Here is a 144,179-nt window from a genome sequence, read left to right on the forward strand (position 1 = left end):
AAACAGCGGTGAAGAATCCTTCCACATCTGCATGCGACAGTATTCCTGAGTCTCCAGCCGGGACTTGCATGACTGACAGTAGTGACAACTGAGAGGAAGTTACTAACCCGATGAAGGAAGCTCTGAACACCGCCAGAGATGGAGGACCTTCATTTCCGCCCTGAATGCCAGTGGCATAATGGCTGAAAGAGATCTAATAAAGTTAATAAAAAAACAGTAAGACATTATGATTGGGAGGGTTTTAGAATTCAGCTAAGGTTGATAAAGGGGAATTTACTTTGAATGTAGGAGTCCCCTTGTATACGTAAAAAGGAAGAAAAGAACAGTGGTCAATACAAGTCCTTTAGAGATCCACAGTGGAGAATAAAGAACAGGAAGAGGAATTAAACAAATTGTTTGTGTGTGGTTCCCTTCAATACCATGGATCCAGTGGAAATGAGGGACTAAAATAAACTTATTAGTAAAGAGATATTACTAAACTTGTCAAATCAACTTGAAAACAGACATACTTTATTGATCCCGAGGGAAATAGGGTTTCGTTACAGTCGCCCCAACCAAGAATAGTGTAGAAATATAGCAATATAAACCATAAATAATTAAATAATGAGTTAATCATGCCAAGTGGAAGTTAGTCCAGGACCAGCCTATTGGCTCAAGGTGTCTGACACTCCGAGGGAGGAGTTGTAAAGTTTGATGGCCACAGGCAGGAATGACGCTCAGTGTAGCATCTCAGTGGAATGAGTCTCTGGCTGAATGTACTCCTGAGCCTAATCAGTACATTATGGATGGGAGTCATTGTCCAAGATGGCATGCAACTTGTATGCATCCTCTTTTCAGACACCACCGTCAGAGAGTCCAGTTCCACCCCCACAACATCACTGGCCTTACGAATGAGTTTGTTGATTCTGTTGGTGTCTGCCACCCTCAGCCTGCTGCTTCAGCACACAAAAGCAAACATGATAGCACTGGTCAACACAGACTCGTAGAACATCCTCAGCATCGTCCGGCAGATGTTAAAGGACCTCAGTCTCCTCAGGAAATAGAGACAGCTCAGACCCTTCTTGTAGACAGCCTCAGTGTTCTTTGACCAGTCCAGTTTATTGTCCATTCGTATCCCCAGGTATTTGTAGTCCTCCACCATGTCCACACTGACCCCTTGGATGGAAACAGGGGTCACCGGTGCCTTAGCCCTCCTCAGGCCCACCACCAGCTCCTTAGTCTTTTTCACATTAAGCTGCAGATGATTCTGCTCGCACCATGTGACAAAGTTTCCTACTGTAGCCCTGTACTCATCTCCCTTGCTGATGCATTCAACTATGGCAGAGTCATCAGAAAACTTCTGAAGATGGCAAGACTCTGTGCAGTAGTTGAAGTCCAAGGTGTAGATGGTGAAACTAATGATCTAGCTCCCAGAATTTTAGAAGCGGTGGTTTTAGAAATGATGGATGCCATGGCTATCATTCTGCAGAATTCCATTGGGTTTGGAATGGGCACCTCAGAATGGAAAACTGAAGGGGGAAGGGTTAGAGAATCCTGTGACGTGCCAAACCTCTCTAACCTTCCAGAAAAGTGTATATAAATGAATCTCTATTCTTGATAAGTATGATCCCTACGGTGATGTTCTCTTGCTGAATACCTATCCTCAATCTCACAGTAGAAAGTTTGCCAAAGTTGCAAAAACTTCAAACTGTGTTTGACTGCCGTCAGCCACTGTAGCTCCTCCCTTTCTCATCTCCGCCGGAGCTGCATTCAAAACGGCCACGTCTCCAGAATGACGTCACCCGGCAGCTCACCCAACCGCGGTGGCGGAAATTGCATTGAATGGACGGGAAAGTTTTTTCCGACCGAACTTACGGACCTCGTGATGGGGAGATACGCTTTGCCCGTCACCCGTTCTTTCACCCCTCCTGATTAGTCCAACGGGGAGTATTCCGACCAATGAAAAGCGGCAATTCTTATCGCTCAGAGGATTGGATAAAACTGGTTGAGTGACTCGGCGTTTGACCAACCGTGAACGGGCTTGGCGTCCCGGTTAAAAACACTCGATCAAAAATGATTGGCCGAAGTGCTGAGTGATATTAACATTCGCCAATAAACTATGGAAGGTGGTTCAGAAATACACTCGTTAATGGTGCATTGGTGAATGGGAAATGATTGATACTCGTTAGTCCAATGAGCGTTTAGGAAGGCGGGTTCGCTGCGCGCCTGGGGTCGGACCACAACAAACGGCGAGACGAGTGGAGCCGGGCTGCTTGCGGGTGTGATTCGGTGCCAGGCGGGAAAGAGCAGCGGTCGAGCTGGAAGAGTCCCGGAGGCCGCTCGCCTGGTTTATGCTCTAGCCATGGGGGCCGGGGTTCTCAACAGCCTCCTCCTGCTTGTGCTGCTGGCGGCGGCCGGCGGGCTCCGAGCTCGGGAGGACCGTCCGGCCATCGGCCGGAGTCTGAAGGCGGTGGCGGGCTGGGAGGCGGCCGGAGCCGGCGTGGATGCGGTGGTGGAGGACGACGAGCCCGAGGAGAGTGAGCCGAGCGGAGAGGAGATGCCCCGGTAAGGATTCTGTACCCCTGTCCTCTACACTCGGCTGCTTCCTCTTTCAGCCCGTTCACCCACTCCTCTGCTCTACAAGCCAAACCTCCGGTGACCTGTCAACCGGCAGGCAGTTCCTGTCTTGTGGAGCATTTAAATGTCTCTCAATCGATAAGACTGATGGGGTTCCCCGTTTGGCGATCTTTGAGCATTAGAATTCCCCTGACTGTAACAGTAGATGAGAGAATAGGTGAGAAAACGGTACTGACTGAGAACTAGCATCGAGGAAGTGGTTTCTTAAACAATTCATTTTCCCCTAGTTCAGACGGAAACTTACTGCAGTTTCCTTCTGCTCTTGAACTTCTTTTGTTCCTTTCGATTGCATTGCCGTATCTACCCCCTTACCTGTTGGATGCCATCCAGACTAAACAGTAGAATGTAACATTCTTTTAGTAAACTTAAGTATATCACCTGACCATGCGTTGTTATAACATAGCATCACTACTGCATACAATTAAAGCCAACTGGCCAATCCCTGCTCAAGACTGTTTATTTAAGCTCTTAAGATAAAGGTTCAATTAAAAAAAATCACTGTATATCAAACAACACACACAAAATGCTGGTGGAACACAGCAGGCCAGGCAGCATCTATAAGGAGAAGCATTGTCGACGTTTCGGGCCGAGACCCTTCGTCAGGACTTCCTCTGTCCTGACGTCGACAGCGCTTCTTCCTCACAGATGCTGCCTGGCCTGCTGTGTTCCACCAGCATTTTGTGTGTGTTGTTTGAATTTCCAGCATCTGCAGATTTCCTCGTGTTTGCACTATATATCATGTTTTTTTTTAATCTTAAGAGTTTAAATAAACCGCCTTGAGCGAGGTCTGGCAAGTTACGGGTAGTTTTAATGGTATGCAGTAATATTAGGTTTATTATTAGCTGATTTGATACATATTTTGCAGCAAAACCATGCAAGATATACGAATTACAATGATGCAAAAAAAATTTAATAGTGGCAAAGAAAAATCATGAGGCAGTATTCATGGGCCAGAGAGAAAGAGAGAGCTGATGGCAGAGGAAAAGAAGCTGTTTCTGAAAGGTTGATTGTGTGTCTTCAGGTTCCTGTGCCTCTATACAATGGTAGTGATGAGAAGAGGGCATGTTCTGACAGTTGGCTCCACTACAGCCGGTGAGCTTAGGTAATAAGAGTATCGGGAGCCATGATTTCCATTGGAATTTAGTGGAATGCCATGTACAGTGTGGTGTGATAATGGGAGTGAGTGGGAAGAGTCAAGTCAACTTTATTGTCATTTAACAGTACACATGTATTCAGCCAAACAAGGCGACGTTTCTCCAACTAGGGTCCAAAGCACAGTTGTACACAGCACACAACTTATGAAATTAGGAACATGAACAAAATCTGCACATGAATCATGCATAAATAAATTAAATATTAGAGATTGGAATGTATGGAAGTGTGGAGTATGAGTGCTAGTCTGAACCAGATGGGCTGAAGAACCAAGGGTTGATTGTTGATTCTATGTTGTGCATCACCAGGTCTTCTCTTTAGGCACTATTTAAACCTTAAAATCTGATATGGCTGTTGAACCTGCACAGGGATGCGATTGATAAGAATTGTGACTTTAGTAGGGGGTGTTATTTGTTGGAAGTCCTTCCTTTTTTTTATACTTAAAAGTAATTTGTTTGCTTGCAGATCCCTGGTTGTTATTAGCTTGATGGATGGGCGCATTGCAGCTTTGGATCCAGAGAATCGTGGGATGAAGCGCTGGGAGCTGGATGTTGGCGCTGGATCTCTGGTTTCAGCCAGTCTCAGCAAGCCTGAGGTAAAAGCCGATGATTCAGTGTCCATCTGTGCCTGGTGTTAGAACACTCAGTTGTGATACTATCACTTCAAAGTTCAAAGTAAATTTATTATCAAAGTACGTATGTCAACATATACCGCCTGTAGTAGAGTGAAGAAGGACAATGGAATCAGTGAAATACCACACACAAAAGACTGACGAACAAGCACTGTGCAAAAGAGTTATGCTGGGCCTCTGATTTTCAACTCTTATCTCAGCTGAAGACTTCCTCAGAATTACCCGTGGGCTCATGGAAGTACTTTGGTAACCATTCCACAATGACATAAAATTTTAAAATCTTGTTCTTGTGGTCAACTCTCCTTTTTTTTCGGTCTCATTCTGACGAATCTATACCCTTCTTTAAATTCAAATCCTGTGAGATCTCCTCTATTTATTGTCTCGTGAAGCTCAATCCTTCATGGCTTTGCCTTCAGTTAGGTTACAAGCTCACATTTCTTCCCCCCTCCCCCCCCCCCCCAATCTTGTTTAAGGCTTATCTTGAAACCCACTGTTTAATCAAGCTCTGGGTGCCACGGCTACGTAGGTTAGCACGATGCTATTACAGTTTGGACCATTCTGTAAGGAGTCTCTTGTATATCCTGCTCGTGGAGTGTGTCAGTATTCCCCAGGTGCTCCTGATAAACCGGGGGGGTTAACTGGTCATTGTAAACTGTCCTGTGATTAGGTTAGGGTTAATCATGGTTGTGGGATTGCTGCTGTAGTGTGGCTCAAGGGGCCCACTCCTCTGTTCTTTATTACTAAATAAATAGTAACCCTTTCTCATGCTCAGCCTCTTGGGGCATTACGTTGAAGCAGCTACATGTAGAAGATTTTGTTGAGGTTTTCTCTCTGCTGGCTTGTTTTGGTACGTATATGTAAGATACAAATTCATTTAATTCTGGACCAGTGCAAACTGAAAGATTCTGGGGATGTATCTTCACTTCAGGGATGTCTGGAAGAAGTGTCAAATCATTTCTTTAATCCTGTGTTGCTCCCCAAGTGTCTGTAAATGTTCTCTTGTCCAGGCTAGGAATGAGTGCTGAGATTTTTAAGAATGTGTATTCTTGAGACATACACTGCAAACATAACATCTGGCCTCTTACTCCATTTATTCTGGTACCAAATTTGGCTTATTTTTAGCCAAATGTGCATTTGCTCATGGCTTGTACAAAGCAGAAAAAAACAGAAGTGCAACGTAAGGCATTGAAGTGGGAAAGGCGAGGGAGTTTCCAACTTGTAGTGTGTTAAATACACCTCAGGGCTATTCCTGTGCATTGTCCACTCTTACTTGCAGTTTGTGCCCCTTAGTTTATTTGGTTCAGAAGTTTATTGATGTTCCTTCATTGTCGCTTGGTCTGAGTCCATACCCAGAGGCACTAAAACTACAACAGTTCTAGGGGACTGATGGCCACCTTCTTGAAGATTGACCATAAATGATGACTTTCCAAGTGATATGTACCAGCAATAATTTCTTTTTTTAAAGTAAAATGTTTTGAAAATTGAGATTTTTTTTCCCCATTTTCGGATCTAATTTCTGGCATGCCTTGTACAAATTTTTCTTCTTGCTTCTGTCTGTCACCTTGACACATAGGTGAATCCAGAGATCGGTGTACAAGTATATCATCCTCCTATGGATGAATGCTGAGCCTGCAGCCTGTCTACCTGTTGATCTTCAAAGGTCCAGAGGACTATTGGATGAAGGGCACGACATAGCTTAATTTATAATATTACTCAATCAATATCACTGAAAATTTACTATTACCTAGTAACGTACATCATGTTCAGCCACATAACAGTCACTGCACTCAATAAATAATCCAATTTGTAAAGTGCTTTATATCAATGTGGTGAAAACAGTTTGGGTCTGTGCTACTAATGGAACGAACAAGTGCAGAGTTCTAGCTGATACTAGAATTCACAACATCATTCTGTAATCTTCCTGTGTAGTGTAAACTTTGGTATAATTTTGGTAATTTCCTGCTGTGCTCCCTTCCAGGCAATATATTCTTAAAGTGTATCCTCCAGAATTGTGCTCAGCACCGTAGATCTGGTTTAGCAAGAGCTTTGTGTAGTTTCAACCCAGTTTCTTGCCTTTTGTGTACAAATGTTGCCATTCCCAGCAACTTTATTAGAAGTGGCATTTTGTGTGAACACACCAAATTTTGCAGTTGATTTCCTAAGAGTCTTTTGACCCAAACTGTTTCTGGCTTTTAATCATTTAGAAAGTGCTGTTGTTTTATATCAAAAGGCAAATTAACTGGATTGAGTTCTTTTGCCACAAAATCGCTTACACATTGAAGTTAATAATTTCTCTTGGTAATTAAGTATACAAAATAAAATTTGAAATATCTTTGCACAAATGGGAAAATTTGCAGTTGCTGGAAATCCAAGCTACTCAAACATATGAGGCCACACTCTGGCTGGAGGAGCAACACCTTATATTCCATCTGGGTAGCCCCCATGCTGATGGCATGAACATTGATTTATCAAACTTCTGGTCATGACCTCCTCTTCCCCCACCACTCCACTCACCATTCCACATCCCTTTATCCCCCTCTCGCCTTAGCTTCTTGCCTGGCTATCACCTCCCTCTGGTGCTCCTCCCCTTTTTCTTTCTTCCATGGCTTTCTGCCCTCTCCTATTAGATTCCCCCTTCTCCGGCTTTGTATCTCTTTCACCGATCAACTTCCAAACTCTTTATGTCACTCCTTCTCCTCCTCCCGGTTTCACCTGTCACCTTGTGTTTCTCCCTCCCCTTCCCCCACCTTTTAAATCTACTCATTTTTTTCCCCTCCAGTCCCACTGAAGGGTCTCGGCCCGAAACATCGACTGTACTCTTTTCCACTGTGTGGCCTACTGAATTTCTCCAGCATTTTGTGTGTGTTGTTTGAATTGACAGAGAAGAAAGTAAGGAAGCACTTTCGCATTCATAGCTATTGTTGAATTGAAGTTGCTGTTGTAATCTGTTCGCCCGGAATTTCAGTCAGAAATATTTCTTCCCTGTTGCATAAATCAAATCTGACATGAAGATGTCAATTAACATGGAAATTTTGAGGTTTTTGTGGTTGCTTCCTCCTCTACAAGGAACGCTGCATTTCTATTGTCTACAGTGCTGTCTGCAGGACTCGGTGACCTACATGATGTTGGGTATTCTCATGTTCAGCAATGGCTGAGTTTGTAACATCCTTGCCTCTTCAGTTCATTCCTTCTACTTGAAGGACAGGAGTTCAGATTGACTGTCCAGCAGAGTACTGAAGGAGCTTTGCTCTTAAAACAATCATTATTCAGATGAGATGCTGAACTGTGCCCCAATAGTTTTAGATGTACAACAGATCATGTGGCACTATCTTGGAGGAGCTGGGGAGTGGAACAAGCTATCCTGAGTCCTGTATAATACTGAGTCCTTAATGACTATTTCTGAGCAGAACAAGGATGTGGTCATATTCACATTGTGGCTTGTGGGCGCTTGCCGTGTTCCAATGAGACCTGATGTTTTTGTGCTCCATGAAATAATGAGTCAAAGGCATTCTGAAATAGAAATGCAAGGTTTTCAAAGTTAAATGAAAAGTTTTAAAATTTTTTTGTAAGTTTGACATTTCGGTTTTTAAACTTAGTTCCACACAATGACCCAAGTCATGATTTTATTAAATGTATTTCTTCATATTTTACTTGTGGACGTGATAGCATTTTGAAGAAAGCTTTTCTCAGTGATTGTCAGGAAGTGCTGTTGTCAATGTGGTGAGGATGTTTTCACGGTGTTAAGATGTCCTGATCTGTCAGCAATAAAGCCTTGGTGACATAAACTTCAGCAGGGAATTGTATTGTTTGTGGCCAGATATTAGATTGTTAGGTTAAAAATGGGCCTTCTGCTTTCTGGGAGTTCCTCAGTACAAGTATGTCTTGCATCACGTGCAATTGCAAAACTATTGTTGGACATCAGAAGTGCCCTAGAATTAGTCACTAATGCCTTGTAATCCAAAGTACACAAATCGCAAGATAATTTTTCTTTATTCCCTTTAAAAACACTCAAGAAGGACATATTCTGCTCATTGAGTTTATGCTGCCTTGCAAGCAATATCATTCCCACGCTAAGTTTCCTGACATTCCCATTAATTACCCTTTGGAATCTTGTTATTTTGCCACATGGCTGGGGCACGATTTGCAGTGGCTAGTTGACTGTCCAGCCCATATCCTTGAGGCTTTGTGAGGAGGCCGAATCACCCTGAGGAAATGGATACCAACACGGAGGATCTGCAATCTCCACTCAGACAGCACCGAGGGTCAGAATTGAGCCTGGGTCACTGATGCTGTGAGACAGCGTCAGCACTGGCTGCTCCACAGAGTTGCCATTTCTGGTGTATTTTTCACAAGGTGAGCACCATTGTCAGTGTGCAGAGGGTAGATGTTCCTGAAGTGTAAGCATAGAGATTTCTACTTTTCACTGTATGCTGCCGTGACCTGCAGGGACTACGGGTTGTGTTTAAGTGATGATTAAAAGATGGAAGCTCTCTGCAAGCCAGGCACGTCTGCAGAAAGAGAAGCACAGTGCTAAGATGCTTCATCAGAGATAGAATTGTGAGATGACAGATCAGATTTAAGTAGTAGGGAGAGTGGATGGGGGAGACGGGTCAAGGATCGATTTATTTGCCATATACATTTATGTGTATTAGGAATTTGCTGTGGTGTGTTGGAGTGAGATGCAACAAAAAAACAAGAACATTCAACAATTGTATTTTTTTTTTTAAAAAGTTTTAAAAAAATCAGCCTGATGATTGAGGGTCAGTAGCAGTTCCTGAACCTGGTGGTGGGGATCCTGAGGCTCCAGTACCACCTACCTGATGCAGCCAAGTTATTTAATATTTGTTGGTCTGTAACATAACCATCCAGGCGATTGGGAAAGGGGGAAAAAAATCACTACTCTGATGTTTGAGGTTGGATTAAAGAATTCCTGGTCATTGTCAGGATTTCATCATTTTCTGTTCTCTAGACTTAGAAACACTGATGCAAGTTGATAAGCAATAATATCATTGAAAACATTTTTTATCTATCCCTTTAAAGTTCAAAATAAATTTATTATCAAAGTACACGTACATCACCATATAAAACCCTGAGATCCGTAGTACATATAAGAAACACAATAGAAGCAATGAAAGCCCGCACCAATAGGATAGACCAGTGTGCAGAAAAAATCAAGAAAATGAAGGGAAAAAAGTAACCATAATAATACGATTTTAACAGCTTGAGCTGAGGAAAAAATAAAAATAATAAATATTACAAACATGAGATGAAAAATCCTTGAAAGTGAGGCCATGGGTTGTGAGAACAGTTCAGTGATGGGGCAAGTGAAATTATCCCCTCTGGTTCAGGAGCCTGATGATTGAGGACCAGTAGCAGTTCCTGAACCTGGTGGTGGGGATCCTGAGGCTCCTGTACCACCTACCTGATGGCAGCAGTGGGAAGAGAGCAAGGCCTGAATGATGGGGGTCCTTGTTGCTGCTTTCCCCGCAACAGTGTTCTGTGTTGATGTGCTCAGTGGTGGGGAGGGTTTTACCCATGCTGGGCTGGGCATCCACTACGTTTTGTAGGTTTTTCTGTACAAGGGCATTGGTGTTTCCCTATTTGGCTATAATGCAACCATTTCTTACCATTCAGGTTAGGATTTCACTTGGAAGTGGTTCAAGTTACAGGACTAACTGGACACGCCACCATCTAATTGTAAGATGCAGTTCAGGAAGTTATTTCAATACAATGGATTTTGCTTGATTGGGGCATTAGGATAAATCTTAAAGAATAAAAACTAAATCAAGAAAATAGCTGAGATTCCTCTAGTTTATTTGGGACAATATGCTGCTTAATCGGAGCAGGAGACTGATGCTAAACAGTTTCTAGCCAGTATCACAAACAAGGGAAGATCTGCAGACGCTAGAAATCCGAGCAACACACACAAAATGCTGGAGGAACTCAGCAGGCCAGGCAGCATCTATGGAAAATAGTACAGTCGATGTTTCAAGCTGAGACCTTTCAGCAGGACTCCTGAAGCCTAGCCTGCTAAGTTCCTCCATAAATTTGTCTGTCTAGCTAGCACCAGTGGTGGGCATTTGTATTGCATGTGGGCACTACTCTGTGCTTGGAGCAATCGATTTTTAAATGTTGTCGGTTGTGTGTGTTTGTGTTCAAAGAGCAGTGATTTTTGTCACTGATAGGTGGCGAGAGGTAAGCAATATGACTGCATGGAACTGTAGTTCACTGGGGTTTCATTCAGGCTTGGAGATGCTCGAATTGGCCAGGAGTCAAAATAAAACAATTTCACTACTTCGATAAATTAGGAATTTGAAGCTATCTGCAATCATGTTGAAAGTTAGAACAAAAATTAAGATTTGGAGATTGCAATTATCTCAAGTATTGTATGAAGGCAGTCCACTGGGTGTCTGCACTGATTTTGTTTATTTACAGTCGGTCACAAGAACACGGCAGATGAATTCCTCAGTTGATGACTTTTAGGAACTAATATATTTTTATAGTACTCTAGGGGTATTGGTAATGTTCTAATTTGTTCTGCATTTCATTTAAGTACATTAATTGTTACACAGATAAATGGCAGTTTATCTTTTTTTTAAACCTTTAACTATTTCCATGAAACTTTGGCTAATTGCACCAAAATATATAGGTCCAGATGTGCCCGAATTAAATATAATCCACTGTATTTGGCTGTTCTGCAATGGTTTGTATTGGTTTACAATGTATCAGAATAACATCTAAGACCGTAAGACATAGGAGCAGAATTAGGCCATTTGGCCCATTAAATCTGAACCATTCCACCATGGCTGATTTATTAAACACCTCAACCACATTCTCCTGCCTTCTCCCCATAATCTTTGATGCCCTTGATAATCAAGAATCTATCATCCTCCGCTTTAAATATGACTTGGCTTCCACAGACATTTGTGGCAAAGAATTCCACTGATTTACCACCCTCTGGCTAAAGAAATTCCTCCTCATCTCTGTTTTAAATGGACGTCCCTCTATTCTGTGGCTGTGCCCTCTGGTCCGAGACCACCTTATAGAAATTAGAAACATGGAAAACCTACAGTGCAATACAGGCCCTCCGGCCCACAAAGCTGTGCTGAACATGTCCTTACCTTCGAACTACCTAGGCTTACCCGTAGCCCTCTATTTTTCTATGCGCCCATGTATCCATCCAGGAGTCTCTTAAAAGACCTTATTGTTTCTGCCTCCACCACTGCCACTGGCAGCCCATTCCACGCACTCACCACACTCTACGTTTTTAAAGAAACTTACCCCTGACATCTCCTCTGTACCTACTTCCAAGCACCTTAAAAATATGCCCTCTTATTCTAGCCTTTTCAGCCCTGGGGAAAAAGCTTCAGACTATCCACATGATCAGTGCCTCTCATTATCTTGTACACCTCTAATCCTCCGTCGCTCCAAGGCCGAGTTCACTCAATCTATTCTCATAAGGTATGCTCCGCAATCCGGGCAACATCCTTGTAAATCTCCTGAGCAATCTTTCTATGGTTTCCACGTCCATTATATATCCTCTCTGTGTCCACTCTATCTCGGCCTTTCAATATTAGTCCATTTCTCTGTGCTGACTCTTTAATTGGGCAAATGGATAATTTAATAGATCTGGGCACAATGTTAACATCGGAATGAGATTGCTAAAATATTAATGAGCAGTCTCTCATTATAATATAACTTATAAACTTCTGAATTTAAAATGCATGATGAGGTTGTGAATGGTTTAAATCCTCAAGGTGCCAACAAATTACGCTGTGTCAATTTGGTAACGTTCGATGAATATACCTGTTATCCAGTAGGGTAATCACAGTGCAAATTGAATGTTGTTAGTTGATGTTGACTTTCTGCTGTGGAACATTGTAATTTGCAGATTATTGCCTTTTGAGGATGGCACAGCATAACACTTTACAGCGCCAGCTGCGTGCTGGGCGTTCAGTTCCTGTTAGGAGTTTGTACTTTCTTCCTGTTACTGTGTGGACTCCCTCCGGCCGCTCAGGCTTCCTCCCACATGCTAAAGATGTATCGGTTAGTTGCCTGCCCTGTTGATCTGGAAGCTTGGCATCACTTGCCCCCAGCACATCCTCAGACTGTGTAGGTTGTTGGTACATAATGCACGTTGCACTGAATGTTCTGATGCACATGTGACAAAGCTAATCTTTTGACTGGGTATCCTGTGGCAAATGACTTTCCTCCCGGCACCTAAATCAATCAACTAAAACAGGGGTTCCCAACCCAACAGGGGTCCACAGGTCCCTTGCTTATTGATGTTGGTCCATGGTATGAAAATGGTTGGGAACCCCTCTTCTAGAAGGTATCAGTTATATGTGTGGTGGAATACTGTCCACTTGCCAGATTTGCACAGAGCTGCAATGATTCTCTCACCCAACAGCATCTAAGAAATGGTAGCCTACGTGATCGGTATCCCGTCAACCATGCTGGGTATTAACTCCCTCCTCACCAATACTCGGTGGCTGAAGTCTGTCATGTACAAAATCTTTTCCAGTTACTCCCAACCACTTCTCCCCAGAATGTCAAGGCAGCAGGTTCATGAAAACTTCACCCACATTTTCCCTCCATGTTGTCATGATTTGAAAACATTTCCCTCTTTCTTTATCATTGCTACATCTGAATTCTGGAGCTTCCTCCTTACCAGCCCTGTGAATATACAATCAGCCCTCCTTATCCACGAGTTCCACGTGCGCCAATTCAACCAACAGCGAATCGAGAAAACCCGGAAGTGCTCTTCCAGCACTTGTTGTTCGAGCATGTATAGACTTCTTTCCTTGTCATTATTCCCTAAACAATGCCGTGTAACAACTATTTACATAGTGTGTGCATTGAATTAGATATTATAAGTAATCCAGAAATGATTCAAAGTATACGGGAGGATGTGCGTAGGTTGTCGTGGATTGGGATCGAAAGAAGGCTGAAGTTCTCTTACTAAGTAAGTCGGAACAGGTACATCTGGTATTATTTAGTGTCAGTTAGTCAAACGTTTGTCTTAGTATATAGTGTATATTTTACCTTTCTCTGCATATAAAACACTTAAGAAACGTATGTATTTCAATAATTAAACCACTGCGTTGCTTAGTAATAATTGTACTTGTACTTTAAAATTGTTCTGATCGTTGACTGGCTGTAGCCTAACGCTTTTCCACTGACTGATGGCATTTCACCTCTTTCTGATCGCTTTATTATTTCCACTTTATTTTCAATTGTGATCATTTTCGTGAACAGAAACACTGCGGATTCAGAGCTCCGCCACGTCCTAAAGACCACTGCACTGAGACAGGTTAAATAAAGTCCGGGGTTCTGCTTGGTCCTAAAGTCCACCTCACTGAGGCAGGTTAAATAAGGGACTTGAGCATCCGCGTTTTTTGGTATCCGCGAGGGTCCTGGAACCAATCCCTCGCGGATGAGGAGGGCCAACTGTACTTAATCAGGAGGAGTGCAGTGGTTCAAGGTGATCGAAATAACTGGAGGGTGCTTAGAAATGCTGTCATTTTCTGTGATACCCAGATACCAGAAAAGAAGAAAAAATACTGTCACATGCTGACCTTTCATCTCTTTACATATAATGACATGCTGTTATTCTGTACGTGTTCATCAAGAGTAGATTGTGTTTGTATGACAGCAGGGGCTCCAGATTTTCTTGGAGGGCTGGAGTATTTGTTGAACTGTTGTTGCGTGCTGCAGGAAGCTTTCAAGTTCGAACCTAATTGTGATTTATGACAGTATGCTGGTTTCTATTGTGTGCGGTTTCACCAAGTTTTACGATGACTTCATGGTGGGAAAAATAAAAGGTGCAGGATTAACGAAGGTTAAGTTAGGCTGAAACGGAGTATATTTGTGTTTGACATGTTGATGCCTGTTGTGACCATAAGAAATGGGAGCAAAATTATGATCTTGCAATGTCATCATCTTTTGCCTTAGGTGATTATTCCTGGACTAAATCCATGTCATGTAACATTCTTGGAGCCTGGAAGATTTTTTAGATAGATACTGCCCTGAATATGCTCTGACTGAGTCTCCACAATCCACTGGGCTACAGAATTGCAAAGATTCACCCCCTTCTGTCATGAAATTTTTCTCGTCTCTGTCCTGAATGGCTGACCTCTTATTTTGACAATGATGACTCCTGCTTTGAGTAACCCTGTTAAGATAAACATTATTTCTGTATTTATGCTGTCTAAATCCATAAGAATTCGATACACTTCAAGAGATCACCTCACATTCTAAACAGTCTGCTTAATCTCTTCATTCAACAAACCCGTCTTCACTGGACTCAATCTGATATATGCTCACAGTGCTTCCTCTATTGCAAGTCCATCCCTGTGTGGGCAGGGAATCAGACGTACCCAGTATTCTGGCTATGGTCTTGCCTAAAAATTAAAGCAAGGTGTTTCTTAGATTCAGGTTAATTTGTTTATCAGAAGTACATTAAAACATAGTAAAAGGCGTTGTTTGTGTTTACAGCCAATGCAACCTAAGGATGCGCTTGGGCGGCCCGCAATTGTCACCGCATACTCCCGGCTCGCTTGTGGGCAGCCCCCAGCACATCCTTGGGTTGCGTTGGTTGTTAACATTACTTCATACTCCAGTCATTTCCAAATGAAAAGCAGGGTATCGTTTACCCTAGGGACTCTGCAGATGCTGGAAGTCCCAAGCAACGTGCACATATTCTGGCTGAGATCCTTTTTCAGGACTGGAAAGGAAGGATGAAGTCCCGGTAGTATTTTTTTTTTGTCTTCCAGATGCACATTTGTCAATTTTTTTTTGTTCCTCCAATAATGGACTCTTAACATGTCTGTCCACGAAGAGAATTGCAGCACCACTGGTATTTCTGTTCTCATCTGCTGAGGCTTCTCTGACACCTGAGACGGACGTACTTTCAAGAACATTGCAACTCGTTCTCAGTTTAGTTATTTATTTTTTTTATTTACACAGTTTGTCTTCTGCATGTATTGCCCTGGCTCACAGCTTTACTGTTATGCTGTAGGTATTTAATTTAGCTGTTCTATTAGAGCAGTCTGTTCCACTTTCAGCCTGTTTGGGTTATTGTTGATGATGAGGAATGTGCCATCCAATGCTGGAAATGGGGTGAGGTGTTTTTTTTTTGGTGAGGGACACCGAGGTTGGTCTTGGGGCTTTTGTTCAGTGGGAGAACTGGTCAGTGGGTGACCTGTTTGTTGGAGATGGGATTGTGAGCGACATCTGGAACGTGGTTTGAGCTTTCATGCAGGCCAGGGACCCAGCTCGTACGTGACCAAGAAGTTCAAGATGAGCCCCAACTTGCTCACAGTTGACTGTTTAATTAAAATGGGCCCTTTTTGTTTTCTATACTAACACTTAGTTTGAGGTTCATAAATATTCCTTTAATCATATTCAGTGTACTGTCTGTTATTTCGTGGCACTAATTTGTAACAGGGTAGCAAAAAACCAAAGAGATGGTTGTTGACTTCAGGGGAGCATGGACTTCAGGAGCGACCACTCCCTGCTGAACATCGACGGCTCCTCGGTGGAGATCGTAAAGAGCACCAAATTTCTTGGTGTTCACCTGATGGAGAATCTCACCTGGTCCCTCAACACCAGCTCCATAGCAAAGAAAGCCCAGCAGCATCTCTACTTTCTGTGAAGGCTGAGGGAAGTCCATCTCCCAGCCCCCATCCTCATCACGTTCTACAGGGGTTGTATTGAGAGTATCCTGAGCAGCTGCATCACTGCCTGGTTCGGAAATTGCACCATCTCCGATCGTAAGACCCTGCAGCGGATAGTGAGGTCAGCTGAGAAGATCATCGGGATCTCTCTTCCCACCATCACGGACATTTACAATACACGCTGCATCCGCAAAGCAAACAGCATTATGAAGGACCCCACGCACCCCTCATACAAACTCTTCTCCCTCTTGCCCTCTGGGAAAAGGCACCGAAGCACTCGGGCTCTCACGACCAGACTATGTAACAATTTCTTCCCCCAAGCTATCAGACTCAATACCCAGTGCCTGGACTGACACCTTGCCCTACTGTCCTGTTTATTATTTATTGTAATGCCTGCACTGTTTTGTGCACTTTATGTAGTCCTGGGTAGGTCTGTAGTCTAGAGTAGTTTTTTCTGTGTTTTGTTTTCAGTCTAGTTTTTTGTACTGTGTCATGTCCTGAAAAACGTTGTCTCATTTTTACTATGTACTGTACCAGCAGTTATGGTTGAAATGACAATAAAAAGTGACTTGACTTGAATTACACAGCATGGAGTCAAGTCACTTGACTTGATGGGACGGATTAAGCAGAGGGCTGCAAGTGGACAGGGTCCCACGAGATGAGGAGCATCCGGTATTGTCTGTTGTAACTGAGGTGAAGAGGGACACGTAAGTCCGGAGTGAGGACGGGAAAACCCTTGGAGAGTGAGCCTCTGGGTACCTAAGTGGAATGACCCAGTGAGGGAACAGCCTGGCGTCTTGGGGGTGAGGGGGGTATATATTCTCAGTAATATATCAAGGAACATCCTAAAGCAAAATACCCTATTCCTGAAGGCTTAGAGGGGCCAAGCTCCAGTGTATTGCTATGGATTAAGGGTATTTGTGCTAGAGACATTCTTGACATCGGCTCTCGGGTTCCTCCGCTGTACCGTTTGTTTTTCAACTTGTATTTTACCCATTTACCATTGGTCCCACTCAGTGCACTAGAGATCTGGGGTCTTAGTACAGATGACTATCAGGCTGTCACCTTCACTTGTCATTGAGCTGGAGCTTTTGGAGGCAGATGTGGGAGTAGCTGCAGACCTTGATATATTAGTATTGGTTTGTCCGGACCCGGTCTAGAGGGACGAAGCTTCAATTCTTGTGGGGATGAATATTCCTATTGTGAGGGGGCTGGTGGGAGCCTGCAAGGAGAAAGCTGGGGAGAGCTTTCTGAAAATACTGTCCGTTCACCCTGTGTTCCTGGCTGCTTTTGAGGAAGTGCGTGGCCACACTGGGCTGGATGATAAGTAAACAAAGGACTGTGTGGTTGTCATCGCCGTGGCTATCCCTCGCGGTCGAGGATGATGGTCTTCGTTCCGTTTCCACAGAGTGACGACGCCTGTGCGTGTATTTGTCTAACGTGTACTTGATGTTGCACTCCAAGAAGCCCACGATACTTCACAAATCAACCAACTGATTCCAGTGGCATGGAAACCATGACGATTAGAGCTGATAAATTTGTTGCAGCCTTCGCTCGCCTTCACAGCTGTTGAGTTCGAAGTGACTTCGTCCGCCTGTTCCACCGTTGAGCTCTTGGTTGGATTGTTTTGTCAGGGACCTCACCCTCGACCTCACCGCCATGGGTGACCCTACCAGGCGCATAGCTCCAGAAGGCATCGCTCTCGGGATCTCAGGACCACTATGTGGTACACCCAGTCTAAACCAGTTGTGTTGTGGCCTGGGTAAGTAGCCAGAGCGACGGGAAACCCCAACTTTCCTGGAATGCCTGATGCCGAGGCCCTCTTGGTGGGTGCTCTGGAAAACCACGAAGAGGAGTCATGCGTACCTGCTGGGGTGCTAGTGAGGCCCAAACTGCAGAAGCCCTTGGTTGAACAGGTTGACCGTAAGTGTCAGCAACACTTTGGAGAGGAAGGTCACCCTTGGGTGGGGAATGTCAGTGGTGCAGCTCTTTCCAGTGATGGTAATGTCTCGTGTCCCCGTGAGACAAGCCGGGGGAGGAACTCTCCAAAAAGGGAAAGTTGACTGCCGAGGCTGGAAAAGAGTTTGAAACTGGAAGATGTCTTTTCTGCTGACAAGTTTAATGTTGGTTGTTCCAAGAGCACTTTCCACACCGTTCAGGTGACAGAGGACAGCCTATTCAGGGAAAGGTTGTGGTGACTGGAGCCTGCAGAGGTGGAAGACTTTTGGCAGCCTCTGTGGAAGCTGATGAAAGCTGGGTCATCACTGAATCCCGAAGCCACTGTGCGCCTCCAGTAGTGGTGGCCAAGAAAAAGAATGGGAAGATACAGGTGTGTGTGGACTGAACAGGCATACTGTCCCGGCCAGTATAAGGCCCCAGGGATCAAAGGCACACTGGTCTGCTTGAGTGGTGCGAAGTGATTCAGTGTGCTGGACTTGAGGAGTGGGTATCATCAGGTCCCCATGAGTGAGGCTAACTAAGAGAAGATGGCATTCATATGTCCACTGGGATTCTTCCAGTTGGAAAGGATGCCCCAGTAGCTTCTGCGACTTTCCAGCGTGTCATGGAGAGAACGGTGGGGGATATGAACTTGCTTGATGTATTGGTGTACCTGGATGATCTCATAGTGTTCGAGTACACCTCGGAGGAACATGAAGTGAGGCTACTGAAGGTGCTAGGCTGTCTGAGAGCTGAACGGTTGAAACTTTACCTGGACAAGTGCCAGTTCTGCAGGACGTCTGTCAATTATGTTGGGCACATAGTCCCACAGGATGGAGTAGCGACAGATCCGTCTAAAAGGCAGTGACCACGTGGCCAAGGCCCCAGACTGTGAATGCCTTGCACTTATTCCTTGGATTCTGTGGCTACTATCAGAGGTTTGTGGACTACTCTAAAGTTAGTCACCCTTTAAATCAGCTTCTGTGCCACTACCCTCACTTAGGGAAGAAAGGGAGGATGAAAGGAGAGGATGGTAAAGATTATCTTAGCCATTCAGAACCTTTTGGAGCGAGATAGGATGTGAAATGCAAAGAGGCCTTTCAGTTGCTGAAGGAGCTGCCAATGAAAGCGCCTGTGCTGGTTTTTGCAAACCCCCAGTCGCCGTATATATTGCATGTAGATCCCAACAGAGAGGGATTGGGGGGTGTTCTGACTCAGGATCAGGGCACAGTATTGAGACCTGCCAGTTTTGTCAGCTGGAGTCTGTCACTCTCTGAGCGAAACTACTTCCTGCACAAGTTGGAGTTCCTGGCATTGAAATGGGATGCGGTGGATAAGCCAAGTGACTATCTATATGGTGGCAAGTTCAAGATGAGGACAGATAACAACCCATTAACTTGTATCCTGACCTTTGTGAAATTGGATGCCACTGGCCATCGACGGTCGGCGGCATTGCCTGTCAATGATTTCAGCCTGAAGTAGCAGCCAGGAAGTCAGTCGGAACGTTGATGCCGATCTGTTGTCCTGACGTGCAGATGAATGGCTGGACAGGGACAGAGAGTAGGAGAGCATTCCTGCCCCTGGAGTCACAGCCATGTACCAGTTTTCCATCATGGGGAAGGCAAGGACCAAATTGAGCCGTAGATCATTTGGGAACTTCTGATGGTGCCAATTCACAAGCTTACTGCACCCTGACCGCTCTGAAGCCAAAGCAGTTGCCAGAATTGAGCCCTGGGGAAGTGTCAGCCGCTCAGTGAGATGACCTGTGTATTTGGCACTATTTGGTCAGTGGTTGTGAAAGGGGACATGGCCCAAGCCATGTCTCTACCACTGTGTCTCTACTACTGAGAGAATGGCCCAGATTGGAGCTGAGGAACCAGATCCTAAACTGGGTCATGTTGCCTCTGGACCGGCCTTGGCGTCACCAGCTAGTTCTGCCTGAGAAGTATCGGAGGATTGTGTTGAACTCACTTCATGATGATTCTGGCCATTTGAGGATTGACAAGACCTATGGATTGCTCGGAGATGGGTTCTACTGGCCCTGAATAAGGCCAGAGGTCAAAGAGTACTACAAGTCGTGCATTTAATGTATATGGAGGAAGATGCCGTCTACAAGGGTTGCTCCATTGTCCCACTTACAGAGTGTGGGGCCCCTTAACCTGGTGTGTATGGATTTCCTGTCAATACAGCCAGATGCCAGCAACAAGGCAGGCGAATGTCTTGGTCATCACGGATCACTACAGGCTTTCCCGACCAAGGATCAGAGAGTGTCCACGGTGGCCAAAGTGTTATACAGGTATGTTATTTATTATGGCCTCCCTAGACTGATACATAGCAATCAGGGATGGAATTTCGAGAGCAGTCTCATACATGTGTTAATGAACGTGCTTGGATTCAAGGACTACGCCTTATCACCCACAGGGTAATTCCCAGCCCTAGAGGTTCAATTGGACCTTGCTTGGAACCTTAGAGATCAGCAAAAAGAACAATTGGAGTTGACATATTGGACATCTGGTCCACTGCTACAACTGTACACAGAATGAAGCTACGCACCATATTATCTGATGTTTGGGCATGAGGTGAGCTTGCCCGTTGACCTCTGTTTTGGGTCTGGTAAAGAAGATCTACCACCAAAGACTTACCTGAATTATGTGTCTGATATGAGAAGGGAGCTAAAACATAAATTAGATGAATTAGCTGAGGTCTTATCTACCAAGCAGAATCAAGGAAATAAGAGGAAGTATGATCAAAAGGTTAGCTTCTCCCAACTCGTGCCTGCAGATCTTGACCTCATGAAGAATTTGGGGCTACCTGGGAAGAATAAGTTGGCTGTGCAGCTACACCCTATGTGGTGGAGAGTCATTTGCCAAACATACTTGTTTTTTGAGTGAAACCAGAAATCTTGGCCTTGTCAAGATTTGCCATCAGAACCACCTTCTACCTCTGGGACAGGAGGTGCATGTTGACCCAGAGCCTGACCTGGACCCTACACCTGGTAAGAGGACTCTGTGGCGACGTGGGGAGACTGAAGGACCAGCAGCAGGAAGGATTAGACTGGTTCCCGTCCCTGAATGGGATACAGACTCGGAGTTTGAGGAAATGGGGTTGTGGTATATGTTGCCTTTCACTAATTCTCTACTAACTGAGGAAGAGATCCCCAACCCTTCTTGCACTGAGGCAGATGAAATGGGATGGGTGCAGGGGGAGACCACCAGTGGACAGGCGGGTGTGCAGCTGGACCATGAGGTGGGGCTGGGCTCTAAAGTAACTGGGAATGAAGTTGAGCTCGGCCAAGTGGCAGAGGTTGCTGAGTTGCTGGAAGGCCCGAGCAATAGACTGGAACCGGCCTTGCCATGTCGACCAGAAGTATCCCAAGGAGTGTCTGAAACTGAAGAAGTAGATAATGGGATAAGGAGGTCTCAAAGAGTTAGGAGACCCCCATTAGGTCAGCCTATGCAGCACCAGGGGAACAGAGTGCTGCGATTATCCCCCTGGTGAGATGTGTCACTACCACTTACATTCTGACATAGCAAAATTCCTTGGAAATCGGTGTCATTAATGATGGGATGACAAATTATTTCCATGTCACGAGGACATGACTAATTGTGGTGGGGGTGGGAGAGTATAATGCTGTGGTTTACATTTTTACTGTTATGCTGTAGGTATTTAATTTAGCTGTTCTGTAAGAGCAGTCTGTTCCACTTTCATCCTGTTTGGGTTATTGTTGAAGATGAGGAATGTCTGCCATTCAATTAGGATGCTGGAACTGGGGGAGGTTTTTTTTTGGGTGAGGGACACTGAGGTTGGTCTTGGGGCTTTTGTTCGGTGCGAGATGAAGAGAGAAGATGCTGGGGAGAACCGGTCATAGGATAAAACCCGGTGGGAGACCAGCTTGTTGGAGATGGGATTATGAGCAACGTTCAGAAGGTGGTGTGAGCTTTCATGCTGACCGAGGGCCCAGCGAGTGAGTGACAGAGAAGTTCAAGTTGAGCTCCAATTTGTGCACATTTGACTGTTTAATTAGAATGGGCCCTTTTTGTTTTCTTTACTAACCCTTAAATTACAATTTGTAAATATAATTCCTTTAATCCTATGCAGTGTACTGTCTGTTATTTTGTTGCACTAATTTATAACGGTAGCAAATTACACAGCATCCACACAAACCGAGTTTTGGGGTGAGAGAGCTGTCTCAATCTCAAGGGTTTGGCGGGACTGGAGGGTGTCTCCCCTAGACTTACGCAGCCAAGGAAACCGGGGGTTTCATGTATTTGTTGTTTTGTCAGTCTTTGGGTCTAGTTTTTCATTGATTCTATCGTTTTTCCTTGTTTTCCTGTAAATACCTGCAGGGTAGTATATGGTGGCATTCAATCAGAATCACTTTATTGCCAGTATATGAAACCTACTAGAATTGACTGTGGTTCACAGGCCAATAGCGAGACAGACAACACAATAGGAACCAAAGGTTTATAAGACAATAGTGCAGACAGCCACGAGCAATCAATAATTAGTGCAAATATCAATAATCAAAATGAAATAGTTGTGAACATATGAACGGGTTAAATAATTATCAATAGAACAAGGACAGCAGGAAAGACCACTGAATGGATGTTGTGCAGAGACAGTTAGGGTATTACACCTGAATGAGTTTTGTTGAGAATCTGGACAGCTGAATTAAAGAAGCTCGGAGATTACGTGTATTTCTGGTGGTGATGAACTTTTTGGTGAATGCTGATGGCTGGTGAATTAGTGACTCCTTGGGTGGGTAGAGTCAGCAGTCATTTTTCCAGCTCCTCTTTGTTCTGGTGATGAGCAGATCTTTTAATACAGATAGCTGACGATCTATGATCTTCTGCGCTAAGTGGACCACTGGCTACAACCTGGACTTGGAGAGGGTGGCGGTGGCAGTAAACCAAACGTGGTTAGAGGTTTACAACACTCTCAGCGATGGCTGAGTAAAAATTCATCAGGATGCTCTGAGATGTTAAGTTTCCTGAGCTGGTGTAGGAAAAACAATCTCTGCTGGGCTTTCCTAGTAATGATTGTAACGTGCTTGCCTTACTTCTGTGTGTTGGTAATGGTAGTCCCCAGAAATTTGAATAACTCAACTACAGACTTCACCTGACCATTCATTTCTGGGGGGTGGGGGGGTATGTAGGGGGTTGTCAGCTGAAGTTGATCCTCAGTTTCTGTTCCCTAATGGCATTAAGTTCCAAGTTGTTATGAGCACACCGTGCTGCAAGATGGTCTGCCTCTCTTTGATAGCAGGTCACATCATTATTATGGATGAGACCAACTACAGTAGTGTCATCTGTGAACTTCAGGGTTTTAATGGATTTGTCTGTGGAGGGATAGTCATAGGTACAGTATCAAGTGAGAACAGGAGGGTGTCAAAGAACAGAGCCCTGGGGAGAGCCTGTGCTTACGGATATTGGATCGGACAAATATGAGCCCAGCCTTACATAATGCTTCCGTTCTGTCAGGAAGTTCGTAATCCACCGACAGATAGTGTAGGGTACAGCTAGCTGGGTTGGCTTGTTGTGGAGCAACTCTGGTACAATGTATATATACTCTGCATCTATTTTAAGATCCTTTTATTTAAAGACATTCCTGTTCTTCATGAGTACAGTTCTTGTCTGATGAAATGTTAAATATTCATTGATAACATTCCCATGCAGTGTTTTTCAAACTCGGTATTGTTATTGTATGCACAAGTGCATGTATGCATAGGTGCAATGAAAAACTTACAGCAGCATCGTAGTGTCACATATAAGCAGAATTCACAATGAAGATACAGTTTACACTTTTATGAGGGGTAACACAATTGGAAAAAATACACTTTAGATTAAAGTTAAATGTAAATTTATTATCGTGGTACATATATGTAATCATATATAACCTTGAGATTTATTTTCTTGCGAGTATACTCAATAATGCTATAGAATAATAACCATAAACAGAGTCAATGAAAGACAGCACTAATTTGGGTGTTCAACCAGTGAGAATAAAAACAACAAACTCTGCAAATACAAATGAGGGGGAGAAAAAAGCAATAAGTAGAGATGCGTGGTAAAGAGTCATTGAAAGAGAGATCATGGGTTGTGGGAACACTTCAGTGATGGGCGAATGAAGTTATCCCCTTTGGTCCAAGAAGTAGTTCAGGGGTAATAACTTGTCCTGAACCTGGTGCTGTGAGTCTTGAGGCTCCTGATGACAGCAGCAAGAAGAGAGCATGCGCCAGGTGGTGGGAGTCCCAGATGATGGTTGTTGCATTCTTGTGTCAGTGCTTCAGGTAGATGTGCTCAACGGTAGAGAGGGCTTTACCTGTGATGAAATGGCATGCTGTTGCTTAATGGGAAAAATACCTCATGAATGACATTATTTAATGTGACCTGCTTGTAGAATTTTTCAGTGTTTTGGTACAGCATTCTCAATAAGCCGAAGGACTGGGGCTAACAATTGACTATTTTTACTACTGGAACTGTATAAATTGGTCTGGCAACTGACACCTTGCCCTACTGTCCTGTTTATTATTTATTGTAATGCCTGTATTGTCTTTTTGTGCACTTTATGCAGTCCAGTGTAGTCTAGTGTAGCTTTCTCCGTGTTTTTTAATTATGTAGTTCAGTCTAGTTTTTGTACTGTGTCATGTAACACCATGGTCCTGAAAAACGTTGTCTCATTTTTACTATGCACTGTACCAGCAGTTATGGTCGAAATGACAATAAAAATTGACTTGACTTGATGGATTGTACATTTAATAGTTGTGGGACAAGCTCGTAATTATTTTTTTCAAATTAGCTTCACTGTTCCATGCCTTTGGGGGGGGGGGGTGGAATTGAAGTGTTTTGGAAAGTTTTATGATTGCACCTGATACATGTATTTGCCTGCGAGTACTATTCTTGTGACATTTAGTATTGACTCCAGTAGACTGAAGTGGCACCAGTAGTATTGTGGTCTTCATATATCATCTCCCCAGGGAAGTTGTTTTCCTAGAAAGTGGTCTATTTTGAGATTTCCTGTAACATAAGACCGTGTCTTCTGTGCATGCATCAAGTAAAAGAGCATATTGTTTGTGTACTTTTCTCCCCCACATAATTCAAAAAAGCAAATTTTCATTCAGTCTACCAGATTTTTTGATGGCGATGTACTTCTTGTAAGGACAAATTTCTGTTACCTAAGCTGGTGTAACGTGGGGGTCCTTTAATCCACAGTATGACCATTCGGAAAATCCTGATGGGTTGACATCAGGTTCAGCAGGTGACGTTTGTAATTGGTTCTGCATGCTGACCATTTGCTGTGTTCCCCATTCCCCTGTTTTCTCATTCCTGCCTTTTGGATTACAGACCTATTTGATAATGACTCTTGTGCAGTGAGTCGTTTGAGATAGTTGCCTGGTAATGTTAACATAATTCCTACAAGTTTAGTAATGCCAGTGTAAATTGCTCAACTTGCAATTTAGTTGAGCAATTTGCAAAAAGTGATGCATGTTGTAGATCTATACAAGATGGTGCCAGCGAACCACTCTACCAAAGGCGATGTCTTCTCGACAGTTCACGAAGCTACTGCTTTTACTACTTCTTTCAAATATGATTCTGCCACTAAGTTGCTTGTAATTGGATCCTTTGATTTACATTTAGATGGTGTGTTTTTGGACCGATTGAGTGAACTGGCACTTTGCTGTCTTCAAGAGAGTTTGGTGTGGTTGAGGGCGGAGTGTGAGGCCTATAAGGCCTAGAAGCCTGAAGATCATGATCGACTCCATTGCCTCTCCAGTTGAGGTGTCGAGCAAGGTTGAAGTGGACGAAGATGAGACCAGAGTGTGGGCGGATGTTTGGTGCTGTCTGCTTGCAGTTGAGCGGTCTTCCTCTCCCTCTTGCTGGCTGCTGTCTGAGAAAAGTGCAGCAGTCTTGTGTTCCACATTGCAAGGATTGATTGGTGAGGCTTGTGGCTGTTTTAGGGGACGTTGAGGTTCCTGGTGCATGTGTTTCTGGATTCTGGTTGCTCTTTATTTTTGCTGTTTATGATCCGGGCGATCCATGCTTACTGCGGTGTCTCCGTGAAAACTGGCTCTGCAGCCGACAGTGGCTTAGAGGTTCGGTACTAAACTAAACCGAATACACCTGGACTTCTGGTTTGATATTCGCTTGTTTTCTAGCGTTTGCAGTTTGTTCTTTTTTTTTCCACACTTTGGGTGTTTAAGGTTTTCTTTGAACGGATTCCATGGTGTTTCTTTGTTTCGTGACTGTCTGTGAGAGGACGAATCTCGGAACTATATTCTGTATACGTACTTTGATAATAAATATACTTTGAATCTTAATTTCCACTGTGAAAGTATATTATTGCAGTCAGTGTGGCAAGTATTTTCTGAGGGCATTGCCATTGTTTCATACCTCAAAGGTCAGTGAAGAATGAATTATATTTCTATTTGTGTAGAGTTGTGTGTGGTTGAGATTCGCCAAGGACAGCAGATTTCCTTCCCTGAGGGACATAAGTGAACCAGCTGATTTTCTAGAGTAGCTCTTACTGACATTAGCAATTGAATCCAGTTTTACTTCAACTGAATTTAAGCTGTGCACCTGCTGAGGAAGGAGCTGAGTGAGTTGAATTTTGGTTTTTACATAATTAGCCCTGGCTTCTGGTGTTTCTTCAGCCACACGATCTGTCCGAACTCCCTTTCCCGAGCCTGACAGTATGCATTTCCACTTGAAGAAAGGTCAGATTTGAAATCGGGGTGGAGATTTTATTTCTCTCCATCCAAACTAGTTGTCAATCAGAAAGCACTTGTACCACATAACTTTGTATTAACAATCATAATATAAACTGAAGATAGATCTTTGGACTCTACTCTTATACCTGACCTATACATTGAGAATTGAAGAACTGAAGGAAATTGGTGATGACTTGCTTAATTTTAATTCCTTTTATATACAGGTTTCCCCCACTATCCGAAGGTGGAGTGTTCCTATGAAACCGTTTGTAAGCCGAAATGGCGTAAAGCGAAGAAGCAATTACCATTAATTTATATGGGAAAATTTTTGCGTGTTCCCAGACCCAAAAAAATAACCTACCAAATCAAACCAAATAGCACATAAAACCGAAAATAACACAAACATAGAGTGAAAGCAGGAATGATATGATAAGTATACAGCCTATATAAAGTAGAAATATTGTATGTACGGTGTACTTTCACTTACCAAAATTGGGAAGACAGCGAGCCAAAATCGAATTGGAGGGAAAAAAAATCAGCACATATGCGCCTACGCACGTACCCTCATGCGCACACAACTGCTCGCACAAGGCTTCATGGTCATGGTAGTCTTTCTTGGGGTAAACACATAAAGCGGGTGTCTTATTCTCGTAAAAGCGAAAATCCTCTTTGGTTAGTGAAAACAGGTACTAAAGTAGATCTTTTGTAACAGCGAGCTGTCGTAAAGCAAATGTTTGAAAAACGGGGGCCACCAGTATTGACTTTGGATTCAGATTGTCTGAAATTGGTGGAATGATCTCCACAACAGTTGTTGAGTGTGATTTAATGAATCTATAAATTTGGCACATACCAAACTGACCCCTGATGCACTAAAGAGGTCTTGATGTGCATTGCTCTGTTGGCACTTACTGTTTGTACACAAACTGGAGAGTGTCTGCAATGATTATAGTAATAATATGATGGCTTTAATCTGGTTGACAGGTCAGTAGCCATTTGTACATCTCGCTATTGACTTCAACATATGCTGACAGATCAGCAGTTCCTTGCTGGTGGCCATTTGTGTGCCTTGGCATTGTGCTTGGTCATGCTGTGACGGGCTGCGCTTTTGAACACAGCTGCATCTTTGTTTAGAATAAAAACAGGATGTGCTGGTAATGCTCAGAAGGCTTGGTAGCTTCTGTGAAGAGAGAGAAAAGGGTTAATATTTCAGATTGATTGCTTTAATCTGAAATTGAAAAGTTGGGATATTGGAGAGAAGTCGGAAGGGTGGAGGGAGCACAAGGAAAGATCTGTGATAGGATGAGGACAGCAGAAATTTAAAAAAAATAAGAGGTGGCGATGAAGAAAGGCTCAGCGACACAAATGGTCGTGTTGGGCAACAACAACTGAGTTGAAACCAGTTTAAACAGATGATGAGAAAAGATTGCTGGAGCTGAGGCGCAAACTTTAAAGATGATGAAAATATGAGCTATTAAAAATAGAGGTATTCAGTAGGTTAGGAAATAAGTAAGTTGATTACCTTGTGTCAGAACTAGCCTGATGCCAAACAGAAAGGGTGATCTGAAGTCGGTGAATTCAGAGTTTAAACTGTTAGGGTTGATACTGATCTTTGAACTTGCCTCCATCTTCACTGAAACAGTTTAGGAAGCCAAAATCAGAGATGTGAAAGCTCTTCTGGGATGGGGGATGGAGAATTCAAGAGAAGGGCAATGAGAAGGTCAGGAGCACTCGTGTGGACTGGGGCTGGCGAAGGAGGGAGGGAAGGTGAGCACTGCTTCACTTGCAAAGTTTTCTTTCGGATTCCTGGCTTGTGTAAAGACAGATGCCGTGGGAAAGGAAATGGTTAAAAGGACAACAGTAGCCACAGAAGTGTAATGGTTAGCATGACACTATTACACCTTGGAGTGTCGGAGTTTAGTTTTGATATCATCTGTAAGGAGTTTGTACGTTCCTCCCTGTGGATGTGCAAGTTTCCTCCCACAGTCCAAAGATAGTAGGTTGGTCACTTGTAAATTGTCCTGTAAGGAGGCTAGATTTAAACAGGCTGGTTGCTGGGCAGTGTGACTCATTGGGCCTGTTCCACACTGTCAAAAATATAAATATGAATAAAAATGAAATTGTGGGCTGAAGATCCTGTACTGTGCTGCAATGTTTTCTGTTGTTTCTCCCGCAACATCACGGGAAGGTGACTTACCAGGGAAGCGAGTATAAATGGAGATAAAGGATTGGTCTGGGAGTTACGAATAGTAGGATCTGTTTAGATGCTGAAAGGGAATATTTGTGACATCATACAGTATTGAGCCTGGATCTGATGGAGTGGAAGGACAGAACACGAGGAATTCTATGTTACTCTGGATAGGAGGGAATGGGCTGAAAACAAAAGTGTACGAAGTAGAACAAAGAGATGGCAATCAAAGGACAAGATTTTAGAAAGAATGGGTGTAGGGGTATTGTCATCACAACAGCTTTGAGGGGTGGGGAAATGTAGAAGCAGAGTGAGAGCTGTTCAGTTAACTTTTTTTCTATATTGAAAATATATATTGAATATTGTATCATTTTTGTTGAATTTAATTATCCGTAACAAGCTTGGAGGATCCCACATCCTTCACTATGTTTCCATCCAGCGCTTTCAGTTAAGGACTTCATTCTGACAAAGGACCTTAACTGATATCTTTTCCACAGATACAGCCTGATCTGTGGGGTTTTCCGAGCATTTGCTGTTTTCAGATTTTCAGCATAGGAAATGCTGGGCGTTTAGTATCATCACTCCATTCTATTCTACTATCTTCTCTGGCTTTGTTGTCTACATCTCAATTAGACTACCAGCCACACAAAACTTTGTCTTCCAAAGAAATCCTGTTGAATCTTCATGTCGAATTTCTCAATCTTGGCAAAAATTTTTGTGCATCTCCCTTGCAACCCTGAAGTGCAAACACATCTTTCCTATAATGTCCAGAATTGTGCACAATTTGCACTATTTTATGATCCTTGTCATTCTTTTGGAAATGACAGGTAGAAGGACAAATATCTGTGAATCATTCTGTGCCTAATGAAATCTAAGGAATGTGGACTGTGAAATCTTCCCACTTCCCTAAAGAATGTTTGTGTATCCTGTTCTTCCTAAATTTAAGCTTGACTGCCCTCTGGCATTCTGTGCGATGTTTGAGCATTTGCAAGGGGAATTACTGTTCAAAAGCAATGCCACTTGGAAGCATTAAGAATGCCTTCAGTCTGGTATGAGTCATACTAGCAGATGAGCTGGTGAGGTAATGGTCTTTAGAGAGAGGGAGATGGATGATGTCATCTGCTTTCACACTGCATCTTCAACATTGCCACCTGCAAAGAGAGAGAGAGAGAGAGAGAGCGAGCTGAGCTGAGCTCTGATTGACTGAGGGTTTGTCATTGATAAATTCCATTGCTGATTTCCCCCTCAACTGGAGCTTTTCAACAAGATGCCAGATTGTGTTATTGTTAGATAGTTAGCTGTGCTCAGCCTTGTGTTCAGCATCCAGTAGATGGGACTGATGCAGTGCAGTGCCATATATTCACTGCCTCCTGATGTAATTTGCTGAAGTCATTCTGCATGCAACCACACTAGAGTAATTTTCAGATGAGGGAAGAACTTCAGTTAACTTTTTTACTTTATTAAAGTAGATATTGAATACTGCATCATATTTTGTTGAATCTAATTATGTGCCCACTTACAAGCACCACACCTTTCTTCATGCATAACCGATTTGTTCTTTCTCTGACTTAAGCCTGCATCTTTGCAGCTTAGCCTTAATTTTGAGCTTCATTTAAACTCATCTAAAATGAAGTCATACTTCACTAAATGCACTGTTTGTAAAATCTGGTTTTCAGTAGCGTTTTTTGGACGTCAACATTCGCATTAGTCATTGTGACCTTGGTGGAACACTTTTGTGTAATTACTTGTTGAAAGGTCTTGTTTAAATGAAGTCAGAACAAAGTATTTAAAAAGCTGTGAGGACACTTCCATTAAATCTCAAGCAAATACTGATTTTATAATTGAAGGTATTGTTCTGTATCAACATACAAAAAGCTCAGCATGTTGGCAGCATCTATGACAGGAAAGGCAGCCTGATGTTTAGGGTCAAGACCTTGTTCTGTATATCGAAATTCTGACACCTAAAAATGAAACAGAATTCAAATTTTATGGCTTCTATTAACACCTGTAATTGCAAACAGCAGGCAATGCTGACTGTATCACTTTGGACAATCGAAACTCTTTCTCTGGAGAGTCTAAATGTAAGTTCACGCTCCATGATTGGCATGAAGTGGTTTTTCCTGTAGTGTATTTGAAATAGATATGAAAATCTTTATTTGGAATTCGCATTCTTCTTTCTGTGGTTTTTGTTGCATCATTAAAATGCTAATCTACTGATTTCTTCTAGCAGTTTGGTTTGTTCATACCGAGTGACTTGTGCTTCATTGTAACAACCAATTATTTCTTAATTGATTCTACTGGGATTCCATTCAACACTAATTGAACTAATAGAAGCAGGCATGTGCTTAAAGGATGCTTTTGGAATAGACATGTGAATTTGAAGAGAATAGAGTCATAAAGCACTGCAGTGCAGTAGCAGGCCCTTCAGCCCATCTAGTCTGTGCAGAACTGTTCTGCCTAGCCCCATCAACCTGCACTCGGACCATAGCCCTCCAGACACTTCTCATCCATGTACCTATCCAAATGTTCTGAAATGTTGAAATCTAACCCAAATCCACCACTTCCACCAGCAGCTCATGCGACACTCTCACCACCGTCTGAGTGAAGATTCACTTTAATGTCCCCCTTGAACATTTCACTTTTCACCCTTAACTTATGACCTCTAGTTCTAGTCCCACCTAACTTCAGTAGTTAACGCTGCTTGTATTTAACCTATCTATACCGCTCATATCTTTCAAATCTCCATATTCTCCTATACTTAAGGGAATAAGGTCCTAAGCATTCTCTGTTACTCAGGTACTCAGCAACATCCTTGTAAATTTTCTCAGTACCCTTTCAGTCTTATCCTGTAAGTAGGTGACCAGAACTGCACTAAATTTTCCAAATCTGGCTGCACCAATGTCTGAAATAACTTCAACATAACTTCCTGGCTCCTGTACTCAATACTCCAATTTATGAAGGCCACTCTGCCTTTATGAACCTATCTATCTGTGAGGGTAGAAGGATTTTGTTGATGCAAGAAAAGGACACTTAGTATAAAGCTTGGCATAATATCATTGGCTGAATGGCTTGTCCAGTTCTGTACCATTCTATGATCTACTTAAATTGAAATTAGAGAATTTCATGTTACCATTCTTTTACCATATGAATTTCCAAAGTTCTTGTATAGAATTTCTAATGGAATTTGGATTTCTCTCCATATTTTGTTTTTCATCTTTCTTGACCTTGGGACTATCTCAAAGTCCTTTAAAGTCAATGAAGTTTGGTGTTTGTGGCTGTGGAGGAAGTTTAGGATGGTATCTCAAACAAAAATGAAATGCTTTCCTTAATAATCGGTTTGGTGTGGTTGGTAGAAGTTGTTATATCAACACACACAATGCTGGAGGAACTCAGCAGACTCAGCATCCATGGAAAAGAGTATAGTCGACATTTCGGGCCAAGACCCTTCACCGGGACTGGAGGGAAAAGAAATGAGTCAGAAGGTAGAGGGGAGGGGAGGGGAGGAGGAATCTCAGGGTGATAGGTGAAACTGGAGGGGCAGAGTAAAGAGCTGGGAAGTTGATTGGTGAAAGAGATGCAGGGCTGGAGAAGGGGAAATCTGATAGGACAGAAGGCCATGGAAGAAAGAAAAGGGGGGAGGAGCATCACAGGGAGGCGATGGCAGATAAGGAGATAAGTTGAGAGAGGGGAAAGGGGATGGGCAATGGGGGAACGGTGGGGGGAGGTTGGTATTAGCGGAAGTTCAGGAAATCTTGAATGAGAGAATAGAACCAATCTAGTGTGACAGTGGAAAAGTGTTTATGGAGACAGAAGAGATAGCTAAGGTACTTGATGAGTACTTTGCTTCAGTATTCACTACGGAAAAGGATCTTGGCGACTGTAGGGATGACTTACAGTAGATTGAAAAGCTTGGGCATATAGACATTAAGAAAGGGAATGTGGTAGAGCTTTTGGAAAGCATCAAGTTGGACAAGTCTCTGGGACCTGACGAGATATACCCCAGGCTACTGTGGGAGGCGAGGGAAGAAATCGCTGAGCCTCTGGCAATGATTTTCGTATCATCAATGGGGACGGGAGAGGTTCTGGAGGATTGGAAGGTTGCAGTTGTTGTTCCCTTATTCTAGAAAGGGAGTAGAGATAGCCCAGAAAATTAGCCCAAAATAGCCCAGTTGACTTTTACCTCAGTTGTTGGTAAGTTGATGGAAAAGATCCTGAGAGGCAGGATTTATGAACATTTGGAGAGGCATAATATGATTAGGAATAGTCAGCATGGCTTTGTCAAAGGCAGGTTATGCCTTACGAGCCTGATTGAATTTTTTGAGGATATGACTAAACACATTGATGAAGACAGAACAGTAGATGTAGCGTCTATGGATTTCAATAAGACATTTGGTAAGGCACCCCATGCAAGGCTTATTGAGAAAGTAAGGAGGCATGGGGACCAAGGAGACCATGCCTTATGGATCCAGAACTGGCTTGCCCACAGAAGGCAAAGAGTGGTTGTAGACGGGTCATATTCTGCATGGAGGTCGGTGACCAGTGGTGTGCCTCAGGGATCTGTTCTGAGACCCCTTTCTTTGTGATTTTTATAAATAACCTGGATGTGGAAGTGGAGGGATGGGTTAGTAAATTTACTGATGACAGAAAGGTTGGAGTATTGTGGATAGTGTGGAGGACTGTCAGAGGTTACAGTGAGACAGTGATAGGATGCAAAGCTGGGCTGAGAAGTGGCAGATGGAGTTCAACCCAGGTAAGTGTGAGGTGGTTCATTTTGGTAGGTCAAATATGATGGCAGAATATAGTATTAATAGTAAGACTCTTGGCAGTGTGGAGGATCAGACAGATCTTGGGGTCCGAGTCCATAGGACACTCAAAGCTGCTGCGTAGGATGACTCTGTGGTTAAGAAAGCATACGGTGCATTGGCCTTCATCAACTGTGGGATTGAGTTTAAGAGCTGAGAGGTAATGTTGCAGCTGTATAGGACCCTGGTCAGACCCCACTTGGAATACTGCGCGCAGTTCTGGTCGCCTCACTACAGGAAGGATGTGGAAACCATAGAAGGGGTGCAGAGAAGAGTTACAAGGATGTTGCCTGGATTGGGGAGTATGCCTTATGAGAATAGGTTGCGAGAGCTTGGCCCTTTGTCCTTGGAGTGAGGGAGGATGAGAGATGACCTGATAGAGGTGTATAAGATGACAAGAGGCATTGATTGTGTGGATAGTCAGAGGCTTTTTCCCAGGGCTGAAATGGCTAACATGAGAGGGCACAGTTTTAAGGTACTTGGATGTAGGTACAGAGGAGATGTCAGGGGTAAGTGTTTTTTTACTCAAAGTGGTCAGTGCGTGGAATGGGCTGCTGGCGATGGTGGTGGAGACAGATGCGATAGGGTATTTTAAGAGACTCCTGGATAGGTACAAGGAGCTTTAAAAAATAGAGGGCTATGGGTAACCCTAAATTTCTAATGTAAGTACATGGTCGGCACAGCATTGTGGGCCGAAGGGCCTGTATTTTTTTGTAGTTTTTCTGTTTCTAAATTAACGTTCATGCCACCAGGTAGGAGTCTACCCAGATGGAATGTAAGGTGTTGCTCCTGAGCAAATTTCACAGCATATATTGGTAATAACAAACCTGATTCTGATTCTAAATTAGCATGCAAATGAATATAATATGTGGTGTTGTAGCGGTGTGCTACACACAGCGCTGAAATAATGACACGGAGTCGGTAAACTGCAGTTAAAGAAGATTTTATTCGAACTTCGCGGCTTCGCTTTAAAGCCTCCCTGATCCCGCCCTCCCCGGGTGTGGATGCTGTAGGGGGCACGTATTCACAGTCCTGCGCGGGCTTTTCCCTTTGTTGGTGAAGCAGACCTGGCGCCCTTTTGGGACTGGCCTTTGTGCCGGCGCGCTGGCTATTTGTGAGCCGGTTCGAGTGCGCTAGGAAGCGGGTCGCCACAGTGTAGCTGGAGCACCTAATACTCCTAACTTGTTTTTATTTGCATCCATTGCTTTTTCTGCACCACTTTTGTGGTATTAAAATCTGTCTTTTACTTTGCATGAGCAGTATTTTACATTTGTGTGCATTCTCCTTGTATTTTTGTCCCATTTATTTATTGTGGCAAACTTTCTTGATTTCTGAATACGTCTTCTCGATTGCTGTAGCCCTTCCTGCTTGGCTACTGCTACTATACGATTACTTCCTGTGACTTGTACTGTGTGTAAAATTGAATGTTCCGTTCTAGGAGAAGAAAGGAAATAATTGTTTTTAAGGGCGTCTTTCAATATGCCACGTGTCCTTAACTTCAAAGGCATCTGTATTATACAAACATTATTGGTAACCTGTATTGTGGGCCGGGCATGATGCTTTATTCTTAATGTTTCGGTTTGTAAAGGGCAATCTGTTTTTGAAAAATGAGCACGTGCAAATCCAATTAAATTTATTTCCAATTGAATGGAAGAACTAACCCCACTCTCTAATTATTCTGGTAACCCATTCTAGGTTGCTGAATACTTAGTTCCCAACTATTAATTAGTTTGGAGTTTGTTAATTGGTTTTGCACTTACCTTCAATGATTGCTTTGGGTTTCTGTCTTTAAAGGTGTAGTTACTGGTGGAGCAATGCAGCTAACCAACCTCGTCAGAGCAGAACTATTTCCTAGTGATTGATATTAATGGTTGTAAGCTGTATTGTGATCAAACTGACTGATCTGATGAAAATCATTAGGAGGTGAAAAGCAGAGTTTAATTTTTAGATGTTCTGAAGTGCTAAATAAAATAGTTACTCATTTAAATCAGTTAAATCACAGAGTGGGCACCACAGTAGCGTAGCAGTTAGCGCGGACGCTATCACAGATTGTGGTGTTCCGGATTTCCGAGTTCAGTTCCGGCACCATTCTGTAAGGAGTTTCTGTACATCTTCCCTGTGGAGTGCGTGGGTTTTCTCTGGGTCCTTTGATTTTTCTCACACAGTCCAAAGATGTACCGGGTAAGTTTATTGGTCATTGCAAATTGTCCTGTGATTAGGTGAGGAATATCGGGTTTGTTGGGGGTTGCTCGGGTTGCATGGCTTGAAGGGCCTACTCCATGCTGGATTGCTAGATTGAAAAATAATAGCGTACAGAATAAGGCCTCTTGGCCTATCAGACCACAGCAAATGTCTACTTCCACCTTTTCTCCAAAGAGTTGCAAGTTTTACTCCCTGGTATATTTAACCAGTTCGTCCTTTTGTAATGCATTCCAGACAAACATCCGCGTGTCACTCTTAACTTTCTCCCTGTATGTCTCTGGCCTCTTGATCTTGATACTGCTTCCAATGCAAATAATGCCTTGTTTACCTACTATGTCCAGGTATCTCTTCAATTTGGAAGTACATAAAATCTATTTTGTCTCTTCTTTCATGGAAAGCCATCATTGTAACTTCAATATCTTGTCCCAGGGCCCCCTCTTGTACTACACTGTGCACATCTCCCCACATCCTTCCTGTAAAGCAGCAACCAGAATTAATATATTACTCCAGCTATCATGGGGCCTTTCTACCTCTGTATGCTTCTATTCACATAAGCAGTAGATGAAATAATTTTGTTTAGTTGAATTGTAATGCATTGCAGATTTAAATTTATTTTAGGACAAGAGTTTACCAAACAAAAATAGAGCAAAAGATTTTTAAAGTATCTTGAAGTAGGTCTAGGAGTAAATAGGTTAAGTTTTACATTGTGACAGTTCATATTTTTTTCTCTTCTGTTGTAAATTCCCTGGAAGTAACTTTAGGATTTCTACATAAATTACCCATGCCCAGAAATTTAAACTAATTTAGCAGGGGTTGGGAACCAGAGTCACAGTGCTGAGAATGAGGTGTAGTGAGACTCTTAGCAAGGAGAGGCTGATGACAGGGCAAAATTGCAGTCACCAGGATAAGTTGCAATGTAAACTTATCCAAATTTTAAAAGTGTGAACGCAAGACTGGGGTGTTAGATCTGAATGCATGCAGTATACGAAATAAGATAGTTGAGCTTGTAGCACAGTTACGGATTGGCATGTATAGTGTTGTAGACATATCTCAATCACGGCTGAAGAAGATGTTAGAAATAAGTTACCTGAGGTCTCAAGGTGTTGAATCACTGTGGGTAGAGCTAAGGAAAGGAAAGGATAAAAAGACCCTGATGGATGTTATATACAGAAGTTAAGGATATGGTCTACAAATTACAACGGGAGATAGAAAATGCATGCCAAAAGGCAATGTTGTGATGGTCGTGGGGGATTTCAGGTTGGTGCCAGATCCTAAGAGGGGGAATTTATAGAATGCCTACGTGATGGCTTTTTAGAACAGCTTGTGGTTGAGCCTACTAGGGGATCAACTATTCTGGATTCGGTGATGTGCAGTAAATCAGAATTGATTAGAGAGCTTAAGGTAAAAGAACACTGAGGAGAAAGATCATAATATGATCGAATTTGCACTGAAATTTAAGGAGAAGCTAAAGTCAGATGTCTCAGTATTACAGTGGAGTAAAGGGAATTAGAGAAATGAGAAAGGACGTGGCCAGTGTTGATTGGGAAAAGAACACTGGCAAGGATAATGACAAAGCAGCAATGACTGGAAATTCTGGAAGCAATTCAGAAGGTTCAGGATAGATGAAACCCTGCTTTCCTTGGCTGCATAAGTCCAGGGAATACACACTCATTATAATTAAACAGTCAAATGTGCACAAGTTGAAGCTCATCTTGAGCTTCTCTGTCACTAGTGTGCTGGGCCTTCGGAAGCACACATGGAAGCACACATCCCTTTCTGAACATCGCTCACAATCCGTCTCGAACAAACAGGTCTCCCGTCCGGTTCTGTCTAGTGTCTTCTCTCTCCCTCTCACGCCAAACAAAATACCCAAGACCAACCTTGGTGTCCCTCCCCCTGAAAAAAAAATACCTCCCCCAGTTCCATCATCCTAATTAGATGGCATACGTTCCTCATCATCCCTTATCTGCAACAATAACCTAGAGAGGCTGAAAGCTAAATTAAATACCTACAGCATAACAGTAAAGATGTGTATATCCCAAAGAGGAAGAAGTATTCTACAGGTAAGATGACGCAACTGTGGCTGACAGGAGATGTCAAAGCCAACATAAAAACCAAAGAGAGGGCAATTAATAGAGCAAAAGTTAGTGGGAAGTTAGAGGATTGGGAAGCTTTTAAAAACTAACAGAAGGCAACTAAGGAGTTATTAAGAAGGAAAAGATGGAATACTAAAGTTGGAATACAAAAGTAAGTCAGCCAATAATATTAGAGGATACCAACATTTTCTCCAGATACCCAGTGGAAAGGAGAGGCGAGAGTGGATATCGGACCACTAGAAAACGATGCAGGAGAGTTAGTAATGGATAAGGAAATGGCTGACAAACCAAATAAGTATTTTTCATTGATTTTCACTGTGGAAGACAACTAGCAGTATGGTCGAAGTTCCAGTGTGTCAGGGGTCATGAATGTGTGAAGTTACCATTGCTAGAGAGAAGGTCCTTGGGAAACTGAAAGGTCTGAAGGTAGATAAGTCACCTGGACCAGATGGTGTACACCCCAGGGTTCTGAAAGAGATTGTGGAGGCATTAGTAATGATCTTTCAAGAATCCCTAGTTTCTGGAATGCTTCCAGAAGACTGGAGAATTGCAAAAGTCACTTCACTCTTCAAGAAGGGAGAGAGGCAGAAGAAAGGAAATTATAGCCAGTTAGTTAACATCAGTGATTTGGAAGATGTTGGAGTTGATTATTAAGGATGTGGTTTCAGCGTACTTGGAGGCACAAGATAAAATAGTCCGTAGTCAGCATGGTTTCCTCAAGGGAAAAACTTGTCTTACAAAACTGTTGGAATTTTTTGAGGAAGTAACAAGCAGGATAGACAAAGGAGAAACATTTGATGTTGTGTACTTGGATTTTTAGAGGCTTTTGACAAGGCGTCACAGGAAACTGCTTAACAAGCTATGAACCCATGGTATTATAGGAAAGATACTAACATAGATAAAGTAGTGGCTGATTGACAGGAGGCAAAGAGTGGGAATGAAGGGAACCTTTTCTGCCTGGCTGCTGGTAACTAGTGGTGTTCCACATGATCTGTGTTGGGACTAATTCTTTTTACGTTATATGTTAATGATTTGGATGTTGGAACTGATGGTTTTGTTGCAAAGTTTGTGGACAAAATTAAGATGGGTGGAGGAGCAGGTAGTTCTGAGGAAGTTGAGAGGCTACAGAAGGACAGACAGATTAGGGGAATGGGCAAAGAAATGGCAGATGGAATATAGTGTTGGGATGTATATAGTCATGCACTTTGATAGAAGAAATGAAAGAGTTGACTATTCTCTAAATGGAGAGAAAATTTAAAATTCTGTAAGCACTTTTATTCAGGATTACATGTGCCAACATACAGTGAAACGCTTGTCTTTCATACTCTTCATACAGATCAGATCATTATATGGTGCATTGAACTTGGATAAGCTAAAACAATAACAATGCAGAACATAGTGTGAAAACTAGTGCAAAAATGCAGTAATGATAAAGTGCAAGATCATAACAAGGTAGATTGTGAGGCCTGGTGTCCATCTCATCATACAAGATGTCTGTTTGTGAGTCTGGTAACATTAGGATTGAGCCTGGTGGTTTGTGCTTTTTATCTTTTGCCTGCTGGGGGGGTGGGGGGCGGAGGGGAGAGACAAGAATGTCCAGAGTGAGATTTTTGCTGAGGTTGGATGCCTTATGGGGGCAGCAAGAAGTATAGACAGTCCATGGAGAGGAGGTTTGCTACTGCGATGTCTGTAGTTTCTTGTAGTTGGGCACAGAGCAGTTGTCATACCAAGCTGTTATGCATCCAGACTGAATACTTTCTATGGTACAATCTAGCAATGTTGAGGCTGAGTTACACTCATAGTATGTAGGCACAGGAAAAGTGTTTTTGATAGTTGATTGAGCTGCCATCAGTGATTGTAAGTGTGACCGTTTGTCAATGTGGAGCTGTCTGCGAGTTTGTGATCTGATTGGAGGAAAGGATGCTAGTGATGGTGAGGGTGGAGTGAGAACCCTGGGAGAGGTGTGGGGCAGGTGGCAAGGAGGACTGTTGGGGTGGCACTGGTGCAGACACCAGACAAGGTCATTTTATTCCAAATAATTGGTTTAATGATCATTACAGAATGTCTTTCTGGTGCTTCCCTTCCCATTTTCCCAAACCTGATTCCAGTCTCCCTGCCTCCTTCCTATTCTCAGTCCACATAGAGACCCATATGAAAATCAAGTTTATCATCACTCACATACGCCATGAAATAAGTTTTTTTTTGTGGTAGCAGTACTGTGCAATACATAAAATTACGACTGTACATCGCTCCCGCTCTCTCTCACACTTTTGAACAGTACTGTATGATTTACTTAAATGTGACTATAATTTATATATGCAGGTTTTTGGAAACAAAGTAATAATTCCGTCTTTGGATGGACACCTTTTCCAATGGGACCGAGACAGGGAGAGCATGGAGGCAGTTCCATTTACAGTGGAGTCGCTCCTGGAATCTTCCTACCGACTTGGCGATGATGTAGTCTTGGTTGGAGGGAAGTCACGGACAACCTATGGGTTGGATGCCGCCACTGGAAAGGTAATCAAGGATGCGTCTCCTTTATGTGGAACTTTGGAATGGTGCCGTACTGTTTTGTTAGGTCTGAGATGCCCAAGCTGAAAAAGATCTCCAAATTTATTTTGCATTCTTTTGGTCATTGCCCTTCCCAAAATGCTGGAAGACCTAAACAGGTCAGGCAGTCTGCCTGAAAAGGAATGAACAGTTGACGTTTCGGGACTGGAAAGGAAGGGGGATGAGCCAGAGTAAGGTGGGGGGGGGGAGTGGAGTAAAAGATGGAAGGTGATAGGTTAAGCTAGGTGGGTTGTGAGGGAGAAATGAAATAAGAAGCTAGGAGGTGAAGGGATGAAGAAGATATCTGACAGGAGAGGAGAGTGGACCATGTGAGAAAGGGAAGGAGAAATGGTACTGGAGGATGTGATAGTCAGTTAAGGAGAAGAGAAGAGGTAAAAAGGGAGCCAGAATGGGGAATGGAAGAAGAGGGAAAAGGCAGTGAGGAAACATCAGAAGTTAAGAAATATGTTTTCAGTACATTCCCGTTAAATATCTGTTTTCGTCACTGGTCTTTGTTTCTTGGCAGACGATCTTCCCATCACATTTGTTAAATTTCTCTTTGATTTGAATTGTTTGCAAACCACAGACCAAGCATGATACTTCAAGCTGCACTTTGGCAACTCTGCTTTGTGAATAGTGCTGTAACTCTGTCAGTCGGTTCTCAAGTTTTACTTAGCTTTCTGTTCACCAGATCCCATGTGCTTCTTGCTGCATTGTCCCAGGTAATTGAAATCCAATAACAAGCCAGCACTACTAGAATCCCTGATGAAAGACCAAGAAAAGAACCCAGAATTGCTCTCATTAGGGAAGGATGCTGTCTGAAACCACCTCCCACTATATTTTTGTTATTTTGCAATGCAAGCTCTTTTAAGAAGCTTATTTAAATGCAGCAAGCTTATTGGTCCACCTCTTGGTGCGATATCCCATCAAAAGGAAATTCAGACCACTTCCAATGAATGGTTATTTACCTGAAAAGTTAATTTGATTTCTCTTGCCTCCCCTTACCCCCCCCCCCCCCCCACCCTCCGCACTTCGTGACCTGTGAGTTGTCTCCAGTCTTTTTCTGTTTTTATCTTGACTTAAAATATTATGGCTCTCCTGAATTGGTGGCCTTTTTTCATAAGGGTTTGAATGAGAAACAAAGAAAAGCTACAGCACATTACAGGCCCTTCGGCCCACAATGCTGTACCGGACAAGTGCTTACTTTAGAAATTACCTGGGGTTACCCGTAGCCTTCTATTTTTTTTTAAAGCTCCATGTACCCATCCAGGAGTTTTTTTAAAAGACTGTATCGTATCCGCCTCCACCACTGTCACCAGCAGCCCATTCTACACACTCACTACTCTCTGCATTTTAAAAAAAAACTTAACCCCTGACATTTCCTCTGTACCTACTTCCAAGCACCTTAAAACTCTGCCCTCTCGTAGTAGCCATTCCAGCCCTGGGAAAAAGCCTCTGACTATCTACACCATCCATACCTCTCATCATCTTACACATATCTATCAGGTCACCTCCCATCCTCCGTCGCTCCAAGGAGAAAAGGCCAAGTTCACTGAGCCTATTCTTGTAAGGCATGCTCCCCAATCCAGGCAACATACTTGTAAATCTCTTCTGCACCCTTTCAAAGTTTTTCACAACCTTCCTGTAATGAGGTGACCAGAATTGAGCATAGTACTCCAAGTGGGGTTTGACCCGGGTCCTATATAACCGTAACATTACCTCTCAGCTCTTAAACTCAATCTCATGGTTGATGAAGGCCAATGCACCGTATGCCTTTTTAACCACAGAGTCCACCTGCATAGCAATTTTGAGTGTCCTGTAGACTTGGACCCCAAGATCCCTCTGAGCCTCCACAATGCCAAGAGTCTTACCATTAATTCTATATTCTGCAATTTCTGTCATTATTGACCTACCAAAATGAACCACCTCACACTTATCTAGGTTGAACTCTACCTGCCACTTCTCAGCCCAGTTTTGCATCCTATCAAAATCCTACTGTAACCTCTGACAGCCCTCTACACTATCCACAATACCCTCAACCTTTGTATCATCAGCATATTTACTAACCCATCCTTCCACTTCCTCATCCAGGTCAATTATCACAAAGAGTAGGGGTCCCAGAACAGGACCCTGAGGCACACCACTGGTCACCGGCCTCCATGCAGTATCTGACCCATCTGCAACCACTTCTGTGAGCAAGCCAGTTCTGGATCCAGAAAGCAATGTCCCCTTGGATTCCATGCTTCCTTACTTTCTCAATAACCCTTGCATGGGGTACCTTATCAAATGCCTTGCTGAAATCCATATACACTACATCTACAGTTCTACCTTCATTAACGTGGTTAGTCACATCTTCAAAAAATTCAATCAGGCTCTTAAAGCATGACCGGCCTTTGACAAAGCCATGCTGACTATTCCGAATCATTTTATGCCTCTCCAAATGTTCATAAATCCTGCCTCTCAGGATCTTCTCCATCAACTTACCAACCACTGAAGTAAAACTCACTGGTCCATAATTTCCTGGGCTATCTCTACTCCCCTTCTTGAATAAGGGAACAACATCCACAACCCTTCAATCCTTCCGAACCTTCCCTGTCCCCATTGATGATGCAAAGATCATTGCCAGAGGCTCAGCAATCTTGTTCCATGCTTCCCACAGTAGCCTGGGGTACATCTCATCTGGTCCCGGAGACTTATCCAACTTGATGCTTTCCAAAAGCTCCAGCAAATCCTGTTTCTGAATGTCTATATGCTCAAGCTTTTCATTCCTCCTTACAGTCGCCAAGATCCTTTTCTGTAGTGAATACTGAAGCAAAGTGTTCATTAAGTACCTCAGCTATTTCCTCAGGTTCCATACACACTTTTCCACTGTCACATTTGATTGGTCCTGTTCTCTCACGTCTTATCCTCTTACAAGAAGAACTTAGGATTCAACAAGAATTGTTGAAAATCTATTCAAGAATAGGAGAAAAGCTGATGAAAGGTTAAAAAAAACTAGTTAATGATAGAGATCTAGAAGATTATAAGGCTAGCAGGAAGCAGCTTAAGAATGAATTTAGGAGAATCAGAAGGAGACATGAGAAGGCCTTGGTGAGCAGGATTAAAGAAAACCCCAAGGCATTCTACGAACAAGTCAATTAATAAATAAAATTGAACAAAAGGATTACGCATTTTGGAATTGCTGAGAATAAGATGTGTGCTGCAGGACTGCAGCCTCCCAGGTTAGCTTTCTGGGCTGGAGAGATCGATTGGGTTTTGCATCAGCATTTACTGCATCATTTTGAGGGTTCTGTTACGCTGTTAGTCATAGTCAGAAATGGCAGTTACTGCAGACTTCTAAATTTCTGCAGCAAATTCAATGTGCAAATCGAGCAAGTTCTTAAAATGAATGGGGAAGTCGTGAGCAAAATGCTAGAGCAGCACTAATTGACCAGCAAATCTTGGAAACTTGCAAACTGCATTCCACTAATTTCCATGTTAATGATGATGAGTGCAGTCACTTTTCTAGTATCACGTATCTACATCGTGAATCTTCTCACACTGGAGGAGGGGAACGTGCCAGCTGTAATTCTGCCTTGTCACAGATGAGATTGACTCCACTGCAATGTTGCCCACTCAGTGTTCATCAAAGTGATAAAGTGGGAAGTTTTACTCCATTTGGACCTTTCCTGATGTGTCCATACACAGCTTGAGTATCCCTTATTCGAAGTTACAAAATCTGGAAACCACCGTATGTAATCTGAAATATTTTTGCGCGTTGACATGACGCCAGAGATGGAAAACTCCGCAAGGCACTGGGAAGGTCCCCAGTCAATGCGCAGGGCTGTGCGAACCACAGGCGGTTCTGAGAAGTGACCTCACATATGTAATGAACAAAAGTTAATGAAAAACAGGAAAACACGCATCAAGCTGAATCAGTAATGTGTGATATACAAGAGTGAGACAAAGACTGTTCACCGGTAGCACATAAATTCAGAGTTTGAAATGGTGGTGACCTCAAGCAATCACATGATATATTCCAAAATCTGAAACAGTTCTGAGTGTTTCAGATGAGGGGTACTCAACCTGTACTGAATAGTGCTTCTCTGACGCTCTGCCACTGATCCAGTTTACTGAAAGGAACTCTCCTCTGCTCTACCCCCTTCACCCGTCCTCCCTCCTCCACCTTGCGCAGATGCGGTACGTCTGTTCCACGGGGGGCTGCAGCCGCTGGGACGATGAGACGACTGACCAGGGATCTGATCTGTTGCTGCTGCAGCGCACGCAGAAGACGGTCAGAGCTGTGGGGCCTCGGTCTGGCACTGAGAAGTGAGTATGATAAGTGATTGTTCATTCAGGAACTAGCTTTAGAGTAGGGTTTAGAAAAGCTGAAAGTGCCTTTGATGATACTTGAAGGGAGACTTCAGGAGGAAAAAAAATTGCATTGGGAGTTGAAGATTCAAGATTGTTTAATGTCATTTCCAGCACACAATTGGATAGGAGAACAAAATAATTGTTACTTCAGATCCCATGCAGCACAAAAAATCAGAATAAGATAAAAACACAATAATCAAACAATAAATATAAATACACAATATAGCGTACATACATCAACTGATTGTATGTACGTAAAGTGGGGGCAGGTAAGGTGACTCTGACAGGAAATGATTAAGAGATGGTGGGGTGTGTGTTGAGGTGGTTAGTGGGTGGCCGTGATGATCAGCCTTACTGTTTGGGGGAAGTCACTGATTTTGAGTCTTGTGGCCTTGGTGTGGATACTACCGTATTCTCCTCCCTGATGGGAATCGGACAAGCAGTCCATGAGCATGCTGGTGGGATCCTTCAGAGTAAAGAAAAACAAGCTAAATGGTGGAAATATTTATCACTTGTAATCCATTGCTATTACACCTTTAGCACTTGTCGTTATTGTTATAGATAACTTGGGTTTAAGTTCTCTAGCCATCTTGGTGAGATCGGAGTTTTTCTCTGTCGGTGAATAATTCAGTTCTGGGATGTTATGCCATGGTATTCTCCCTAAATTCCTTTCCTGTTTTGTTGGTTTATTGCTAGTCTGCTTAAACCTCTTGGGACATTTTACAATGCTTGGGTAATTACAAATTGCTGTAGGCTATGGCAAATGTAATAATTGGTGTACTCTTCAGGTGGAACTTCAGTGTTGGTCACTACGACTTGAGGTTTATTCAAGATACCACTTCTACCATCAACTACATTGACAGTGATTCCAACACCAACCACCGGGGCGGTCGATCGAAAGACATGTCGGATGTGGAACAGGACAACACCATCAAAGACCGCGTGATAAAGGTCTATGTTTCAGATTGGAAGGTGATGTCCTTCAGCAATAAACGAGGTGGACAACTGGAATGGGAGCACCAGGTAATGATACAAACTTAATTACCTATAATCTGAGTTAAAAATAGAAAATGCTAGAAACAGTTGTTAGGTCCTGATGTTACTGCGATCCAGAGTTCTTTGGATGTTAAGGTTGAGGGATAACACTTGTTCTAGTAAGTGGTACAAGAACAAAGATGGAGGAAGACGCATGGTGAGAAACAGAGGGGAAGAGCCTAGAGTGAACAGAGGTGGCTTGGTGGTCTTTTACCAGGCCACCGATTCCATTGAAATTCCAGCAGGTAGTAGGTAACAGACAAAAGAGATGTGATACCCACCACTGAAACCAAATTTCCGGAAAAATAGAGGCAACTGTAACCACTGAGAAACTCATTGAACAATCACATGATTATATAAAAACACAAGCAAGCATAGGACTGTTAAACAATAAGAAAAATAAATCTACAACCCAATTCAACATGTCAAAAGCAGACCAGCTGACATTTGGGATCAGAGGCCCTTTGTCAGAAGTGGGGCAGAAATCTGTATCTTGTTAATGTGTCTAAAGGAGACTGTGTGTAGGACTGGTCAATTTATTTTTGTTCTATGCACTGTGGAATCTCTCTGAGGTTTGACATTAGTGACTTGTAAATCTGCTCTGCCAGTTCTGCGCTCCAGTTGCCTCGGCCTGGTTGGTAGAGAATGGAAAAGTGACCCCGGTGAGCCTCTTCGATGACGCCAGCTATGCAGATGGCCACGGCAGTGTGCTGGATGTTGAGGAGGATATCGTGGAGGCAGCGAGGGGCGCAGCCGAATCAGCTGAGTCCAGTGTCTATCTGGGTAAGAGTGGAGCAGCCAGTTGGTTAGCATGGTGATAGAATGTGGCCCATGGTATCTGTAACGTATAGTGCCAAACTAGAGTTCCTTTGCCTGCTTGTGATCCATAGGCCTCTATACCCTGTATATCCGAGAGTTTTAAAACTCCAGAATGTCTCTGTTATCTGCTTCCACCCACCGCCCTTGCAGCCTATTCCAGGCACTTAAATATTCTCCTCTTATTTAATGAAAACACGTCTCCTTTAAATTTTCCCCTTCTCAACTGAAGTGCATAGCATCTAATATTTGACATTTCTGTCCCAGAAGAAAGATTGCATTTGCCCTCCTTGCCACTGACTTGTATTTGTTGCCACAGGCAGTGTGGAGGCCACGTCTGTGTGTATATTTAAAGCAGAGGTTAATAGATTCCTGATTGGGCAGGGCATGAAGGGATACGGGGGGGGGGGGGGGGGAAGGTAGGAAATTGGGGCTGCGAGGAAAAATGAATCAGCCATAGTAAAATGGTGAGCAGCTTTGATGGGCCAAATGGCCTAATTCTGCTCCTGAGCCCTGTGGTCTTATGGTACTAATCTCCAAGTTAACTGTTAGGGAATCCTGCTCGAGGAATCCCAAGTCCCTTTGAATCTCTGAGAGAAAATAGATCAGCCTTGAATGAATGGCGAATCAGGGTCGATGACTGAATGGCCTAATTCTGCTCCTATGTCTTATGGTCTTCTGCACCATTTCCAAAGTCCCCATATTCTTCATGTAATAGGCAGACCTGAATTGCATGCAATCTTCAAGTGTGGTCTAAGATTTATATGGTTGCAATGTGACTTCCTTACTCTTGCACGCCCTACATATCTTTACCTTCATATCTCCTTGCGTGGCCACTTTTAGAGAGCTATGATCCCTCTGCACATCAGTGTTATTAAGGGTCCTGCCATTAACTAGTTCTATTCTTCTCACTTGCATTTGATCTCCTGATGCGCTCCTGTGAAGAGCACGAGGATTCAATATGGTTGGGGTAATTCCCCACATGATGAGCTCCAGCCCATTTGAGTTGGTGCTATGAAAGAAGGCTTGGCGAAGAGGAGTCCTGGGAAAATTCTCTGAATTTCTGTGCCTGGGCTGCTGAGAGGCTTGTTCCACGGGAGAGACTTGTTAGTCAAGGAGGTGCTCTGTGTCGATATTGTTTAATACACAAAACCGGATATTTATGCACCACTTAAAGGTCTGGAATGTTAAACAAGAGAAAATTTGCAGATGCTGGAAATCCAAGCAACACACACAAAATGCTGGAGGAACTCAGTAGGTCAAGCAGCATCTACCCTTCGCCAGGACTCGTCGAAATGTTGACTGTACTGTTTTCCCAGATGCTGCCTGGCCTGCTGCGTTCCTCCAGCATTTTGTGTGTGTTGGTCTGCAATGATAGTTTGTGAATGAGTTGGATGTAAAGATGACCAGAGCACTGGGGCAAATTCCCTTGTGATTGTAAAAGGAGCAGGGAAGAAATCTGCACGAGATATTAGTGTCTGAAAGAGGAGGGAATGTTTTGTGTATACCTTGCCTCTTCCCCTTCTGTATGTTAATGAAGAGCCATAACTGACATGATGTCTTCAACTTGTGATTTATGTTTTCAGACATAGTGCCTCTTCAATGTGTATGTGCGAAGCGCAGAAACAAATATCACTGTGATGATTGTATGCTCTGGTATCAATTGTTTGGTGACAATAAAGTATTTGTACTTCCGACACTCCCAACCTTGCACTTTGTAATTCCAGGTATGTACAAGGGGCAGCTCTACATGCAGTCATCTGTTAGATTGTCGGACAGGTTCCCAATAATGATGTCGAGCTCTGAGGAAAGTGGGAACACTAACATAATCTCTCTGCCTAACATTAGGTGGAAGCCTCTAATTCGTAAGTTCCTCCAGTACGTTGACATGTGATAATATTGAACTTTTTAAAACAAAATATAGAATTATAGCTAGTATGTGTGAAAGCCCATGTACTCCCGATTCCCATTTCCATTCCGACATGCCGGTCCCTGGCCTCTGTGCTACGATGAGGCTATCCTCAAGGTGGAGGAAAAGCACTTAATATTCTGCCTGGTGTGATAGCGTGAATTTTGACTTCTTCTGGTTTTAAAAAAATCCCTCTTCCTCTCCTTTTCCCCACCCTGGCCTCTTATCTCTTCTCACCTGTACCTCCCTGGAAAGAGTTTGCATGGAGTTTGGATTTACCTTTGGAACAAGCTGACTCTTTAAGATAAGCTTAGAGCAACAGGGGCGGTCACTCGTCCTGGAATGAATGCTTGCTGATCCAGAGTTTTCATTACTCTTGTGTTATTTCTTATCTACTTCACCCTCTGCTGCACTCTCTTGACCATGTATGTGTTGCATATACACACAGAACTGTGCAAAAATCTTGGGCACATGTATATCTCTGGTGCTAAGACTTTTGCATAGTACTGTAGAGCAAGGTAAGATTTTTGTATTGTTAAATTTGAATCCCTATGTGCTACGTGAGCCTTTATGTTCAAGTGCCTCATATGCTATATGACCTGTGGCATTTCTATCTTTACAATGGTAGGCTTCCATCCTGGTGCTTATGTGGTTAAGTTGGTAACCTGCACCATATGGTCGGGGATTATTTAAACCTGTTGTTGACTTTCTGTACCTGGTGCCATCCCCTGCGAAGTCCAACTTTATCTCTGCTACGTCGTTGTCCCCTTGTTCCTGACTGCAGTGCTCTGGAGCCATTCACTACTCCCTCATACAGTTTCTTGTAATTTCACATTTTCAGAATTTCCCACTTTATACTCCATTTGCCAAGTTTCTGCCAATTCACTTGATTTTTATCCCATAATAGCCTCTTTGCGTCATCGCAAAATTTAGCAAGTGCACCTTCAATCCCTTCTTTTGAAGCCATTTACGTAGACTGTTAAAAAGCTAATAGTGTGATGCATTGCTTATTACAACTTTACAAGCAGAACAAGACCTGTAATGTCAATTCTCGGGTCCTGTCAGTCCACACTGGCACGTTATCTGCTATGCTCTGAGCTTTTATTTTCATACCTCTCTTTTATGAGTATAACATCTTCAATAACTTCTGTCACTTTCCCTATGATAAATGCTTAACCAACTGGTCAGTAATTACACACTTTATCTCTCCTTTTCAAATAAAGGAATCATATTCGCTGTTTTACAATAAAGCTGATCTGGTCTCTAAACCCAAACCATATAATTGGCTTAAATTTTCTTTTATTCATCAACCTTTTACTGTTTCTTAGTTAGATTGATCTTAGAGTAGGTTAAAAGGTTGTCACAACTTTCTGGGGTGAAGGGCCTGTACTGTCCTGTTATGTTCTGTACTTAACTCTCCCCATTGACCTCCATCCACCTTCTCCCATTTCCCATGGCAGGAAAACCTACCCTTGCTGTTGTTAATTGAACATTCCTATTCATTAACTACCCCTCCATTTAAGTCTCCCTTTATTCCTGGGCTTTTGACTATTTATTACCTTTTCTACCGGCTGTGGAGTGAATTGCTCTGTTGAAATGGTGTAGTTTCCACATTGTCCACCAGGGTGCAGCACTGCACCATTCTCCAATGCAGTTTTAAAGGTGTTAATGCCTTTAAGATTTTGAAGTGTTAAGAGAAAATATGATGCTGTCTGTGCACAGCCAGCTGTCACACAGTAATCTGATAACCTGTTTCAATACTGTCGACTTAAACAGTATTGAAACAGTAAACTCCACTGCTCTTAGAACAGCTTTGACTCGAGAGGCTTCAGCGAGCAGAGGCTGAGGACGAGCTTCACTCCAAGTGAGGTAAGGCCGGGTAAGTTCCTTTCAAAGGAGAAAGTTTCAAAAGTTGAGGCAAGTATTGGGTAGGTCATGGCAGCTGAGATCGACCCCGTGGTTTGTTCATCCTGCAGCATGTGGGAAGTCTGGGATACTTCCAGTGTCCCTGACGACTGTGTGCAGGAAGTGTGTCCAACTGCAGCTTCTGGCAGACCGCATTGAGCATCTGGAGCTGCGATTGGATTCATACTGGAGCATCCGTGATGCTGAGAAAGTCGTGAATAGCACGTTCAGTGAGTTGGCCACACCGCAGGTAAAGGCTACACAGGCAGAATCGGAAGGGGTGGCCACTAGACAGCGTAGCAGTAGGCAGGTAGTGCAGGAGTCCCCTGAGGTTATCTCCCTCCTAAACAGATATACTGTTTTGGATACTGTTGGGGGAGATGTCTCATCAGGGGAAGGCAGCAGCAGCCGAGTTCATTGCACCATGGGTGGCTCTGCGGCACAGGAGGGAAGGGAAAGGAGTGGGAAAGCTATAGTGATAGGGGATTCGATTGTAAAGGGAATAGATAGGCGTTTCTGCGGCCGCAAACGGGACTCCAGGATGGTATGTTGCCTCCCTGGTGCAAGGGTCAAGGATGTCTCTGAGTGGCTGCAGGACATTCTGGAATGGGAGGGCGAACAGCCAGTGGTCGTGGTGCACATAGGTACCAACAATATAGGTAAAAAAACAGGATGAGGTCCTACAAGGTGAATTTAGGGAGTTAGGAGATAAACTAAAAAGTAAGGCCACAGAGGTAATAATCTCTGGATTACTACCAGTGCCATGTGCTAGTCAGAGTAGAAATAGGAGGCTATTTCAGCTGAATATGTGGCTTGAAAAATGGTGCAAGGGGGAGGGATTCAAATTTCTGGGGCATTGGAACCAGTTCTGGGGGAGGTGGAACTGGTATAAACAGGATGGTCTGCACCTGGGCTGGACTGGAACCAATGTCCTAGGGGAAGTGTTTGCTACTGCTCTTCAGGAGGCTTTAAACTAGTGTGGCAGGGGGATGGGAACAAGTGCAGAGAGACAGAGGGGGTGTAAAGTGAGGGTAGAAGCAAAAAGTAGTAAGGTGAAAAGTAAAAGTGGCAGGCAGGCAAATCCAGGGCAAAAAGCAAAAAGGCCCACTTTTCAACATAATTGTATAAGGGCTAAGAGTGTTGTAAAAACAAGCCTAAAGGCTTTGTGTGTTAATGTGAGGAGCATTCGTAACAAGGTGGATGAATTGATTGTGCAGATAGTTATTAATGAATATGATATAGTTGGGATCACAGAGACATGGCTCCAGGGAGACCAAGGATGGGAGCTCAACATCCAGGGATATTCAATATTCAGGAGGGATAGACAGGAAAGAGGAGGAGGTGGGGTAGCATTGCTGGTTAGAGAGGAGATTAACGCAATAAAAAGGAAGGACATTAGCCTGGAGGATGTGGAATCGATATAGGTAGAACTGCATTACACTAAGGGGCAGAAAATGCCGGTGGGAGTTGTGTACAGGCCACCTAACAGTAGTAGTGAGGTTGGGGATGGCATTAAACAGGAAATTCGAAATGCGTGCCAAGAAGGAATAGTAGTTATAATGGGTAACTTCAATCTACATATAGATTGGGTGAACCAAATTGGTAAGGGAGCTGAGGAAGAGGATTTCTTGGAATGTATGCGGGATGGTTTTCTGAACCAACACGTCGAGGAACCAACTAGAGAGCAGGCCATTCTAGACTGGGTATTGAGCAATGAGGAAGGGTTAGTTAGCAATCTTGTCGTGCGAGGCCACTTGGGTAAGAGTGACCATAATATGGTGGAATTCTTCATTAAGATGAAGAGTGACATAGTTAATTCAGAAACAAAGGTTCTGAACTTAAAGAAGGGTAACTTTGAAGGTATGACACGTGAATTAGCTAAGATAGACTGGCAAATGATACTTAAAGGGTTGACGGTGGATATGCAATGGCAAGCATTTAAAGATTGCATGGATGAACTACAACAATTTTTCATCCCAGTTTGGCAAAAGAATAAACCAGGGAAGGTAGTGCACCCGTGGCTGACAAGGGAAATTAGGAATAGTATCAAGTCCAAAGAAGAAACATATAAACTAGCAAAAAAAAGTGGCTCACCAGTATACTGGGAGAAATTCAGAGACCAGCAGAGGAGGACAAAGGGCTTAATTAGGAAAGGGAAAAAAGATTATGAGAGAAAGCTGGCAGGGAACATAAAAACTGACTGTAAAAGCTTTTATAGATACGTGAAAAGAAAAAGATTAGTCAAGACAAATGTAGGCCCTTTACAGTCAGAAACAGGTGAATTGATCATAGGGAACAAAGACATGGCAGACCAATTGAATAACTACTTTGGTTCTGTCTTCACTAAGGAGGACATAAATAATCTTCCGGAAATAGTAAGGGACCGATGGTTTAGTGAGATGAAGGAACTGAGGGAAATACATGTTAGTAGGGAAGTGGTGTTAGGTAAATTGAAGGGATTAAAGGCAGAAAATTCCCCAGGGCCAGATGGTCTGCATCCCAGAGTGCTTAAGGAAGTAGCCCAAGAAATAGTGGATGCATTAGTGATAATTTTTCAAAACTCCTTAGGTTCTGGATTAGTTCCTGAGGTTTGGAGGGTGGCTAATGTAACCCCACTTTTTAAAAAAGGAGGGAGAGAGAAACCGGGGAATTATAGACCGGTCTGACACCGGTGGTGGGGAAAATGCTAGAGTCGGTTATCAAAGATATGATAACAGCACATTTGGGAAGAGGTGAAAACATTGGACAAAGTCAGCATGGATTTGTTAAAGGAAAATCATGTCTGACAAATCTTATACAATTTTTTGAAGATGTAACTAGTAGAGTGGATAGGGAGAGCCAGTGGATGTGGTATATTTAGATTTTCAAAAGGCTTTTGACAAGGTCCCACACAGGAGATTAGTGTGCAAACTTAAAGCACATGGTATTGGGGGTATGGTATTGATGTGGATAGAGGATTGGTTTGCAGAGAGGAAGCAAAGAGTGGGAGTAAACGGGACCTTTTCAGAATGGCAGGCAGTGACCAGTGGGGTACCGCAAGGCTCAGTGCTGGGACCCCAGTTGTTTACAATATATATTAATGATTTAGTTGAGGAAATTAAATGCAGCATCTCCAAGTTTGCGGATGACACGAAGCTGGGCGGGGGTGTTAGCTGTGAGGAGGATCCTAAGAGGATGCAGGGTGACTTGGATAGGTTAGGTGAGTGGGCAAATTCATGGCAGATGCAATTTAATGTGGATAAATGTGAGATTATCCACTTTGGTTGCAAGAACAGGAAAACAGATTATTATCTGAACGGTGGCCGATTAGGAAAAGGGGAAATGCAATGAGACCTGGGTGTCATTGTACACTAATCGTTGAAGGTGGGTATGCAGCTACAGCAGGCGGTGAAAAAGGCAAATGGTATGTTGGCATTCATAGCAAAAGGATTTGAGTACAGGAGCAGGGAGGTTCTACTGCAGTTGTACAAGGCCTTGGTGAGACCGCACCTAGAGTATTGTGTGCAGTTTTGGTCCCCTAATCTGAGGAAAGACATTCTTGCCATAGAGGGAGTACAGAGAAGGTTCACCAGATTGATTCCTGGGATGGCAGGACTTTCATATGAAGAGAGACTGGATCGACTAGGCTTATACTCGCTGGAATTTAGAAGATTGAGGGGGGATCTTATTGAAACGTATAAAATTCTAAAGGGATTGGACAGGCTAGATGCAGGAAGATTGTTTCCGATGTTGGGGAAGTCCAGAACGAGGGGTCACAGTTTAAGGATAAAGGGGAAGCCTTTTAGGACCGAGATGAGGAAAAACTTCTTCACACAGAGAGAGGTGAATCTGTGGAATTCTCTGTCACAGGAGACGGTTGAGGCCGGTTCATTGGCTATATTTAAGAGGAAGTTAGATATGGCCCTTGTGGCTAAAGGGATCAGGGGGTATGGAGAGAAAGCAGGTACAGGGTTCTGAGTTGGATGATCAGCCATGATCATATTGAATGGTGCTGCAGGCTCGAAGGGCCAAATGGCCTACTCCTGCACCTATTTTCTAACAGAACATTGAACAGTACAGCGCAGGAACAGGCCCTTCTGTCCACAATGTTTTGTCCAACCAAATAAATTAGTAATCAAATGGCCAACTAAACTAATCCCTTGTGCCTACGCAATATCCATATCCCTCCATTTTCCTCACATTCACATGCCTATCTAAACATCTCTTAAAAGTTCCTAATGTATCTGCCTTTACCACCAACCCAGGCAGTGCATTCCAGCACCCAGCACTCTGTCCTTTAAAAAAGAAATGTGACTTGCATCTCCTTTGAAATTACCCCCCCCCCCCACCTAAAATGCATGCCCTCTGATATTAGACATTTCAACCAACTGAATCAATGCCTTGCATAATCTTATAAACCTCTAGCAGATCTCCCCTCAGCCCCTGCTGTTCGGGAGAAAACTACCCAAGTTTGTCCAACCTCTTGTTTTAGCACATACCCCCTAATCCAGGCAACAGCCTGGTAAACCACCCCTATGCCCTCTCTGAAGCCTTGAAATGCTCCTATAATGGGGCAACCAGAACTGTATGAAATCCTCCAGATGCAGCCTAACAAGAAATATATAAAACTGCAGCTTAACTTCCTGACTTAATACCTGGACTAATAAAGGCAAGCCATATATGCTTTCTCAACTAGAATGACGTACACAAAATGATGGGGGAGTAAACAGTCGATTATTTCAGGCCAAGACTCTTTATCGGGACTGGAAAGGAAGGGGGAAGATGCCAGAGTAAATCGGAGGGGGAGGGGAAGGAGGACAAGCTAGATAATGATAGGTGAAGCCAGGAAGGTGGAAAAGGTAAAGGGCTGGAGAAAAAGAAATCGGATTGGTGAGGCAAATGGACCACGAGGGAAAGGGAAGAAGGTGGAAACCAGGGGTAGGTGATAGGCAGCTGAAGAGAAGATTCAGAGGGCGGTCAGAGTGGGGAATTGAAGAAAAGGGAAGCAGAAATCAATGTTGGTGCCATCAGGTGGAGGCTACCCAGACGGAATATGAAGTGTTACTCCTTCACCCTGACGATGGCCCCATTGTGGCAGAAGAGGAAGCTATGGACTGACATATTGGAATTGATATGGTTGGCCAGCAGGAAATTCCTCTCTTGGTGGCTGGAGCGGAGGTGCTCGACAAAGCAGTCCACCCAGTTTACTTCGGATTTCACTAATGTAGAGGAGGCTGCATCGGGAGCATCAGATATGGTAGATGACCCCAATAGGTTCGCAGGTGAAGTGTTCCTTCACCTGGAAGGACTGTTTGGGGCCCTGAATGAAGGTAAGGGAGGAGGCAAATGGGTAGGTGTAGTATTTTGGTCACCAGTAGGGGTATGTGCCAGGGTGGAGATTAGTGGGGTAAGACGAATGGACAGTGGAATCCGAGGCAGCGATCCCTGCGGGAAGCGGAGAATTGGGGGGAGGTAAAGATGTGTTTTAGACAATAGACAGTAGGCGCAGGAGTAGGCCATTCGGCCCTTCTAGCCAGCACCGCCATTCACTGTGATCATGGCTGATCACGCAATCTGTACCCTGTTCCTGCCTTCTCCCCATATCCCTTGACCCCGCTATCTATAAGAGCTCTATCTAACTCTCTCTTGAATGCATCCAGAGACTTGGCCTCCACTGCCTTCTGGGGCAGAGCATTCCACAGATCCACAACACTCTTGGTGAAAAAGCTTTTCCGCATCTCTGTTCTAAATGGCCTACCCCTTATTCTGAAACTGTGCCCTCTAGTTCTGGACTCACCCATCAGCGGGAACATGCTTCCTACCTTCAGTGTGTCCAACCCCTTAATAATCTTGTATGTTTCAATCAGTTCCCCTCTCATCCTTCTAAATTCCAGTGTATACAAGCCCAGTCGCTCCAATCTTTCAACATATGACAGTCCCGCCAATCCGGGAATTAACCTTGTGAACCTACGCTGCACTCCCTCAATAGCAAGAATGTCCTTCCTCAAATTTGGAGACCTAAACTGCACACAATACTCCAGGTGGGGTCTCACCAGGGCCCTGTACAGCTGCAGAAGGACCTCTTTACTCCTATACTCAATTCCTCTTGTTATAAAAGCCGGCATGCCATTGGCTTTCTTCACTGCCTGCTGTACCTGCATGCTTGCTTTCATTGACTGATGTATAAGAACACCTAGATCTCATTGTACTTCCCCTTTTCCTAACTTAACTTCATTTAGATAGTAATCTGCCTTCCTGTTCTTGCCACCAAAGTGGATAACCTCACATTTATCCACTTTAAACTGAACCTGCCATACATTTGCCCACTCACCCAACCTGTCCAAGTCACCCTGCATTCTCATAACATCCTCCTGACATTTCACACTGCCACCCAGCTTTGTGTCATCAGCAAATTTGCTAATGTTACTTTTAATCCCTTCATCTAAATCATTAATGTATATTGTAAACAGCTCCGGTCCCAGCACCGAACCTTGCGGTACCTCACTGGTCACAGCCTACCATTCCGAAAGGGACCCGTTAATCACTACTCTTTGTTTCCTGTCAGCCAGCCAATTTTCAATCCATGTCAGTACTCTGCCCCCAATACCATGTGCCCTAATTTTGCCCGCTTTTATACCTGCCATTTTTGTTCCACTGTCTTCCCTGCTAGGGTATTGTTCCATTGAACTTTGGTCAGCTCCTCCCTCATAGCTCCATAGTTCCCTTTGTTTAACTGTAATACTGACACATCCGATTTTCCCTTCTCCTTCTCAAATTGTAGGTTAAAACATATCATATTATGGTCGCTACCTCCTAATGGTTCCTTTACCTCGAGCTCCCTGATCAAATCATTGCACAACACTAAGTCTAGAATTGCCATCTCCCTGGTAGGATCCAGTACAAGCTGTTCTAAGAATCCATCTCAGAGGCACTCCACAAACTCCCTTTCTTGGGGTCCAGTACCATTCTGATTTTCCCAGTCTACCTGCACGTTGAAATCCCCCATGACAAACGTATCATTACCTTTGCGACATGCCAATTTTAACTCTTCATTCAACTTACACGCTACATCCAGACTGCTGTTTGGGGGCTTGTAGATAACTCCCATTAGGGTCTTTCTACCCTTAGAATTTCTCAGTTCTATCCATACTGACTCTACATCCCCAGATTCTATGTCCCCCCTCGCAAGGGACTGAATATCATTCCTCACCAACAGAGCCACCCCACCCCCTCTGCCAGTCAGTCTGTCCTTTCGATAAGATGTATATCCTTAAATATTTATTACCCAGGCCCTGTCCGCTTGAAGCCATGTCTCAGTTATTCCCACAACATAGTACTTTCCAATTTCCAACTGAGCTTCAAGCTCATCTACTTTATTCCTTATACTTCGTGCATTCATATATAACACTTTTAATTCGGTACTCCCCTCTCCTTTCATATCAATTCCTATTTCACTTGGCCATACTGTATGATCTCTTCTTGAGCTTTCTACTCCATTGATTCTGTTGTCCTTTTTAACTTCTCTTATTCTCACTTTCCCTTTAACTCCATCCTTATATATCCAGTTCATCCCCTCCCCCCCCACTACTTAGTTTAAACACATCCGTGTTGCAGTGGCAAACCTGTCTGCCAGAATGCTGGTCCCCCGTCTGTTAAGGTGCAACCCGTCCCTTTTGTACAATTCATCCCTACTCCAATACAGATCCCAGTGGTCCAAGAATGTAAATCCTTGCTTCCTGCACCAGTTCCTCAGCCACACATTCAGATCCATTATCTTCCTGTTCCTGCCCTCTCCAGCACGAGGAACCAGAAGCAAACCAGAGATAACCACCCTGGAAGTCCTGCTTTTCAGCCTTTTTCCGAGTTCTCTGAAGTCCCGCTGCAGAATGTCCTTGCTCTTCTTCCCAATGTCATTTGTGGAAGGATCCTGTTCAAGACGGCAGAAGCGTGTGTTGAATTTAGAGGCTCGTGAGGTGTAAGACGAGGACTGGAAGAACTCTATTTCTGTTAAAGCGGCAGGAAGATGGGGTGAGCGCAGATGTCTGGAAAATGGAGGCAATGTGGGTGAGAGCAACATCAATGGTAGAGAAAGGGAAGCACCAGTCTTTCAAAGAGGTCAGCTCTGAAGTCTTGGAAAGGAAAGCCTCATTCCGAGACCAGATGCAGTGGAGAGTAAGGAACTGAGAAAAGGGAGTAGCATTTTTACATGAGACAGGACACAAAGAGATATGCATAAGATAGCCACGGGAATGGCTGGTCTATAAAGGATGTCAGTAGACATTTTGTCTCCCGAGGTGCAGACAGATGAAGAAAGTGGCAGGGGTGACTGAAATGAATCCAGTGAGTATAAGGGCAGGTTGGAAATTGGAGCTAAAGTTGATGAAATTGATGAGCTCAACACGGGCACATGAAGCAGCAGCAGTGCAGGTGAGTTGGGGAGCATTACCATGGAAGCTTTGGGACATGGGCCATCCCATCAAGCTGTGCCTCAAACTTTTGCACAGTACTGTATTTATCACTGTGGAGTGGAGAGAGTTTGTAACTGGTGAGGGCAAGGGACATTGGGAATGGCAAGCGTGGAGCACTGTGGGGGGAGGGGTGTAGGACAAGTGCAGACACACCCAGCCCTGAGACACCAGGCAAGGTCATTTGATTCCAAACAATTTCTTTATTGGTCATTACATAATGTCTCCCTGTTGCTTCCTGCTCTCACCCCTCTCCCCACCCACTTTCCCACTCTGTCCACAGGAAAGACCCATATCAGATCAGGTTTATCGTCACTCACATATGTTATGAAATTTGTTTTGCAGCAACAGTGCAGTGCAATACACAAAATTACTAGTTATCCTCTTGCTCCCAATGTGTGTATAGAATGCCTTAGGATTTTCTTTAATCCAGCTTGCCAAGGATATTTCATGGCCCCTCCTGGCTTTCCCAGTTCTCTTCCTGAGATCTTTCTTAGTTTCTTCATAACACTTATGGGCCTGGTTTGATTCTAACTTCCTAAGCTTTACATACTTTTCATTTTCTTCTTGACTAAATTTGTCACCTTCCTCAACATGCAAGGTTTTCCGTGTCCTTTTGACTGGAGTTTACTTGTCCTGTATTCTCTGCAGTTGGTTTTGAAACGCGCTCCATGTGTCTGATGTGGACTTGCCCAAAAGCAGCTGTTTCCAATTAACACTCTCTAGTTCCTGCCTAATGCTCTTGTAATTTGCCCTGCTCCCATTTAATACCCTGTCACAAGGTCCATTCTTATACTTATCTAGAGCTATCTTAAATCTGTGGCACAGTTTCCCTGACTGCTCACCCATTGAGAGGTCAGTCCCCCAGCCAGGTTCATTACTCAACACTATAGCCTCTCCTCTTGTTAGGCTATCTATATATTGATTTAACAATCCCCCTCCAGATGCACCATATTCTGCCCCAACTAAACCACTTACACTAAGAATGTCCCAGGTTATATGAGGGAACTTGAAGTCCCCATAACAACAAACCTTTCCTTTGTCTGCCTGCGTATCTTTCTCAGTGTCCCGGTGACTACTGGGGGTTTTGCAGAACAATCCCATGAGACTGACTGCGCCCTTCCTATTTTTGAGTTCTACCCATAGAGGCTCAGTGGATCATGTGGCTGTCTGCGTGCAGCTGTGATATTGTTCCAAATGGTAGTACAACTTTCCTTCCCCCTCTTTTACCTCCCTCTATCTTTTCTGAAACATTGAAACCCTGGAACATGAACTACCCATTCCTGTCCCTCTTTCAATCAAATCTCTATAATGGCCTCAACATCAAAGTTCCCATGCTCTACATTCAACATTTTACCCATAATGCTGCTAGCATTAAAATGCACATTTCAAACTATCCATCTTGTCATATTTGTTACTCTGCTCCTGCTTATTTATAATGACCCTGATTTTCTACGTCTTCTTCTCTATCCTTCCACTTTCTGACCTATTTGGTTCCAATTCCCCCACCAAACTATTTTAAGCCCTCACAAGTAGGACGAGTGAGCCTCCCGGCCAGGATCTTAGTTCCCCTTCCCCAGAAGAGGTTCCAATGATCCAAGAGCCTGATATCTCCAATGGTGTTGAGTGCATCCAGCTCTAGTTCATTGACTTGTCAGTCGGAAGCTGAAGTTTGGTGCAGTTTCTACTGACGTAGTCATCCGGGAGACTTGGGTTTCCTGCGATCCCACATCTTGCAGGAGGAGCATTCCACCATCTTAATCATACTATGTATACTGAACTGAGGATTTACAGACTACTTAAAAAAAAACTTAACCTGTTCTTACCTGGGTTTTCTCTCAGAAACCTTGGTGAGTTTCACACTTGCCTAGGTAACTTACTTAGCCTTTTTTGCCAAATGTTATACCTTCAGCTCGACGACTTAAGCCCACGTTCCACAGTCAAAGCAAATGATAACAAATGACTCAGCAGCCTCGGCCTCAGTCTGTTCTCACTGAAGCCTATTCAACCATAGCCTGGCCACTCTAACACTGGCCCCCTCCAACAATGGTCCACTTGCACCTCGCTTCTTTTTATGGCTCAAATAAAACTCACTCCCAATGAGATGTTCTTTTCAAATGGCCGCTTCCCCTCCCCGATCGGCTAGTTCAAATTATGACTCACTCCTGTCAAGACTTGTTCTTTTCAAAGGGCTCCCGCCCTATGACAACACTGCTCTCTCACTCACTTAATCAAAGAAAGGATTTTCTTTGAAGTGGTATCATTAGGTCTCTTGCATACTGTTGAAATGGTAAATTGAGCCTTTATTAAAGCCTTTCCAAAAGATGACTGACAATGAGCAGCAGCCTATATTATGCACACAGTTCTTCTTGATTTAGTTCTCGAATACATAGCCTCCCACACCTTATTGGATTGTTTACCATTGAGCCATTGTGAACAAGGTGTAGAAATCAGTGGTTGTGAAATATAATTTAAAGTTTGTTTTATTTTCTATATGAAGATTCACCTGCTAGAACGCCAGCTTTGATCCGGTCTGATGAACATGCTAAATGCCTCAGCAATGATAAGCATTCACATGAGGAATACAGTCTTGGAGCTTTGTCAATATTGCAGTATCCCTATGGTAAGTGCTATAATTTATCAAATTTATTGAATGTTTTTCTGAACTCTGCACTACATAACTTCATTCTTCTTTATACTACTGCATCAATTGTTTTTGTTTCTCAGCTTGCATTGTTCTCGTTTTAGATCTCAGTTTCACAGAAGGGTGTGGAACTCTGCAGTGCATCCCCAATCTAGAATCCTGGGTTGACTAGGTTTTATCTTTGGAAGGGGCACCTGCTTTATTGACCAGAATAAATCTTGTGCCATGACCCTAAAGAGAGCACAATATTGTGCTGTCCTTTTAACCTACTCCGAGATCAATCTAACCCTTCCCTCCTACATAGCCCCCCATTTTCCTTTCATCCATGTGCTTATCTAAGAGTTTCTTAAATGTCCACTAATGTATCTGCCTCTGCCACCCCCACTGGCTGTGTGTTCCACCGTGTTTATATAAAAAAAATCACTACCTTTGACACCCCCTTATACCTTAAAAGTATGTCCTGTCATACTAGTTGTTGTGCGCACATTAATTTCCTTTGTGCGCTGGTTGAGAAAACGTGTGTGTGCACGCGCACACGCACAGCTTAGAGGGAACATAGAGTCCAGAGTATTTCACGACCACAGAGGTGTTTTACATATGGCATGTGATGACTTTTGCCCTCTCTCGGTGCTGTGTCTCTGTACTCCACTCTACAAGTGCAATCATCAAGGCTGTTACTACCAGCAGTTTCACAGCAGGAGATTAAATCTGACCATGACTGTCAAGAGAAACCTAACCTGAGAATGAATAAAGAAATATGCTCATTCACAATACCAGCAGGGGGCGCTGAGAAGCCAGGAATCGTGTCGCTAGAATTGATTTGTATTTGAATTCCTCTTTTTATTACGAGTTATATCTGTAGATTTTTATGGGGTCGTTACCTTGGCTGAAGCAAACACTCCTGTGCTTCTGTTGCCAGACAATGGATTTTATTTGCCTTACTATGGGAAGGAGCGAAGCAAGCGTCACACGCAGATTTCCATCAGATTCTTCGACCCCTCGAGGGCAAAGAAGGCAGCCCCAAGGAAAGACCCCGTCCTGCTGCTGGAGTGGTGGGGGGAAATAGCAGGCACCATCCTCTTCTGCGTCCTCGCAACCACCTACGTCGTTCGTAAGCTTGTCCTGCACCCATCTTCAACTGCAGTACGTACTGTGTATCAACTTGTTCATAACACTTTTCAAAAATGCTATTTGTGCATCTAGCTCCTCATTCCTGAGTCTATTCCAATAAATCTCCTGTACCATAACCCCTGTTGTTCTTCCTGTGGCCAGGTTTCCAGAAGTGGGCACAATATCTTTCAGGAAGTAATGTTTTATAGACCTTCTATATAAACTTCTATTGCTACACAAGTCCTTAATCCTAATCCATACCAAGCGCTTTAACTTAATTGTTAAGTTGTCCTGCCATTTTAAGGAATTGTATCCAAATACTGTTGAAGTTTTCTCTTCTTGCATCACTTTGTAAAATTGTACTATTGTGAGTGTGTCTTCTTTCCATTCTTCCAGCCAGGATATGTGCTTGAGACAGTGAGTTCAAAAATCAAGAGTTATGTTGTAGCTTTAAAAATTCTTGTTGTGCTGCATCTGGAATACCGCCCGCAGTTCTGGTCCCCCCCCCCCCCGTCCCCCCGTCCCCCCGTTATAGGAAGGAAGTTCAGGCTCTGGAGAGGGTGCAGAAGAGGTTTACCAGGACGATGCCTGGTTTAGAGAGCACGAGCTATGACAAGAGCTTGGACAAGCTTAGGTTGTTTTCTCTGGAGTGGCTGAGGGAAGATCTGACAGAGGGTTAATAAGATTATGTGAGGCATAGACAGTAGACAAACAATTTTCACTCCTTGACTCCTCCCCCTCCCCGAGAATGCATTTAAGGTGGGAGAAGATAATTTTGAGGGAGACGGGGGGCGGGGGGGGAGTTTTTTTTTTACATGGAGTAGTGGGTGCCTGGAGTACACTGCCTGGGGTTGTGGTAGAGGTAAATATATTGGGAACTTCTAAGAGGTGTTTAGATAGGCACGTGAATGTGAGCAAAATGGAGAGGTGTGGGTATTGTGTCGGAAGGAGAGATTGCTTTAGTTAGCCATTTGATTACTAATTTAATCAGCTTGGCATGATATTGTGCTCCTGAGCTGTATTCTTACTGCCTTTTTTTATTACGCTTCGAAACCCAGCTGCTATCTGGTCATCTATTCCGTCAGACTGCCTCCTCGACATGTACTCTGGCTTGTGTTGGGAGGGGTGAAGGTTGACTAATTTCTGTGTTTGCTTGCTTCCTGCAGCAACAGAGGGAGTCCGAGCTGCCGTGTCACAGTGACAGTGGGAGTGACGCAGCTGCAGAAGCAGCGAAGATTGAGCTGGCCAACTCCTCTGGGGTGTTTGAATATGTGTCCAGGTAAAATCTGTTGTGTATGTTCCTCGTGCTCTAACTATTCCTACTTAACGCTCATCTCATTGGGAAGTTGGCGGAAGTGCCCTATTTCTGAAAGAATACTCTATTTGAAGTAAAGCATTGTCAATGGATTGAGTCAGTGTTTTCATTGCTTTAGCGTCTTAGCTTTTCTCGTGATGTTGAGCGCTTTGTGATTGTGCCTTGCCAGTCGACAATTTACCAGCAAGCCAAGTTGTTTCTTCAGGTTATAAACCTGTTCACCGAGGGTAACTCTTTGACTTCCTCCCAGTTGGTTCCATAATTCCACGTAGGTTGTGTTGTATTTCTAAATGATACGCTTGTTATCCAGGGTCGGTAAGTCAAAAGACTAATTTCTGCCTTTGCAACTCTGATGCCATGCTGTAACTTGGAGGTACAATCTAAAGATGAGGATAAACTGTTTGACTGAAGAGAATTCTCTTCCAGTGATATTGGATTATGGTTTAATATTGTTGAAAAGCTCATTTTGCATGCTGTTTATATAGATCAAACCATTATGCTGTGTGTTGAGCTAGGATAATGTAAGACAATATATATGCAGAATAAAATGTTACAGCTACTAAAAAGGTGCAGTGCAGCTAAATGCTGAAATGCAAGGTCATAAAGTGGATAGAATTCTTGGGACTGGAAGCATTGAAGGAGATGGAGGGGCTTCTGAATGCTTCTGATCAGCCTTGATGCTGAATTGTCGACCAGATTTGAAGGTGAATGCCCTATTCCTGTGTATTTTTGTTTGATGCTTCTGTGGATCATGAATATCCGTCAGAAGTGTATCTGCTGTTGCGCCTCGGTCCATGGCTATATCGTTGACTCTTCCCTCCCTCTGTAGATGGAAAAGTATTTGCATGGAGTCTGGGGTGTAACCTTCAAAACCAACTTTGCCTTTATTACAAGCTGACGTCAACAGCGGAGTCACGCGTCCTGGAACAAATGCTCCCCATCCAAACATTTCAGTATTTTTGTGTTATTTCTTATCACTTCCACTATCTCTACCCTGCATGCACTGTGTGTATATATAAAGTAAAGTAAGCCTTTTGTAATGTTAATCTCCGGTGTCTGTGTGCTATGCGGGCCTTCAAGCTTGAGTGTATGCTGCATATACAATGTGTAGTTCTGTCTTTACCTTGTAATGCACAGTGGCAGGTTTCTGTCCTGGTTATTTTTTGTTAGGCTGGTAACCTGGCATAAGCTTACATCGTTCGCTTTAGCTTGCTCTTTGTGGTTTGGGCTGGTTTGGACTTTTACCATACTCCCTCTGCCTGGACTAACCCTGCAGTGTTCTTCCTTATCTCTCTGCTACACGATCATCCCCTGCTCTCCACCTCTGCATGACAGAGCCGTTATTTCACTATTCCCTAACACACCTCCGAAATGGGAACAATTGGGGGGTGGGGGGGAACAGTAAATTGGAACTGGTTGATAATTGTCACGTGGCAAGATACAATGAAAAGCTTGTCTTGCGTATTGTTATACAGGTCCAAATCACTACATGGTGCAATGATCTGGAACAAAGATCATAAATAACAATTAAGTGTTATTTAGTGTGGGATTAAAGCGTAAAAGCAGCAAAAAATGTACGGTGCAGGTAAACGATAAAAAATGATTTTGCCTCCTCAGTTGCCTGTGGTGAATTCCATAGATTCACCATTCTCTCACTAAAGACATTCCTCCTCATCTCCGTTCCAAACAGATGTCCTTAAACATTCTGTGGCTGTGCCCTCTGGTCCTAGACCTCTCTACATCCACTCTATAGACCTTTCAGTATTTGATGGGCTACAGTTTAGATTCCTAGAAACCTTAAAGCACAGAAACAAGTCCTTCAGCACATTTACTCCGTATTAAACTATTAATCTGCCTAGTCCCATCGAACTGCACCTGGACCATAGCCCTCCATACCCCTCCCATCCATGTACCTATCCAAATTTCCCTTGAATGTTGAAATTGAACCTGTATCTACCACTTCTGCTGGCAGCTTATTTCACCTTTCACACTGGATCCAAGACCTTTAGTCTCACCAAACCTCAGTGGAAAGCGCTAGCTTGTATTTTCCCTCCCCAGACCCTTCAGAATTTTGTCTATCAGTATCAAATCTCCCCTCATTCTTCTATGCTCTAGGGAAAAATAATTCTAATCTGTTCAGCCTTTCCCTAATAACTGAAATCCTCAAGTCCTGGTAACATCCTTGTAATTTTTTTTACACTTTAAATCTTATTGACATCTTTCCTGTAGGTAGGTGATCAGAACTGCACATAATACTCCAAATTAGGTCTCACCAATGTCTTGTATAACTTCAGTATATTATCCCAACTCCTGTTCTCAGAACATTGATTTTTGAAGACTAATGTGCCAAAAGATTTCTTTACAACCCTATCTACCTGGACACTACTTTCAAGGGATTATGGATCTGTATAATGATGAAATACAAGATCATACCGAGGTAGATCGTGAGGCAGAGTCTATTTTATTGTAAATGCCAGACTTTCAAGCAACATCTGTGTCTTTATGTGAATTACATCACAACATGGATGTAGGTGAATAGCATTCTTTTAGATTTGGGTTTTCAGACACTAAAATGACATCTATGTCTTTTGGTCCTTTTGGGATTAGTAATTAAAACTGTTGTGAAACACTTCACATAAGGGCACAGATGTTGCTGGAAAGCCTGGATTGATTGACCTGCCTGATTGACCTCTTGTATGGGAAGAGAGTCAAGCATATAGCCATGGACTTGGGAAGAACAGCAGATTCACTCTCAGAGGCCGCTTTATTAGGTACTCCTGTACACCTGCTCATTAATGCAAATATCTAATCAGCCAATCACATGGCAGCAAACGGTGCTCAAAAGCATGCAGACACAGTCAAGGGGTTCCACTGTTTTTCAGACCAAACATCAGAATGGGGAAGAGGTGTGTTCTGAGTCACTTTGGCCATTGAATGTTTGTTGGTGACGGATGGGGTGGTTTGAGAAACTGCTCATCGCCTGGGATTTTCACGCACATCAATCTCTAGAGTTTACAGAGAAACAAAAAATGCACAACGTAACGAACCTTGAAGTGGATAGGCTACTGCAGCAGAAGACCCCAAACATACACTCGGTGGCCATTTTGTTAGGTACAGGTGGTAATTAATATATTAGCCACTGAGCATACGTCCACTGGATAATCATGATCCATAGAAGTATTTTGGAAATAGCACAACGTTCTAGATGTTTTAAAAATCTTCTGAAATCCTCTGTGCTGGAATTTGTAGTTACCAGGCCATGTGGTTGACATTTTGTTTATTAAATTGGGGTTTTAATGATTAATGGTGCATGTCATTTTAAATGGAATTGACAATGAGATGGATCATGGCTTATTTAAATGACGCAGAAGGTTTATGGATGTGAATAGTATATTCTTAGACTTGGAGTCAGGGTGGGTTTCCAGGCACTATAATTATATTTCTGTTTTTGGTCCTCTTAGGATTAGTAATTGTAACACTGTAGGGGATATCAGTAATGCAGTTTTTTCTCTTTCAGATGTCTTACTGACTTTGAATTGGTTCAGTGCCTTGGTCGCGGTGGGTTTGGAGTAGTGTTTGAGGCAAAAAACAAAGTTGACGACTGTAACTATGCCATAAAGAGGATTCGACTCCCAAATCGGTGAGCAGCTGCAGATGTTTTTCTATATAGCAAGTGCAGCTAATTGGGACAAATCAGAGCACCAGATTGGCACCATCTAGATGGGCTGAAGGGCCTATAGTTCTTTGACTGTATGTAAGAAGGTCAGAATCAGTGAGGTCCATTGTGAGAGAAGTCTGCTGCTCTCTTCACTTGCCAGCATGTTGCTCCAATGCAATGCCTAATTGGCAAGCTGTTCTTGTGTTATTCAGCTGTCAAGCAAGTCATAGCAGCCTTGCTAAGGTTGCCTAAATCTTCATAAATTAGAAAAAAAAATTTATGACTCTGCATTCTCTTTTTTTTTGTAAATAGTAGACTTAAGATTGATGGGCCAAATGGCCTGACTGCTCCTATGTCTTATGTTCTTATGAAAGTTACAGAGAAGAGACGGAAGTATGGAGTTGAGAGGGTTAATAAATCAGCCATGATACAAAAGGAGAGCAGACTTGATGGGCTGAATGGTATAATTCTGCTCTTGTGTCTTATGGTTGTAAGTTCTTTGGAACTTTGACTGTGTGAAATAGGAGCAGGAAACCTGGCCCTTTGCTGAGCAAAGTTTTGAATTGAGTTGGCTTTGATTGTCAACCTGTGACCTGGTCCTAGACCCATGTCACGAGGAGCATCCTTCCTCCATCCAGATCGTCGAGCCTTGTCATAATTCTGTAGGCTTTGATAAGGTGTCCTCTTTCTTAACTCTGGAGAATAGTTCTGGTCCACATGCCCTATGTTCATATTGTAAAGCTCCTCTTTGCTGCACTCCTTTCTGAGCCTCAGAATAGCCCTGTCCACGTCTTTGTGCTGGGTGTTTGGAGACATGCTACCCACATCTGACTTTTGTTATGCCGCAGTGATCAAGCACGGGAGAAGGTCATGCGGGAGGTAAAGGCGCTGGCTAAGCTGGAGCACCCAGGCATTGTCCGCTATTTCAACGCCTGGCTGGAAGCACCACCTGAGGGCTGGCAGGAGGAGATGGATCGGCAGCTGCTGAAAGATGAAAGGTAAAGGAATAATGACAAAACATTTTAGCAAGTGTTACACAATGTAAACTGTATTGCTAAATTTTGAAAAGCCATCAGCTCCGTTCCAAATTAATTGCAGTTTACACCATAGACATAGGAGCATAATTAGGCCATTTGGCCCATCGAATCTGCTCTGGCATTCTTTCTTGGCTGATTTATTAACCCTTTCTATCCCATTCTCCTGCCTCTTCTCCGTAACCATTGCCACCCTTGCTAATCAGAACCTATCAAACTCTGTCTTAAATATACGCAATGATTTTGCCTCTTCAGTTGTCTGTGGTGAATTCCATAGATTCACCATTCTCTCACTAAAGACATTCCTCCTCATCTCCGTTCCAAACAGATGTCCTTAAACATTCTGTGGCTGTGCCCTCTGGTCCTAGACCTCTCTACATCCACTCTATAGACCTTTCAGTATTTGAGCTTCACTTTAGATTCCTAGAACACTTAAAGCACAGAAACAAATCCTTCAGCATATTTACTCCGTATTAAACTATTAATCTGCCTAGTCCCATCGAACTGCACCTGGACCATAGCCCTCCATACCCCTCCCATCCATGTACCTATCCAAATTTCCCTTGAATGTTGAAATTGAACCTGTATCTACCACTTCTGCTGGCAGCTCGTTTCACCTTTCACACTGGATCCAAGACCTTTAGTCTCACCAAACCTCAGTGGAAAGCGCTAGCTTGTATTTTCCCTCCCCAGACCCTTCAGAATTTTGTCTATCGGTATCAAATCTCCCCTCATTCTTCTATGCTCTAGGGAAAAATAATTCTAATCTGTTCAGCCTTTCCCTAATAACTGAAATCCTCAAGTCCTGGTAACATCCGTGTAATTTTTTTTACACTTTAAATCTTATTGACATCTTTCCTGTAGGTAGGTGATCAGAACTGCACATAATACTCCAAATTAGGCCTCACCAATGTCTTGTATAACTTCAGTATAATATCCCAACTCCTGTACTCAGAACATTGATTTTTGAAGACTAATGTGCCAAAAGATTTCTTTACAACCCTATCTACCTGGACACCACTTTCAAGGGATTATGGATCTGTATTCTCCAATCTTCATTCTGAAATACTCCTCAATGCCCTACTGTTCACTGTGTAAATCCTACCCTAGTTTGTCCTCGTGTGTCTTCATTAAAGTACCTATTTGTTTAATTGGGCATCAGTCCATTTGTACACCTGCTTCTTAGCGCACTCCCTATTTTGATTTAGTAATACTCGTGCACAGGTTCCTTAAGGTTGTCGTAATTGTGAGTTAGTGCGGATAAGCGCACACTACCTATTAAGTGCTCCCAGTGGCGTGCATCTCACATAGCCACTGACAACCAAGTCAATCTCCAGGCCTTCACAAGTGGCTTAACTACTAAGCCTGGTGGAACTCTTTCTCCTGGCTGGAGAAAGGGCAAAGGCAGGTTAATGACACCCTAAGACCAGTCGCTTCAGACAGATGGGTCTTGTCAGCTCACCTAGGTGAAATCTCTGATCTTAAACTTCTGTTGCTGTGTGACTATACGGGTAGTCCCCGAGTTACGAACGTCCGACATACGGACAACTCGTACTTACAAACCGAGGAAGAAGAATGCTGTCCACCGTTGACACTGTGTTGAGTGTTTAACTTTGTATTTGGCCTAACTTTTTCATAGTAAGATTCACCCTGACCCCCCCCCCCCCCCATTCCGGTCGGCTGGTGGCGCAGTGAGATCAGCGCCGGGTTCGAGAACGGAGGTTTCCGAGTTCAATCCAGTGTCAGACGGGTCCCTTGCTGGGTTGATGTCGATACAGTGACTCCCATACCATCTGTGTCGGGTTGATATCGAGCTTGCAACTCAACCTCGTTAAATAAAAACACTGCCACCTCCAGTTTAAATTCCCACGAGGAATATTGTGGAGGATCAAATACCCAAACCCAGCACAGCCCCTGCTTGTCCCATTTAGCCTATCTCAGTGGTGGTCCTTAGGACCCAGCGGACCTCGGGAGCCGGCGCAGCTCGGGACCTGCCGTCTGCAGTGTTTCTGTTCCATTGACAGGAAGCGATCACGATTGAAAATAAAGTGGAAATAATAAGCGTTTGGAAAGAGGTGAAATGCCATTGGTCATTGGAAAAGCATTAGGCTACAGTCAGTCAGCAATCAGAACAATTTTAAAGGATAACGGATAAGGTGAGAATAATGGAGCATGTGAAAGGCCCTGCCCTGATGAAAGCTACAATTATTACTAAGCAACGCAGTGGTTTAATTATTGGAATACCTATGTTTCTTAAGTGTTTTATATGCATAGAAAGGTAAAATATATACTATATACTAAAACAAACGTTTGACTGACAGTAAATAATACCGGGTGTACTTGTTCCGACTTACGTACAAATCTGACTTAAAGACGGTCTCAGGAACGGAACTCGTATGTAACCCGGGGACTGCCTGTACCCACTCGCGGGGAAGGCTCTTGGAGTTCAACCCAGAGGGAAGATCTGGAGCTGGAGCCTCTAAGGTAATCCCACGTCAAGTTGAACGCTGACTGGCAACTCCTGCGACGCTGCTGGTGCCAAACGGTTTTGGTCTCTGCCTTTCCTTTTGATTTATCAGCTGCATGGAGAGGGGGATGCCTTTTGCCAAGTGCCCTGGCTTGCGTACAGGCTAGGACACAACATCTGTGATTGACCCCGATCAACGGAGGGCCTCATTTGTGTACAAAGTGAGCTGTCTCACTGTTTTGTTTAGTTGTTGTACTGTATTGTGTACTGTTACTGTTTTATCTTGTTCAAACTCAATCCACTGCATAATCATCTGATGTGTATGACAGTATGCAAGACAAGATTTTCAATGTATCACACTACCAATTCCATTAGTGGTCTACCTTTCAATCTATTACAAACATTTTGACAATTTCCACCTCCTTCAGAGTTGACACCTCTTGGTTTGTTTTGTCTACATACTCTATTTTAAAGTGCAGGTAAACACGAGAGTCTGTAGCTGTTAGAAATCCAGAGCGCTGTGTGTGTGTTTGAATGTGTGCACGCACACGGTCGGAGGAACTCAGCAGATCAGGCAGCATCTATGGAGGGAAATGAACAGTCGATGTTTGAGGGGAGTAATCTTTGCAGTTTGAGACTCTTCATCAGGACTGGAAAGGAAGGGGGAGGAAGCCCTAGGACAGTGGGCTGAGGAAGGAGTACAAGGTGGTAGGTGAGATTCAGTCCTGACAAAGGATCTCAGCCCAAAATGTCGACAGTGCTTCTTATTAGATGCTGCCTGGCCTGCTGTGTTCCACCAGCATTTTGTGTGTGTTGGTAAACGAGACTAGGGGAGATTAGGGGAGGGAGATGAAATGAGAAGCTGGTTGGTGATGGCTGGTAAAAGGTTGAAGGAAGAATCTGATAGGAGAAGAAAATGGACTGTCGGAGAAAGCAAAGGAGAAAGGGAAGCAGAGGGAGGTGATGGGCAGGTGAGAAGAGGTGGAGTAAGGGGGTGGGGGGAAGCCAGAATGGGGAATAGGTAAAGAGAGAAGGGGCAGGAGTGATGTGCATAATGTGTCAGTTTGGAGGCTATCCATACAGAATGAGGTTTTGCCCCTCTAACCTGAGAGTGGCCTCATGGTGGCAGTAGAGGAGGCCATGGACTGGGATGTTGGTTTTATATTTTCACATACATTTGTTTTCTGCCTATATTCTCATTAACCCCAAATATTTCCTGTGTTTGTGTGTATGTATGGCGTGGTTTCTGTTGAGTTTCATTCTATCTCTGTTCTGTCTTTCCCAGCTCTGAGTGGCCAGGGAGTTCTCCAGACGTGGCCTCCATGAACCAACTGAAGCCTCCAGCTGTGGTGCATTTCAGTTCCTGCCCTGTGGTCGGTGCGAGCGAGCCTCCTTCATCTGAGTTTTGCGTGAGTCTGGACTTCTCCGCGGACGCCACCCAGCCTTCAGAGAACCAGCGTGAGCAGAGTGGCCCCCTGTCCGAGTGCGAAACCAAGGAGATTTCCAACACGGCACATTCCTTTGAATTATTCCCTATGGCTTGCGGCGAAGCCGAGGGCGAGGACAAGACCACATCCTTTGACGTAGTGTTTGAAGATTCCAGTTGTATCAGGGTCTCTGAGTCGGGCTGTGAGCCGTCGTGTCGGAGTAGAAACAGCAGTGAGAAGCAAACCACCACCTCTCGGGTGGAGATGAACAGTGGATCTGAGAGTCTGCACCCTGACTGTGAGGTATCGTGCTCGCCACCAAGACCCACCTCCCTCAATCTGGGTGTGACCCAAGGACTGGAAGAAAAGGTGAAACAACAGAGCTCTCCCAAGGTTTACTTGTACATTCAGATGCAGCTCTGTCGGAAAGAGACGCTAAAGGACTGGATGAACGGTCGATGTCGCATGGAGGACCGGGACCGAACCGAGTGCCTCAGGATATTTTTACAGATGGCTGATGCTGTCTGCTTTTTGCACAGCAAGGGACTAATGCACAGGGATCTTAAGGTATAACAAAACGTGTGCAGGACAAGTGACCTGTCACCTTGAAGCGACTTCGCTTAACTGTGAAGTAATGGCTTCAGGTGCAGAATTTGACGGAATGTAAGATAAATTAGGATATGTACATTCATATTGTGGATTTTTGACCCCTGTGTTACACCACTGGTGTTTGGGGCAGTAATGAAGTTCCTCCGTCTCTGGTGGTGTTCACGGCTTCCTTCATCATGTCAGTAGCTTCTTGTTTTTTTATCACTTGTCAGTGATAAATCACTTTTATCACTTATCACTACTCCTGGGTAGAGTCACAGGAATACCATCGCACTCGGATGTAGAAGGATTCTTCATTGCTGTTTCCATAACAATATTGTTTTAGGGTTATTTGCCCTGGGCTGAACCCCCTAATCTGGAGGACTGTTGGCCCACTGTCCGGCCTCTACACTTTGACCTGTTTGGCATGGCTGACTCTACCAGGAGTCAAAGTATAAAGCCCTGATTCCAGCCAAAATAGCTCTCTGGGTCATTGAGGCACGCCAAACCCTATGACAAGGTCGTGGTCCTCTTAGAGGTTGATCCCAGTGACTAGAAGGTAATTGAAGCTTAAACAGAGATGAGAGAATTTAATGGTTTAGCTTCTGTTACTTGTACATCGAAATGAAATATGGCAAGTTTTGCCTCTCCAGTGTGGGATGCAGTTAACTGCTCTTTTAGCTACATAATGCTGATGTTTACAAAGTATTATCTCTTGCCCCATTCAGTTCACAAATCTACCAGGAACCAAATATTTTTACCCATTTTTTTCTGTGAAGTTTTGCTGCTTGGCCTCTGCCCTATCTTGAGGTGGTCGAGAGTCCATGTCCACTTGTGCAGCTGGAAAAATACACCACAATTGCACATGCAGTGGTTCCCAAAAAGACCTTAAGAATATAAGAGCAGAATTAGACCATTTGGCCCATGGAGTCTGCTCTGCCATTTCATCATGGCTGATCTATTTCCCCCTCAGCCCCAATCTTCTGCTTTCTCCCTGTGAACCTTCATGCCCTGACCCCAACCTCCACCTGGCCCTCAAATTCACCTGGTCCATTTCCGACACCTCCCTTCCCTTTCTCAATCTCACTGTCTCTGTCTCCAGAGACAGCTTATCCACCCATGTCTACTATAAACTAATGGACTCTCACAGCTATCTTGACTTTACCTTGTCCCACCCTGCTACTTGTAGAAACGCCACTTTCAATTCCTCTGTCTCCTGCTCTCAGGATGAGGCTTTTCATTCCTCTTTCAAAAAAAGGGCTTCCCTTTCTCCATCATCAAATGCATCTATTCCATTTCACATATGTCTGCTCTTCGCCCATCCTCCCGCCATGCTACCAGTGATAGGATTTCTCTTGTCCTCACCTACCACCCCACCAGCCTCTGTGTCCAGCACATAATTCTCCAGAACTTCTGCCACCTCCAACTGGATCCCACTACCAAACACATCTTTCTCCCTGCACTTTCTGCTTTCCGTAGGGATCGCTCCCTACGCGACTCCCTTGTCCATTTGTCCCTTCCCACTGATCTCTGTCCTGGCATGTGTTCCTCTTGCAAGGATAAGTGTTTCACCTGCCCCTACATCACCTCCCTCACTACCATTCAGGGCCCCAAACAGTCCTTTCAGGTGAGGCAACACTTCACCTGTGAGTCTTTTGGGGATCATCTACTGTGTTTGATGCTCCCGGTGTGGCCTATTGTATATCGGTGAGACCCGATGTAGATCGGGAGACTGCTTTGCCGTGCATCTACGCTCTGTCTGCCATAACAAGCTGGGTCTTCCAGTGGCCACCCATTTTCATTCCATTTCCCATTCCCATTCCAATACATCCATCCGTGGCCTCTTCCACTGTCGGGATAAGGTCACACTTGGGTTGGAGGAACAACACCTTGTATTCCGATTGCGTACCCTCCAACCTGATGGCATTAACATCGAGTTTTCAACCTTCCAGAAATGCCACCACCCCCCCTTCACCATTTCCCATCCCCTTGTCACTGTCTGATGTTACCTCCTTGCCCGCCCATTACCTCCTCTGGTGCTCCGCTCCCCCCCCCCCCCTTTTCTTTCTTCCATGACCTTCAGTCTCTTTCACCAATCAACTTCCTAGCTATTTGCTTCTTCCCTCCCCCTCCAGGTTTCACCTTTCACCTGGCTTTTCTCTCTCCCCTCCCCCCGCCTTTCAAATTTACTCCTCAGCTTTTGTTCTCCAGTCTTGCCGAAGGGTTTCGGCCTGAAACTTCGACTGTACTCTTTTCCATAGATGCTGCCTGGCCTGCTGAGTTCCTCCAGCATTTTGTGTGCGTTGCAAGAATCTGTTAACCTCTGCTTTAAATATGTTCAATGTCTTGGTCTTCACAGCTGCCTGTGGTAATGAATTCCATCGATTCAGCACTCTTTGACTAAAGAAATCCTTCCTATTCTCCATTCTAAATGGATGTCTCTCTATTCTGAGGCTGTGAACTCTGGTCCTAGACACCCCCACCATAGGAAACATCCTCTCCAAATCCACTCTATCGAGGTCTTGCAACATTTGATAGGTTTCAGTGAGATCTCCCCTCGGTCTTCTGAATTCCAGTGAGTACAGACCCGGAACCATCAAACACTCCTCAGCCCTCCAGGCAAACTGAAGCTGGCTGATGCACACTGGCTGTGCCATATGGGTTACATTCTTTAAAAAAAACGCAAAGTTGTAAAATTTCCCAAACTCCATCATGGCATCTAGGCACGAATCCTTCTGAACAAGCAATGTGATGGTATAGTTAACATCCAGCACATCACCTGTGAAATAAGGATGTAATTAAGTGTGTCTTTCAATTTTAACAGTAATGGTGACAATGAGACTACACATCTTTCTGGTTTACTAACGCCCTTCGTGGTTGGAAATCTGCAGTCCTTGCTCTATCTGTGACTTTTGGTGACTCTATCTGTAGCAGAGTGGTTGCTTCTTAATGGAATCGGCCTCACAAGCCGCTTTGTTCACGTAGAAGTTGGAGTGGTTACAAATGCTGACCAAGCCAGTGATGCTCCCATCCCTCAACCAAATGTAAATCAGATCTATGTGGAGTTTTGCCAGAATACCTAATCGGATTTATTACGTACCTCAGCTCGGCCTCTGCCTCAGATAATGGTTTAAACTGCAGTGTGGGTTGGATTTGGGCAATGTCTACCTGGTTCCTGGGGATTTAGAGCTGTAACAACATTTGAGTGACTAAGAGCTTAAGAGCTTCAGGGTTTAAATTTGAAGAGGTTGTAATGAGCTGGGTATTGGAGGTACAGTGGGTGGTTATTCCTTATGTCTTTGTGTAATCAAGTCTGTTCCCAACAAACTCTTTGAAGTGGTTGTGGTGACTATAGACCTAAATCTGGTTATCGTTTTTTTTTACTCAACCATTTTCCTTGAATTTTATTCCTTCAACCAGAAGTGGAGGGATGGGTTAGTAAATTTGCTGATGACACAAAGCTTGGGGGTGTTGTGGTTAGTGTGGAGGGCTGTCAGAGGTTACAGCGGGACAGTGATAGGATGCAAAACTGGGCTGAGAGGTGGCAGATGGAGTTCAACCCAGATAAGTGTGCGGTGGTTCATCTTGGTAGGTCAGAAATGATGGGAGAATATAGTACTAATGGTAAGACTCTTGGCAGTGTGGAGGATCAGAGGGATTTTGGGGTCCGAGTCCATAGGACACTCAAAGCTGCTACGCAGGCTGACTTTGTGGTTAACAAAGTATATGGTGCATTGGCCTTCATCAATTCTGGGATTGAATTTAGAAGCCAAGAGGTAATGTTGCAGCTATATAGAACCCTGGTCAGACCCCACTTGGAGTACTGTGCTCAGTTCTGGTCGCCTCACTACAGGAAGGATATGGAAACGATAGAAAGGGTGCAGAGGAGATTTACAAGGACGTTGCCTGGATTGGGGAGCATGCCTTAGACAATAGACAATAGGTGCAGAAGTAGACCATTCGGCCCCTCGAGTCTGCACCGCCATTCTGAGATCATGGCTGATCATTCACTATCAATACCCAGTCCCTGCCTTGTCCCCATATCCCTTGATTCCCCTATCCATCAGATATCTATCTAGCTCCTTCTTGAAAGCATCCAGAGAATTGGCCTCCACCATCTTCCGAGGCAGTGCATTTCACACCTCCACAACTCTCTGGGAGAAGAAGCTCTTCCTCAACTCTGTTTTAAATAACTGACCTCTTATTCTCAATCCATGCCCTCTGGTACTGGACTCTCCCAACATCTGGAACATATTTCCTGCCTCAATCCTATCAAATCCTTTAATTATCTTAAACGTTTCAATCAGATCCCCTCTCAATCTCCTCAATTCCAGCGTGTACAAGCCCAATCTCTCCAATCTCTCTGAGTAAGACAGCCCTGCCATCCCAGGAATCAACCTAGTGAATCTACGCTGCACTTCCTCAATTGCCAGAATGTCCTTCCTTAAATCTGGAGACCAAAACTGTACACAATATTCCAGGTGTGGTCTCACCAGGGCCCTGTACAAATGCAAAAGGACATTATGCCTTATGAGAATAGGTTGAGTGAACTTGGTCTTTTTTCCTTGGAGTGACAGAGGATGAGAGGAGACGTGATAGAGGTGTATAAGATGATGAGAGGCATTGATCATGTGGATATCAAAGGCTTTTTCCCAGGGCTGAAATGGCCAGGACAAGAGGGCACAGTTTTAAGGTGCTTGGATGTAGGTACAGAGGAGATATCAGGATAGGTTTTTTATGCAGAGAGTGGTGAGTGTGTGGAATGAGGTGCCAGCGACGGTGGTGGAGGCGGATATGATTGTGTCTTTTAAGAGACACTGGGACAGGTACATGGAGCTCAGAAAAATAGAGGGCTATGGGTAACCCGAGGTAATTTCTAAGGTAAGGACATGTTCGGCGCAGCTTTGCGGGCTGAAGGGCCCGTTTTGTGCTGTAGGTTTTCTATGTTTAACCAATCTGCTTCTGACAGTGGTGTAAGCACTTTTTATTCATGAATTTGTATTACATTGTGCCACAGCCAAAGGACTCCACATCCGTTGGATACACTACCCTTTAAAGGCAGACTTTTGTAGACCATAGGTATAGGAGTAGAATTAGGCCATTTGGCGCATCGAGTCTGCATCGCCATTGCATCGTGTTTGGTTTATTGTTCCTCTCAGCCCGGTTTTCCTGCCCGTACGCCTTTACTAATCCACCTCCATTTGAAATACACCCAATGACTTGATCTCCACAGCTATCTATTGCAATGAGTTCCACCGATTCACCACTTTTTTTTAAAAGGACATTTGTGGGCGTCATCAAAGTGCAACATATAAAGATATTTGTCTTGTTTTCATTATAATATTTCTGTCTGGAGAGTTTCAGCAACATGTTTAGAATATTTACTGCAATCTGAACAGTAATTTCACAGTGGTGACAAAATAATTCTGTTCTTCTTGCCCTTTGTAGCACTATGTGGAAATGTTCTGCAATAGTCAGGACTAGTGAGAGGGCTTGAGCTTTCAAGGGGCAAGGAGCCTTGCTCTTGTAGACATAGAGAGCTGTTCTGACCAGTCTAACCAAATGGGACGTGGATGTAGGAGGTGCTGGTGCTGTTGAAATATCTGAAGAGTTGCAGCCTACAATAGATCAGTTCATTATCAGACCATTGGAATTGGCAGTCAGTACTCACTTCTGTCCCTTAAAGCAGGTGATTTGCACTCAGTGGCCACTTTATTAAGTGTGGAACTCAGTCTGGTCTTTTGCTGTAGCCCGTCTACTTCAAGGTTCATTGTGCTGTGTGTTCAGAATTGCTCATCTAGTCGCCACTGTTGTAATGCATGGTTATTGGAGTTATTGTTGTCTTCCTGTTAGCTTGAACCAGCCACTTTCCTCTGACCCCTCCCATTAACAAGGAGCTTTTGCTCAGAGTTGCTGCTCACTGGATGTTTTTGCTGTTTTATGCACCATTCTGTAAGCCCAAGAGACTGTTGTGCACGAAAGTCCCAGAAGCTCAGTTTCTGAGTTACTCACACCACCCTGTCTGGTACCACCAATCATTCCACGGTCAAAGTCACTTGGGTCACATTTATCCCCCATTCTGATGTTTGGTCTGAACAACAACTGAACCTCTTGACAATGTCTGCATGCTCTTATGCATTGAGTTGCTGCCATGTGATTGGCTGGGTAGATTTTGTATCAATGAACTGATGTTCAGGTGTACCTATCAAAGTGGCCACTGTATGTTATTGAGGTGATGTCGATGCAAAGCATTGCCGTGGTGTGCACATTATGGAAATCAAAGCAACTTTCTAATTGGGTTAGCTCAAAATGCATTTCTTCCGATAACATCCTCGTTCCTGTATTCTTTTGTTTGAAATGGGCTCCTTTTTTTTTATCTCCTTTTGAAGCCTTCAAATATTTTCTTTACATTGGATGATGTGGTGAAAGTGGGTGACTTTGGGCTGGTGACGGCAATGGACCAAGAGGAAGAGGAGGGGTCTATACTTACACCAATGCCAGTGTATGCCAGGCACACTGGGCAGGTGGGCACGAAACTCTATATGAGTCCAGAGCAGGTGAGCGAAGCTGTTCAAGTGTTTTTCAGTGAACTTGGTAAATGCTACTGTTGCCTAAGGATGGATGGATGTGATACGATATTCCTTTTGCAATTCGTAGATATCTGGAAACACGTACTCTCATAAAGTTGACATCTTTTCCTTGGGCCTCATCCTGTTTGAGTTGCTGTATCCTTTCAGTACACAGATGGAGAGAATCCAGGTAAGATAGCTCTGTGTCAGAGTGGTGGATTGGACAGTTGGGGACCAACATTATATGTTGCACAATAAGGTTTAAAAAAAATGTAAGCAGATTATTATTGCCTAGTTCTGGAGTCACCTTTCATGAGGCCTTGTGTTGGTTGTGATTGACCATGGATATTACGTCCTAACTGTCTACGTGATGCAGAAGCTGGGGCAGAACGATGTGGGAGCACGCTGTTATCCATGCAGCAGGCTCCCCTCTTCATAATGCTGACAAATCCAGAGGAATGGCAGAGACTGATACATTTTGGCACCAGCAGCATCACAGGAATTGCCAGTCGGTGTTGAACTGCTGTAGGGTCTGTAGCTCCGGTTGTTTCCACCCGGGTTCCCTCCTGAAGCCTTCCCCACGAGTGGGTATAACCACGCGGCAGAGGAGGTTTGACATCCGAGATTTCCTTCTAGATGAGCTCCCAACCGTGACTAACGAGCTCCATTTGCCCAAAGCAACTGGTTTTACGATGCCAGTAACCTGCCTTTGCCCATTTTCCTGTCAGTAGAAACAGCTCTGTTGGGCTTAGTAGCTAACCAGAGTCTTAAATATTGTGACAAAGCGTTTTTCGTGTAGAAATTAAGAAATGGGACGAGTGAAGGTCTCCTCAAGACAAAGTTGTAATGCATGGTAACAAGCCCTTCGGACATTTCATTCACGCCAGCCAACGTACTTGTATAAGCAGGTCCTATTTGCCTGTGTTTGGTCTAAATTCCTCCAAACTTTACTATTCATGTAAATCTCCAGACATCTAAATTAGTGGTCGCCGACTTTTTTAAGCCCAAGATCCCCTACCTCAGCCTTGGTGAAAGACAAGATTGACTTACTAAATCGCTTAGACACACGCATGTACACTGGGCAGAAGGGACTGGAAGTGGAGCTCCATAGCCCCGGATGCAGTCTCTCTTTGCAGGCAGCTTTCCGTAGCGGGAGTGTTACTATGTTACCATTATCTTAATTGGTATTACTTGTTTTTATTATGCTCACATTACAACACCTTTAATTCTATGTTTCATTATTTAATTTTATTTCAACAGGATAAATAAATGAATAAAAATTGACTGTTGCACTCAGTGTGATGACTGGGGCTGAAAACGTTCTGCTAGTTCCCTGAGATTTGGCTCATAACTACAGACAGCAGGTCAGACAGTCTGTGAGGTGTCTGTCAGTAAGACAGCTCCTGTACTTGGATTTAATCATTTTCATCTGTTACAGCACAGCACCCTCACAAACCTCCTGACAGACTGAATATTTGAATGGACAATTTCTCTTGTTAGACTGAATGTTGAATCTGCCACGTTTTTCAGGTGTTTTGTATTGGTAAACTGTTACAGAGACACTAGTGTAAGTTTCATGGGTGCGCAAGCTAATGACACCACTGTTTTTTTGTTTCCTAGTTCTTTTACATTTGGGGAATGTTGGAATTTAAAGGGGGAGAAGTGTTGTAATGTGAGCATTATAAAGATAGGTTGATGCCGATTAGGATAATGGAGATGTAGTGGTGCTCCCGTTGCAGAGAGCTGTTTGTGGGGAGAGGTTGTTTCTGGATTGTGGGGGTTTTACTTACGGTCTTTTCTGCCTAGTGCGCATTTTTCATTTTTTCCCGGGATCTACCGGGAAAGTATCAAAGATCGACCGCTCATCTAAATGATAACTGTACGCATCTACCACTACCTCAGGCAACCCATTGCATTATACTCATCATCCTCTGGCCCCTTCAGTCCCTCTTTAAATCCTTCTCCTCTCACCTTAACTGTAAACCCCCTCGTTTTGGACTCCCCTACTCAGAGAAAAAGACAGACTTGTATCTATGTAACATATTTAAAAGGTGATTGATATTTAGTCACTTAGATATTGTAACCCAAGTGTATTAAGAAAGGGTGGGATATATGGTAATGCCTCAGATCAGGTACAATTTTATTGACAAAATGGCTTGAGGAGCTATGTTGCGTTCTTTTACCTCTGAATCTGACCTTTGTATAGATTCTCCCAGTCAGTGCCGTTATTACGTGACGTGTTGTATGACGTGGGTGATCATGGTCTTCCATCTGTCTTTAATCTATCCGTGACCATGATTGTTCTTGGCAATCTTTTGGACAGAAGTGTTTTGCCATTACCAACTTCTCGACAGCATCTTTAAAAGATGACCTCAGCCATTATCAATACTCTTCAGAGATTGTCTGCCTGACGTCAGTGGTCGCATAACCAGGACTTGTGATGTGCACCAGCTGCTCGTATGACCATCCACCACCTGTTCCCATGGCTTCACATGACCCTGATCGAGGGGGGCTAAGGAGGTGCTGCACCTCGGCCAAGGGTGCCCTGCAAGCTAGTGGAGGGAAGGAGTGCCTCGCATCTCCACTCCGCCACACAATATCATATACCATGTTGTAAGTGGCACAATCTTCTTGAGAGGAGTTGGAGAATATTAACTGAAAGCTAAAGATATTCTGAAAGGTGTGGGAAGGAATAGGTGAATGAAGAGGCGAGGGCCATTCACAGAGTAGATCAGAGGTTCGGTTTCCATGGGTTTGGCTTCCTATCTTTGCATTTTCTTTCCTTAACTCTAAAGTCACTGACTTGGCTGTCACAAGATAACTGTTCATGTCTAGGATCTATTCCCGTTCCTTCCTATTTTGCAGTGTAGTTGACAAAAGCCACTCGTCCACGGAGTCATCCCTGAATTTCGGCACTTGTTTTTCTATTTAGTGTATGCTAGCTGTGCCAGTGTTTAATTGCCCATCGCTAACCCCTCATGAGCCACTTGAGCTGTGGTGTTAGAGAGTTCCAGGAAATTCACCAGGAATGGTGATACATTTCCAACTCAGGGTAACACGAGTGAATCTGCAGTTGCTGGAAATAAATGAAAACACAAAATGCTGGCAGAACTCAGCAGGCCAGGCAGCGTCTATGGGAGGAGGTAGTGACGACGTTCCCGGCCGAAACCCTTCATCAGGAGTTTCTGATCCTGATGATTCCTCAGGAGATCCTGATGAAGGGTTTCGGCCGGAAACATCGTCACTACCATCTCCCATAGATGCTGTCTGGCCTGCTGAGTTCTGCCAGCATTTTGTGTTTTTATCCAAGTCAGGGCATGTGGTTTGGAGGGCGGCTTCCAGATGGTGGTGTTTGCATGCTTTTGCTGCCTTAAACATGGGTGTAGAATTGGGCCAAGTGTGCTCTGCTGTTCGATCATGGCTGCTTTATTATCCCTCTCAACCCCCATTCTTCTGCCTTCTCCCCATAACCCCTTTGATGCCCTTACTAGTCAAGAGTCTATCGACGCCCGCCTTCTACGTACCCAGTGATTTGGCCTCCACGGCTGTCTGTAGCAATTAATTACACAGATTCACCACCCTCCTCATCTCTGTTCTAAATGGACATCCCTCTGTTCTGAAGCTCTACCATCTGGTGTTGGACTCCCCACCCCACTATCGGAAGCATCCTCTCCGTGTCCACTCTGTCAAGAGCTTTCGATATTCTATTCTTTTCCGTGAGGTGTCCCTCATTCTTCTAAACTGCAAGTACAGGCCCAGTGCCATCAAAAGCTGCTGATACATTAACCCTTTCATTCCTGGGATCATTCATGTGAACATCCTCTTGACCCTCTACAGTGCCAGGATATCCTTTCTTAAATAAGGGGCCTAAAGCTGCTCACAATACTTTAAGTGCAGTTTGAAAAATGTTATTGTCCTAACTGATACAACACATGATTTTGGAAGGTTATAGACTCCTGGTGATTTGCAACAGCACATCATGTAGATGAACAAACTGTTGCTTTGTGCGTTGGTGGACTTAATGAATGGTTGTGGGTGGGGTGCTATCAAGCAGGCTGATTTATCCTACATGGTATCAATCCTCTTGGGTTTTGCAGAAGCTGTACTCATCCAGACAATGATCTTGTTTCTCTTTACAGACATTAACAGAAGTCCGGGATTTGAAGTTTCCTCCTTTATTTCTAGAGGAATATCTTCAAGAGGTAAGTCATTGAGGAAGTTGCACTGCCTGACGTGTTTAGTGTTGATTTGTACCAGGTGCCTGATCAGCTCAAACAGTAGGAGAGGCTTTGGTGGCAGGCTGGTGTCATGGCTAGCACAAAGCCTTACATTATAGGCGACAGTTTCAATTCCTGCCACCGCCTGGAAGGAGTTTGTACATTCTTCCTGTGACTGTTTGTTTCTTCTGGGTGCTCTGGTTTCCTCCTGCAGTCTAAAGTCATACCAGTTGGTAGATTAATTGGCCATTGTGCCATGATTAGGTTAGGATTAAACTGGGGGATTGCTGTGCAACGGGGCTCAAAGTGGCAGAAGGGATACAGTATTCTGTACTGTATCTCAGTAAATAAATAAATTGGAAGGAACCTATATCTGGGTCCTTTGGTCCATGATAACTTGGAAGAAAGGCTATGTTCTCTTCTTATAACTCCTGGAAACTTGACTTGTTTCTAGAGTAACGTGATGAGATGATTATCCCTTCAGCAGCAGCAGGCAACTTGCACTTACACTGAACCTTTCAATATGGGAGAACGTTCCAAGTTTGTTTGTTCGTATATATTGACTTGGTTTCATCTAACAGCTAGTTAAGGAAGAGAGGAGAGTGGAGGTGCTGCTGTTTAGTTAGAGCACTGCAGAGGATTGGGTTCCAGGCTGCAGGAGGCATGGGAGCAAGTTCACTGGCGCACTCACAGTAAGATCAAAGATGACACCAGAAGGAAGATCGAGATCAAACCCACCTACTGCCCTGCTCCAAACACTTCTGTTTGAAATTGATTTTGTAAAAAAAAATCAAACTTATTTGTGAGATTTCAAAGATTGATCTTTCTTGCAGGCTGAGTGCAGAGTGCATTGTCAGTCTGTTGAGAATTAAACAGCAAAGTAGGAAAGAAGTGGATAGGAAAGCACAAACCTGTCTCTAAAAATCTGGTGTGCACGTTCCACTGAGGTACAAGTTACCTGGCACTTCCATCCTCTGCCACCATCCTTTTTTATGGACTTCAACTCTGAGTTTAAGCGTTTAAAATATACTTACCTTTTCCCTACCAACTTCAGCACAATAACAGTAAAATCAATACAACTTTAAAATCTATATTTTTTCATTAGTAATGTGCTGTTATGTTTGACAGTTTTATTGAACAAAAGATGAAAACTCAAACTTTAAGATGGAGGACTTTTTAAAAAAAAAATAAACTGCTTAACATAACTTTTTATCAATTTATTACAATTATAGTATATTTTGTGTATTACTCTGTACTGCTGCCACAAAACAACAAATTCAATGATATATGTCAGTGATAGTAAACTTGATTCTGATTCACGGGTAAATGGGATGAATATTTTGGAAGATAAATGGCACTTCTCGAGCTGAAGCAACTTCTCGGGTCCAACCTGCTAAAAGTAAACATTCCACAGATTTTTACAGTGCGTGGATGTGAAAAGCCAAACAGTTGAATGATTCATGAGACCAAGTTATTGTTTAACCTCCTAATTGTTTTAAAGAATGTTAGTGAGCTGGTCAATTAATCCTTTAATATTGATCAGTGGGATCATAATGAGCAAGCTGACAAGAGACAAGCACGATAGGGGGTGCTTAACTGCAAATAAGAAGTTCTCACTGGCTCAGCATTGGCATTTGATACTTAGAAGAGCATATTGATGCCTAGCATGGATGGGTTTATTGAAGATTCAGCATTGTTTATTGTCGTCCTTCAGTACACGAGTGTAAAGGAGACCAAAATGATTGTTACTCTGGATCCAATACAATACAAAAAAAACCCACAAGATTGGCATAAGAATGCAAATATAAATATCAAAGCAGTTCTATAAAATGCAGTGTGTAAGTAGCTTATTTAAGCCGGCTGATGGTACTGTAGTGGCATCCACACCGGACTTCAAGGTGAGTGGTCCCAGGTTCGAATCCGACCAGCTCCTTGCATACTTTCCATCTGTGCTGGGTTGAGCTAGCAACTTAACCTTAGAAAAAAAACAGACAAACGCTAAAGAAATGGCAAGGTTGCCACCAGATGCGCTAGTGAGGTGCAGCAGGTTATTATTATGCTATTAACTATTGAGTTACTTATAAGATTAGCTTATATACACAGACTGATTTTGTGTATATAAAGTGACACTAGGTGTAGAAGTATTTGGACATAGGTTGACTGAGAGGAAATGATAAAGAGGTAGTGACTATAAGGCAGCAGGAGGAACTCTTGTAGGTAGCAGCAGTGTTCATGAAATCAGAGCCGAGATACCTGCTTCAACCAATTCCTCTGTCAGCTCATTCCGCATACTGTATGTACTAACCTTTGTGTAAAAGAAAAGTTGTCCAAAGCTCATAAACATCTACGTCCCTATATTTTCTAGGTCTTCATTCTCCCTGTCATCTTAGTGAAAACTTCAAATCCATGTCATGAATAGGAACAAACACTAAACTAATCCTAATAAAATATTCTTCACAGCATTAGATTTTGTGCTCATACATAATACATTATATAATGGCTTTTGAAATGCCTACACCGTTGCTGATGAGATATTTTAACAATGCCCTCAACAGATAATTTGACGTGTCGTGAAATTCATTGCTTTGTGGCAGTAGTCCAGTGTAATAGATTTTCTGACATTTATGGACTTGTCTTGACCAGAGGTATGTATTATGTTAAAGCCATGATCTCACTGAATGGCAAAGCTGCCAGGGTCTGGAATAAAACACATCCCCTCACTGCTTTTAATGCTTTTCATGATTCCTTGGAACATGTTGCCTGGATTGGGGAGCACACCTTATGAGAGCAAGTTGAGTGAACTTAGCCTTTTCTCCTTGGAGCGACAGAGGATGAGAGGTGACCTGATAAAGGTGTATAAGATAATGAGAGGCATTGATAGTATGGATAATCAGAGGCTGAAATGGCTAGCACGAGAGGGCACAGTTTTAAGGTGCTTGGATGCAGGTACAGAGGAGATGTCAGGGGTAAGTTTTTTACACAGAGAGTGGTGAATGCGTGGAATGGGCTGCTGGCGGCGATGGTGGAAGCAGAGACAATAGGGTCTTTTAAGGGACTCCTGGATGGATACATGGAGCTTAGAAAAATAGGGGGCTATGGGTAAAGCCTAGGTAATTTCTAAGGTAAGGACATGATCGGCCCAGCTTTGTGGGCTGAAGGGCCTGTATTGTGCTGTAGGATTTCTGTGGTGTTCTGCAATTATGTTTGTACTTTTATTCATTGCACAGCTAACATCGACCTGTGTCCGGGCCAAGGTACATGGCTAAAAATAGCTGGTTTAATATGCTGTCAGATGAAAAGCAGCAATCTACAGCGGATGATTATTCATGGTTCTAAATAGTACTTGAGTTTGAAGTGTTGTTATAGAATTATACAGTGCAGGAGGAAGCCATTCACCCCACCAATGAGACTTCCAAAGTGATCAATTAGTGATATTTCCAACGGTTCAAAAATACCTGCTTTCAAACTGCTAATGCTGTTTTAAAAGTTACATTTTCCTCAGAGAGAGGATTTGACACAGCATCCTCAAAGTTTCCCAACTTCCTGTCCATATCCTCAGCTTCACATTTGTGTTCTGTCATCTACGATACTGAAATGTCATCACAAAGGCCAAAAATAATATCTGGCTGTGGTAAGCCAACCCAACCACTCACTGTTCTTAATCACGATTATGCCATTTTCCTTGACTGCTTTGTCATTAACTGGGAGGGTTGCCCTTAACTGGTACATTTTGTGATGGGGAATCACTTGCAATGGCTTTCCTTGCTCACACACCTTTAAGTCCATAAGACCTACAGTACCATGCAAAAGCCTTAGGCACCCTAGAATTTTTATATGGTTTCAGAATGGAATGGTCTCCATAGTGCCCTGATCTTGACATCATCAAGGCTGTTTGGAATTAGCTGAAGAAACAGAAGCCAGCAAGACGGCCAAAGTCTGCAGGACAGCTATGACGGTATACTTGAAATACCCTACCAGCTGATTTTCTAATAAGACTGCACAGTAGAGAAGTGATTTAGTTTTAAAGGCAAAGGGTAGTCACCCCAAATATTGATTTTAGTCTTTTTACTGTTTACTGCTCTTTATAGTTAGTTTTTGATATTTAGAAATTTCTCATTTCATTATTTTTGAAAGCATCTTTGCATTACAGAATTTGGCATTTGCCCAAGACTTGCACAGTACTGTCGAGCAGAGTTAGGCTGTTCAGCCATCAAGTGTGCTCTTCCATTCCATCATGAGTGATTTATTATCCTTCTCAGCCCCTTTCTCCCCATAACCTTTGACACCCTTACTAATCAAGAAGCTATCTCATCGTCTTTAAATAATACCCAATGAGTTGGCCTCTGCAGCTGTCTGTGGCAATGAATTCCACAGATTCACCACTCCCTGTCTGAAGAAATTCCTCCTCCTCCCTGTTCCAAATGGATGTTCCTCTATTCACAGCCTATGACCTCTGGTCCCAGACATCCCCACTATAGGAAATGCCCTCTCCACAACCACTCTATCTAGTCCATTCAGGGGTTCCCAACCTTTTTCTATGCCATGGGCCAATGCCATTAAGCAAGGATTCCGTGGGGATCTCCCAGTTTGGATTCTCCCAAGGATACGTCATTGTTTCCACTCCTGTTTCTGTTCTATGTGCTGCCTTGGAAACACATCATTGGAAAATACAGTAAAAGTCATAAACCTCACCATCCCCTCTTCCTCTGGTGCGCTCTAATGCATCTTCCTTCTGTCTGTCCTTCAGTACTGAATGAGGAGATGGTTTCCATCGCAAGCCCTATTTTGCCCCGTTGTATCTTCCCCTGGAGAGTAGCACCCTTTGAACTTTTAGTGACCTTATTACCAGAATGCTGTGTGGATTAAAGAGCGTGTTTTACGAGGAAAGGTTGGGTGAGCTAGTTTATTTTTTACCCCTCTTTGGAATGGAGGAGGATGAGAGGTGACCTTATAGAGGGATATAAGATGGTAGGAGGGATACAAGATAGATCAAGTGGACAGCAGAGACTTTTACCCAGGGCAGAAATGGCTAATATGAGAGGGCATACTTAAGATGATTGGAGGGGAACTTCAGAGGTAGATTTTTTTTACACAGTGCAGTAGTTACATCCAACACGCTGGCAGAGGCAGATACATTAGGGACAGGTTAGAGACTCTCTTAGGAAGGGAGATGGATGAAAGAAAGGTGGAGGATTGTGTAGGAGGGAAGAGTTAGATTGAATGTGGACTATGTTAAAAAGTCGGTACAACGCCGTGGGCCAAAAGACCCATGCTGTGCTGCTCTGTTTCCAGTCACCCTCAAATTTGAATTTTACTCACTAGACGTGTAGGAATTCTCATGTCTGTAGTAAATCACGTATGCAACCTTCTGAAGCCCACCATCAGACCTACTGCTGTGACTCCTGGTTAATGCTTTTGTAAATTGAGTATAAAACATGATAGAATTTCTGGGTCTTGTGGAAATTAACTCTGAATTTTTTGCAAATCTCTGGCACAGCATGAAATGGTGCAGAAAATGCTCTCTCCTGAACCAGGAGAGCGCCCGGAGGCAGCAGACATCATTGGCAGCCCTCTCTTCGAGGGCTTTGACCTTCCAGAAAAGCAGCTACTGAGGCAGAGGTCGCGGACACTGAGTTCCAGTGGTGCCAAGGCTTTGAGAGGATCGGTCTCCTAGCAGCGGGACGTCAGCCCGGCTGACTTGCAGGCTCTTGATCCGTGATACCTTCCACTTCATCCAGCTGTCGGCAGTCCAAACCTGCGAACGTGTGTGAGAAAAATGCCCCGTCACTTGCAAAGTCTTTAAGGCCTAGAAGTGGGCTATTATGCTTGCACACTGAAACTCAAGTGTATGTTAGAAATGGATCTGAAGAGTATGGATAATGCTGTGTGAATCAGGGACTGGCTTTGCATTCGATGCTCTGCTCCTGCACAAGCTTCACTGGCTCTTTCTCCACATGCAGGAATATATCAAAGCAGGTGCATGCACTCTGGAGGAAGGTGCAACCTGAAGTTTTCTCCCAGTCGGAGAGCTCTGTGGCTGAGTAAGCAGGACCCTGTGTTCGCATTTCCCACTCCTTCGTCTTGCTCTCGTCTCTGAGCACAACCGTACAAAACCCTGTCTCCAGGAAGCTCGAGCCACCCTGCCACCTGTGACGTAAAACAGAAAAGACTAGAATTACTTAGCAGGTAAGGCAGCATCCATGGAGAGAGAGAGAGAGAGAGCAAAGCTGCCATTCATGATTTGAAGTGCAGCTTGCCTCGTCTATCTGCTTGCTGTTTGTTCCTAATGCGTAGAGTTAGAATGCCCGCAATGATAGGAAGAAGCAACTAAAGGTGTAGGTGAGGCTGAATGTTAGCCGTACTTCATTTTAACCGGTTAAAGACAATCTGAAGTATTTTAAAATAGTATTTGTTTTGCTGTGCAAGCTACACAATGAGAGAAAACTCTTAAAATTCTTAATGATGTGGAATAAAATGTCTTTACATAGAAACATTTTGTTAAGGTGACTCAATTGTCTGTTCTTTAGATATTCCTGAACAAATCCCTTGGAGTTTTGGAGCAAAATGACAAAATGGGTAAAATTGCCCGACAATGGCTTAATCTAAAAAGTTTAAGTGAATGAGACCTTGAAGAGTGGTGGCCAGGGCTTGTGTTAAATCACAGAGTCCAGGATCAGGCCCATGGGCAAAAGCAAATATTCAATAGGACAGGCAGCTAACCCATGCAGAGAGCACGTGCTGTAATGTATCTGCCATATATGCTGCTCACTGTGTTTGCTCGGTGATCAGACCTGTACCTGTTCAGTTTCTCTGCTCTTGACTTACAACATTGCATTTTAATTTTATGCAGTCTGTGTTTTGTACCTTCGTGTTTTCCCCTGTGATTTCTGATCCCGATCGCAACCGTGCGTGTATGGCTGTCTTGCATAAATACTGATTCATTTCAGGGCTGAGGTTAAACTTAATATTTACTTGTATTTTGCTGCAGCTCCTGACCGTTGGTTGGTCGATTTGCCTTTGCAAAGTCCCCACCTTTACATTGCTTTTAAGATCATATGGGTAATGAAGTTTTCGAGGTTTAGCTTTCACTAGAGAGGCAGGAGTGGTGAAGGATTTTAACTTGTTGCTGACCATTCGTACTGTGCTGGGATAATGTGGATAAACTGCAGCATTGAATAAGGAGACTGCTGTATTGGCTTCCCTCGGCAAATCCACATGCCAGGTGCTGTACGCTTTGCACAGACTGCAGTATTTTTGGGTCCATCACGTTTGAGAGTACATCTAGCTCATTATCTTAATGATACAAAACAATTTTCCATTACATTCGAGATGCTTAACCCCTTTAAAAAAGCACTTTTACTTGTGAAATGTATTTATGTTGTCTTCCTTGTGAGTGTAGAGGACCAGCTCCCCTTCTGAGTTGCATGCCTGGGTTGGCATCATGCACCTTTTGGTGGGAGCTTTCTGTGGGGGGGAGTGGGGGACATTCCTGTATTCATTAGTCCTCTGGTGACAGACCGACAAGTGAACAGGAGCGTTATATGACTCCTCTTTCTCCCTGTGCTTCCTTAATTTTTGTCAACATGGCCAGTGACCTGTTTGTTCTAAGCTATGTATAAAATAAACATGCTTTGTAGAGATTTTACTTTTATTTTAGAAAAGGCAATTGTGGTCAATATCTGCTGTTGGTACTGAGTGCATGGTCCTCGATTTTAGAATAGGTTACCTGAAGGATGGAGTTAATTACTGGATAACTGCGCTGAAGTCTTGCCTCTTTCTGTCTGTGTGTTCATTAAGTTTCTGCTATGTAGATGTGGTTAATGTCTTGGGTCAAAAAGAAATTAACTAATGTAATTATGTACAGAATTAATCCATAATTGTTGCAGTAATTTTATATTATTGTATTATGATGGAAAGTTCCTGGATAAGTGCGACTACAGAGGGTTTTAGATTTTTGGCTTGTACAGTGTAAAAACTGTAATAGTTTATCAATCCATTTGGGTTGCTGGCACTACGAATGAATTCCTTGCAATAATTGGTGCGTTGCAACATTGTGACTTCCGCCAAGTCGAAGATTCAATAAACTCTTGAACTGTGTCTGGGATTTTGTATTTACTGAATTTGTCAGGAAGAAAACTGGTCAGTGAATTTAATGGTATTGACTGTTTGCCACAGGCATGAATTTAGAACACACCTGGATTCTGGAGGATCGCAAGTTTTATGCACAATCTATAATTGTCACATTCCTAATTTGGGCTTCTTTTCCTGATGACTCTGAGTCTCTAAGTGTGTTAAGAGCAAAAAGGGTAAGTAGGGGGAGAATAGGACCACTCAAGGCTCAGTGTGGTCATCTAGGTACTGAACCGTGGAAGAAGACCATAAGCTATAGGAGCAGAAGTAGGCCATTCGGCCCATTGAGTCTGCTCCACCATTCAATCATGGGCTGATCCAATTCTTCCAGTCATCCCCACTACCCTGCCTTCTCCCCATACCCTTTGATGCCCTGGCGAATCAAGAACCTGTCTATCTCTGCCTTAAGTACACCCAATGACTTGGCCTCCGCAGCTGCTAATGGCAACAAAATCCACAGGTTTACCACCTACAAATTAAAGTGATTTCTCCGTATCTCAGTTCTAAAAGAACGTCCTTAAATCCTGAAGTCGTGCCCTCTTGTCCTAGAAACCCCTGCCATGGGAAATAACTTTGCCAAGATGGTTGAGGTCTAAATGAATTTTTCATGGAGCAGGACATAAAGCTAGTGACTTCTATACTAAATATAGAAGCTGTCATAAGTTGTTTTTTTTTTAGTTTAAAGTAGATTCAGTACTATCTTTAATTCCTCTTGTAATTTATGATAAGATCTTAAAAGTGGCCCTAAGATGTGCAAGTAGAATTAGACCATTTGATGCATCGAGTCTGCTCTGATTTTCAATTATGACTGATTATTTTTTTTTGCCAATCCTAATCTCTCACCTTCTCCTCAAAACCTTACCAAATGAGAATTTATCATTCTCTGCCTTAAATACACATAATTGTTTGGCTTCCGCGGCCACCAGTGGCAACAAATTCCAGAGATTCCCTCTGGTTGAAGAAATTCCACCTCATTTCAGTCTCATCTTCAAGGAGCGGTGCCTCAGAAAGGCGGTGTCCTTCATTAAGGATCCCCACCACCCAGGGCATACCCTTTTCTCACTGTTACCCTCAGGAAAAGGGGTACAAGAGCCTGAAGGGACACACTCAATGATTCAGGAACACCTTCTTTCCCTCTGCCATCGATTTCTGAAGGGACATTGAAACCATGAATACTACCTCACTGCTTTTTTCTGTTCTTGCTCTACTTATTTAATTGTGCTATTTAATATACACATATACTTCATTCAGTTTTTATATATTATGTGTTGCATTGTACTGCTGCCGCAAATTTAGCAAATTTCACATCATATGCCAGTGGTATTAAACCTGATTCTAATTCTGATCACTCCTAAAACTGAGGGATGCAGACTCCCATCGATATTTTAAGATCCCAGTTCAAAACCTATTTATTTAACCTTGCTCTTAACATCAGTCTTTTTATTTTTATGTTTGAACTTTATTTCATTGTAAAGCACTTTGAACTGCATTGTTTCTATGAAATGTGCTCTGTAAATGAGTTATTTTTAAAAATCTTATTGTTGTCTTTTGTGCCAGACATGCTGGTCATTGTCCTTAAGGCAAGGAGGGACGACTCTGCAATAGAATGATTCTGGCTTGCAGGGCAAATTAATCAAACGGGTCCGGGGGTGGGGGGGTTGTTCACTGGTGTCAAAAATTAAGCTGGTCAAGATGAGGACCTGCACCTTCCAGCTTCTCATTGCTGCTCCGACCGGTTTAAAATGGAACATCTTTCAGATTAGGGAGTTCCAACAAATTGGGTTCTTTGGGAAAAGTTTTAATTGATCTTGAAATCCTGGTCATTTAAACCTGTTACCATTAAACTTCAACCATGCTCCCCGCCTGTTTGGTCGGTTTTCAGTTGTGTGTGGGATGTGTCCAGGATGCAGGCTGGCTTCCATGCAAACAGCTGCTTTGGTTGCCAATCTCCAAACACTGCAGCGTTTTCATAGTCACAGAACTGTGCCCCTTTTGGTTGCCCAGTCTTTGCAGAGCCTGATGCATATCTGTGCTAATCCCATTCACCCACGTAGGCACGTCCCTCTGCCTTTCTTAATCCAAGTTTCTGTCCAAACCTGTTTCGAACATTGCAATTTTGCACCTGCCTGGTTTCCTTTGACTTTGAGGAGAGTGTTGGAACTTTAACTTTTTTGGTGTCAACAAGCTGAGTTCTGGGATGTGTGTGAGTACCAGGGAGGGTACTCGGAATCTCCAAGTGTAAGGTGACTGCAAAATGTCTTAATGGTGAGATTGCTTTGAAATAATGGCGATGTGTTCTTCTCTCAGCGCATTGAAGTCGCTGATTAACTTAGTCATCTCTCCTGTAATCTGCCACCGTCCCAACTTCAGTTGCGCCGCTGTCCGTAAGAAGTTTGTACGTGCTCCCTGTCACCATGTGGGTTTCTTCCTGCATTCCAAAGATGTTAGGGTTAATAAGTTGTTGGTGTGCTCTACTGCTGCTGGAAGCATGGCAACACTTACAGGCTGCATCTTCAGACTGTCGCTTATTGATTCAAACAAAGCATTACACTGTATGTTTCAATGTAAATATGACAAATAAAGCTAATCTTTTATTTTTTAAAAATCCTTTCTTACCCTTAATGAATAAAAATCTTCTATTCCGGTTTTCTGAGTTGTCAGCATCTACAATTGTTCTGAAACATTGTATGAGTTTGTATTATTCCCAAGTGGTTCTTTCCCCTCCGCTCCTTGGTGGCTTTTTATCTCTGTGTTCTATTGTTCTGAATTCCCCAACCAGTAGAAGAGCTTTGATATTGGAACGTAGGAGAATGAGGGGAAATTTGATAGAGGCGTACAAAATTATGGAGGGTATATGCAAGCAGACTTCTCTCACTGAGATTGGTTGGGACTATAACTAGAGGTCGTGGGTTAAGGGTGAAAGGTGAAATGTTTAAGGGGAAGATGAGGACTAACTTCACTCAGAGGGTGGTGAGAATGTGGAACAAGCTGCCAGTGCAAATTGTACATGCAAGCTCGATTTCAACGTTTGAGGAGTTTGGATAAGTGCAAGGAGGGTTAGGGGTATGGAGGGCTGTGGTCTGGGTGCCGGTCGATGGGACCAGGCAGATTCAATGGACTAGGTGGGCTGAAGGGCCTGTTTTGGCCTGTACTTTGCCTTGACTATCTGACACTTTTCTTTTGAAATACCTACTGTTTTAATCCCTTGGGCTTCTGAGGGGAAACTTGGCTCACAATGAGCTGTAGCAAGAAACTGAATCACTTCCAAAGTCAGATCATGCTGCTCCATTCTGCTTAGATGGGTTTTAAATCTAAGAATTAGAAAATTGGGTGGCAGCAGGTCAGTTTTCTGATTACCTGAATTGTAACTCCCATTGACTACAGTGAAATCAGTTTGCTTGTTTATTTGTTTTTCAGCCTGAAGTATTGACTGCTTATTCATTTCCATAGATACTGCCTGACTTGCTGAGTCCCTGCAGCATTTTGTGTGCGTTGCTCTGGATTTCCAGCATCTGCAGAATTTCTTGTTTATTATTTCGTGTTTTTTATAATTTTTATCTATTCCAGATAAATAAAAACTAATATGAAAATGATAACTTATAACACAAAGATACTAAATTTTGTTACCCTGCTACTGGGTAGAGTGCACAGATTCCACTGATGTTTATTGAAATCATATTGCAAAAGTATTTTAAATAAATGCAGGCCTGCGTTAGTACAAGAATAGCCAGGTGAATTGTTAATTTTTTAAATTTTTTTTATTTAATGACTTTCCAGCTGCATACTACTCAGTCTATAGAACAGGTCTTGTGTTTGAATCTTTTGGTTGTACTTTTCCGTTCATTTGTATTAGCAATTATTCTGTGATTCAGAGCAATTGTAGTTGCATGCAATGGCCACTGGGTGGGGGTGTGGCACTCCTTGTGACATGGATTTGATACCTTGATCCAACGGGGAATGTGAACACTTTCATCAAATTCCCTGGTTAATAGAAATTTGGCATTATATGGTGACATATAAACATGAACTTAACTAGTAAGTTTACAAGAGTTTGTAAAGACGAGTGTCAAGCAAGAACGTGGCGTCAAGTTTATTGTCATTAACTATGTACAGGTGTACCATCAAACAAGACAATGTATCTCTGGATCACGGTGAAATACACAGTAGTACACATAACATGGATATAATACACAATAGCCTATGAAAGAATAAAATCTGTAGATGAATTGCACATAAATAAATTAAGACCATAAGCCCATTAGGCATGGGAGAATTAGGCCATTCAGCCTATTGACCCTGCTCTGCCATTTCATCATGGCTGATCCTGGATCCCCTTCAACCCCATACACTTGCCCTCTCACCATATCCCTTGATGCCCCAGCCTATCAGGTATCTATCAACTTCTGCTTTAAATATACCCATAGATTCCCTCCACTGCAGTCTGTGGCAGAGCGTTCCACAGATTTACCACTCTTTGGCCAAAAGAATTCCTCCTCACTCCTGTTCTAAAAACTTGCCCCTCAATTTTGAGGCAGTGCCCTCCAGTTCTGGATACCCCCACCGAAGGAAACGCGACCTTATCTGGTCCTTTCAACATTCGGTAAGTTTCAATGAGATCCCAATGCAAAAATGAAGTGCATAAATTAAATACTGTCAGATACAGAATAGATCAACCAGTAACATGTTGAATCTGAGCTGGTGGGGAGTTTGAAAGCCTAATAGCCTCATTTTAAAAGCTTTGCTCTTAATATTTTACATTATTCCAACAATAAGTTCCTATTGTAATGGAACTAGTAGCAAGGATGACTGGCAAAATATTCGATTTATAGCACCAATGCTCCAGAACCAAGTTCACCCTAATCCCAGCAGTAACACTAGTATGCTGATAAGGTTTGTGTATGTGTATGGTAGGGGGGATGAATGCCAAACCATGAGTACAGGCTGGTTCTCAATATCCCTGCCTTGAGAAAGCAGACGATCTAATCAAAGACCCCTCCCTGTTTATTTTCTTTATGCTTGAGGTTCGTGAGTTCCTGTGACCCTGAGAGGAATGCCATTTGCAGTTTAGCCATCTGGCACTTCTCTTTAGCACCATAGGTGACCCTACCAGCATCTAAGGGGAGGCTCCAGACACAGTGATCCAACTAAGACCTCAATAGTGGGGCTGTCAGAAGCTGATGACACATCTCAATGGCAGTGAACGTGGAGAAGGGCTGCAGTCATTTTGCATTCCACGCCACTGGACCCTGATCGGCCAAGGACCATGTTGTGGCTGCCCGTGGATCAGCCTCACCACGTCAAACAAAATCATGCACAGGCATCTTCCATTAAGGGAAACTATAGTGTATTTAATTTGAGCAATATTGCAGAAATATTATTTGGTTAAGCATTCTGTTGTGTACATAATTCATGAAGGATTATACGTATCAATGGCACCTGCAATTAAGCCACCACGTCAGATGTGATCGCCTCACTAATATAAAACTAAGTAAACAAAACATGTTCCGGCTCCTGTGCTTTTCTCTGCATTAGTTTCTGCAGTTACAAAATGTAACAATCCAGCCCAAAATCCTGGATTATGTGGATCCTGGATCAGACCCTACAGCTACCCAAGGACCCACCAATGGACAACACCTCAGGAGAATATCATACCCAACTCGAGTAGTCACACTGCTTCAACACGTTCCTTTACTCCTTCCTCCTCTCCTCCCCAAGATCAGGATGTAGACAGAGAATCTGAAACACAGTTCACGGGCTTGTTTCAGCCGGCAGCCTGGCCCTCCGGGATTAAATGTCGGTTTCGGGGCCCAACCCGATCGACAGCCCGGGCCCCCAGTGGCAGTGGAGCCTCCCCTGTCACTCGGCCTGACCTGGAGCACCCGACGACGCGACCTGCCGATCGATGCCCACGGGACACATCCACCAACCTCAAAGAGCTGCCAACAACACACGGCATCGATGGAAACCTGGAAAGATGCACTATTTACCGAGGAAGTGTGGGAAAAGAGCAGGGCTGCTGGTCAGATTGAAGCGGAGGGGCTTTAGGATCCCTCTGTCCGCCATCCTACTAACTAATGTGCAAGCCATAGAGAGCAAGGTGGATGATCTTAGAGGGAGACTCACCTACTGCAGGGAGATGCAGAACTGCTGTGTATTTTGTTTCACAGTGACCTGGCTCTCCCCTGCCACCCCCGGCTGTGCCATCTGACCAGAGCGATTTTTGATCCATCGGATGGACCGAACGGCGTCTTCGGGCAGGACAAAGGGAGGTGGAGTCTGCCTACTGATCAATACTGCATGGTGCTCGGACACAGTGGCACTAACAAGCTCCTGCAGTCCGGACCTGGAACATCTGTCAGTGAAGTGTCGTCCCTATTCTCTGCCATGGGAATTCACCTCAGTAATACTGACGGCAGTCTACGTTCCCCCCTCCCCCCCCGCAGGCAGACATGGAGTGTGCTGTGAATACACTGTGTGCCAACATCAGTGAACTTGAGACCAGGTATCCGGAGGCTTTGCTCATTACAGCCGGGGACTTTAACCAGACCAACCTCAGAAAAGTGCTGCCAAAGTTATACCAACATGTCTCCTGCTCCACTAGAGGCCCGAATATACTTGGCCACTGCTACACAGTAGTCAAGGATGCCTACCATTCCATCCCACAACCTCACTTCGGAAAATCGTACCATCAGGCCGTACTCCGCCTCCCGGCTTACAAACAGAAACTGAAACGGGAGGTCACGGTGTCAAAAGTGGTGTCGCGTTGGACAGAGGAAACGGATGAGGTCCTCCGTGACTGCTTTGAATCGGTGGACTGGTTAGTATTCAAGGACTCGGCAGCTAACCTCAATGAGTATGCTTCAGCTGTCATGGACTTTATCTGGAAATGCACAGAGGACTGTGTGTCTCGCAAGATGATCCGGGTATTCCCTAACTGGAAACCTTGGATGAATTATGAGGTCCAGCCCCTTTTGAAGGTCCCTTTTAGGTCCGGAGATACCAGTTGCTACACGGAATCCAGGCGTGAACTCTGGAAAGCCATTCAGGACGCCAAGAGGCAATATCGAGCCAAGTTGGAAGCCCAGGCTAACCAGAGGGATGCCAGTAGACTATGGCAGGGTCTAAATGAGATCACTGGGCACAAAGAAAAGGTTGGGAATATCATTAACTGGAGAGCTTCTCTCCATGATGAACTTAACATATTCTATGCAAGATTCAAACAGAAGAGGAGTGTCCCGCCCCCTCTGGATGAACTGGACTTGGCATCAAGATTCATCATCACCGAGGAAGACGTTAGAAGAGCCTTCCTGAAGATAAATCCAAGGAAGGCGACAGGCCCAGATGGGACAGGTTCTCCGGGCCTGTTCAAGAGAGCTAGCTGGAGTGTTTGCTGACATCTTCAACTGCTCCCTGCTTCAGTCTAAGATCCCCTCATATTTTAAGAAGGCAACGATAATCCTGGTGCCGAAGAAAAGCAAGGTGGCATGCCTGAATGACCACCGATCTGTGGCTCTAACATCAATTCCTATGAAGTGCTTCAAGCGGTTGGTTATGGCACACATCAACCATAACCTACTGGTCAATCTTGACGCTTTGCAATTCGCCTACGGGAGCAACAGGTCAATGACAGATGCCATCTCTCTGGCACTACATTCCTCCTTAGAACCCCTGGAGAATAAAGACGCATATGTAAGGCTCCTTTTCATCGACTACCATTCTGCCTTTAATACCATCATTCCAAATAAACTGATTCCTAAGCTCCGGAACCTGGGTCTTAGCACTCAGATCAGCAGCTGGATCTTCAACTTCCTCACAGACAGGACCTAGGCTGTAAAGATAGGGGACAAGCTCTCCTCTACAATCACTCTGAGCACCGGGGCCCCACAAGGCTGTATACTCAGCCCCCTGCTGTACTCACTGTACACCCATGATTGTGTAGCCAAGTTTCCATCGAACTCAATATATGTTTGCTGATGACACCACAAATGTAGACTGCATCTTGCGTAATGATGAGTCTGAGTACAGAGAGGAAATTAAGAACCTGGTGGCATGGTGCAAAGACAATAACCTATCCCTCAACGTCAGCAAGATGAAGGAATTGGTTGTTGACTTCAGAAGTAGTGGACCGCACGACCCAATCTACATCGGTGGTGCGCAGGTGGAAAAAGCTGTAAATTCCTCAGGGTGAATATCACAAATGACCTGACTTGGTCTAACCAAGCAGAGTCCACTGCCAAGAAGGCCCACCAGCACCTTTACTTCTTGAGAAAGCTGAAGAAATTTGGCCAGTCCCCTAAAACCCTCACTAATTTTTATAGGTGCACCGTAGAAAGCATTCTTCTGGGGTGCATCACAACCTGGTATGGAAGTTGTCCTGTCCAAGACCAGAAGAAGCTGCAGAAGATCGTGAACCTAGCCCAGCACATCACACAAACCAATCTTCCATCCTTGGATTCACTTTACACTGCACGCTGTCAGAGCAGTGCTGCCAGGATAATCAAGGACAAGACCCACCCAGCCAACACACTTTTTGTCCCTCCTCCCTCCGGGAGGAGGTTCAGGAGCATGAAGATTCGTATGGCCAGATTTGAAAACATCATCTTTCCAACTGTGATAAGACTGCTGAATGGATCCTGACCCGGATCTGGGCCGTACCTTCCAAATGTCTAGACCTGAGTTGCACTACTGTACTTTCCCGTTTCTATTTTCTAATTATTATTTATAATTTAAATTTTTATTGTATTTACTTCGATTTGTACTTCAGGGAGCGCGAAATGCAGAAACACGTATCACTGATGATTGTACACACTAGTATCAATTGTTTGGTGACAAAGTATTTGTATTTGTAAACACACACACACACACACACACACACACACACACACACACACACACACACACACACACACACACACACACAGACACACAGACACACAGACACAGACACACAGACACACACACACAGACACACACACAGACACACACAGACACACACACACACACACACACACACACACACACAGACACACACAGACACACACACACACACACACACACACACACACACCCCCCCCCCCCCCCCACTAGGCTCAAAGACAGCTTCTGTCCTGCTGGTGTAAGATTCCTGAATGGAACTTTAATACAATGAACGTGAACTTCTGATCTGTCAACCTACCTCATTGTTCAAAGTGTATCTTATTATTAAGGTACATATGTCACCATATGCAACCCTGAGGTTCATTTTTATGTGGGCGTACTCAAAAAAGCTATAGAATAGTAACTATAACAGGATCAATGAAGGATCAAAGATGAAAAAAAATCTGCAAATGCTGGAAATCAAAGAAATTTACACAAAATGCTGGAGGAACTCAGCAGGCCAGGTAGCATCTATGGAAAAGAGTAAACAGTCCGAGACACTTCATCAGGACTGGAAAAAAGAGATCAGAAGTTAGAATAAGAAGGTGGGATGGGAGGAGAGGAAGAAATACAAGGTAGTATGTGATAAGTGAAATTGGGAGAAGGGGACGGGTGAAGGAAAGAGCTGGAAAGTTGGTGAAAGAGATAAAAGGTTGGAGAAGGGGGAATCTGATAGGAGAGGACAGAAGAGCATGGAACAAAGGGAAGGAATGGTGAAGATGGGGAGCAAACACCAGAAGTTTGAGTCATCGTTGTTCATGCCATCAAGTTGAAGGCTACTCAGACGGAATAGGAAGTGTTGCTCCTCCATTCTGAGTGTGGCCTTATCACAGCAGTCGAGGAGCACTGGATCCAGTAGATGACCCCACACAGACTCACAGGTGAGGTGACTCTGCTCCTGGAAGGACTGTTTGGGGCCCTGGATGGCAGTGAGGGAGTAGGTGTATAGTCAGGTATGGCACTTGTTCCGCTTGCATGAATAAATACCAGGTGGGAGATCAGTGGGGAGGAATGAATGGACAAGGGAGTCACCTCCCCTCCCCACACATTCTTCCTCGAATTTCTCATCTTTCTTTCCAGTCCTGATGAAAGGTCTCGTCCCAAAACGTTGACTGTTCACTCTTTTCCACAGATGCTGCCTGGTCTGCTGAGTTTCCTGGGGTCAATGAAAGATCAACTAGAATGCAGAAGACAACAAACTGCAAATGGAAATATAAATACATAGCAATAAATAATGAGAACACAAAATAACATTGTCCTTAAAGAGAAATCACTGGTTGTGGGAACATCTCAGTGATGGGCAAAGTGAGTGTAGTTTTGGTCAAGAGCCTGATGGTTGAGGGGTTGTAACTGTTCTTGAACTTGGTGGTGTGAGTCCTGAGGCATTTGTAATTTCTACCTCATGGCAGCAGCAAGGAAAAAAGCATGGTTGGGAGGACTTCACCGGAGATGTGCTGGGCTGAGTCCACTACCTTTTGTGGGATTTTCCATTCAAAGACATGGTGTTTTCATACCAGCAAGTCACTACACACCCACTACACACCTATAGAGGTTTATCAAAGTTTTAGATGCCATGCAGAATCTCCACCAGGCTACCAAGGAAGTAGAAGCATTGCTGAGGTTTCTTTATAATTGCACTTACGTGCTGGATCCAGGACAGTTCCTCTGAAACAGTAACACCAAGGAATTTAAACTCGCTAACCCTCTCCACCTCTGCTCCTCCGATAAAGACTGGCTCACGGACCTCTGGCTTCGCTCTGCTGAATCCTACAATCAGTTACTGACATTGAGAGGTTGGTGTTATGACATCACTCAGCCAAATTTTCACCCTCCAGCTGAATTCATCACCACTTTTGATTTGGCCCACAACGGTGGTGTCATCAACAAAATTGGATGTGGTATTGAAGCTGTGCTTAGCCACGCAGTCATAGGTAAGGAGCGAGTAGAGCAGGGACTAAGCACACAGCCCTAAGGTGCACTTGTACTGACGAGGACTGTGGAGAAGATGTTTTTGCCAATCCAAACTGACTGGAGTCTACAAGTGACGAAATCCAGGATCCAATTGCACAAGGGGGTATTGAGGCCCAGGTCTTGGAGTTGACTGATTAGTTTTGAGGGATGGTGGTATTAAATGCCACTTAGTTTTAATCAATAAAAAGCATCCTTATGTATGCATCTTTGCTGTCCAGATGTTCCAGGGTTGAATGAAGAGCCAATGAGATGGTATCTGCGGTTGACCTGTTACTCAGGTAGGCAAATCAGAGAGAATCCAAGTCACTTCTCAGGCAGGAGCTGATATTTTTCATCGCCAACCATTCAAAACACTTCATCTTTGTGAATGTAAGTGCAAATGGGTGACAGTCATTGAGGCGGATCACCACGCTCTCCTTGGGCACCAATATATTTGAAGCCTGCCCGAGGCAGATGGGTACCACACACCACCGAAGTGAGAGGTTAAGGATCTCCTTAGACTCACCCTCCTGAAGTCAGCCGGCATGTCATCGTCAGATCCTGAGATCAAAGGATCATCAGGAGATGTGTGGGTTCACGATGGCTCCTCCAAGTTCTGACAGGCAAGGTGAGCATAGAAGGCATTGAGCTCAAAGCCCTGCTGACCCGATGTCACTTGATTTAGCTTTGTAGGAGCTGATAGCATACAAACCCTGCCACAGCTGTCGAGCGTCCCTTGTGGCCCTTGTACTTTTTCAATCTCCCTGCTCTGCACTTTCTCTGTAACTACATTCTGCATTCTGTTATTACTTCTCCTCCTTTATTATCTGTTGTACTTGTGTTTGGAATGATCAGACTGGATACCACGCAAATCACTGCGTGGCCGCTATCAGGTACATATGCACATTAATGAAAATATCGAATTGGACAATCATGTGGCAGCAACTCAGTGCATAAAAGCTTGCAGACATGGTCAAGAGGTTCAGTTGTTGCTCAGATCGAACATCAGAAAGGGGGCGACGCAGGAGGGAAGGGTTAGATTGGTCTTGGTGAGGGCTGGCACGTCAAAGGCCTGTCCTGTGCTCCAGTGTTTGTTCTATGTTCCATAGCAAGTGAAACTTAGCAGGGCACTGAGTATAGGAGTTGGGCTGTTAAGCTGCCACGGAACAGGCCCTTCTGGCCCTTCAGGCTGCACCGCCCTGCAACTCACCAGAGCACCTGGATGCTCACAGGAAGTATGTACAAACTCCTGATATAGGACACTGGAAGTAAACTTGGAACTCCAATGTCCCAAGCTGCAGTAGTGTGGTGCCTCAACCATGAGCAAATGGGACCATCTTAAATGGGCAGTAGGATAAGGGTGAATGTGATAGGCCAAATGGCCTGCTCCCACACTGTATTATGATTGCATGTTTTGGACAGCATGGTAGTATAGAGTTAGCTTAACACCAATACAGCGCTAGCGAACCGGGTTCAGTTATGATGCTGTCTAAGGAATTTGTACATTCTCCCCATGACTGGGTGGGTTTCCTCCCACATTCCAAAGACGTACCAGTTATTTGGTTTATTGGTGATGTGGGCATAATTGAGCAGCATGGACTTGTTGGTCAAAAGTACCTGTTATCATGTTGTATCTCTAAATAAAATTGGAAAAGAAGAATTTAGAAGGGTTAACAGAGATTTGTTAAAAAGATTCCTGGGATAAAGGGGTTTGGTCATGGTGGAGAGTCTGAGGAATTGTTAATAGGATTTTATCTTGTAAAGCAGCCTTATCAAATGCTTCTGAAAGTCCAGGTAAATGACACTCACTGCCTCTCCTTTGTCCACCCTGCTTGTAACTAACAGATTTGTCAGGCAAGGTTTCCCTCTACAGAAACCATGCTGACTTTGACTTATTTTATCATTAGTCTGCAAGAAACTTGAAATCTCATCCTTAATAATAAACTCCAACACTATCCCAACCACTGTGGTTAGGCTAACTGGCCTACAATTTCCTTTCTTTGACTTCTTCCCTTTTTAAAGAGCGGAGTGACATTTGCAATAATCCGGTCCTCCAAGATCATATCAGAATCAAGTGATTCTTGAAAGATCATGACTAATGCATCCATTATCACTTCAACCTCTCTCAGGACTCTGGGATGTAGTCCACCTGGTCCAGGTGACTTATCCACCTTAAAACCTTTGAGTTTGCCTAGCACATTTTCCTTTGTATTAGCAATGGCACTCACTCCTGCTCCCTGACACTCAGAGACTTCTGTCACACTGCAAGTGTCTTCCACAGTGAAGACAGATGCAAAGTACCCATTCAGTTCATCTGCCATTTTTTGCCCCCCATTGCTACCTCACCAGCATCATTTTCCAGTGGTCCAATATCAACTCTCACCTCCCTTTTACTCATTATAATAACTGAAAAATCTTTGGTATCCTGCTTTGTATTATTGGCTAGTTTGTCCTCATATTTTATCTTTTCCCTTCTTATAGCATATTTATTTGCCTTTTGTTGGATTTTAAAAGCTTCCCAATCACTTACTTTTTCTACTTTACATGCCCTTCCCTTAGCTTTTATGCAGCCCTTAACTTCCTTTGTCAGCCATGGTTGCCTATCCTGCGCCTTGCAAACTATTCCTAGGAGCTTCCGCCGTCATCCCCGCCAGTATTTTCCTCCAGTCCACCCGGGGAAGCTCCTGTCATTTGCCTCTGTAATTCCCTTTATTCAACTGTGATACAGATAGATGTGACTTTTGCTTCTCCCTTTTAAAATGCAGTATGAATTCAATCATATTATGATCACTGCCTCCTAAGGGTTCCTTTACATTAAGCTCCCTAATAAGATCTGGGTAATTACACAACACCCAATCTAAGATAGCCTTTCCCCATGTAACCTCAAGCGCAAGCTGATCTGAAAAGACATCTCCTAGGCATTCAACAAATTCCCTCTCTTGCGATCCAACACCAACCTGAGTTAAAACACAAAAATACAACTGCAGATGCCCTGGATCAAAGAATACATACACAATGCTGGAAGAACTCAGCAGGTCAGGCAGCATCCGTGAGAAAAGAGTTGAGTTTTCCAATCCCCTTGCATGTACAAGTTCCCATTACAATTGTGTCATTACCCTTATTGCATGCCTTTTCCAGCTCCCTTTGGAATCTTAACCACACATCTTGGCTGTATAGAAGGTATTTGCTAAGGTGCCACATGCAAGGGTGCTGAACAAAATTCTATGGCGTTATAGGAAAGATACTGGCATGGATAGTGAAATGGCTGGCAGCCAGGAAGCAGTGAGTGGGAATTGAGACAGCAGCTTCTCACATTGTTTGTCTGTGATTTACATAATGGAATTGATGGCTTTGTGGCAAAGTTTGCAGTTGATACAAGGATAGGTGGAGGGGTAGATACTGCTGAGGAAGCAATGCAATTGCAGCAGGACTCGGACAAATTGGAAGAAAGGGCAAAAAAGTGCCAAATGGAATACATTGTTGGGAAATGTATGATAATGTATTTTGGTAAAAGGAACAATAGTGCGAACTATTATTTAAAAGGGGAGAAGGTTCAAACATAATAGGTGCAGAGGCATTTAGTAGTCCTTGTGCAAGACTCCCAGAAGTTTAATTTACATGTTGAGCCTGTGGTAAAGAAGACAAATGCCATGTTGGCATTTATTTCAAGGGGAAAAGAATATAAAAGCAAGGAGATAATGCTCAGCCTTTGCAAGACACTAGTCAGGCTGCACTTAGAGTATTTTCAACAGTTTTGGGCCCCATATCTCAGAAAGGATGTGTTGTCATTGGATAGAGCCCAGAGGAGGTTTATGAAGATGATTCTGGGAATGAAGGGGTTAACACACGAGGTGTGTTTGGCAGCTTTCGGCCTGTACTCACTGGAATTTAGAAGAATGCGGGGGGGGGTTCTCATTGAAACCTACCTAATGTTGAAAGGACTAGGTAGGGTCGCTGTGGACAGGATGTTTCCTATGGGGGGGGGGGGTATCAAGAACCAGAGGGCACAGCTTCAAAATTGAACGGCGACCCTTTAGAACAGAGGTAAGGAGGATGCGTTGAGTGGATCAGCCATGATGGAATGGTGGACTCAATGGGCTAAATGGCCTTATTCTGCTCCTGCGTCTTATCACTGGAAAAGTGGAGTGTGTGAAGATAAAGGTATGAAGACATTGAAGGTCCTAGACAAAGTAAAGAGAGTGAAATTGGTACAGGGTCAAGAATCAGGTAGGTGGATAGGAAATGTTTAGAGGGATATGGGCCAAGCAAAGGCAAGTAAGACTAGCTTGGATGGACATCTCAGTTGGCGTCTTATTTGACTAGCTTAGTTGGCATGTATGAGATGGGCAGAAGGGCCTGTTACTGTCCTTTGCATCTCTGAGTTGTAGCGGCATTTGGAGTATTGTGTGCAGTTTTGGTCACCTGCCTTTGATGTAAACAATGTTGAAGGTGAAAATTTACAAGGATGTTGCTGGGTCTGGAGGACCAGAGTTACAAGAAAAGATTGAATATGTTAGGACTTTATTCCCAAGAATGTAGAAGATTGAAATAGAGGTATACAAAATTATGAGGGGCATAGATAAGGTAAATGCAATCAGGCTTTTTCCACTGAGGTTTGGTGGGTCTACAACTTGAGGTCATGGGTTAAGGGTGAAAGGTGAAAAGTTTAAGAGGAACATGAGGGGAAACATCTTCACTCAGGGTCATGAGAGTGTGGAATGAGCTGTCAGTGCTAGTGGTGCATGCGAGCTTGATTTCAATGTTTAAGGGAAGTTTGGACAGGCACATGAATGGTAGGGGTATGGAGGGGTATGGTCCCTGTGCAGGTGGGTGGGAGTGGGCAGTTTAAATGGTTTTGGCTTAGACCAGATGGGCTGAAGGGCCAGTTTCTGTGCTGTAGTTCTCTATGACAAGCTCTTTAAAGTGAAGATGTTTGTAAAATGATCAAAGCTGAAGAGGAAAAAATCCTTCTACCCACTGTGAGTTTAAGGTCCAAAGTGAGTGGCAGATGAATCAAATAAATATCAAACAGGAGGGAGAATTGACAAAACTACTGGGAGGGTTAGATAAGTTTGAACAAGCAGATTTCTCCTTCATGAAGTTGACAGAGACCAAAAGTAGTCAAATTCCACAATGGTAATCTTCCCTTGATTCCTTGAAACTAGATGCATTATGTGATCTCAATCAATTCATAGGAAGCTGATCTTGCTTAGCAACAAGGTAATGTGGACTTGTACTAATTGGTAGGAGGTTGCAGTAGAAATATTTTGCTGCCCGGTGTCTTGTGGAATCTGAAGCTCTCTCCCTGGAAGGTCAATAGAACAAGACAGGCCCGTTAATGTTGAAGTTGTCCCTGGATCTATATACGAGGAGCAGTGGCCTACAGCACTATGCATTCACAAATGGAAAATAAGAACAGGAAACTGGGATTAGTCTGAATAGCTGCCTTTTCAGTCAGCACCAGAGAGAGATTCTATAATGATCAATAAACTTACTGTTTGGAGTCAAATGACCTTGCCTGGTGTCTCAGGGCTGAGGGTGCGTGCACATGCGAATCCACCCCTAGCACTCCTCTTCAGCCACCTGTCCCACACCCTGCCACGGCACTCCACAATGACTGGGTACAGTACTGTGCAGAAGTGTCAGGCACCCTAGCTATATAAACAGCACCCGCCAAAGACTTTTACACAATACTGTATTTGAGTTTGATTATTGACATCTGCGCATGCAACCGTTCTACTAATTGTTGATTGCTCGTGACTGTTGGCACTATTGTCTTGCAAATTGTTGGTTGCTATTGTGTTGTCTGTTATGGTATTGTCCTGTGTTCTATGTCTGGCACTGAACCACAATCGATTCTAGAAATGCTTCATATACTGGCAATAAAGTGATTCTGAATCTACAGCGCTGCGAATCTTTCATTTATCTCTGCAATTTTGTTAGCTGAAGACATCCTCTGTCTGAAGACTTGTTTACCTCCAGCATTTTGTTCCCACTTAAGTTTCCCTGGTTTTATTTAACTTCATTAAGTTGAGCAGAATATGTTGTCTGGTCCTATCTGATGCTCCTGGCACCATAATTGGTGTTTTTGAACAAAAATAGAAAACATCAGAAACACAGCAGGGGAGTTCGGAGAGTGGTGATGTGTGAGGCTCCTTCTTCAAAGCACCAGTCTCGCCACCCGCAGAGGTATCTTACTGCTCTTCTCCACAAGCCTCTACTGACTTACCGTGCTTCCAGATGTTGGTCTCACAGATTTTCATCATCTTACACTTATTTTGATCTTTTCATCATCAGTGAAATAAAAATTATGTTAATGTCTCTCATTACCAAGGCCAGGATAGTTCTCTCCTCAAAAGCAGGCATTGGCTCAGGGACCAACCACCGATGGTGGAGTCTAAGGTAAAGACTCTTTCATGACCCCAACCTAAGGCTGCAAACAAGACTTTTGGTTTGTAGAAGGTTGCCCTTCCAATGTTACAGTATGGAGCTAAATCATGGACCATCTACGATAGGCACCTGACAGCCCTGGGAAAATGCCACCAAAGATTCTCACGAAAGAACTTGATCAGCCAGAAGGTCAGACGCTGGAGGAGGCCAACATGAAGAGGGTATTCACCATGATAAAGCAGCCCCAACTCTGACAGATAGGTCGTGTCATCCAGGTGTCTAACTTGCGTCTCCTCAAACAGATCCTTACTCACAGTTGAATAAAGGTTGGTGAGCCAAGGAAATGCTTCAAAGATAAAATCAAAATCAGCCTGAAGGAATTCAACATTACATCTAAAAAGCAGGAAAACATTGCACTCAATAGATACACCCAGTAAAAATCTGTTCAAGAGAGAATTGTACTACACGAAAGTGACCTCCGCTTGTACAGCTGCAGCAGTAGAGGTCAGAACAAACGAGAGACTGAATGATCAGAAGACCCAACCACTAACCACAGCCAGCACTTACACTTGTCCACACTGTATCAGAATATGTTCTTTCTGGATTGGCCTCTACAGGCCATGTGAGAACACCCCAACAGACAACCTCTTAGAAAAACAACAACTCAAATCACGTGTTCACACTGCTACTGCGGGATCGACTTCCTTAGCTGGAGAGGGTTCAAAGGATGGTCATGAAAATGATTCCAGGATTCATTGTCATATGAAGAACGTTTGATGGCTCTGGACCTGTATTCACTAGAACTCAGAAAAATGAGAGGAGGCCTCATTGAAACCTATTGAAACTCTATTGTCTGAGTCAATAGAGTGGATGTGGAGGGGATGTTTCCTTTGGTGGGAGAGTCTAAAACCAGAGGACACAGCCTCAGAATATAGGGGTGTCCTTTGAGAATGGAACAAAGAAGAAGAGATGGAGATGAAGAGGAATTTTCTTGGCCAGAGAGTGGTGAATCTGTGAAATTATTTGCCTTAGGCAGCTGTGGAGGCCGAGTCTTTGGATATATTTAAGGCAGAGGTTGATAGATTCTTGATTAATCAGGGCATGAAGACAGGAGATTGGGGTTGAGAGGAAAATTGGATCAGCCATGATGAAATGGTAGAGCAGGCTCGATGGCCCAAATGACCTAATTTGGCTTCTATATCTTATGGTCTCATGTTCTTAATGTTTTGTCAGAAATAAGTCACACAATTTTTATTTCCATGCTCTAAGATTGTTCTTCTTTAGAGCACAGGAGGATGAGAGGTGACCTGATAGAGGAGTACAAAACAATAAGAGATGTAGATCAAGTGGATAGCCAGAGACTTTTGCCCAAGTGGCTAATGTGAGGGGACATGATTTTATGGTGACTGGAGGAAAATATAGGGGGGAATGTCTGAGATAGCTTTTTTTTAAAACACACACAAAGTAGTAGATGAAAGTATCAATCTCTGCTGTTCCTTTGGGTCATCAGATGCTCGGAGAGGGGAGCTTGCTACATGGGCAACAGCTTGCTCTCCTTATTGTCCTTCCTTGTGCATCTAGACAGCTACAGTGCAATATCCATAGTCAACCCTGACTATGAATCGGAATTGTTTAGAAAGCTGAAGGTAAAGGAACCCTTAGGGCAAGTGATCGTTATATGATAGAATTCACCCTGAAATTTGAGGGGAAGATGAACTCAGATGTATCAGTTCTACAGTGGATAAAAGGGAATTACAGAGGCATGAGACAAGAGTTGTCCAGAATTGACTGGAAAAAGAACACTGACAGGGATGACGGCAGAGCAGCAATGGTTGGAATTTCTGCAAGCAATTCAGAAGGCTCAGGATACATACTGTGCATCTGAAAGAGGAAGAAGTATTCTAAAGGTAGGGTGCACAACCATGGCTAACAAGAGAAGTCAAAGCAAACACAAAAGCCAAAGAGAGGGCATATAGTAGAGCAAAAATTAGTGGGAAGTTAGAGGATTGAGGAACTATTAAAAATCAACAGGTCAATTTAAAAAAGTCATTATGAAGGAAAATATGGATTACAAAAGTAAGCTAGCCAATGATATTAAAGAGGATACCAAAAGTTTTTTCAGATACATCCCCAGTGTAAGAGAGAGGCAAAAGTGGATGACAGATTGCTAGAAAATAAAGCTGGAGAGGTAGTAATGGGGGACAAGGAACTAACAGATGAATTGAGTAAGTATTTTGCACCAGTCTTCACTGTAGAGGACACTAGTACTATGTCAGAAGCTTGAGAGTGTCAGCAGGCAGAATGTGTGAAATTACCAGATGAGTCACCTGGATTAGATGGTGTACAACCCAGGGTTCTGAAAGCGGTGGCTGAAGAGATTGTGGAGGCATTAGTAATGAATTTTCAAGAATCACTAGATTCTGGAATGGTTCCAGTCGACTGCAATATTGCAAATGCTCTCCAGTCTTCAAGAATGGAGAGAGGCAGAAGAAAGGAAACTATAGGCCAGTTAGTCTGACCTCAGTGGTTAGGAAGACGTTGGAGTTGATTGTTATGGATGTGGTTTCTGGGTACTTGGAGGCTCTTGATAAAATAGGCACTGGTCAGCATGGTTTCTACAGGGGAAAATCTTGACCGACTAATCTGTTGGAACTCTCTGAAGAAATAACAAGCAGGATGGACAAAGGAGATTCGGTTGAAGTTGTATTCTTGGACTTTCAGAAGGTCTTTGACAATTTAAGAGCCCATGGCGTTACAGGAAAGATTCTAGCATAGATAAAGCAGTAGCTGATTGGCAGCAGGCAAAGAGTGGGAATAAAGGGAGCCACTTCTGGTTGACTGCCAGTGACTAGTGGTGTTCTACAGGGGTCTGTGTTGGGACCGACTCTTTTTACATTGTCTGCTAATGATTTGGAAGATGGAATTGCTGACTTTGTTGCAAAGTTTACAGATGATAGGAAGGTAGGTCAAGGGGCAGGTAGTCTGAAGAAATAGAAAGCTACAGAAGGACTTAGACAGATTAGGAGGATGGGCAAACAAGTGGCAGATGGGATACCATGTCATGCACTTTGGTAGAAGAAATGGAAGGGTTGACTATTTTCAAAATGGCGAGAAAATACAAAAAACTGAGGTGCAAAGGGACTTAGAGTCCTTGTGTAGGATTTCCTAAAGACTAATTTGCAGGCTGACTCTGTGGTAGAGAAGGAAATGCAATGTTAGCATTCATTTTAGGAGAATCAGAATAGAAAAGAAAAGATGTAATGTTGAAACTATAAAGCAATATTGAGGCCTCACTGGGAGTATTGAGGACAGTTTTGGGCCTGTTATCTTAGAACCAATATGCTGAAACTGGACAGAGTTCAAAGGAGGTTCGCAAAAATGATTCCTGGATTGATTTGCTTGTCAAATGAAGAGTGGTTGATGGCACTGGGCGTGTGTACACTGAAATTCCAAAACATGAGAGATGACCTTATTGAAACTTACAAATGGTAAAGGCCTTGATAGTGTAGATGTGGAGAGAATGTTTCCTATGAGGGGAGAGTCTAAGACCAGCAGACACAGCCTCTAAATAGAGGGGTGTCCATTTAGAACGGAGATGAGAAGGAATTTCTTTAGCCAGAGAGTAGTGAATCTATGGAGTTCATTGTCACAGGCAGCTGTGGAGGAAAAGTCTTTATTTATATGTAAGGCAGACTCTTGATTGGTCAAGGCATGAAGGGATACAGGGGGAAGGCAGGAGACAGGGGCTAAGGTGAAAAATGGATCAGTTCTAATGAAATGGCAGAGCAGACTCAATGGGCCAAATGGCCTAATTCTGCTCCTATATCTTATGGTCTTGTCTTTTCTTAGATTTATTTTCATTTGGAGATACAATGTGGAATAGGTCTTTCCAGTGTTTCGAGCTCCACTGCTTTGCAGTTCCTATGACCCCGATTTAACCCTAACCCAATCATGGGACAATTTACAATGACTAATTTTCCTAACCGGCATATCTTTGGACTGTGGGAGGAAACCGGAGAACCTGAGGAAAACCCAGGCATTCCACGGAGAGGACATGCGAACACCTTACAGAAGATGCTGCAATAGTGTCGCACTGACTGCTGCAATACTGTGTCACTGGTCAACTCAGTGCTCTGCACAAAACTTGTTGGTCTGCCTGCACAGCAAGGTGTCCTGGAGAAATGCTGCTGACTGGTGCAGTCCAGGCTGCAGGAGTACAGTACATGCTGAGGGACCGACTGAAGCCTAGATAAGGAGCCCATAACTTTTCACAGTACTTAATGTGCAGTCTGATCTTGCCTTATAAAGCTTCAGCATTCTAGTCCTCTCGAAATAAATGCCAACATTGCATTTGCCTTCCGTACCGCTAACTCAACCTGCAAGGTAATCTTTAGGGAATCCTGAACAATGACCCCCAAGTCCCTATGCACCTCCGATTTTTGAATTTTATTCCCATTCAGATAATAGACTTTGCCTTTATTTCTTCAATCAAAGTGCATGACCATAACCTTCCTGCAATGTATTCCATTTACCATTTCTTTGCTCAGCTGAGGAATTATGCAGAAAATGTTTCACTAGTGAGAATTTCTTGAACTCTGGAGGTATGGTTTCCGAATAAGGAATAGTCTACTTAAAACAAATGAGGAGGAATTTATTCTCTCAGAACTTTCTGAATTCTCCAACGCAGAGATGGAGTCCTTGAATGTGTTTGAAGTGAAGATTGACAGAGGGCGGATCCCCAAGGAGTTTGAGGTTATGGCAAGAAAGCAGGAAAGTGTTTGCTGAGTGTAAGGGCAGTTCATGCAGGACCTTGCTGAACTGTGAAGGAGGCTCAAGGGATCTGACCCACTTCCCTTGCTCAGAGCCCTTCTGAATCATCATATCTTCCTCAGTCTGAAGAATGGTGAGCATTGATCGAGTATTTGACTGATATGCTTGCTCCTGCTTTCATGTGCCTCCCCTGATCCCTAGCAACCAGAAAGCACAGAAGCATAAAGTGATCTTCTCTCTTCCCCACCCCCAAGCGTCCCCCACCCCTCTATTCTTTCTGCTGTTCACAGCTTCAACTTGGGGAAGTGAAGGTCAATTCTATTTCACAAAGTTCCAATTGAAATTTATTATAGAAGTACACAAATCTTCTATATGGTGACATATGGGTACTATGGTGATATGTTGATATATTTTCTTGCAGTCATTCACAGTGGAACAAGAAACACAAAAGAATGAATGAAAAACTACATACAAAGACTGTCAAACAATAAATGTGCAAATCCAGACAAACTGTGCAACACACAAAAATACTACTACTAATAAAAATAAATACTGGTTCCTTAAGATTGTTATAGCTGGAGGTGGTAGTGGAGACGAGCTCCCACTACTTATTAAATGCTCCCGATGGTGTGTGTCTCAAATAGCCTCTGACAATCAAGTCTGTCTCCTGGCCTTCATGTGTGGCTTAGCTGCTAAGGCCTGCGGACCATTTCTACTGACCGGAGAGGGGGAAAGACGGGTTATTGGCACTTTAAAACCAGTTGCTTTGAGCAGGAGGGGTTGGCAGCTCTTCTAAGAGGAGGAAATCTCTGTTTTCAAACCAACGGTGCCTTGCAGCTATACCCACTCATGGGGAAGGCTTTGGGAGTAAACCCAGAGGGGAAAAATCCTGAGCTGTGTCCCTAGGTTGAGTTCAATGGTGATTGGCCACTCCTGTAACACTGCTGGTGCCAAAATGTATCGGTCTCTGCCGTTCCTTTGGGTTCAGCGGCTTTGTGGAGGGTGTGAGCTGGCTGTATGGGCAACAGCTTGCTCTCGATATAATACTGGCTTCTGTATCATGTACACAGCTGGGACACAACATCCATGGTCGAACCCAACCAATGCAAGACCTCATATAAAATGTTTTGTAGAGTCCTTGAAAGTGAGCCCACAAGTTCAGTTCAGTGATCATTTCAGAGTTGAGGCGAGTGAAATTATCCTTGCTGGTTCGCGAGCCCAATGGTTGAAAGCTACCAACTGTTCCTGAACCTGATGATGTGAGATCAAAGGCTCCTGTACCCCTTTCCAAATGGCAGCAGGAAGAGAGAGCATGGCCAGGATTGTGGGGGTCCTTGATGATGGATGCTGATTCCTTGCCCTCCCAGCACCTCAGCTCTCTGTGCTGGTCACAATCCCACCTTGGGGAAGTTGAGGCCAATTGTACTGGGCTTGTTAAATCAATGGCCACAAGCACATGCACAAAAGCAATCTCGTTCTCAATAGTTTCTCACTTTGGGCTACAGTGAGTAGCTTAAAAGGAAAAAAAAGCACATTACTGCAGCTGGAGGCTTTCAAAGCATCATTTAAACTACGCTGTGACTGCCAGGCTGTTCAATCATCTCTTCATTGTTGAGCATTTCCCAAGATTCTAGATGCTTTCTGCTAAGGGCTGTCAAGAACTTGCTTTTTAAAAAAAAATCAGCTTCTTTCTGTTACTTTATTTTATGGGAAAAGTATATACTAAGGCACATTTTAAGAGGAAATAGTCTATTCAGATTTATTGCAAGTACTTTGGAACACAAAATGATGCATTTCAATGTATATTAACAATTAACATGTAGGGGTGACTGGGGCAGCCCACATGTGTCATCACACACTGCCCAGTATGCTCGCCAGAACACAACAGAAAATACCAAGCGACAAAGGAACATGTACAGTCTCCTGTCACCTGAATGCTGATTCATCACCGCCTTTGAAACGGCCCTCAACAGCAGTGTCAGCAACAAACTTGATTATGGTGTTGGAGCTGTAATTAGCCACACAGTCAAAGGTGTAAAGCGAGTTAGGCACATCCCTGTGGTGCTCTTTTGAGTAATAACTGTACTTTGTGTTATAATTTCATCTGAATGAATAGTATGCAAGGAAATTTTTCATTACACCTTGCTACATGTGGTTGTGGTTGGCGTCCGTCTGTCTTGAAGGACAATGGGTGATAAGATCATCATCACAAGCCTGGGCAGAAGGTATGGAGATCCTGAGAAGCCCAGTCATCAAGATCCCCCTCTCTGCCTCACCAGTGTAGTCAAAGGAAAGCTTATGAAGCAATACGTTTGGCACCAGCTTGGCTGCAGGATTTGCAGGGAGGATGTTCAATGATGCCCAACTACTTTAGAGGTTCCACTCCGGACCTGTTGCCTGGGTTTACTCCTGTACCCTTTATCTCTCTAAAGGCTGCCCAGAAGGCATTGGGACCATTTACTCATAGCTGGGGATCTGACTCACAAGCACCAGGGCATGTCCACACACTGCTGGTCCAGCGTGCTACTTGACCTTCTCCCTGTCCTCTATCGTGCAGCCTCAGTCCGAAAGGAGTTGAGTTTCTGTTTGTCACCAGTGAGGAACCACTGCAAAAGGCTTGTTGTTGGAGAGGCTACGTACTGGCAGGGAGAGACTGACACATTCAGCTCTCCTCTTTGCCAGACTGCTAGCCAGCAATGGAAGCTGAAAGTGACAACGACAAGCACTACCCACTATACTACCACACTAGATGCATCACAACAACCATTTTGATACCACCTTGGTACATGTGGCAATACTAGACCAATATCGATACCCAAATATTGATTAATTAAAATATTATCTTTATTTTTTAACATTTAAAATTGCACGAACAATAAAAAAAAGAACCCTACCTACATCACGAGGTGATAATCACTTGGTTTTTCTCCGAGGAGGCTGCAGAAAGTCTCTCTACCACCTCCTCACTCAGTTAGGCCACAGGAGGAGCTCACTGAAGCTTTACCATAGCAGCTAGTGAAGACTGGCATGAAGAATCCCCCTGCCTTGTCCTGTGGATTCAGGAAAAAAGACAGAGTCACATCTTTGATGTTGGATGAAGGGGCCTAAACCTAACTGTAACCCTTGGATCACACTTCAGCCTCCTCTTTTCCGGCAAAACAAGCTCCCAGGCTGTCATGAACCCTGCAGGCCTGTACCCCTGTGTTTGTCATTGCTGTCTTATCTAGAGTTGTTAAACTCTTGTGCTTTCTGCTTAATCTTGTCAAGTTTGTTTTGACTGGTACCTTTTAAATACCAACAGAAGGCAACTAATGCTGTAATAGATGGGATAGGAAGATAAGCCAGCCAATAATGTTCCAGAGGATATTAGAAATTTCTTCAGGTATACAGAGAGTAAAAGAGACATGAGAGTAGACATTGAACTGCTGGAAAATGATGCTGGAGAGGTTGTAATGGGGGACAAGCAAATGGCAGATGAACTGAGTAAGTATCTTGCACTAGTCTTTGCTGTGGAAGATGCTAGCAGCATGCTGGAAGTTCGAGACCGTCAGGGGGCAGAAGTATGTGAGGTCGCCATTACTAGGGAGGAGGCACTTGAGAAACTGAGGGTAGATAAGTCAGCTGGACTAGATGGTCTACACCTCAGGGTTCTGAAAGAGGTGGCTGAAGTGATTGTGGAGGCATTAGTAATGATCTTTCAAGAATCAGTTATTTCTGGCATGGTTCTGGAGAAATGGGAAATTGCAAATCTCTCTCCACTCTTCAAGAAGAGAGCAATGCAGAAGAAAGGAAATTATAGGCCAGTTAGTCTGACCTTGGTGGTGGGGAAGATTTTGGAGCCAATAGTTAAGGACGTGGTTTTGGGGTATTTGGAGGCACATGATAAAATAGACTGTTGTCAACATGGTTTCATTCAGGGAAAATTTTGCCTGGCAAATCTGTTGGAATTATTTGAAGAAATAACAAGCGGGACAGTCAAAGGAGAAGCAGTGGATGCTGTGTACTTGGATTTTCACATGGCCTTTGACAAGGTTCCATACATGAGCCTGCTTGACATGTTTTGCCCAGTATTACAGGAAAGATAGTAGCATGGATAAAGTAGTGGCTAGATTGGCATGAGGGAAAGTATGGGAATAGAAGGAGCCTTTTCTGGTTGACTAGTGACTAATGATGTTCCACAGGAGTGTGTGTTGGGACCCTTTCTTTTTACATTATATTTCAATGATTTGGATGATGGAGCTAATGGCTTTGTGGCTGAGTTTGACGATACGGAGATAAGTATACAAAGCTAGGGAGTTTTTTTGAAGTAGGGAAGCTGCAGAAGGACTTGGGTTAGGAGAATGGGTGAAGAAGTGGCAGATAGAATACAGTGTCAGGAAGTGTACAGTCATGAACTTTAGTAATAAAAGCACAAACTTTTTCCCTAAATGGAGTGAAAATCAAAAAATCTGAGGTGAGATGGAATTTCCTTAGCCAGAGAGTGGTCATTCAGATGGGTCAAATGGCCAAATTCTACTCCCGGATCTTATGGATTTATGGTCTTCTGCTGGTGTAGTCCATCCACTTCAAGGTTTGATGTGTTGTGTATGCAGAGATGCTCTTCTGCACACCACTGTTGTAACATGTAGCTATTTGAGTTACTGTCACCTTCCTGTCATCTTGAACCAGTCTGGCAGTTCTTCTCTGACCTCTTTCAATAACAAAGTGTTTTCACCCACAGGATTGCCACTCACTGCGCGACTTTGGTTTATTTGCGTGAGGAACCCAGATCAGCAGCTTCTGAGGTACTCAAACCACTCCAATTGGCACCACGGTCAAAGTCACTGAGATCAAATCTCTTCCCCAATCTGATGTTTGGTTGGAATAGCAATGCAACCTTTTGTCGTTTTCTGCAAGTTTTATGCATCGAGCAGCTGCAACACGATTGGCTGATTAGATATTTGCATTAATGAGCTGTACAGGGGTACCTAATAAAGTGGCCACTGAGTGTATATCAATGAGTGAAAAAAATCAAAATGAATCAAAAATGCCAGAAACACTCAGTACTCAAATCCTTCATCACTGATGAAAGGACTTTGACCTGGAATATGAAGTCTGTTTCCCTTTCTACTGACTGAGTAGCTGAGTGTGTCCTCTGTATTGTTCTCCGAATTTGAATTCTCACAGATGCAGTGAGATCTGATTCAATTTGAGATTATTGCAAGTGGAATGGTTAGAATGATCTTTGAGTAGTTTAAAAGTCAGCAGAGCATACTGTGCTGGAGTCTTCTGTGTTATTATCAGTCCAGTTGCAAAGCTATTAGTGCAACACTATTACAGCTTGGGGTGTCAGAGTTTGGAGTTCAACTAATCTACATATATTGAGATGTGGTACGGAAAAGACCCTTCTGGCCTCTCAGGTTTCGCTGCCCAGAAATCCATTGATTTAATACTAGCCTAATCACGGGACAATTTACAATGACCAATTAACCTACCAACTGGTGCGACCTTGGACTGTGGGAGGAAACCGGAGCACCCAGAAGAAATGCATGCGGTCACGGGGAGGACATACAAACATTAGAGCTTTGACCAGCGACCAAACCGAGGGCTTTAACAAAGAGAGGTTTAAGCCAGACAACTTTATATCAGCTCAGTTAGGGCAGCAGAGATGCCAGGCAGGATAGTGGAATGCTCCTCTTGTGGGAAGATAGGGAGACCTCCAGTGTCCCTAATGGCTACGATTGTGAGAAGTGCATGCAGCTGTAGCTTCTAGCAACTCATATTAGGCAGTTGGAGCTGGATCTGGATGAACTCCAGATCATTCGGGAGGCTGAAGGGATGATAGATCACATAGAGATCCCAAGGTGCAGGACACAGGAAACTGGGTGACAGTACCCCTGTGGCCATCCCTCTCAACAACAGGTATATCACTTTGGATACTGTTGATGGGGGGGGAGGGGGTTGACCTAACAGGAAAGTCACAATGGTCGGGTCTCTGGCACAGAGTCTGACTCTGTGACTCGGAGTGGAAGTGGGGGAGAAGAGGCACGCTGTGGTGATAGGGGATTCATTAGTTAGGGGAACGGACAGGAGGTTCAGTGGGTGAGAATGAGATTCCCGGATGGTATATTGTCTCCTGCATGCCAGGCCCAGGACATCTTGGATCATTCTTAAATTCAGCATTCTTAAATAGAGGGTGTGCAGCCAGAGATCATAGTCCCAATGACATGGGTAGGACAAGTCATGAGGTTTTACTCAGGGAGTTAGGTGCTAACTTAAGGGGCAGGCCCTCCAAGGTTGTAATCTCAGGTCTGCTACCCGTGCCAAATGCTAGTGAGCTTCAAACTAGAAAGATTATACAAGGCTAAGGAGTGAGTGTAGGAGGGAGGGCACTTTTCCAGGAAAGGTGGGACCTGTACAGAAAGGACAGTTTTACCTGAACTGGAGGGGACCAATATCCTAGTGGGAAGACTTGCTAATGCCACACACTGCAGGCAATGGGAACCGGAGTGCCAGAACAGTTAGCAGAGAGGTCTTGCAGGCAAATACTGATAATACCTCAGATGAAGTTAGGAACCAAAAGGTTTAGTATCGTACGACTAGAGTCCTAAGCTATGTATATTTCAGTGCAAGTATCATGGGAAAGGTGGATAAGCTCAGGACATGGATCGACACCTGGAATTATGATGCTGCAGCCATTAGTGAAACTTGGTTACTTGGTTGCAGGAGGGGCAGGACCAGCGGCTCAATATTCTGAGATTCCATTGTTTTAGATGTGACAGAGAGAGAGAGATTAAAAGGGGGGGGGGCGGTACTAGTCAGAGAATAAGTCACTGCTGTGCTCCAACTAATGAGGTGCTATGGGTGCAACTGAGAAATAAGGAAGGTATGAACATGTTAATGGGGCTGTATTACAGACTACCCAACAGTCCAAGGGATTTAGGGGAACAAGTTTGCAGAGAGATCACAGGCACTGCAGGAAACAGAAGGCTGTTATGGTAGGTGATTTTAACTTTCCACATATTGACTGGGATCCCTAACTGTAAAAGGACTGGATGGGATAGAGTTTGCCAAATGTGTTCAGGAAAGTTCCCTTCATCAGTACATAGAAGTCCCAGAGAGAGAGAGAGCATTAGGAAATGAGACAGGGCAGGTGACACAAGTTTATGTAGGGGAACAATTTTCATTCAATAGCCACAATGGCATTAGTTTCAAAATAAGTATGCAAAGAGATAGGTCTGATCTGCAGCTTGAAACGTAAAATTGGAGGAAGGACAATTTTGATTGTATCAGAAATTATTCAGCAAGTGAGGAGTGGGACAGCTGTTTTCTAAGCAAAGGTGTACTTGGAAAGTGGGAGGCTTCAAAAATGAAGTTTTGAGGGTACAAATTTTGTATGTGCATGTCAGAATAAATGGTAAAGATAACAAGTGTAGGGAACCTTGGTTTCCTTTTTTTAAATTAATTTTTTATGCATTTCTACAAACCAACTACAAACAAAACACCCAACAGAGTGAAGATTAATACAGTGCAAAATAAACATATCAATTATATAGTTCATAACAATAAGGAAACAGCAGCCAGAGTAAAACCATATGAAGTTAGTATCCTCCCCTCCTTCCCACTATGGAACTCCAGGCCAACCATTACAATATGTAAAAAAATTAAATAAATTGGAGCGTTCGACCCCGCAAAACTGTAAATATAAATTAAAAAATAACAATGCCTACTAGGGAACCTTCGTTCTCAAGAGTATTGAGGCCCAGGTTTAAAGAAAAAGAGAGGCGCTTAGCAAGGAGGAACGAGTGAGTTGCTTATGGAGTATAAGAAATGCAAGAGAACACTTAAGAAAAAAATTAGAAAGATAAAAGAAGGCATGACGTTGCCCTAGCAGACAAGGTGAAGGACAATTTTAAGGGATTCTACAAGTGTGTTAAGAGCAAAAAGATTGCCAGGAACAAAATTAGTCCTCTGGGAGACCAGAATTTTAATCCATATGTGGAATCAAAACAGATTGGGGAGATCTTAAATGCATTCTTTGCATCTGTATTTTCTTGGGAGTCGGATACAGAGCCTATCGAAGTGAGCCAAATCGGCATCAACTTCACGGACACTGTACAGTTGGTGTTTGCGACCCTGAGGCAAATCAGGGTGGACAAGTCCCCAGGGCCTGACAAGGTGTTCCCTCGCATGCTATGGGAGGCGTGGGCAGCAATTGCAGGGGCCCTAGTACAGATATTTAAAACATCTTTAGAAACAAGAGAGGTACTAGAGGATTGGAGGATAGCCAATGTCGTTCAGCTGTTTTTAAATAAAGCTCTAAACAGAAATCAGGAAGTTATAGGCTGGTGAGTCTGACATCAGTTGTGGGAAAGTTATTGTAAGGTGTCCTACGGGACCAGATATACAAGTATTTGGATAGACATGGACTGATTAAGGACAGTCAGCATGGCTTCCTGTGCAGGTCATGTCTAACCGATCTTAGAGCTTTTTTGAGGAAGTTATCAGAAAATGTGTGAAGGCAAGACAATGGATGCTGCCTACATAGAATTTAGTAAGGCACTGTCCCAAATGGGACACTGGCAAAGAAGGTTCAGTCATTCAGTATTCAGGGTAAGGCAGTAAATTGGCCTATAACTTGGTTTTGTGGGAGAAGCCAGAGAGTTGCCACTCTGACTTGGATGCCTGTGACTAGTGGTGTGCTGGGCCCTTTGTTATTTGTCATCTGTATAAATGATCTGGATGATATTGTGGTTGACTGATTGTGGTTATGCCTAATTTGGAGTATTCTGTAAAGTTTTGGTCACCTACCTACAGGAAAGATGTAAACAAGGCTGAAAGAGTGCAGAGAAAGTTTAGAAGGATGCTGCTGGGTCTGGAGGACCCTGGTTGCACTGTCTAGTGCTCCAAGATATGATTATGCAAGTCTGCTCTGTGCCTACTGATTCCACTCAGGATTGCATTTGGAAGTAATAAATAAGTGAAAGAAAAATGCTTTTAAGATCATTTGTGTTACAATGATTATGTTCTTCCACTGATTACCTCGAAAACCCTGTCCACCCCATTTCTCTGCCAGGTGATTTGGATGTAATGCCATGCACAGCCTGACTTCCACTAATGGGTTTTGAATGTCCCTGCTCATGCACTGAAATTTAAATGAAGCTTCTATTAGTCCTCATCAGGCACTTTCTGCACCAGCAATGCCAGACCCAAGAGGGATGCTGTAGCTGCAAACTTCCATTATCGCTACTGAGTCACTGCAAGGTTACAGCAGAAGGATTTGGCTCATAGAGACGTTAAGTTCTGACAGAGACCTTTCAGCCCAACAGAGCCATGCTGGATGAGATGCCCATCTGCAGTCAGAGAGGTGCCACTTAGGAATGAGCACGAGCTGCTCGATTATGTCAATCCTACATCCATCCCATTCCAACAATAATCTGCCCGGAAAAGGAGAAGAATTCAGAGTTCAATTTATTATCAATTTGCTCATATATTACCGCATACAGTGCCTATGAAAAGTATTCACTTCCCCTTGGAAGTTTTCATGTTTTATTGTTTTACAACATTGAATCACAATGGATTTAATTTGGCTTTTTTGACGCTGATCAATAGAACAAAACTCTTTCATGTCAAAGTGAAAACGGATCTTTACAAAGTGATCTAAATTTATTAGAGATATAAAACACAAAAATAATTGATTGAAGAAATATTCATCCCCTTTACTACGACACACCAAATCATCACTGGGTAAAGCCAACTGGCTTTAGAAGTCACATAATCAGTTAAATGGAGATCATCTGTGCACAGTCAAGTGTCTCAATTGATTGTAATAAAAATATATCGGAATCTGGAAGGTCCAATTGTTGGTGAGTCAGTATCTGGTAAAAACTACACCATAAAGACAAAAAAAAAAACTCCAAGCAACTCCACAGAAAGGTTTTTGAAAAACGCATGTCAGGAGGGGGATACAACAGCATTTCCAAGTCACTGAATATCCCTTGGAGTACAGTTAAATCAATCATCAAGAAATATAATGAATATGGCATAGCTGTAAATCTGCCTCGAGCAGACCTTCCTCAAAAACTGAGTCACTGTGCAAGAAGGGGATTAGTGAGGGAGTCTACGAAGAGACCTGTGAGAACTCTAGAGGAGCTACAAACTTCAGTGGCTGAGATTGGAGAGACTGCACATATAACAACTGTTGTCCGGGTGCTTTACCAGTCGCAGCTTCATGGGAGAGTGGCAAAGAGAGAACCACTGTTGAAGAAAAAAACTCACATGAAATCTCAGCTAGAGTTTGTCAGAAGGCAAGTGGGAGACTCTGAACTCAGCTGGAAGAAGGTTGTATGGACTGATGAAACCAAAATTGAGCTTTTTGGCCATCAGATAAATGTTACGTTTGGTATAAGCCAAACACCACACATCATCAAAAACACACCATCCCTACTGTGAGGTGTGCTGTGGGGATGCTTCACTGCAGCACTGGAAGGCTTGTAAAGGTAGGGGGAAATCCAGGAGGAAAACCTGATGCAGTTTTGCAAGGGAACTGCGACTTGGGAGAAGATTTGTTTTCCTGCAAGACAATGAGCCTAAGCATAAAGGCAAAGCTACACAGGAATGGCTTAAAAACAACAAATTTAATGTCTTGGAGTGCAGAAGGGAGAGAAGGAGATGAGGAATGAGGTAGTCATAGGGGATTACGTAGTGAGAGGAACAGACAAGAGGTTCTGTCAGCCTGATAGAGATATCCACATGGTGTATTGCCTCCCAGTGCCAGGGTACGGGATGTCTCAGATCGGCTGCAGAGTATTCTGAAGGCAGAGGGTGAACAGCTAGAAGTCTTGGTACACATTGGTACCAATGACATGGGTAGAAAAAGGGAGGAGGTCCTGAAGGAGAATTCAGGGAGTTGCGTAGGGAGCTGAAAAGCAGGACTTCCAGGGTAGTAATCTCTGGATTGCTGCCTGTGCCACATGCTAACGAGCACAGGAATAGCATGATCAGGCATATTAATGCATGTCTGAGTGACTGGTGTAGGGGGCAGGGCTTTGGGTTCCTGGATCATTGGGGTATCTCTTGGAGGAGGTATGACCTGAACCCAAAGGGGTCCAATATCCTACCAGATAGATTTAATACAGCTGTGGGGGAGGGTTTAAACTAATTTGGCAGGGGGATGGGAATGGAGTGATAGGGCTAAGGAAGGGGAAAACAGAAATAAATCAAAGATAATGTGCAACAGAGACAATAGAAATGACAGGCAGGAGATGAGGAGATGAGATAATCACAGCCAGTGGGATGAGTTACAGGGCAATAGAGGCATGGTGCGGTTAAAACAGAAAGCAACAAATACTGGACTGAAAGTTTGAATGCACACAGCATAAGAAATAAAATGGACAATCTTGAAATTCAGCTACAGATTGGCAAGTATGATGTTGTGGCCATTTCTGAAACTTAGCTAAAGGATGGCTGCCATTCAGAATTGAATGTTCAAGCATATATAGTGTCTCAGAAAGATAGGTTAGTAGGCAGAGGTGGTGATGTAGCTCTGTGTATAAGAAATAATATTAAACCATTAGAAAGGGATGACATAGGATTGGAAGGTGTGGATTCTCAATGGGTTGAGTTAAGAAATGGCAAGGGTAAAAGGACCCTAATGGCAGTTGTATACAGGCCTCCAAATAGCCGCTGGGACGTGGACTACAAATTACATCAGGAGATAGAAAAAGCTTGTCAGACGGGCAATGTCATGATAATCGTTGGGGATTTTAACATGAAAGTGGATTGGGAAAACCAGGCCAGTACTGGACCTCAAGAGACAGCGAATTTGTAGAATGTCTAAGGGATGGCTTTTTAGAACAGCTTGTTGTTGAGCCCACTAGGGGATTGGCTGTGCTGGATTGGGTGTTGTGCAGTGATCTGGAGGTGATATGAGAACTTAAGGTTAAGGAACCCTTAGAGAACAGTGATCACAGTTCACTTTGAAATTTGAGAAGGAGAAACTAAATTTCAATGTGTTGGTATTTCTGTGGAATAAAGGAAATTACAATGGCATGAGGGGGGAACTGGCCGAGGTTGACTGGAAAGGGACTCTAGCAGGAAGGACAACAGAGCAGCAAAGGCTGGAGTTTCCACGAAAAATAAGAGAAGTGCAAGACAGATATATTCCAAATTAGAAGACGTTTTTGAATGGAAGAAGGAAACTACCGTAACTGACAAGTGAAGTCAGAGCCAAAATAAAAACAAAAGACGGGGGCATAATAGGAAGACAAAGCTAGTGGGAAAATAGAGGATTGGGAAGCTTTTAAAAACTTGCAGAAGAAAACTAGGAAGATCGTTAGGAAGGAAAAGATGGATTATGAAAGGAAGCTGGCGACTAATATCAAAGAAGTTACTAAAAGCTTTTTTAAGTATATAAAGGGTAAAAGAGAGTTGAGGGTAGATATAGGACCAATAGAAAATAATGTTGAAGATATTGTAATGAGAGACGCAGAGATGGCAGAGGAACTGAATGTGTATTTGGCATCAGTCTTCACAGTGGAAGACATCTGCAGTATACCGGACATTCAAGGGTATCAGGGAAGTGAAGTATGTGCAGTGAAAATTACGACTGAGAAGGTGCTCAGGAGGTTTAATGATCTGAGGGTGGATAAATCTCCTGGACCTGATGGAATGCACCCTCAGGTTCTGAAGGAAGCAGCTGGAGAGATCGTGGAGGCATTAACGATGATCTTTCAAGAATCGATAGATTCTGGCATTGTACCGGATGAATGGAAATTTGCAAGTGTTACTCTGCTATTTAAGAAGGGCAGGAGGCAGAAGGGCAGAAAGGAAGTTATTGACCTGTTAGCCTGATATCGGTGGTTGGAAGGTTGTTGGAATCGATAGTTAGTGATGAGATTACAGAGTACCTGGAGGCAGATGACAAGATTGGCCAAAGCCAGTTTGGTTTCCTGAAAGGAAAATTCTGCCTGACTAACCTACTGCAATTTTTTGAGGAAATTACAAACAGGGTAGACAAAGGAGATGCAGTGGATTTTCAGAAGGCCTTTGACAAGATGCCACACAGGAGACTGCTTAGCAAGTAAGAGACCATGGAAATACCGGGAAGTTACAGGCATGGATGGAGCATTGGTTGATTGGCAGAAAGCAGAGAGTGGGAATAAAGGGATCCTATTCAGACTGGATTCCAGTTACCAGTGGAGTTCCACAGGGGTTGGTATTGGGACCGCTGCTTTTGGGATGATGCATGTCAATGATTTGGACAATGGGATTAATGGGTTTGTGGCTAAATTTGTTGATGATACAAAGCTAGATGGAGGAGCAGGTAGTATTGAGGAAACAGAGAGCCTGCAGAGAGACTTAGATAGTTTAGGGAAATGGGCAAAGAAGTGGCAAATGAAATACAATGTTGGAAAGTGTATGGTCATGCACTTTGGTGGAAGAAATAAACTGACAGACTATTATTTAGATGGGGAGAGAATTCAAAATGCAGAGATGCAAAGGGACTTGTGCAGGATACCCTGAAGGTTAACCTCCAGGCAAGTCAGTGGTGAAGACGGTGAATGCAATGTTGGCATTCATTTCTAGAGGTATAGAATATCAGAGCAGGGATGTGATGTTGAGCCTCTATAAGGCACTCGTGAGACCACGCTTGGAGTATTCTGTGCAGTTTTGAGCTCCTTATTTTAGAAAGGATATACCGACATTGGAGAGGGTACAGAGAAGATTCATGAGAATGATTCCAGGAATGAAAGGGTTACTCTATGAGGAACATTTGGCAGCTCTTGGGCTGTATTCCCTGGAGGTCAGTAGAATGAAGGGGGATCTCACAGAAACATTTCGAATGTTAAAAGGCCTGAACAGATTAGGTATGGCAAAGTTATTTCCCATGGTAGGGTAGTCTAGGACAAGAGGGCATGACTTAAGGATTGAAGAATGTCAATTTAGAACAGAGATGCTAAAGAGGCTTTAGTCAGACATTGGGTGCATTTAAGGCAGGGATAGATAGGTTCTTGATTAGCAAGGGAATCAAAAGGTATGGGGAGAAGCAAGGGAGTGGGGATGACTAGAAGAATTGGATCAGCCCATGAATGAATAGTGGATCAGACTCGATGGGCCGCATGTCCTACTTCTGCTCCTTTATCTTATGCTCTTAAGTCAGAGTCCAGACCTCAATCGAATTGAGAATTTGTGAATGGGCTTGAAAAGGGCTGTTCATTCACAATCCTCATGCAATCTGACAGAGCTTGAGCAGCTTTGTAAAGAAGAATGGGGAAAACTTTCAGTGTCCAAGTGTGTAAAGCTGATAAAGACCTATCCACACTGACTTGAGGATGTAATTGCGGCCAAAAGTGCATCTACTAAATACTGACTTGAAGGGGGTGAATACTTATGCAATCAATTGGTGTTTAATAATGGCAATAACATGAGACCATTTTGTAGAAATTTGTTTTCACTGTGACACAAGATTGTCTTTTTCTGTTGATCAGTGCCAAAAAAGCCAAATTAAATCCACTGTGATTCAATGCTGTAAAACAATAAAACATGAGAACTTCCGGGTGGGGGGGATGAATATTTTTCATAGACACTATACTACCTTGCTATTTTTTTTTCTTACAGGCGCTGACAAGAAAATAAAGAAGTAGAATTTACAAAAAAAACTACAAATAAGCAAAGGCAAACAAACAAATGACAAAAAAAAACAAATTGTACAAATAAGAAATAATGCTGAGCATATGAGTTGCAAAGAGTCCTTGAAAATGAGATTGTAAGTTGTGGAAAGTGAAGGAATTCATGCCAGTTCAGGAGCCCAATGTTTGAAGTGTAATAACCGTTCCTGAATCTGGCAGTGAAGTACTCAAAGTTGAAAGTACATTTATTATCACAATGTATGCTACATGCAATATGAGGTTTGTCTCCTTACAGGCAGCCACAAAGCAAAGAACCCCAACAAACTCATTTAAAAAAAGACTGTCAAACACACAATGTGCAGGGGGTAGGATGCAAGTGTGGAGATAGAGACATTAGAGTATTTTCAAATCAGAGACAGATTTGTCCTTGATTAATAACAGTGTCAAAGGTTACAGGGAGAAGGCAGAAGAATAGGGTTGAGAGGGATAATAAATCAGTCATTTTGAATGGCAGAGTAGACTTGATGGGCTGAATGGCCTACTTCTGCTCCTATGCCACATGGACTTTGGTTTCTGATAAATAACAAAGTTAATGATAGGGGAGAGGTGAAGGATTGATGGAACACAATCATGTAAGGGAGGGGGGAGAGCAAGAAGGGTGAAATATATGGGTAATAGCGGGAAGCAGACAAGATTGATGAGGAGGGTTTGATGGGGTGGGGAGGGCTTATGTTATTCCCTCAACAACATGGAAACAGGTCCTTTAGCCCACTGTTCACACTGACCAACAACCCCTCCATCTATACTAATCCTTCCCTCCCATCAACACTGCCAGACTCTACCGCTCACCTACACACCAGAGACAATTTATAGTGGCCAGGTAACCAACCTTCCTGTAAGTCTTTAAGATGGAGGAGGAAATTGGAGCACCCAGAGGAAACATACCTACAGGAAGACCACTAACTTGTCATAGTGTTTGGAGGCTTGTGTGCCTCAATGACCCAGAGAGCTATGCTGGAGGGAGTCAAGACCTTGTGCTTTGACTCTTGGTAGGGTCACCAATGCCTGGTCATTCTCCTCTGATATCTCTCATTAACACCCACAGAACTCCCACTTTTTTAAAAATTGTTTTTTGCACTGTTCTCTGCAATTTCTATAGACTGTTGAGCATGAAAATGCTAAGAGATTAGCAGTTTCTGAGATACTCAAAACAATTCATCTGGCCACAATCAATCCACGGTCAAAGTCATTTAGATCACATTTCTTCCCCATTCTGGTGTTTGGTCTGAACAATAACTGAACCTCTTGTCCATTCAAGACTCAAGATTGTTTAATGTCATTTCCAGTACACAAATGAAAAGGAGCACAAAATAATTGTTACTCCGGATCCGAGGCAGCACAAAAAATACACAATGAGATAAAGAACACAAGAGTAAAAAGCACCATAAATATAAACACATAAGATAACTGAGCACATAAGGTGACTCTGACGGGAAATGACAAAGTAGCGGTGGTGGAGGGTGTGGAGGGGTGGATGTGTTGATCAGCCTTACTGGTGGGGGTAGGACAAACTGCCCATGAGCAGGGTGGTTGGTATCCTTCATGAAGTTCATGGCCTTTTTCTGGCACCTTGCTATATACAGTACGATGGTGGGTAGGCTGGTGCCAGTGATGTGCTGGGCAGTTTTGATTATCTGTTGTAGAGCTTTCCTGTCTGCCACAGTACAGTTTCTGTACCGTACAGTGATGAAGTTGATAACCTTTATCTTGTTGACATTGAGAAAGAGGTAGCAGGCCGTGAGCTCTTCCTCCTCCTCTTTTAAGGCCACCTCATTGTTGGTGATGAGTCCCACCACTGTTGTGTGTCATCGGCGAACTGGACAATGTAGTCATGTGTGAGCAGAGTGTACGGCAATGGACTCGGCACACAGCCCTGGGGGCACCCGTGTTGAGAATGATGGGGAGGGAGGGGCTGTGGTGCATCCTGACGATCTGAGGTCTGTTCGTTAGGAAGTCCAACAACCTTTTGCGCAGTGGTGTATTCAGACCGAGGAGCAGCAGTTTGCTCTCCAAAGTCTGCGGGACAATAGCACTAAATGGCAAAATGAAATCCAGAAACAGCATTCCAATGTAAGTGTCCATATTTTCTAAGTGTGACTGAGCCAGATGCTTGACAGATACTGTAGCATCTGTCATTCTGGGAGTTGCAGGTTTCATTCCGGGAAGGAAACGGTTGTCATACGAGGAATGTTTGATGGCTGTGGGCCTGTACTCGCTGGAATTTAGGACAGTGGGGTGGGGAAGGGGGGATCTCATTGAACCCTTTCTAATGTTGAAAGGCCTAGACAGAGTAGATGTGGAAAGGACGTTTCCCATGGTGCAGGAGTCCATGATAAGAGGGCACAGCCTCAGAATAGAGGGGTTTTCATTTAAAATAGAGGTGTGGAGAAATTTCTTTCACCAGAGGGTGGTGTACTTGTGGAATTTATTACCATGGGCAGCTGTGGAGGCTAGGTCGTTGGATTACTTAAGGCAGAGATGATAGGTTCTTGATTGGTCACAAGATCAAAGGTTACGGGGAGAAGGCCTTAGTGTGGGGCTGAGGAGGGGAATAAAAGGATCAGACATGATTGAATGGTGGAGCAGACACGATGGGCCAAATGGCCTAAATCTGCTCCTATGTCTTATGGTCCATCTGTTGTAGAGTGGCTCTGTTGGTAAGCTTCTTGGGTGGCAGGAATGGAGTTTTTGGTATGTGTCATTACCAGCCATTATGATGATTGATGTCAGTGCCACAGGCTGGTGCTCGTTTAATTCTGAAGGTGCAGAGTGGCTGATTTGAAGCAGACGGGGACAGCAGACTGGCTGAGTGATGAGTTAAAGATGTCTGTGAAGACATCGGTGGGCAGTTGGACACAGTCCCTGAGTGCTCAGCCTGGAATGTTGTCTGGCCCAGCTGCCTTACAGGGGTTGACTCTGCGCAGAACCCTCCTCATGTCTGCTGCTGTTACAGACAGCAGCTGCCCACCTGGGAAGGGGGTAGATTTCATGGCTGGTGTTCCGTTGCATGCTTCAAAGCATGTGGAAGAGTTTGTTTAGACCATCAGGGAGGGAGACGTCACTGGTACAGGCAACACTGTTTTCCCTTGCGTAGTCAGTAACGTACTTGGTGCCCAACCACACACGCCAGGGATCGTTACCGAACAGGTGCTCCTGAATTTTATGTGCATTGGCGGTCTTTGTCCTCTTGATGCCAGCAGTTAGGTTTCTCCTGGTTGCCATGAGAACGGTTCTATCTCTATGCTTTTATGCATCGGGTTTCTGCCACATGATTGGCTAATTAGATATTTGCTTTAATGAGCAGGTGTACAGGTGTACCTAATAAAGTGGCTGCTGAGTGTAAAAGCTTGGGCGAATCCCTGCACGTTTCCTTTTGCGATCTGGTCTTCAACTCTGTATTAGCATTACATAATATTTGTCCCTTTCTGTTAAAATCTGTTGTTATAATTGTTATGTACCCCGTAACTGGGTGTCTTACCAGCAAAGATAGAAATGTCCGTTGGAGTCTGGTACTATTTTCAGAACAGCGTTTATTAGTAAAAATATACAAATCAATATCAACAATGCCAATATACAGATAATACACGTTAGCAATACTAAACCTAGAAGTGTGGGTATAATAATCAATAATAAACAAGCTCTATCGTTGTCTAGGGGATAATGAATTGTCATATGTGAGTATAAAGTTCAGTTGTTCATACAGGCTGAGGTAGTTGTTGGTCGATGTGTTGTAATTGTTGGAGAGAGAGAGAGAGAGAGAGAGAGAGAGAGAGATCAAACAGTGACAGCTTCAGTCAGGCAATCCTTCCTTTATGAACTTGATCCGTCGATGTATTGTTGTGGCCATTCAGGTATGACCCCTCTGTCCTTTTGCTAGACCATTCTTCTCTGGTGGACTCGTCACCCAGGCAAGGGTGGACACACACACAAGTCCCCACCGGCCTCGCTATAAACACTGTGAGTTAAAATTGACCGATCCTTTGTTCGGTCTCTGATGCCCCACACTTTTCTCGTGGGTTCCAACACTTAAACAGTGCTCACTAGTGTGTCTCCTGGTGTGTCTGAGGGGTGTCTCCCCAGACCTCACTTTTATCCCTACTCACAGTGTCAATCAGTTTTGAATGGATTAGCCCATCAAACCAGCCCACTCCGGCTGTCCACTGAGGAATTTTAATGAACAGAATAGTACCAAGTAAACAGCCCTCTCCGGAGCCGTGAGTCTTACAGGAGTCATAATATGGTCTCTCACCCCCGGTGTTATCTCTCCCTTGTCTGAAGCAAACGTTCCAGTCCCAATATGTTTTTATTCCATCTCTTTCTCTCTCATTAGCAGCCTAGCAACAGTAACGGTTTGTAATTCTCCCAGGGGAGGAGGACATGGGCAACCTTGCACCCTTCTGCCCATCAGAGCTGTTCATCCTTCGTAACATAACTAATAAGTAACAACTTTCAAAGAAAATCACAATATCACATCTGTGGTTTCTCTTCAACTCCTTGGAACTAATTCTAAAATTTTTGGGAGCTTCAGGTCAAGTTAAATAATCTTGCTGGGTGAAGAAAAAGACAGAGCTCACATCTCACTGGTAGATATGTGGGTGAGATTTGTATCTATCAGCATATACCTTGGGATCAACCTGTAACCCTGAAATCTCCAAATACAGTAGGGAAAACAGAACCTCTGAGCAGCAGCAGGATTTCCAGTGACCAACCATTTTAATTTTAATCTCCATTCTTACTCCAACATGTCAGTCCCTAATTCCTCTATTGGTACAATAAGGCCACTCTCAGTCTGAGGAGCAGCACCTCATATTCCAACCTGATGACACAATCAATTTCTCTAACTTCCGGTAATTTTTCTTCCATCCTCCTTCTTCTCTTCCCCATTCTGACTCCCCTCTTACCTCTTTTCTTCTCCTTACCTGCCTATCATCTCCCTCAGGTGCCCCTCTCCTTCTCCCATTGTCCACTCTCCTCTCCTATCAGATTCCTTCTTTTTCAGCTGTTTCCCTTTTCCACCTAACAGCTTCTCACTTCACCCCCCCTTCCCCACCCACCTTCCCCTTCATCTGGCTTCACCTATCATTTAGCTTGTACCCCATCCCCTCCCTCCACCCTACCTTCTTATCTTGGCTTTGTCCACCTTTCTTTCCAGTCCTGATGAAAGGTCTCAGCCCAAAATGTTGACTGTTCATTCCTCTCCATAGATGCTGCCTGACCTGCTGAGTTCCTTCAGCACTTTGCACAGTACTGTAGTAATTTATATATTGAACTCTACTGCTTTCACAAAAAAAAATGTCCTGACATGTGAGTGATGATAAGCCTGATTCTGATATGGGTCTCTGTTATCGACTGAGAGTGGGAAGGGGTCAGGGAGAGGGGAATCATGGTTGGGAAAAGGGGAAGCGAGAGGGAAGGGAGCAGGAAGCACCAGAGGGACTTTCTGTAATAATCAATAAACCAATTGTTTGGAATCAAATGACCTTGCCTGGTGTCTCAGATGGTGGGTGTGTCAGCACACCCACAAAATCCCCCGCCCCATCCCTGGCACTCCATCTCTACCACTTGCCCCACACTCCTCCCTATACCACCCTTGCTATTCCCGACATCCTTTGCTCCCGCCAAATTTACAAATTCGCTCTCTGCTCCACATTGACAAATATAGTAGAGGGCAAAAGCCTTAGGCACACTTGCTGTATACAGGCACACGTATATATATAGTGTGTGTGTGTGCGTGCGCGCATAAAACTTCTGCACTCTACTGTACGTGTTATTAGTGAGGACAGCTTTTGGAGGGGAAAATCCTACTGCTTGGGAATGAAATGCATATCAGTTTCTGCAAAATCATTCTGTGGTGTTAGCGCTTATCTAGAATAAACAGAGAGACTTGGGAATTGAAAATTGCACGAGTTACGAACCTCAGCTTATTTTTTTCCCCAGGAATTGAAGCGTTTCTTTTTGATTTAGCTAGCTGTCCCCTGAGTACTCCTCCAGAAATATGCATTCATATATCCTTCACCAGTAGATAGATATGTTAATTAGAGATTTCATTCTGCAGGGCATCCAAGCTGTTAATAGTCGCTCCACTCACAGTCACAAATAAATGTAGAAAATATTTCTGGCAACTCTTCCAACTGTATCTCTCCCACAGCAAGACTGTGCATGATTAAAGGTGATATGGAACGTGTTCAGCAAGGTGATTGTGAATGGTACAGTATTCTGGGTGGAGAAACTAGAAGAAATAAACTCTTCCTTTGTGACTGAAGATTGCACGATTATTCCAAGTGAGATATGGATTTGTAACTTCTGTGGGATGCACTGTCTTTACCCAATTTAGAAGGCATAGCGTTATAGAAAAGTACAGCACAGAAACAGGCCCATTAGTGCATCTCGACTGTGCTGAGCCATTTAAACTGCCTAGTCCTATTGTCCTGCACTGGGACCATAGCCCTCTATACCCCTACCATCCATGTATCTATCCAAACTTCTCTTAAACATTTAAATCAAGCTCGCATTTACCACTTCAGCTGACAGCTTGTTCCACATTCTCACGACCCTCCGAGTGAAGAACTTCCTCATCTTTCCCCTTAAACTTTTCACTATCCACCCTTAACCCATGACCTCTAGTGGAAAAACCCTGCTTACATTTACCTTACCTGTAATTTTGTACACCTCTATCAAATTTCCCCCCAGTCTTCTGCATTCCATAATTTGCATTGCCAACACACCCGAGGATGTGCTGGGGGCAGGCTGCAATTGTTGCCACACATTCTGGCGCCAACAGAGCGTGCCCACAGTGCTTGGCATAACAACACAGAACACAACAATAGCAGAACAAGTCCCATTCCGCCCTCCCACCCACGTCACATACGCAGTCATCTAACACCAAGACAGTCCATTCTCTTCTGCCTTCGTCCTCCACTGGACTCGGATTCAGACTTGGACATGAAAACATTGGGCCTCCAACTCCCCCAGTGGAATTGAAGAGAACTGGAGCATTCAAAGGATACGCACCCAGACGGTCACTGGGAGAGCATACAAACCCCTTACAAACAGCGGTGGGAATGGAATCCCAACCTTACTGCTGGCACTGTAAAGCATTATGCTAACCACTACACCTCTCTGCTGCTTTTGCACGTCCATGACAATAAACTTAAACGTTTGCCCAGCTGCCCTCTGCTCCGCATTGTTTGGATTTCATACCCTTAGTGAACCAATTGCCTCTGCTGCAGGCATAGGTGGAATCTTTTTGCTGAAGTCAATGACTTTTGTACTAATTCCCCAAAAAGCACTGGGTTCAGTAATGAGTGAACAATTTAAAAAGCATCATGTCAATGCCTGGTCACAGCCTCTCCTGATCCTGATATCCCAATGGCAAATTGCCAGAAAAATCATGAAGGATCCCACCCACCCTATTTGTCCCTCTCCACTGAGGGAAGAGGCCACGCAGTAGCCTCTCAGTGTTACCATTTCAAAGAATCCAACACCTAAATACCATTATGAAAAAAGCACAACAGCACGCCTACTTCCTTAGAAGTCTGAGAAGGTTCGGCACGACATCCTAAAACTTTGACAGACTTCTGTAGGTATGTGGTGGAGTGTGTATTGACTAGCCGCATCACGGCCCAGAATGGAAACACCACCACCTGTGAATGTAAAATCCCACAAAAATAGTGTAGACGGCCCAGCCAATCAGGGGTAGAGCCCTCCCTACTATTGAATACATTGCCACGGAACGTTGTTGAGGGAAATCTGCATCCACCATCTGGACCCTCACCATCGAGGCCTTGCTCTCTTGTGCTGTTATCAGGAAGAAGGTACCGGAGCCTTAGGACCTACACCACCAGGTTCGGAAACTGTTATTACCCCTCAGCCATCATGCTCCTGAAGCAATGGGGACAACTTCACTCATCTCATTACAGACCTGTTTCCATAATCTATGGACTCACTTTCAAGGACTCTTCAAAGTAAATTGATTATCAAAGGACATTCATGTCACAATATAGAACCCTGAGATTCATTTTTTGTGGGCATACTCAATAAATCTATAGAATAATAATCATAACAGAATCAATAAAAGACCACACCAACTTTGGTGTTCAACCAGTGTGCAACAGACAACAAACTGTGCAAATACAAAAAAAAAGGAATAAACTAATAAGCAATAAATATCAGAACATGAGATGAAGAGTCCTTGAAAATTAGTCCATTGGTTGAGGGAATATTTCAATGATGGGGCAAGTGAAGTTCTAAATAAACTTTTAAAATTACTTCTTTCAAATTACTTTCACTACAATCTGCAGCATGTAATTTCCCTCTAAACCAGGTGTTTCCAACCGGGGTCCACAGATCCCTTGGTTAGTGGTAAGGGTCCATGGCATAAAAATGGTTGGGAAATCCTACTATAATCAATGTACTTTTAAGTCAGCTTAATGATCTGCAGGTTTTGTGATTGTTTGACGGTCTCAGACCAGACAGGTATGGAACCTTTAAGAGAACAATGGCTTATTGCCATTGTCAAGGAAGCAAGGCAAGAGGGGGAGACTCTTGGAGACTCCAGACCAAACTGGAACACAGAGGAATGAGGCCCCCCTGACCCAGCATCTTGTTAGCAAATGTACATACTCTGGAGAACAAAATTGAGGACCTGATGACAAGATTGCAGTATCGGAGGGAAATGAGGAACTGTTTTATTCTATGTCTGAGCAAAAGTTGGCTGTTTCCCGACGCAGCAGATACAGTGGTAAAACTGGAAGGCTTTTCGATTTACTGCATGGAGCAGACTGTTGATTCGGGAAAGGCAAAGGCCGAGTGTGTGTCTCATGATAAGCTCTCGGTGGTGCTTCCCCTCCATAATCCTGACCACAGCTTACATACCAACAGTGGCCAACTATAAACAAAGGCTTGAGATACTGCATAATACTGGCATACAGGCAGAGGCTAAAGAGCTGGAGAGGCAGAGGATTGCATAGAGACAATGGACCGGGTTGTGTTCAAGGACTCATCTGTGGATCTGAATGAATGTATCATGGTTGTAACTAGAAAACAGCTATAGATGAATGTGTCCCCACAAAATCGCTCAGTGACTTCCACAACAAGAAGCCCTGAATGAACCACAAGATCTGCAGATCTGCTGAGAACCAGAGGCATTCAGGTCTAGTGACCAAGTAAGTTACAAGAGGTCCAGGTATGATTGCAGAAAGCCATCACATGGGAAACTGACAATTCTGGACTAAACTTGAATCAACAAAGGATGCTCGGAAGTTGTGACAGGGCTTGAATACTATCACCTCTTATAAGGTTAAATCAAATGGCATAAGCAATAGCAGGCATTTGCTTCTGGTATAGTTCAATGTCATCTATGCTCACTTTAACCATCAAAACCTGGTCACGAATTCCCATAGACCCCGATGATCCTACAATTTCAGTGTCTGAGGCCGACATGCGAGCAGCCTTCAGGAGAATGAACCCATGGAAAGCATCCGGCCCAGGTGGGGCACTTGGCCAAGTACTAAAGACCTGTGCTGATCAACTGGCTGGAGAGTTCACTGAGATCCTTAACCTCTTGTTTTGGCAGTGTGTGGTACCCACCTGCTTCAAGCAGGCTTCAATTATACTGGTGCCCAAGAAGAGCATGGTGGCCTACCTGAATGATTATCACCCAGCAGCACTTAAATCCACAGTGATGAAGTGTCTTGAGAGGTTGGTAATGAAACATATCTACTCCTGGCTGAGAAGTAACTCAGATCTGTACCAATTTGCCTACTGGTGCAACAGGTCCACAGCAGATGGCAGCTCATTGGCTCTTCAATTTACCCTGGAACATCTGCACAGCAAGGATGCCTTCGTCAGCATGCTCTTTATCGACTGGAGCTCAGCATTCAATACCATCATCCGTGCAAAACTAATAAACTTCAGGACCTTGGCTTTAATACCTTCATGTGCAATTCGATTCTGGTTTTCCTCACCTGCATATTGAAATCCCCCATGACTATCATAAGATTACACATTTTACATGCCTTTTCTATCTCCCTTTGTAATTCATATCCCACATCCTGGCTAACTTTTGGTGGCCTGTTCGATATAATTCCCATCTGGATCTTTTTACCTTTGCAGCTTCTTAACTCTACTCACAAGGTTTCTACATCTTTCAATCATATGTCAGCTATTTGTAAGGATTTGATCTCACTTTTTACCAATGGAGCCACTGCCTACCTCCCCATCCTTCCAATGTAATATGCATCCTTGGATGTTAAGCTCCCAATTATGATCTTCTTTCAGCCAAGACTTAGTGATGCTGAAAATGTCATACCTGCCAATCTCTAACTGTGCTACAAGATAATCAGCCTCATTCCATATACTGCGTGCTTTCAAATATAACACCTTCAGTCCTGTGTTCATCACCATTTTTTAATTTGGCCTCCTGTTATATTTTAACTCATCCCACTGACTGCCGCTGTCCTTCCTCACTGATCTCTGCTTCTGCTTGTATACCAACTGCCCCATCTTCATCTCTATCACTCCAGTCTCATCTCTCTGCCAAATCAGTTTCAACCAACCCCAACAAGCAAACCTGACCACAAGGATGTTGGTCCTTCTCGGGGTCAGGTGTAACCAGTCCTATTGTACAGGTTGTACCTTCCCCAGAAGAGATTCCAATGATCCAGAAATCTGAAACTCTGCCCCTGCACCACTTCCTCAGCCACACATTCACTTTCCAAATCATCCTATTCCAGACCCTATTGCATCAGAATCAGATTTATTATTGCTGACATACAGTATGTTGTGAAATTTTGTTGTTTTGTGGCAACAGTGCTGTACAAAGAACAAAAATTACCATTAGTCACAATAAATAAACAAAGGAATAAATAGTGTATAGAAGAATAGTGTGGCACAACTAAATAAAATCTGCCACAGAGCACAATGTTCATCCAAATCTTCATTCCTGCTTTAAACTGTCCTCGTGTCCTGCTTTTGCATCTCCTATGATTTGTTAACAATCATAGAACATAGAAACCATAGAGCACAATACAGGTCCTTTGGCCCACAAAGCTGTGCTGAACAGGTCTTTACCTTTGAAATTACCTAGGGTTACCCACAGCCCTCTGTTCTTCTAAGCTCCATGTATCTATACAGGAGTCTCTTAAAAGACCCTATTGTATCCGCCTCCACCAACCTCTCTGGGTAAAAACTTACCCCCGACATCTCCTCTGTACCTACTTCCAAGCACCTTAAAACTGTGCCCTCTCAATGCTAGCCATTCTCAACCCTGGGAAAAAGCCTCTGACTATCCATGTGATCAATGCCTCTCAACATCTTGTACACTTCGATCAGGTCACCTCTCATTCTCTGTCGCTCCAAGGACAAAAGGCCGAGTTCACTCAACCTATTCTCACAAGGCATGCTCCCCAATCCAGGCAACATCCTTACAAATCACCTCTACACCCTTTCTATGGCTTCCACATCCAAACTGCAGTGAGGCAACCAGAACTAAGCACAGTACTCCAAGTGGGGTCTGGGTCTTATATAGCTGCAACATTACCTCTGGGCTCCTAAATTCAGTTCCATGATTAATGAAGGCCAATGCACCGTATGCCTTCTTAACCACAGTCAACCTGTACAGAATCTTTGAGCGTCCTATGGACTTGGACTCCAAGATCCCTCTGATCCTCTACGCTGTCAAGAGTCTTACTATTAATACTATATTCTGCCATCATATTTGACCTACCAAAATGAACCACCTCACACTTACCTGGGTTGAACTCCATCTGCCACTTCTCAGTCCAGTTTTTTTTTAACTCATCAGTTAATAACTCATCAGGGGTGATTGATAAGTTGGTGGCCTAAGGTAGAAGGAGATGAGTTATTAACTTCAAACTTTCTGCAAAATCACTGAAAGAGTTGAACTGCATGTGCCTGTAATGAGAGCTGTATAACTCATCTCCTATCTTAGGCCACGAACTTATTCTGGAGGTCCAAGATCCGTATGCTCCATGAACGCTGGACTAAGTGTGTAAATGTAGGAGGGGATTATGTTGAAAAATAAATGCATTAGGTTTTCTGAAATTGACTCCTTCTACCTTAGGGCATGAACTTATCAATCATCCCTCGTATACTTTATAATTCTTAAGTATAAAACATTTCTCTTTTTATTATGTATGTATATCTTTATTTTTTAATATTTTTTATTCTTTCCAGTTGCTGAATGTTGTTTCATATTGGTTGCATGCTGTGCCCTGACCTATAAATTGCAACAAATTCCTAATACATCTCAATGTAGGTACATGGTGAATAAAGTTAATCCTCTATCCTTCATCCATGACCCTTGATAATTGAAATATGTGTTTAGCACTTTGTGTCAGTATTGGGTCTATAGTCAAACCAACACTAATATCAATCTCTTATTGTGGAATATGCTGAGCTATGCAAAAGTCTTGGGTACATATGTATAGCTATGATACCCAAAACTTTTGCACAATTTTGAAGTAATTTTATGTATTGCACTGTACTGTTGCTACACAAAAAAAATTTTGATGGCATGTGTGAGTGATGATGAATCTGATTCTGATAGGGGTCTCTATTGTGGACTGAGATTGGGAAGGGGGCAGAGAGAGGGATCATGGTTGGGAAAAGGTGAGGGATCAGGAAGCACCAAAGAACATTCTATAATGATCAATAAGCCTATTGTTTGGAATCAAATGACCTTGCCTGGTGTCTCAGGGCTGGGTGTGTCTGCACCCGTGCACCCCTCAGCCTCTTGCACTCTTTCTCTGCCACCTGTCCCACACCTCTCCCGTGGCTCTCCCCCTTCGCCAGTCCCCACATCCTTTGCTCTCAACAGATTTACAAACTTGCCCTCTGCTCCACGTTGACAAGTACAGTTCTCTGCAAAAGTCTTAGGCAAACCAGCTACTGTATATACTATAGACTTTTGCGTGGTATTGTATGGTACTCCTTTCTAGCAACAACTACCTTCACATTCTTACCAGAAGATTCCTCTAATGTTGGTTGCTGCCAAGTTTTATTCAGAAACTCTCTTGAGAGTGAGAATGGTTAAAGGCACCATCTTTTGCACATTGATTATTTGTCAGTCTTTGTTTATGTATAGTCTTTTTTGTAAGTTCTATTGTATTTCTTTATATTCCATTAATTGCCTACAGGAAAATGAATCTCAATGCAGTGTATGGTAATATACATGCTTTAATAAGAAATTCTATTTTGAACACAAGTCGTCTTGGCCCGATTCAGTCAATGCCATCTTCTTACTGTTACTGTCAGGTAGGATGTAGAGCAGCCCGCTGTCCCAAACCACTGGTTTCGAGACTAGCTACTTCCTTTTAACCACTCAGTTCTGGAATAAACCCGCACAACTCTGATTATTAGAGTCTTGCAGCTCTCTGACCACTTCGTGCTTTGTTTTTGTTTTAATTGTGAACTTTCTTGTAAAAATTGCTTCATTCATTTTTTTTGCTCGTGCTGTTTATATATTAGAATCATTGGCAACTTTATTATGTACCTCCTGTACCTAATAAGTGGCCACTGAGTGTACATCCATGGTCTTCTACTGCTGTAGTCCAGCCACTTCAAGATTCAACATGGGTGTTCAGAGACACTCTTCTGCACACCACTGTTGTAATGTGTAGTTATTTGAGTCACTGTCACCTTCCTGTCAGCTTGAACCAGTCTGGCCATCTTCCTCTGACCTCTCCCATTAACAAGGCATTTTCATCCTCTGAACTGCTGCTCACCCTTTTTTTGCACCATTTTCTGTAAACTCTAGGGACTGTTGTGTGTGAAATTCCCAAGAGATCAGCAGTTTCTGAGATATTCAAACCTCTCCTCCTGGCACCAACAATCATTCCATGGTCAAAGTCAACTAAATCACATTTCTTCCCTGTTCTGAACAACTGAACTTCTTGACCATGTCTGCGTGCTTTTATGCATTGAGTTGCTGTCACATGATTGGCTGATTTTTTTTTAGGCATCCGTTAGTCTCATGAGACCATGGATTTGTGCCTTGGAAGGTTTTTCAAGCAGTTGCCCAAGCTGCAGGCCTTCCCCTCCCCACGCCACCGATGTTGTCCAAGGGAAGGGCACTAGGACCCATGCAGCTTGGCACCGGTGACGTCGCAGAGCAATGTGTTGTTAAGTGCCTTGCTCAAGGACACAAACACGCTGCCTCAATTGAGGCTCAAACCAGTGACCTTCAGGTTACTAGTCTGATGCCTTGCCCAATAGGACACGCGCCAACACATTGGCTGATTGGATATTTGTATTAAAGAGCCGGTTGTACAGGTGTACCTAACAAAATAGCCACTGAGTGTATGTTACGTGCCTGTGAAACTGCTATAAGTTATTCATTACACAGGTGCATACCATACTCTTGTGCACATGACAATTTACTCGACTTTGACTTTTAAGTGAGGTCTGTCTGATAGTTAGATAGTAGGGGTCCAAAACATACCTGAATCAAGAGTTAATGTTGGCTCATCAATATGAGTAACTCAGCTCCCAGGACCACCCCTCTTTTCATTGTTACTGTCAGGGAGGAGGTACAGAAGCCTAAATGCACACCCTCAGCGATTCAGGAACAGCTTCTTCCCCTCGGCCATCCAATTCCTATACGGACATTGAATCCATGAACACTACCTCACTACTTTTTAAAATTTATTTTGCACTACTTATCTTAATTTAACTTGTTAATATACATTATACATACTTACAGTAATTCAGATTTGTTTCTATATGTATCATATATTGCATTGTACAGTTGCTGCAAAGTTAACTAATTTCACTGCCAATGCTGGTGATATTAAACCTGATTCTGATTCTTTAGTCATTTTGACTACAGTTTTCTTTCGTAAATAAGACAACTTTTTCGGGAATAATTCACAAAATGTCCTTATGAAGTTATATTACCTCCAATTACTTGAGGTGAAATCAGAATGAGAATCAGAATCAGGTTTATTACCACCGTTATGTGATGTGAAATTTGTTAACTCAGCAGCAGCAGTTCAATGCAATACATAATCTAGCATAAATAAGTATATCAATTACTGTATATGTATATTGAATCAATTAAAAATGCGCAAAAACAGAAATAATATATATTAAAAAAGTGAGGTAGTGTTCACAGGTTCAAAGTCCATTTTGGAATTGGATGGCAGAGGGGAAGAAGCTGTTCCTGAATCACTGAGTGTGTGCCTTCAGGCTTCTGTATCTCCTACCTGATGGTAACAGTGAGAAAAGGGCATGCCCTGGGTACTGGTGGTCCTTAATAATGGAAGATGCCTTTCTGAGACACCACTC

The 144,179-nt window shown here is 43.5% G+C and overlaps 1 protein-coding gene across 2 annotated transcripts; it reads left to right on the forward strand.

The window, feature by feature from the left end:
• The first annotated feature begins 2,180 nt into the window (after positions 1-2,180).
• On the forward strand, positions 2,181-92,145 carry eif2ak3 (eukaryotic translation initiation factor 2-alpha kinase 3). Of its 2 annotated transcripts, XR_009511386.1 has the most exons (18): positions 2,182-2,544; positions 4,234-4,363; positions 40,330-40,524; positions 44,732-44,865; positions 45,699-45,933; positions 46,554-46,728; positions 48,489-48,626; positions 61,520-61,642; positions 62,583-62,806; positions 63,940-64,052; positions 67,606-67,728; positions 68,595-68,744; positions 72,533-73,241; positions 79,652-79,819; positions 79,920-80,021; positions 81,092-81,195; positions 83,971-84,033; positions 89,546-89,613. XR_009511386.1 is itself a non-coding variant. In XM_059965695.1 (17 exons), exons 1-17 carry the CDS (start codon positions 2,342-2,344, stop codon positions 89,720-89,722), a joined length of 3,162 nt encoding a protein of 1,053 aa, XP_059821678.1. In that variant the 5' UTR covers positions 2,181-2,341; the 3' UTR covers positions 89,723-92,145. The 2 variants fall into 2 exon arrangements, 1 of the variants encoding a protein (XP_059821678.1); XM_059965695.1 differs by lacking the exon at positions 81,092-81,195 and having other exon boundaries at positions 2,181-2,544; positions 89,546-92,145.
• The last annotated feature ends 52,034 nt before the right edge of the window (positions 92,146-144,179 follow it).

Source organism: Hypanus sabinus, chromosome 3 (assembly GCF_030144855.1).
Source record: "Hypanus sabinus isolate sHypSab1 chromosome 3, sHypSab1.hap1, whole genome shotgun sequence".
Taxonomy (NCBI): Eukaryota; Metazoa; Chordata; class Chondrichthyes; order Myliobatiformes; family Dasyatidae; genus Hypanus; species Hypanus sabinus.

Coding starts and splice junctions, on each gene's coding strand:
- eif2ak3 (XM_059965695.1), top strand. CDS start 2,342: ATGGGGGCCGGGGTTCTCAACAGCCTCCTCCTGCTTGTGCTGCTGGCG. Junction 45,934..46,553: donor AACTGGAATGGGAGCACCAG/GTAATGATACAA, acceptor CTGCTCTGCCAG/TTCTGCGCTCCAGTTGCCTC. Junction 46,729..48,488: donor TGAGTCCAGTGTCTATCTGG/GTAAGAGTGGAG, acceptor TTGTAATTCCAG/GTATGTACAAGGGGCAGCTC.